Below are 144,179 nucleotides of genomic sequence, written 5' to 3'. Positions count from 1 at the left end.
CACGACCAAACATGTGCGGAGCGAATGTTTAAGAGTTTATGATAAATGCATGTACACACAACTCACGAAAATTATTCATCAACAACTTGGCAAACCCTTGTACCGAAATCTCATCAACAAATTTAACCATCTTTCAATGGAGTCGTTTAAGTATAATAACGATACAAAACACATATAAACTTATTTAAATATGTTACCAAGTCTTTATTATTTGTAGAAAATTTCCTAAACCTTACTCATCTGATCGGATTATACATAAATAGACAGATTAATTCGGCTTATAATCTTTATTAGAACTTGACAAGCCTTATTTTTATCAAAATTAAGACCGGCCAACGAAAAGCCGAGCGACAGAGAATAGAACCATTAATTCATGCACATTTCACAAAAAAATAACGTGCACAATTCACCAGTATATAGCATTGTCGAATTGCCGAAGGTTTCTGTAATTAACGTAGAAGTACTGAAATATAATCGTTTCTTTTTGCCGATTTCAAAGTAACTGACATTTTGGACACTTTTGAGTACTTTGGTATTTTGACTGATGTCCAAAGCAATGAAAGTAAAGGAAATGGCGATGATATGTTTTTCTAACGATTCTTATGAGATTATTACAATATTTAATTATAAGTTTGGATGACTATTGAAGTGTTATAGTCACACTAACAACATTGATGATAGGCAATATGTTACTGCTATTATTTTTTCTAAATAGTTTTGTTAAATAGATTTTCTAAAAATCTATATAAATATCACAACTTCTTGATATTGTTAGCTATGACGTTTTGAAATGTAAACAAAATTGTGCATTGGTTTTCTATTATTACTGTATTACTATATTAATAATATTGGTTATTCTAATAATATCAGTGCATTTTACTTCTAATATTGCATTTCTCCTATTGCAGGGGAGAGATATTAACATATAATCTTTTCCTTTCATTATTGCTGTTTGTTGTACATAATAACACCCACACCCAGTACATTACAGCTACCATTGCAGTTATCCTATTGCACTGCAGTGCCATTTGACTGCTAATATTGCATTTCTCAACCAGCAGTACCCTTTCTTTTTTCCAATATCACTTTGGTCATGGGCTGTATGACAGGGGAATTTCTAGTAAATTAAAATAAAAGCAAGAAAAAGTTTTCATTTTTTTCAAAACTAAAATTACCATATACAATCTTATTATATACAAGAACTAATATATTGTAACAGTATCCATTATTTGTTTGATTAAAAATATTCATCGAAGAGCACTGCCCAGCTCGATTAAACTCTAAAACTGTTTTTCAGTAATAACAAAGGAAAGACAACTTATTAAAGTTACTGCTCACCTTAGTTTCTCAATGTATAATATAGCTGAATCTAAACTGCAACCTGAACTGAACTTGTTGACAAATTATTCACATAAACTGATTGGTTTAAATCGATTAATTCATATAAACAGATTGTCAATTCTCACTGAAAGCAATTGCAGAACAAGATGCATTTACAAATAGATGTTCCAGTGTTGGCGTACAAGCAATTGATCTGCTAGTAACACTTGTAGCTATATTCATCAATTTGGCTAATTGAGTGGAGACAGCTCTACTTAACCAGCTGGCTAGTTGAGAAGAGATGACTTCACCTAAATACTTGGCTAGCTGAGTGGAGACAACTCTACTTAACTATTTGGCTAGCTGAGTGGAGATAACTCTATCTAACCATTTGGCTTTTTGAGTGAAGATTTTATTTAACTAGTTGAATGGTTGTGTAGAGATAACTCTTTTTAACTAGTTGCCTAGTTGAAAAGGAGATAACCATATTGCCCATACAAACCAGTTGGCTGGTTAAGTAGAAATAACTTTATTTATGACCATTAGGTTAGTAACTCCAAGATAACTCCCCGCAACTGATTGGCTGATTGAGTAGAGATGCCTAATGTTACCAGATAGCTTGTAAAGGGAAGATAACTCTACAAGTCAGAATGTTGAAAAACTTAAAATTTAATCTGAATAAGTTAACAAAGAGCAACAATGAAAAAGTTATGTACGACAACTACCCAATAGTTCCTATAAACATAATACATAGTTATGTATGACAACATGCCCAATAGTTCTTATAAACATAATACATAGTTATGTATGACAACATGCCCAATAGTTCCTATAAACATAATACATAGTTATGTACGACAACATACCCAATAGTTCATATAAACATAATACATAGTTATGTATGACAACATGCCCAATAGTTCCTATAAACATAATACATAGTTATGTATGACAACATACCAAATAGTTCCTATAAACATAATACATAGTTATGTATGACAACATACCCAATAGTTCTTATAAACATAATACATAGTTATGTATGACAACATGCCCAATAGTTCCTATAAACATAATACATAGTTATGTATGACAACATACCCAATAGTTCCTATAAACATAATACATAGTTATGTACGACAACATACCCAATAGTTCATATAAACATAATACATAGTTATGTATGACAACATGCCCAATAGTTCCTATAAACATAATACATAGTTATGTATGACAACATACCAAATAGTTCCTATAAACATAATACATAGTTATGTATGACAAGATACCAAATAGTTCTTATAAACATAATACATAGTTATGTATGACAACATACCCAATAGTTCCTATAAACATAATACATAGTTATGTATGACAACATACCCAATAGTTCTTATAAACATAATACATAGTTATGTATGACAACATACCCAATAGTTCCTATAAACATAATACATAGTTTTGTATGACAACATACCCAATAGTTCTTATAAACATAATACATAGTTATGTATGACAACATACCCAATAGTTCTTATAAACATAATACATAGTTATGTATGACAACATACCAAATAGTTCCTATAAACATAATACATAGTTATGTATGACAAGATACCAAATAGTTTCTATAAACATAATACATAGTTATGTATGACAACATGCCCAATAGTTCCTATAAACATAATACATAGTTATGTATGACAACATGCCCAATAGTTCCTATAAACATAATACATAGTTATGTATGACAACATACCAAATAGTTCCTATAAACATAATACATAGTTATGTATGACAAGATACCAAATAGTTTCTATAAACATAATAAAATTGTTTGGTTAAAAACAGCAAATAACATGATAAAGAGTTTGTGATAAGATCATGAACACTGTAGGTTGATGTAAGTGAGGTCTTCGTACAATGAAGCGCAGAAGAACTTTCAGCTGAGAAAATATGCATGTTATGAACTAATCTCAAGTTACAGCATCTTCTACAAAGACTTTTAAAACTGTTTCATCATTGAAATAGATGTTCTTTTCAAAGCAGGAAACGACGTGCTGAATATGTTTTACTCCTGGTACACAGTTTGTCACAGCGTTATTAAATTGGCCTTAATCCTTTCCAGTTCACTATCAGTCCAGAGAGAGGATGACTCCAATCTTTCCAATTCTTCCAATCTTTCCACTTCCTGTCTGACGTGTTGAAAGGTCCTAAAGGAAATTATGAGAACTTCTATCAATTGATGAACACTCACATTATACTAAACAGGAGTCTCAGTACCAAAATAAAAACAAGAACAGCAAGTTTTATCAAGCGTAAAAGAATTTGCAAGGAGTGAGCAACTCCTCATTTCTTGGACATGTCAAATTAGTACGTGATACATACAAACAATGTAATCCATCATTAGCTGTCTCTCTCAGCCTCTCATAGCAAGAGACAGTGAACTGTAATTATAAGTTGTATTATGACTACCAATATGTGTTTTATATTAAACAATGTGCTTACAACTAGTGGCAAGCCCAATGATGCCCCGGATTTCTTTTATTGTCAAACAGGTAGTCAGCAGTTGGGTGTTTATGTGGCTGGTTTTCAGGAACCAGACTGGGTTTTAATAGAGTTTAATAGAGTTTTAATAGAGTTTTAAAACTCCATCTAGTTCTCAGGAACTAGACGAAGTTTTGAAACCAAATATTTTGGCCACCTGACGAAAAACACTGAGCATACGAAGTTTGAATGAAATCTCCATTCACACGGACTAACAGACAGATATGCACACACACAATGTGTGATTTATTAATGTAAATCATTAAAATAGCCAAGTAAATAAATAGGGTGTCAGCTAGATATGAGTCAACACAAAAGTCACAGATCAAAAACCGCTTCTTAATTGGCTGACAAGTAAGCTACCTATCAATTCTTTGAATATTTCCTTGCAAACAAATTGAAGCCTAACCTTACACAGGCAATACACAGGCAATACACAGGCAATACACAGGCAATACACAGGCAATACACAGGCAATACACAGGCAATACACAGGCAATACACAGGCAATTCCCCTGATCCTAGACCGTATTAACAACTTTCAAACGACTGTGAAAGCACATAAGAGAGGACAATTCCTTTTCAAATAGGTAAATATCATTTTAAAGTTCCAAGTTTGTGGAACTTGATGAAAAAAATAAAATATAGCAAATATTTTTTTCACTTTCTTTTAAAAATTAACATTTTATAGGTAGCTGAAGAGACATAATGGTTGATGTACACCTGGTAGAGTGTTTATCTTTTTTGAATAAAAAAATTTTCTAGTTTAAATCTCTTGTTTTTGAGAAGCTTTCTGATTTTATTTGATCTCTATTACTAAAAATTTTAATAAGTGTGTCATTATCAACTAAGGTTCTATCAGCAGCCAGTTTTCATTTCTAGGTCAGTTAGAACTAAAAAATGGCCTCTCTTTGGTCTCGAGAACTGATAGTCCAATCAACTTGAAACTACTATAATATAATATATATGAATATAATATAATAACTTGAAAGCAATAATATTGAATACCTCACGCAAAGCGACCAAAATCTCGTGATCCTATGCAAACTAAAAGTATAGAAAAAAAACAAAGCAAAACTACGCAGCTGAGTTTGCTCGGCCGAAGGATCTGATGGGCAAACAACTCCCTGAACTATCTCAGGCCGGGGCTTCAAAGTGTTAAAGGGGTGACAGCATAAAGAACTACAAAATTATTACGAGTCAGAGAAAGTTATTTTAATCAGAAATTTCTTGTGAAAAATTGTAATCATTCTACACGCTTGATCGTGAGCAGTAGCATTGTTAACATGAAATTCTAAGTAATATGATAACAGCCAACTATTTACTTGGCTAAGTAAAACATTTAATGGTATGGCTAATACATTATTATAGCCTCATTTTATTTCGTCCAAGGCCTTAATGGAACTGCCAGAGGTAGAACAATACATTAAATAAATAATGTTCAGTGGTTATATATGAATAAACAATTAATCTATGAATAATAAACACGAGTCATGTCACAAAAGACCAGAGTTAATTTTTTTAAGTACAGCGATTAGCTAATGATTGAGTGATTTAATTCTATTTAGTTTATAATATTCTTCATTCAGGCTTACTTATAGCCGCTTGAGTTTGTGATTTGTAGCCTTACCATCTGATAAACACAGAAGAAAAGTCTATTCAAAGGATATGAAACGGTATGCTTGCTATGACATCAGAGATTAATTCTTGTTTAAGGAGTTGTCTGTTCATTTCATAAAATGGTCACTTTTGATGGCATTTACTTTGTGAATACTGTAGGGATGATCACTGAATGCCATCAAAGGTTAACCATAAATTGAAATGAACAGGCAACTCCCTAAACAAAGTTTCAATTTCCAATGTCATAGCAGACATACTGTTCCATAGCCTTTGAACAGATTTATTTTCTGTGTATATCTGATTGTACGGCTACAGGAAAAGTTGAGGTTTTCTGAGATGTCACTTCAAGAGCTAACATACAGAAATGAGTGGGAAAGGAACGGTCAGCCAAGTCCACCATAGTTTTTAGAGTGAGTCGTATAAAGTAATAAGGTTAATTTAGTATTATATATTCAAAATAATGCCACTTCAGATTTTGCGCACTCTGTCCAATCAGAGAACTAGAAATGACATCAGATGCAAAATACTAAAATGAATTAAACCATTATTATTGGTTTTCTCTCACAGGATATACTAAGCTTTACAATGCTTTACAACGGGGCTTTACAATGCCCCGTTGAAAATAAACTTGTTATACCATCACAGCCTAAGCTTCAATTGTAAATCAACCAACGTTTGAGCCCAAAAACTTGTTGCTTTGACAAGCTGAATTTTGCCATACCGTCATTCAAACAGATGGAACAAAAACCAGCGTCAGATACAACACAGTAGGTGAGCTAGACTCGCTGTAAAAAATCACTGTCAAATCTGTGACTATCCTTTTTCCCTATGATTCCCTATAATGTGACATAGTATTCCCTATGATGTCTACATCGGGAAGAAGTCTTCCCGATGTAGACATCATGATAAACCTACATAAATTTGGTAACATCTTCTCTTCTACTCACTTATATACTGCCTTACACTACGTAATTCCTTGGCTGAATCCACTTATCTTAACTGCTATGACTACCAGCAACTGCTGTGACCTTAGATATCCATGTAGCTTGAGACCCACAAATCCCATCATACAACAGTCTTCACAACAGTGATGAACCTTAAAGGTTGACTTGCAACCAAATTCACATTACAGTTATTTGGTATCAAAAGATTCACCATGTCTTACTCTGCTGTGTTGTAGGTACAAAATATGTGGGAATGTGAATACAAGATCTTAAAAGCTAAACAACGAACATTTAATCGCCGCCATTCCAAAACCGCCGTAGATTAGAATCTCTTTCCAAAATGGCTCAAATGGGACGTAGTTGTACAAGATGGCTTTTGTTTACACTTTCACACAACCTCATTCGTCAAAATATTTTCACAAATATACTTCACGCATTCAATAAAACCATGTCTATTGTTCTTCGGTCTATTTTATAGTCATTGTGATGCTGTCACTTTTAGCACTGATATCTTTTAACTTACCATAAAAATTTGTTTAATTTTTTAACCTTAGCTCGAAGGAGTACATACGGTATCATTGTCTGATAATCATGACGAGCCAGTTGATGATGATGATGATCATGATGAACCTGAGATAATCGAAAATCGCTGCAAAAATTATTTGCGAAGTATTGGTCACATGATCAGATTACGACTAGAGGATTAGACCAAGTCGAAACAAAACTGTAAAGTAGCGAGCATCTATATTTGATACGGGGTCTTCGGTAAAATCTGAAGTGTTTGTAATAAACTAGTGCTACGAGAAGTTTTATATTGAGCCTTTTATGGGCCTTTCAATTCACGTGAGAACATCACGTGACAAAACAATAACCAAATGTAATGACAACATCAGAGAAATAAACTGATTCCAATCTACGGCGGCTTTTCGTTTGTGAGCTTTTAAGAGCTTGTAATCACATTTCCACATATTTGGCACCTACAACACAGCAGAGTAAGACATGGTGAATCTTTTGATACCAAATAACTGTAATGTAAATGTTTTTGCAAGTCAACCTTTAAGCATTTACAATAGTCAAGCTGATATTCCTGTCCAGAGAAAATGAGCAGTTATACCCACCATTCTTGTCTGCCTCTCCAATTTCTATTATCTTTAATCTCTTCAGTTTGAGGTAGCAATCCAAGAGGAGTCGAACACCACTCCATATCTGCAGACAATGAGTATACAAGCTAAACTCTTGGGCATAGAGTAAGCAAACAGACACCCAAACCGCAGACTTGGAGAACAAATACTTAAAGCGTGGAGGCATGAACATAATAACATGTCACTCAAGTACATAGATCATACACTGTACTACAGTAGAAGTGAGCCAGGAGATGTCCTGGATTTCTAGCATTCACAATCAGATAGCCTGCAGGTTGGTGTTTATGAGGCTGGTTCCCAGGAACCAGAGAAAACTTGAAACCAGATATTTTAGCAACCTGAGGAAAGACACTGAGCATACGATTGTGAAGCTGAGATGCAATCAGCCAATAAATGGTAAAACGTAGAGGGCTTACCCAGACTAACAGACACACGCACACACACATACACACATGCACGCACACATGCACACAACACACACACAGGCATGCACGCACACATGCACACAACACATGCACACACACGAGGGCATGCACACACACGAGGGCATGCACACACACGCACGCTCACACACACGCACAGGCATGCACGCACACATGCACACAACACATGCACACACACGAGGGCATGCACACGCACGCACGTACACACACACGCACGTGCACACACACACAAACGCACACGCATGCACGCAGATAATGACAAAGTGGGATTTATTAACATAGATGATCGTACCTACAGTATCATACCAAAACATTATAGTTTTGGAGCATCTATACATCAGTCATATAGCACACAGAGCGTATATAATTAATGTGTGTAAACGTAAACAGGGTGCATAAAAAGGTGAACGATTATAAGGGCTAAGTAGCCAGGTGAATTATAACTCCATTCTATAACTGACACATTGTACGTTAACACGAACCAACATGAAAAAATGTTTAATTGCAATATTATCTGCTTGTCAAATTCTAAACCATTTTATTTGCTTTTCAAATCAAATCCTATATTTGTTCAAATCGAATCAAATAAATATTAACTTGAGGCACAATAAACAGTGAATATGCATGCATTAGCTATACAAACTCCCCAAGCATTAAGGATGAATACCAAGTGGTAAGCATAGGAAGACCCAGACACCAAACTTGTAGCAAATGTACCACATAATCCCGACATTATGCTTGTGTAAATGGCAGAAAAGCGCTTGAAGCCGTCAATCTCAAGCAATGCGAAGCAGCATTTCGCCAACATTCATTATTCACATCCTCGATGTTACAATCGGCTTGTTGTTCAGTAGACACCAACGCATTGCATTTAAAAACTAAAGTAACAAGACATGACGGTATTTGAGAAGTGAAAAACCATAATTGAAGAACTCAAATAAATGTGTTGACAAGCCCTACAGGTGGAGTAAGGTGCCTGCTTTATTGCTGCAGGCAGAAGCTGTACATTTTTAAGAGCTATTGTTGCACTAATAATGGCTCTGTGATCTTGGCTGGACTTGTCTGAGTTCAGTGGCAAGGGAAACTCAAGGGAGAGCAATTCAAGGTTGGATATCATTACTGCTACGACAATGTCTGGGCGTTGAACCGAACAGGCACTCTAGACTAGGACTGCTCCCATTGTAGGGAGTATCTGAAGTTTCAGGGACACTGAAAGATCGACTAATACCAATCCAATCACCTTCTGTACCGACACCTGGATCAGGACTTCTCTAGCAAAGATATATTTAACCCCTTACTATAATGAGAGCCATGTTTGTATGAAGCCACAGTTAGGAGATTTGAAAGAAGATTGCGTCATACAAGATCTGAACTCACGACTTTCACCATGGTAGGCCAATGCTCTAACAACTACGCCAAATAACTGTCTCCTAACCTTCCAAAATAACTGTATGTATACTTATTACACCTGAAAATCTCTCATGGGGCACCGGACTGCAGGGTACTAGTCTGTACTGCAATGCAAGCCATTTGTGTGAAGCCATGGTTAGCGGGCAGGATAAAAGATTGCTACAACGTGATGCGAACTCGTGACATTCAAATGACCATCGCGACACTCTAGTACCCGCGCTAATCGACCGGCTTGCTCAAATAATTGTGCACATCCTTGTTCTCTGTACTTTATTGACACTCCTGACAATCTCTCACCTCACACTAGACTGTCAGAGTACTAATTATGATTATACATGTACAGTGCACCCTCAGGATACGATTACCTTGATATACAATTTGTTCACCTTACGAAGTGGAACATGATGATTTTTTCACCTCACCATACGAATCTTATTTTACCATATGAATTCAACAAAATCTTTGCCCGAGTTCAAATCTGGCAGCTGATGTGCTTATTACGTACGCGAAAATAACAAAGACACCGAAATGCTGTTCGCCGAAAATATTTTCACAACGCCTGAGGCACAACGACCGATTTCTCAGTGCAGCAATTCTCATGTGTAAAACAGTAATATTTTCCCGTCAAATACAGAAGGTAGAGTTGTCAGACAACTTCCCTTAGCCTGCTAACAAAAATCCAATTCATTACGAAAACAGCATTGCTCAGGTTTTCTTGCCAAATTAGGTAGCAAAATGTTTTAAACAAATCCATTAAAGGTTATACAAAGGTTATAGTGAAAGCGAAGACAGAAACTGATAAGTGATAAATTTTAGTGATAAAATTTTAATAACAAAAATTTGAAATTCAGTAAAATAATGAAAAATACATACTAAAACTACTTAGCTTTAAGTGTGTGTGTTTAGTAAGCTAAACTTATTTCAAGTGAACTCAAAGTTTTTGTTATACAGTGGAACCTCGGTTTTCGACAAACTCGGTTTTCGACCAAAAAAATTGAGATTTGTTCATCTCGACCATAAAGTCGGTTCTCGACCAAACCGGAAGATGCGCATTTTAATTAAACGTTCGGAACAGCTCTGGAAACAGCATGTTTATATGTTTAACGACGTTGTTATGAGCCACTTGCGGAAGGTTCTCAAAAAGGGGTAAGTTTCACGCCATTAATTCTTTACAAAAAGGAGCCATCTGGGAGGACATCCCCCCTACCGAAAAGATTTTCTAGGGACACAACTCCTCCAGTCGAGTTACCCTAAATTGTTTTGGAGGATTATTTTTCAAAGATGTGAAGTAAACGTGCCATTGCTATTTATATTTTCTTTTTCACACGATTTTTGATGTAACTGATCTGTTGCATTTTTTGCTGTTTCATTATCAATTTCTGCAATTTTTGGTATTGTATCCTAACCTTAAATGTTTTCGATGTTTTAAGAGCAAAGCATACGAAACATTTACTTTTTGTTTTCTCTTTTCATCATCACAGATAGAAAATCTTTTATTAAAGTTAAGCACGATCTATATCTACCCGTTTTTATTTATAGTATGCAGTATACAGTACAGTTTATGGTGTAAAATGTTAAAAAATACTTTACCGAAGTTGTTAAATCGACTTGGAACGGATTAAAACTTAGATACAGTCAAACATGGATAACTCATCCACGGATAGCTCGAACACATGGTTAATTCGAACATTTCCTTTGGTCCGTTCCCACGTAATGATAAATTGCTATAGATAACTCGAACTCAACACTGTTAATTCGAACTGTTTTTTTGCCCAACAGCTACCGAAGCGGTTGTTTTCGCTTTAGAAAATCACTTTATTCAAAGCCATAGAGGTAAACTTCATCTTTTCGTAATTCATAAGCGTCGTTATTACCACCATCGGCAAAATATTTTTGTCAACGACTTTTCTAAAAGTTTGGTGAAATTTGATTTATACTGCGATACGATGAATAGCACGGGCTAGCCGGGTCACGCGCACAAGAATTTCCGCCACGCACATACAAAACAAAAATCGCATGTTGTTTTGTATGTGCGTGGCGAAAATCCTTGAGTGCGTGACTCGGCTAGCCCGTGATGAATAGTTTTCCGACGTTGATTCCGTGTTGAATCAACGTCGGAATGTTGAATGTTTAAAACGTCTTAAAAATGTTGTAATTAAACGTAGCTACAAAAAACTATTCATCGTTTGACCTAAACACAGAATACGTGTGTACATTCAATAAGTATCTATTAAAAAAGCGTGAGTGATATAGAATGTACCGTAAAACCTCGTAAAACTTCTAATTGAACTGCCTCGGAGTGTTGCTCTTAACGAATCCCAGGTAAAGTAAGGTAATCTTTGCATAAACTTCAAGAAAAAACGGCAAAATTAATCGTGGGTAAAACCCCAAAAGAAAAAAATGTCTTTTCTTTTGAGCATTTCAACAACGATCAAGTTTTGCCAATGTCAATCTGAAAAACGTCCTGGCAATAACATCACCTCAAACAACAAACCAATCTCAAGTGATAGAAAAATCTCTATACTTTTTCATGAAAACGTTTTAAACTTTACATTAGAAGCTTTTAATTTGAAACAAGCCATTTGTGCTTTTGATTTATATTATAGTTTGTATATGTACATGTATCTACTAATAAATAAGTAAATATATGGATTTGTGACAGTGCTCTGATAACTTGAATGCTCTGATAATTCGAACACTTTTGCTCGGTCCCTTGAAGTTCGAGTTATCCATGTTTGACTGTATATTAATTCTAATGAGAAAACCGGTTTCGGATCTCGAACAACTCGGTTTACGACCAACCTTCTAGAATGGATTGTGGTCGAGAACCGAGGTTCCACTGTACCTACGTCTATCTTGAAGGTAGAACTTTCTATGGTACGTAGTACTGCTCATAGCGCATTGTAACGTTACATTTTAATGCAGATCATAACCAAAAAGTTCACTAAATATAATAAAGTTACTGTAGGTAATTCTAGTTGCTAAGGTTAACATATCATTTTGTCACTAACTTTTAATATATACAGCACTTAAATAAAATGTTGACGATTTTTACCAACAGATTTTTGCATTGTATAATTACTATGGTTTCTATACTCCTACCTACAGAGGAGTATAGAAGCCTATAACCTATAACCTAAGATTTGTTCACCATACGATGCCAACCCTGGAATGGATCCAAATCGTATCCTGAGGGTGCACTGTAATCTAATAGCACACTACATCCAAGATTCACCAGTTCTAGCAATTAAAATATAGGAAAAAAACATGCTTCGCACTGGAATTGAACACCCGTTCTGCGGACAGGTGTGCTATACAATACACCAGTGTTTTTCAACCTTTTTTGAGTCAAGGCACATTTTTACATTGGAAAATTTTTGTGGCACACCACTAACCAAAAATTTTATAAAATGACACTGAACAGTATATTTAATCACAATAAAATTCATCAATTTATTGATACTCAGTCAGTGTAAAACCTGGGCCTGTTTAGATAAACATAATGCCAATATCCTGGCAGGAATAAAAGAAAGACACGAAGCTCTTCTTCAACAGCTCTCAGTCTCACTCTGCTTTTAGTTTTTATAGAAGTTAGGCTTGAAAAGCTCAGCTCAGACAGATATGTGGTAGAAAATGGGAGCAATGTGAGAATAGCTTTGTTGGTCAGAATGGGGAACTCCTTGGCAGCAGTCAACCAAAAACTGCCCAAAGGAGGATCAGCAAATCTTAGTTTTAAACCCGATCCTGTTTCAGTTCAGTTAGGGGCTGTATATCATTGATTTGAGCGACACTTTGACATTCATCACACTAGTTAGTAATCAGAGGTGCCAAACTAGGCATATTGTACTAAACGACCGCTTTCGATGGACTTTGAGTTTTGTGGGTCGATATTAAATGCATTGACTATGCATCAAACACTAAAGTAGATGCACCTAGATCATGGTGCCTGGATATTTAGCCTACGACATCAAAGCCTTGGCATTCAAATACAACACTCCTACCGCATAAGTTCCCTCAGAGCCTGAGGAACCTGTATTTAAAAAGGGACCTTGGATAATTTCTCACGCACACCTGAGGATCTCTCACGGCACACTAGTGTGCCGCGGCACAGTGGTTGAAAATCACTGCAATACACAACGCTGTCCTTGCCATACCATTGTATAATTGTTCCCAAACATAGCTTCAGCTAAGCACGCTTGAAGATCATGATTGCGTGACAGATCATGTTGCAACAATTATTTCTGACTTGAGTTATAATAACAGTTCTTATTATAGTAAAGATTTAGATTAGCTCAAGTTACTCAAATTTATTGGGTAAAGAAACTTAACCAATGGCAGCTACATTACCTGTCACTGTTTATAAGTTGTTTTAAATCTTATACGAATGTGTAGCATAAGAAGTAAGGAATGTTTCAACAACCTGTTTCAGCTATGCTTTGAGCTTCTGCCTCGAGCTTTCAAATATTTTTCATTATGCATTGGTCGGACAGAAATAAATGACCCCCTTCATTTAAATGTTAGAATGGTAATAAATATATTCAAAACAAGTTTTCAGTGCAAAAACTTTTTTATTACCCGTGCAGCGCCCGACCATTAGCTACAACGTTCCAATCAAGTAAACTATGATATAACCATGTAATCATAATATATCCATAGTATCTAAATCCATAGTATCTAAATACATAGAAATGAACTACATACATCCAATAAATACCTTACCAGTTGTTTTTGTCCATTTACTTTCACACGGCTCATCGACATGTGTGACACTGTCGGTCTGTTTGTCCTGCTGTATAAAAGGCAAATCCTCTACACCGAGGGGCTTAAACTCCTCTCCTATACGCCGAGGAGGAACATTCCCAAGGTAGATATTGGTCAGTTCAGTGAGCTTGCAGTGGTCTCGTTTCCATAGAGAAAGGAATCTGTAGAAAGCAAATTACCTGCAGTCAAATGTTGTTATAGTACCACTCCAGGCAAGCAACACTGTCTAATCCTACACACACACAACCCTTTATAGTCTGCTTTGATGCTTAGGCATTTGAGCTAGTGGGACCTACAACTCCCTCTCAGATGTGACGTTTCAAACTTGCTGTCTCAGAATTCATATATCATTACTCAAAACTCGTGTTCAATACTGTGTTGGCTATCCTCATGTCAGTCTGTTACGGTCATACCTCCACATAAGAATTTTTTTTAGATTTCTGTTAATAAATCCCACATTGCCATTTTAGGTCCGTGTGCGTGTCTGCGTAAACTCTACGAGTGTTTGCATTATTATCATTAATAATAAACTAAAAAATTAATATAAAAAATAAAATAAATAAAATAAAAATTAATAAACATTAAATAAAATTAATAAAAAAATTGTGTCTGTCTGTTGGTCCAAATAGACATTGGTGTTTCCACATTTTTCATTCAATTTCTCCCAAACTTCACTCTCACGCTCCGTGTCTTCTGCCAGGCTAAAATATGTAGTTTCAAAACTTCATCTGGTTCGTGAGAACCAGACTCTTAAACATCCATAGAATTAGAAGCTCAAGAACACACCTCCTGCATTTAAAAACAATTGCTCTCAGCGAGGACATTCATGAATTGTTGTCATAAAAGCAGTGAGGCAACTTTTGTTGAAAACCTACACTCACCTACAGGCTATCTGATCTGACATGATAGAAATTCGGGGCAGTGCCAAGCTTACTGCTAGGATGGCATGAAATGGGAGCAAATATCTGTCAGAATGTTCAAAGTTTCTTAAAGCAGTTTTGTAAATAAAAATAAAATATGAAAAGGTATAAAAAATATTAAGAGTACGTAAGTAGTTTGAACTTAAAATAGTCTGAATGAGAGTAAGTTAATTATATATTTCTAAAAACACTTCTTCCTTTGTCTACATTTCTCCAAGTCTGCACTTTCCTTCATCATGTGCTTCTAAAATTAAAAATAAAAACTAAACAAAAGCAATAAAAATCACATTGATTGTTACTGAACTAATTTATTTTTCCACATTTAGTTTTTTGTAGTTTTATATAATTTATTTTTACACTATGTGTAATAACCAAAGGTATTTGAGTATTTATAATAGGTCTATAATAGGTAGTGGAATGAATTAATTATTCTTATTAGGATATTTGCTTTAGCATAAGATGATTTTAACAAAGCAGGACCAGGACCAGGACCAGGCTTCACTTCGCAAGAAGTTTTTCTTCAAAAACCTTTCGAAAATAAAAAAATAGAAAAAATTAATGTTACGGTATTATATGAGGGTATCTATCGACAAACTGGATTGAAAGCCTACAACAATAACCGAACTGTTACCAAATGTTCCAGACTACAGTAGGTACGCCCTCACTTTCTACGATTGATCGGGATCTGTACTCCTCACACAAAGTGATAATCTGCTAAATAGAAACTAATGAACTCATATCTATTGAATTTATTTTTTCCTTAACTGTAAGCATTGTCTTTTTTCTTAAGTTTACTAAACAATTTTGAGGGTCAAGGACGTTCAAGAGACATTATGAAAAGTGTCACAAGCACTTCCCACTTTTACATTTTGTAACAGAAAAACATTTAAACACGGCGACTGCTATCACAATGATGCTCACAGAGAGATTTGAGGGGTCAGATTAGGAGAGAGTTTTATATATTTAATGTACTCGAGTTCTTATATTTTTATTCATTTTCTTTAATTTTAAACTCTTTAATGAATATTGTTTACTCCGCAAAGTACACATGCCGCACAAGCCGCATCGCGAACTAGCAAGGGATTACTGTACCGCTATCTGAAAAAAGGAATAACCAAGGTTTATGGCAGTTTTGCAATTTCAAAAAAAACCAGCATGTTAGAGAACACAATTGCTACCTTTCCAGCGCTGTTGAGAGGTCAGGATTGGTCAGAAACTTGCTGAAGATGTCACTCGCGACCCTGTCTATGTCCTCTCCATTCTTGTAGACTGTAAACAGAATGGCAATCAGGCACCAGGCATGAGACAACACAGAGACAGGCAGTAAATATGCACTGATACTAGCTCTACTATGGTGACTAATTAGTTTGGATGCTTGTGCACTTACAAAGTAGCGATATCTGGTAATTGAATCGAGTTTGTTTGCAGCATGACTGTTTTCTCTTAAGTCCTGCAAGGTAGAAAGCTTACTTAGCTTTTAAACACTTGTGAGAAGTCCAATTAAGCATGGATGATGAGTTTTTTCTTTGCCTCAGCGTCAAGAAACTTAAACCATAACTTCCACGTACAACTTTTATCGTATTTTCTAGGTAAATCAGACACGCTGATTCCAATTTTGTACTCAAAATAAAGTTTGGTCCACTAACTTTCAAAGTCATTAGGGCATTTTTAAAGCGTTTCAATATCTGTCTCAAAAACAACACGATCGGCACAACAAGCTCCGCCCATAAATATGTGATGTACGCTAGCTTGTCCGATTTTGAATGATAGAGATGGGTGTCTTAAAACCCATAATTATCTAAATTCAGCCTTCAAAATAATATCAGTCTTTTCTGAAAGGCGGATAAACTATTTAATATTGCATATTCAAAAATGAGCTCAAAAAAGCGCGATAACAACGCTAGATTGTGATAAAATCGCGGTTTTTGCATTCATTTTTCTCGGCGTTCAGCCTATTTAAACATCCTGTAACAAGCTACGAGCAATTTTATAGTTTATCTACCTTTTATAAGAGACTGAGAATAATTCTAAGGCTGATTTTAAATAATAAGGGGTTTTAAGACACTCATCTCATCATTCTAGATCGGACTAAACATCCCTAACTTCCAATCCTAAAAAGCTAGCGTACGTCATATATGCATGGGCGGAGCTTGTTGCGCCAATTGTGTTGTTTTCGAGACCGATATTAAAACAGTGTTAAAAAGCCTTTATTACTTTGAAAGTTAGTGGATCAATCTTGAGTACAACATGTTCTTATATTGAAGGCCTTTCATGACCGATTTCATACTATGGTAAATTTTACAATTTTTTTCAGTTTCAATATGCTATTTTTTTGGAAATCACCAACCATCCGGTTATTATCACAAATAAAATGTGTCAATTCCTTTCAAATATTATAGCTTTACAATCATAACATGAGGTAAATATACAAAAAATCTTTAAAACTGTGTAATGTAAATATTGTCTATGGAAGGAATGTAGTGGTATAATTTTATTAAAATTCTTTATGAATTCAGATTGACAACAAAACATCTGTGTTAGATTCTACATGTTTGCTGGAATCTAACACAGATTATCTTACATTCCAACAAACATGGAAGGCCAGGGTGATCAGGCCAAGAACTTGGGTGATAGTTTTTACACCGTATTCATGTATATTGTAATACCTTCTAAAGACCAGTCTAAGATGACTTGAATACAGTAGCACGACATCAACAGCAAAACCTATGTGAGTTGTGATACCGGCTACAGAACGGATAACTATTTCAATCTGGAGTAATTTCCTCATGGAATAATTTATATTTCTTTGACATGCTTCCACACACTAGGAGAGGTCAAGAACAAACACGAATTGTGATACTTTCTGCCATGTAACTAAATGAGCTCATTATATGCAGGGGCTTATGCTTTATTACCTTGGTGCGAGTTATAGCCAGTGTTTCTATAGAACCTAGTCTAAAATAACTACTGATAGAATTGTGGGTGCTAAGGCCTACGACAACAAACTATCCTGTTTACTATAACAAACCATATTATTACTACTACCCCAGCAGTTCTTTGTGCCGTAAGAGAATACACATCTGCGCAATTATTTGGAAAGCCTAGACGGCGATTGGATGATTAATAGTTCTAAGACTGGCAGGCTACTAAGCTGAAGGCCATGAGTTCAAACCCTGTATGATGCAATCTTTTACTCCAATCCTCTAACTTTGGCTTCATAAAGACACCAATCATATTACAGTAAATACAAGTATCATTAATGTATTTAGTGAGCTGTGAGATATGGTCAGGTGTAATAACTATATGTACAAATACTCTGGATTTCCAGTGATGGTCGATTGGCATAGTTGTCAGAATATTAGTTTGCCAATCGAAAAGTCGCGAGTTCAAATCCTACACGGTGCAATCGTTTTCTTACCCTTGAACCATGGCTTCGGACAGACAGAGCTTTTATTCTAGTAAAAATTGTAAGTCGAAAGCCTGCAAATTCTTCTAATATTCAATTTTAATCAAGATTTACTAAAAACTAACAAAAGGAAAAATCCTGCAATACGCCTTTTAAAGCTGATCTGAAGTATGATGTCGACCAGTCTAAATAAGTTAATGACAGAGACCTGCATGAACAGGTGTCCGGGTAGCTATAAGTGTAGTTACAGAGACCTGCATGAGCAGGTGTCCGGGTAGCTATAAGAGTAGTTACAGAGACCTGCATGAACAGGTGTCCGGGTAGCTATAAGAGTAGTTACAGAGACCTGCATGAACAGGTGTCCGGGTAGCTATAAGTGTAGTTACAGAGACCTGCATGAACAGGTGTCCGGGTAGCTATAAGAGTAGTTACAGAGACCTGCATGAACAGGTGTCCGGGTAGCTATAAGAGTCATTGAAAATATTAAAACATGTCATAAGTTACAGAAGAAAAAACTAAACAGAGTTTGGCATTCATCAGGACTTGAAAACGTTTCTACTTTGGGTTTTTACAATTCCCGTATCACACATTTATTGACGGTGTCACACATACTTTTACAGTGTCAAATCTATTTTAACTCTTTTACTATGGAATTTTTTGCTTGTTCTGACAGAATTAATTCATGCTGAAAATGTTTGTTGACACACTCATTATTTTTGCTGTACAAGCTGGAATTTCGGTCAAAGAGCTTCAATCTAAAGTATTTTGGAATCAGCAGAAAGTTCTACCAATGAATCAATGCATTTGACAAACAAGAGCAACGTTTAATATGTGCCTTTAGTATAATGAAACTGAATGCAAAAGAAAAACGCAATGTTTTTCGCAGTTTGACCAAAATGCAGACCCCCGTTCCCTAATACTAAAATATAGCCCTTGGAAATATCAGAGACCCGATGTTGAAAAATTTCACTAAAATAAGTCAGTTTAGGTTGTTTACAGTTTTTTTTCAACAACCTTGAACTAAAAATTAAAAAATTGGAATCCGCAATATTATGCTGTAAATTCTCAGTGACAAGAAAACTAACTGGCTTGTTTTTGTCTACAAAATCATAACTCAATATCCTAAATTTATTGTGGCAAAATTGTGGGTTGATCTAATAACTTTGAGATCCATGATCAATGATATGCATAGGCACTAAGGCAAATTGCTATGAATACTTTTCGTAGTAAAGAAGTTAAGATTGCCACAATAAGGAGTGTAAAATAGACCATAGGAATAGGACTGACAGTGGGAGACGATATAGAGTATCCAGCCAGAGCTTTCTCTCGCCAAATCTTCTTTACTCAGCAATCTTTCCAGCAGCTGGTCCATGGTACCTGACTTTTTCAGTGCATCCATAACAGGCATCACAATCTCTGCCATTTCTGCAGATAGCCTCTCCTCTTCTGCAAACAAATAATTATCTCAAGTGTAAAGTACTTTGGAACAAACCAGTGATCAAAGCTGATTGGTTGGCTAGAACAATCCCCGTTACACTAACTCTTAATGAGTTTAATATCAGGAGCTCAGAGTCGTTCTACCACAAAATAAGGACCAGGACTAGCGTATGGTAAAAATGCAACCAGTAACATTGAAACATTCGCGAGTAACATAGATCAGACTTTTCAGAGTTTAACATAAATTAGAAAAAAACTTTTATTTAGAAATGTAAACCTTCAATTGTTTAACTATAGTTATATTAAAAATGCAATAGCCTGTTGTAATAGCCAGAATATTTATATAAAATCGGTAATACAAACTATGTTTTTAGCTACAACACTTTATTACTAATACTTTCATGTGTAGTGTTGCTGATAATAAAATAAAATGCTGAGTGTAATGTTCAGATAAAATGTTTGTACCATTTTTGGTTATTTTATAGACAGCTATTAGATAGATAAAACTATTAAAACTACCAAAACTTGTAGTTGGATGATTATGGTCATACAGTATATATACTGTATATATACTGTATGTATATACAGTATATATACTGTATATATATTATATACAGTATATATACTGTATATATACAGTATATATACTGCATATATATACAGTATATATATACTGTATATATATACTGCAGCCAATCACGAACAAAAGACCAATCATGAGAAACATGAATGCGGTGTAATGTTTCCATTTACTAGCCTTACGAAAGTAACTTGAGCAGCCGATGCATAAACCCATAAAGTTATCTATCTGTCTCTTGATCCTGACTATATGATGTGTCGTTTGTATCGCATAAATTAACCTCAGTGGCTGATCGGTATTTAGCCTGTCCTCCGTCATCTGTGGCAAGTGAGCCTTCAGTACTACTGGTTACATCGATAGTGATAAAAGATAAAGACATTTCACAGAGATAATTGAATCACTAACGGTAATTAAACGAAACATCCATTTGCTCTAAACAGTACAGGCGCAGCAGTTCGTTCAGCGGTAGAAGAAAGACTTGATTATCACAGATAAAGCTGTGCCACTAACAGTAATTACCATTATTAATAACAGATTTCAAGAACCATGGACTGTTTTGTTACTAGATGCACGGTATGGCAGTACATGAATGTATATACATGTATGTCTTTTTTCCATAAATACAAACAAATAATACATGAATATTTATATTTTCTTTGCATTATATTTATATTTGCATAATGAAATTAACAATTATTTATGCAACCCAAATGATCTGAATCGGTATCTGAATCGGATTATTTTTCAATAAGAATCGGTATATCGAATCGGTATCTGAATCGGCTGGTGAAATTAGAATCGGAGCATCTCTAACTGTGAACATTACTTTCCATGTCGTTCTCTGAGATTTGAGCTTCTTCTTTACAGGAGAGGTTGTCTTCTCGCCGATTCTTGAATTCATCAACCCACCAATAGCAGCTTGTTTGTGACATACAGCTTTCCCCATATTGTTGTTGCATTTTTCTGTGTATGACTCTTGTTTTCAGACCTTCAGCTCTCAACAATCTTGTAACAGCTCTTTGCTCTATGAGTGAGCATGTTTTCAGCTTGGCAGCCATTTTGAATATAAATAATATCAAATAGTTGAATCACTAAAATGATGAATTTTTGGGTAAGTGATGAGAAGTCTCATTTATAAAAGTCTAGAAAATATTAAATTGCTAAATAAAATAGAACAAAAGTTATGACCAAATTCCCACTACTTATTGACTGACCCTTATATATATACCCTTATTATATGTATATATATATATATATATATATATATATATAACATATATATATATATATATACATATATATATATATATATATATATATATATATATATATATATATATATATATATATATATATATATATATATATGTTTCCTCACCCCGAGTTAATCGGGGTGAGGAAACAATTTATATATACAGTGAAACATGGATAACTCCAACTTCACGGGACCGAGCAAACAAAAGTGTTTGAGTTATCAGAGCGTTCAAGTTATCAGAGCACAGTCACAAGTGAATGTATTTATCAGTAGATACATATACAAACTACATGTATATATAAAACTAAAGTAAAGGTTGTTTGTCATAAGTTAAAGGGCATCTGATGTAGAGTTTTAATTTATCAGAAAGTATAGATATTTTTATACACTTGAGATTTGTGAGTTGTTTTAGGTGATGTGACTGCCAGAACTTTTTCAGATTAAAATTGGCAAAACCTAATCGCGGTTAAAACGCTCAGAAGACATTTTTTCTTTTGAGTGTTTTACTCGAAATCAATCTTGCCAATTTTAATCTTAAAACGTCTTGTCAGTCACATCACCTAAAACTGCAAACAAATCTTAGCCCAATAGAAAAATATCTATTCTTTCTGATAATTTTTAAAATTGGACATGAGTAAACATTTATGACCAATGCAAAAAAGCATGCTTTACATCTGATCAGTTGTTTCATTTAAAAAACTCATCGAGTGTAGTCTGTGACAAGGTATTTTTTAGACAAAGATCAACAGTGTGACTTATTGTAGAAATAGATTTTAAACAGTTATTATAGTCCTTAAAAACTTGTCAGCCTTTTCTAACAAAATTGGCCCATCGATAGGTACGCCTTCACTACGCACTTGTCTAAACCAAGTCAATAATACACCATCCAAATCATCGTGCGATGTTGAACGATCTCTTAGCCTTGATGAATTTTGGTCACATAACGATCTTATTCTTTCTTTTTGTTTAATCCATGTTGACACTGTACTTTTTGGAAGATTTTCTCTTTTTGATAATGCTGATAGCATTTGTCCTGCTTCGATTTCCTCGAGTACTCTAAGTTTGTCAGAAGGTTTCCACGCTTTTCTTTGCTTGCGTGATGCCATCGTAAAGCGGATGTCTGTTGTAGCGGACGCCAAGCCACGAGCCTATTTGTGACCTTTTATCTTTATGTATCCGCGTATAATCACTGTTACAATATGTATTCTGCATGCTGTGTCTATCTTTATTAAATTTTTATCGCTAATATCTTCTAACGTTTATAGCTTGGCCGTAACTAAGCGAACGTCTTAGCGACCCTATTAATCATTTTTATACGATTTCTTTTTCGGTTCCATTATACGGTACGGGGGAAATGATATGTACACTAAACGCGTATAAAAAGTGCTTTCGTTAAGAAAGCAGAGTAGTCTCAGCTCCACGACTAGTGGAAACTTCTTCGAAATAAATTGAACGGAAACCACGTTTGTGAATTCGGCAACAAACTGTTCGAGTTAACGGTGCCGAGGTCGAGTTATATAAAGCCATTTATCATTGAGTGGGAACGGACCAAGCAAATCCATTCAAGTTAACCATGTGTTCGATATATCCGAGGGCGAGTTATCCATGTTTCACTGTATATATATATACAAAAAGACTCCGACATGGAAGTAATCAGTTTAGAAAGCTTTTACCTTGGAGACACCGTAGAGTTAACGTATGGGCTTGGAGACACCTTAGAATTAACGTATGGGCTTGGAGACACCTTAGAGTTAACGTATGGGCTTGGAGACACCTTAGAGTTAATGTATGGGCTTGGAGACACCTTAGAGTTAACGTATGGGCTTGGAGACACCTTAGAGTTAATGTACGGGCTTGGAGACACCTTAGAATTAACGTATGGGCTTGGAGACACCTTAAAGTTAACGTATGGGCTTGGAGACACCTTAGAGTTAACGCGTGGGCTTGGAGACACCTTAGAGTTAACGTATGGGCTTGGAGACACCTCAGAGTTATTGTATGGGCTTGGAGACACCTTAGAGTTAACGCCCGGGCTTGGAGACACCTTAGAGTTAACGCGTGGGCTTGGAGACACCTTAGAGTTTACGTATGGGCTTGGAGACACCTTAGAGTTAAAGTGTGGGCTGGCCATGCAGAAGGATGGTTCATAAGAAAAGGTGGTAATAGAGCAACACTTATTTTAACTTGGACTAGGTAAAGTTCATAACCAACTTGATTATAAACCTTCTATGTTTTATTTTGTTTCATTTTATCGTGCACTTTCACCAATCATCTCACTTTCAATTATGAAACTATTTTGCCTCAAGTCTATGGACGCCATATCTTGAAAATTACCTCAAATGGAGTGACAAATATTTGCTTAAAATTTACATCATATGTAAGTCAAGGGAATTACATTGTAAATGGAGATATGACTGCACATTCTTAGTAGTCATCTACTCTTGTTGTTCAAGTGTAGACAACTTCTAAAATTGGTATGATAAATAAAAATCATAGAAAGGCTTACCAGGCATTGAGTGTGTTTGGGCAAGCTCCAACAGATAGTGTACAATCTCCTCTATTACAGTGTATGTGCTTGGGTAGCTGAAAAGAACACAAAAAACTAATTAAAATGAATTTGAACTGATTTAAAAAGGCCAATTAATGTAACTTATCAGGGGATGCAGCTAATCATTGCATAATTTGGAACAAGATGACTCCAAAAATAATTAAATAGGTAAAATGCTATTATACATGCTAGCACTTAGACTGATCTCTCAACAGTTTACAAAACTCATCATTTAAACTGCGAGCATATAAATCATGGCTTTGGTGGGGTTACTTATCAAAATGTTTTAGAACCATCCACAACTTTCACACTATCCCTGCAGTAAGAATAGGCCATCTGCATTATACTGCACAATGAAGCTGGTCAAACAAGCAATTCAGTCTAGAAGGTTAAAAGTTTGGTTTAGTCTAGTGTTTAAAAGATGACCATGTTAAACGCTTTAAGCCAATAAAGATGCTCATAACACTCTACTCAGCCAATCACAACCCCTACCGCTTTTGTGAAAGAAATTGTAAGAGAATCTCTCTCCTGTCAGCAGCCTACAACAGAAGCAATTATTGTCTTACCCTCACACAGTTAGTACAACTCGCGTTGACAAAAAATAATTGCAATTACACCTAGAGCGAGTTCTGTAAGAATCTCAACTAGATCATTGAAAGTATGTCATGGTTGTAGCACATATTAGACTGAAGGCTAAAAGGCAACTAGTAAATATGAGGGATACATGTAATAAAAACTGTGAGGTTAGGATACAAGACTACGCGGTTTTATTTCTTTTTGTAATATTGTTATGACAAATTTTATTCATTTTTGCCTCCTTTGAAAGAATGCATCAAACACGAATAGTGAAAGCCACTACACAGGAGTAAAATCAGTAAGGGGTTAAATATATAGTAAAGTCTGTAATCTGCATAAACAAGGGCATGACAAAGAAAACAAAGAACTTCAAATTTTAAAACTAGGACTACTAGCACAAATGCAAAGGCATTGACACACCCATGTTAATACTTTAATAAGTTTTTAATAAGAGACAGTACTAACAACAAGAGACAGTACTAACAATAAGAGACAGTACTAACAATAAGAGACAGTACTAACTATAAGAGACAGTACTAACAATAAGAGACAGTACTAACAACAAGAGACAGTACTAACTATAAGAGACAGTACTAACTATAAGAGACAGTACTAACAATAGGAGATAGTACTAACAATAAGAGACAGTACTAACTATAAAACGCAGTATTAACTATAAGAGACAGCACTAACAAAATGAGACAGTACCAACAGTAAGAGACAGTACTCACAGATACACTGGCATCTCTGAGTGCATCTCGTATCCTTCCTTTAAGAACTGCGGCTGATGTATCACCGGGCCTGTTGGTTGACAAAGACCAGAACTTCTCCTACAAGTTGAATAAAAGCTGATAGTCTCACTATGGTACAACAAAGATTATCGCAAATAAAACTCAAATGTGCATGTATCCGCTGTCTACAACGACAGTGTTAGCCTCCTATATGTTAGCTATTGCTCAAAGTTTAATTTCATCAATCTATTACAAAGCTATATAGAACGAAACATTTTGGAATAAGCAATACAACAATAGGAAACGCAAAAGAATTGAATGGCTTCATTGTGTATTTTGTAAGTTATCTTCTCAGTGGCAGACACAAAACATATTTAACTCGACTTCATCCATTCCACATACAATAGAACTATTCAAAAACGCACAACGCACTATGTCTGCCAGAGATGAGATGCGACCTAGCATAAAAACTGTTTTGAGTTGAAAGGTGAAGAGGATGACTCATCAAAGAATAACTTACGTGTACATAACCTCTGGCAAAAAGGAGAGCACTTGTAGCGAAAGCTGTAGAAGGAAGGCGGCGGTGAACAATCTCGTGTCTTACACTCACTAGCCATTCGGGTATCCCAATCTAAAGACACACATGTATCTAAATATCATCCCAATATAGAGCCATCCATGTCTCTAGATATCATCCCTATCTAGAGACATGTATCTACATATTATCCATAACTAAAGATGTACATGTATCTATATAGTGTCTCTATCTACATAAATATACATCTATTCACATAGTATTTCCCTTTTACATGCATATAAGTCTGTCTACATGTATCCAGTTATCCCAATCTAACGCATATGCATGAATGTAGATATGTATATGTATATAGGCACGCATCAACATATAATTTTAATCGAATACTATTTCTCATGGCATTTGGTATTTATCAAATGGTATTTCTATCAAATATGCACCTTTGTACTGATGATGTAGGCAGTATTCTTGCCTGCACAACTAAATGTTGATATGCGAGTTCAACCATAGAATGTGACATCAATTCAGATTGCTATTGAACCACTAGTCTTACCTTGGCTGCAAGCTCCGCCACTGAGGTTTTGTCAAGCTTATCTGCCAAAGAGCCTTCAGTCATCAAATTCACAAACCTTGAAAATTATTTCATTCATTTTTATCAAGGTAGACGGTACACATGCATGCTTATAGTCAATAGAAATTACTTGATACTACATTATCTCTCAGATTAATAGCATTGCAAAAATAGTTCACCATAAGATATTTCCAATTAACCTTTGACCCCATCGACATTACACAGCAGAAGCCGATAACGTGCACGCAGTCTGTCATTCAACTTTGGAATAATGAACAGCATAAACACAGACTAACAGACTTTTTATGGCTGACCTCAGTCAGGCTTGGTTTGTCTTTGTCTATGTGTAAACTGTTATGTAAAATAACAGTGAAAATGGGTGTATGTACTCCAGTTCTGTAAGGAACTACACTTTTTAAAGGTGTGTAGAGAACAAGCTGAAGATATGAACCGCCTGCTTTTGACAAAATTGAGCTGCATATATAGTGAAGCATGGAGAGACGCCTACCTAAGTCGTATGCTTGTTTCTATAAGAAAGCGGCCATAAAGTGACAGAGTAGCGACACCTACATGTAGATGTACCAGTGCCACAGCACTACGCTGGGCTGACAAACAGATCATGCCTCTATGATCATAGATAGGGTATGAGTGATGGTTGTGTGACGCATATAAAGCAACAGGAAAGCAAGACCTGCATGCACAAGTGCGACCCCATTGGTCAATAAGGCCATTTCCATGGCACACATTTAGCATATCGTGCCGGTGTTTCACTTCCAAAAAGCAAGAGAATGGGAGCGACGCGGCTGTTTCCATGATGACATTTCATAAAAGGTTCACTGTGTTATGCAATCGCTATTACATATGGAAACTTAATTAATATAGCGAGCTCATCATCATTTCATGTACAAGCTTTCATCATTTCATGTAAGTGCATTATGTAATGGATGCGCGTGTAGATGTAATGTGGTAACATGCCAAGGCCTATATCAGCTAGTTCAATGCATTCATCCCTATGTTTCTATGACGCAGATGACATGAATTTGGAGTTGTGCGCGCCTTGAGTTACTGTGCGACAAGGGTTTCAGTAGGCATTCATCCACATGTTGCGATTACAGCGAGCGCTTTGATAAAATAGATAAGGATTACTAGGCAGAGGTCATAGCGGTGTATTCGAAACTGCTCAAATCGAAATATGAACAATTCAAGTGTGGAAAATGTTTCAAATGGAATCGCTTGCGCAGGATTTTTTCCACATAAGCCACAAGTCCTGTTTCCATTGTTCTCCGTCGTTCGCAAGCATAAAGCATTTGGAACAAATTGCGAGTAACAAAACTCTTTGATTTGCGGATTTTTTCAACTTTGCAGAAGATTCAAACTTGCGAGTTAACCGTATGACGGAAACACTTCCATGCTTCAGGTTGAAAGAATATGATTTGGCAGAGTTATACCTAGCTATAGTTAGTGATGCAGAATTTGTCACCGCTTGCTGATCAACAGAGGATACTGCATCTCCATTCCTCAACTGTAATAAGTCTGTCAGAATACACAAGGTGATGTCAAGTACATCCTGAAATCGTCTCCCTTGCCTACCAAACATGTGCAATAAATAACGAAAGCGAAATAAATGTTGTAATATTAACATTCAATAAGAGCTAAAAACATTTGCAAAAAAACTACAGAATATGAGTAACCAAAATAAAGATTTAAAAAATTAAAACCTAACAATATAAAGAAACTGCAGATGCATCGGAAAACTTAACGATTTTTTAAAATATAGTTTAGTACCCCCATACAAACTTTTTGATTGAAGACAAGGATGAAAAAATGACTAAAATAGATATACTAGAGTCTACAACAAGTTCTTCAGTTTAGTTTGAGAATGCTGCATTACCACCCGAACACAATTAACTGTGTGGTCTGTAAACATCTGAAGGGGTTTTTAACTGCTTGCGCTCTCAACAAAGGTGTTTGTGTTGCATAACTTTAAGAGGACTTTATTAAAATAGCAGTCAAGTAGCCCTTATTCAATTAATTTTATAATTGACTTATAAACTTACATTAGACATCTATGTTATTTACAGTGCACCTTTCTGATAAATTTTTTTTAAATAGCCAACACACAATTTTAAATATTTTGTTTATGAAGAGTGCAGATTAACTCCATGCAATTTTTAAGTGATAAATTTACTTTTTGATGGCAAAATGACTTCAGTTTGCAGCATTTATTGAGCAGTCTCTGCAGCGATACCCAACTACTTTCTACATAAAATAGATAAAGACGATTTGAACTAAAAATACTTACATTTAATACATTTTCGATAAATTGGTTGACATGCAAAAATTAAGATTTAACGACAAATTGAACCAGTGATCAACATAATTTGGTGGTGTGGTTTCAACAAAATCTTATGCAGTGAATATGATAAGACACTAAATGGGAAATTTTTCAAAATCTCTAAAAATCTCAAAATCAAAAAATTTTTTTTAAAAAAGCTGATAAGTTTCTAAAAAATTTTTTATCATTTTTATTAAGACTAAAACTTTATGAAAGCCTAAAAATCTGCTGAGCAACTGCGGTTGAAACTTGTTCAATTTGCAGATGACTGTTCAGTTGTGACAACCAATCATATCTGATTGAGCACAGAGGTACTATTCACCACATGAAGAAAGCGCATTGCCCTTTTCAAGCGTAAATATAAATTTGCTCATTTTTAGTAAAGTAGTAGTAGCCAATAGGAATAACAAATACATTTGTGTACGCAATCACTGTCAGTAATGCAGATTTGCTTGCAACGCCAACTGGTTATCAGAAAAACTGTCTGAAGGCTAAAAGATGTTTTATCAAAAAAATGTAGAGCCGTTCTTATTTCTCATAAGTAATACAATCATTCGGTATTTAGGAAAATGTCTATAATATTTTCTTTACTCACCGAACTCTCCAGACGAGAAGCCTCTCCTGGGCCTCGCGCAAATCTGATGTTTCATCACTTATGATTAGATCTGCGACTCGTTCAAACTCACTCCTACAGCAATATCATAGATGTAAGAATAGTATGACTAAGAATAGCAAAGGTAGAGTAACAATAAAACTTTCTTATTACAGAATATCACTATAGTACTTCAGATGTTGCAGGTCCCTAAAACTTTATACCTAAGAATAATCTCGTAAGAATTTCCAATGCTATAAATAATTCTTTTTCCCACAACCAAACGAGCAGGAGCAAAGTTTGAGAGTTTTTATGATATATGCATGTGCACACAACTCACGAAAATTATTCATCAACAACGTCGCAAACTCTTGCATCAAAATCTCATCAACAAATTTAACCATTTTTTGTAGAGTCGTTAAAGTATAATAACGATACAAAACACATATAAGCCTATTTAAATATGTTACCAAGTCTTTGTAAACCGTCGGCATTATCTTAAAACTTACCCATCTGATCGGATTATACATAATTAGACAGATTAATTCGGCCAAAAATCTTTATTAAAACTGGCCAAGCCTCGTTTTTATTAAAATTAAGACCGGCAAACGAAACGCCGAGCGACAGAGAATAGAACCATTAAGTCGTGCGCATTTCACAAAAAAATAACGCGCACATTTCACCATTCTATAGCATTGTCGAATTGCCGAAGGTTTCTGTAATTAACGTAGAAGTACCGAAATATAATCGTTTCTTTTTTGCCGATTTCAAAGTAACTGACATTTTGGAAACTTTTGAGTACTTTGGTATTCTAACTGATTTCCAAAGCAGGGAAAGTAAAGGAAATGATGATGATATTTTTTTTAATGATTCTTATGATATTATTACAATATTTAATTATAAGTTTGGATGACTATTGAAGTCTTATAGTCACACTAAAAACATCGATGATGGGCAGTATGTTACTGTTATTATTTTTTCTAAATAGTTTTGTTAAATAGATTTTCTAAAAATCTATATAAATATCACAACTTCTTGATATTGTTAGCTATGACATTTTGAAACGTAAACGAAATTGTGCATTGGTTTTCTATTATTACTGTATTACTATATTAATAATATTGGTTATTCTAATAATATCAGTGCATTTTACTTCTAATATTGGCCAATATTGCATTTCTCCTATTGCAGGGGGAGAGATATAAACATATAATCTTTTCCTTTTATTATTGCTGTTTGTTGTATATAATAACACCACACCCAGTACATTACAGCTACCATTGCAGTTATACTATTGCACTGCAGTGCCATTTGACTGCTAATATTGCATTTCTCAACCATCAGTACCCTTTCTTTTTTCCAATATCACTTTGGTCGTGGGCTGTATGACAGGGGAATTTCTAGTGAGTAAATATTGTTTATTTAACTTTGAAACAACTAAAAACATAATGTTCAAATATGCTAAAAGTGTGTACAGTATTTATCATTGTTTCTGGGCTCCTGAAGAAATAAAATCAAATATGATTTATTTTTATATGAATATTCGGATCAGCATAATTAAGACGGTTTCAACATACGGTAGGAAGTAAATTTTGACCAAATTAATTTATTATGTCAAAATTTGACTATCTATAATTGTCACTAAGCCCTTTATAAAATTTACTCGATACCTGAGCAAAATGTGTCAAGTGAGCTATCAGTGACAAGAGCAAAGCTAAAAGAGGGTATCTCCTATCCTCCAATTCCAATAAAGAAAAAATAATTTCTGTCTTTGAGTTGTCTATCTGTATGTAAGCAATCCCTTGAAGATCAAATATGATGTCTGTTTCACTTACTGCCAGTAGACACTGTGAGTGTTTTTAATAGTACTATTATACAAACAATGACTCTATGATTTTGGATGGACATGTCTAAGTCCAGTGGCAAGGGAACCTTGAGGACTAGAAACATGCCCAGTTGCAGAGAGCATTTAAAGGTTGCACGTTATTCTTGTCATCGTCCGTAGTTTTTTTTGAGAATTGAACCCTAACCTATTGTTTGCAGGTTGGGCATTCTAGGCCACGGCTGCTCTCCCAGGCTGCGTCTAAAATTACATCAGATGAAGAATAAGGTTGGCAACTATCTGATATTACCTATCATAAGCTACATATAATATCTAGCTATCGGCTCTCACACTCTCAGTCAGTAAATTCTGGGTCTCTCTCCCTCTCCTTTTCCCCTCTTCCCCTCTCCCTTCTCTCCTTTTATCTCTCGCAAGTACCATGTCCTGTGAGAACACAGGCAATCATGGTTCTCCTCCCCTCCCCCCTCCATCTTAGAACCATGACTGCTATTGGAAGGTTTCAACAGCGGTTTTTCTTTGCTTTTTATTGAGTGCTTTTATTGAGTCACCATTTCTAGTTAGCTGGCCATTAGCTCGCAGAGGAGCTTTTCCGCATTCGGTCATGTTTTGATTTCAGTCCTGCAGAGTTATTAGCCACCCTCCTCATCTCCACTAGAGCGCAGATGAGGGAGCCGATCCAGTCGCCGACAACCCAACTTGACACAAGAGCAATTGCGGTCAGATGCCCTACCTAACACCATCAATGGTCTTTAGGTGACGCAAACTACTGACCATTTGACCATAGGCCAGCGCCTTAACTACTGAACCATTGCAGGGCTCCATTATCATCATGTAGACATCTGTCTTGCATATGACTTTTTGACCAAGCTGCTAAGAAACAAAACTGGGTGGGTCTGGCCTTTGAATCAATATGCATATAGAACCAAACTTGTGTGCAACTTCTGAAAGAGAGGAATGCGTGGAGCAAAGGTTGTTATGCATAAAAATTGGATAAAAAGGAAACAGCAAAAGCCTGCAAGCACAACAAAGATCAAAACAAGTAGTTATCTGGTATTTAACTAGCCACTACTTGTAAGGCTTATTAGCGCATTAACAATAACACCTACAATTACTTTGTCGTTATATGATCTCTAATTCCACAATTAGGACTTTGATGGTTCACGGTTGATATGATCTCCTAGAAGAGTACACCTGACAACATACCGAAAAAGTATCTATTGTGGAACAGGGTACATGATAAGCCTATGTGTAATATTATGTGTAACGATAAACTTTGAATTATACTCTATATGTTGCTGTCAGCAACATGTTCCTGATGCAATAATTCCTGTACCAATGACCCATGAACAAATCAAAAAAACTTTTCACATATGTTCAACACGCTTATTTTAAAGCAAATGTATAACCCCTGTATTTAAACACCACCTTGATTTGAGCGCCACTATGGGAGAAGGATTGAAATATAGAGCGCCACCCTTTAATTGAACGCCACTTCTATTTGACTACCACTAATTGACATTCTTGATCTTTGGATCAAGCATAATAGCAAGTAATCAGTAGAAAGAAAAATTTCCACAAAACCCTACTAATAATGACTCGATTGCATCAATAACAAATAAGTTGTTCATGGTTTTTTGTCGTACCGAACTCTGTGGTCCAATTCCAATTCTTTACGGTTTTCTAATTTCAATTCTTTCTTTTACTCTGCTAAATAACTGTATAGATGCTAATATCGACTAGCTCAGTTGTGCAGAAGAGAAGTAGAGGTCAGAAGACATTGTGGAAGGTATTGAACAGCCAGAAGAATATTCCAAGCTTCCAAGGTTCCAAACAAAAGCAACAATCACAACGCAACTAGCTGAGCAAATGATGTTAATATTTTTTTTTTAAATGTCAATTTTTGTTGCTAAATGTATTATAAATACGGTTTGTTTATGTCGCTTGTTCTTGAATATATATTTGTAGCATTTGATGGAATATTATAATATAACTTATAAATTTGCAGATTTATAACATATTATTTGATAGCATCATTGCGGTAATCTGAACTTGGCTTACAATAGATTGGTGCTCATAACTCTTCTTCTACTATACATAAAAAGCAAGTTTTGGCTGCCAACTGCAGCAATCATATTAATTAGTGCAATGAGCTTTTATTCAACAATGTTAAATACAGTTATAAAATGAAAATATGTCATCAAATTTAAAATGAAATAAAAAACTTGAAAACTCCAACAAATTGCAATGCAGGCTACAAGACCATCGTAGGCTAATTACAAGCAATAGATATCAAATGGGAGACATATTTCTCAGTTTCCCAATGCATATTTATTTACAGATCTACAACAGATTGGAGTTGGGTTAGCAAATTTCTTGTATTCAAAAAAGTTTGAATGCAAGGAATTTGCTTTTTTGACTCAAATTCTCAGTAGTCTCCCGTGAAAGCTGTTTATCTGCAGAAGCGATAAACAGCTTCCTCGGAGAAACTACTGAGAAGAACGATTAATGTAATATATTTAGCAAAAATCATTAACACCAACCTATAGACGACAATCTCACCAAGGAAAGACCCCCAATTGAGGTTATCAGGAAGTGGAGACTGAGACTCATAGGGTATATATTAAAGTCGCTTCAACCAAAGGATAGGGCAAAATATAGGCGACGCTTGATTCACCCGTGAAAGGGTTAAACTAATTTTCTCAATATTCTGATGAGGTGTTTTGAATGCCACCTATAATAAAGCGCATCTCTAAGGGAAGGGTTGAAAAATAGAGTGCGATGGCATTCAATTAAAGGTTTTACAGAATGGTATATTAATTAATTAGCAATAATTTCATTTCAAACAGAAATGTTTTCCAAGTTATGCCACGCAAAAATCAGAAAACAAAAATAGCAAGTCAATAAAATCAAATAAATGGCTCAATATGTAGCGTTTAAAATACCCTTCGCTGTTGAGAGATGGATATTAAACCATAACTGTCACGAACAACTTTTATCGTATTTTCTAGGTAAATCAGACACGCTGATTCCGATTTTGTACTCAAAATAAAGATTAGTCCACTAACCTTCAAAGTCATTTAAGCTTTTTTAAAGCGTTTCAATATCCGTTTCAAAAACAACACAATCGGCATTACAAGCTCCGCCCATAAATATGTGACGAAACCTAGCTTTTTCAGAAACGGAAGTTGGGAATGTTTAGTCCGATTTAGAATAATAGAGATGGGTGTCTTAAAACCCATTATTATCTAAATCCAGCCTGTAAAATAGTTTTAGTTTTTTATGAAACGGATATAAACTATTTAAAATTGCTCGCAGCTTGTTACATGACGTTTAAATGGGCTGGACGCCGAGAAAAATGAGCTCAAAAAGCGCGGTTTTATCACGAGCTAGCGTTGTTATCGCGCTTTTTAAATATGCAATGCTAAATAGCTTATCTACCTTTCAGAAAAGACTGATATTATTTTTAAGGTTGAATTTAGATATTAATGGATTTTAAAACACCCATCTCTATTATTCTAAATCGGTCTAAACATCCCTACGTAACTTCTGTTCCTAAAAAGCTAGGTTACGTCAAGTATTTATGGGCGGAGCTTGTTATGCCGATCGTGTTGTTTTCGAGACCGATATTAAAACGCTATAAAAAGTTCTTCATTACTCTGAAAGTTAGTGGCCTAATCTTTATTTTGATTACAAAATCGGAATCAGCATGTCTGATTTACCTAGTAAATATGATAAAAGTTGTTCGTGGCAGTTATGGTTTAAGTAGAACATTGCCAAAAAGCTGACAGTGATAGTTTCAAAAACGTTTTACGAGGTTGTATCCAATTTGTTAATATCAATTGACGCAAAATAAATATTTAGCATAGGCCGAAAAAGAAGATCCAAATATTTGGAAAAATCATAGCTTAAAGAACTAAAGACATTTATAAAAATCTCGACCAAGTTTGTTCATGATGTACCACCATGTGCTTACTCCCTGTCAGCGAATCCTGGCGGATTTCATGATTGATAATTGGTGATCGAGTACCCTCATGTACCTAGCCTGTCTTGACAAACTGTTGTTTTTGCGGAGTTGTCCTCCCGTCCAGTAGATGAGCAACACAACAGCTTGTCACAAGACGTACTGCACCTGATGCATCAGCTGCACTTATAGGAAGTTGTTCTCTTCCGTCTATGCGGCTGGTTGCGATGTTATGTCGGTCGCTCCATTGGTAATCATAACGAATTTTACACAAAAATTTATGTAGAAAAAAATAAGATCACCACGTTTAACCAGCTACCAGTCTCTACGGTAAACTTTATAACTTAATGATATAGGCAACTGGCTGCCTATCAGCAATAATCTTTACTTTGTACCTAGCCAAGACTATAAAAAATAAGAGTAGAGAGGAAAGGAACAGGGAAATTAAATCAAGGAATCTGAGTGAAGGTCTAGGGAGAAATGAATTAATGAGAGGATTGGTGAGGAATTATTGAAAGGATTAGCGAGAATGAGAGAAAGAGAAAAGATGAATTCAAAAAAGAGAAACATAGCAAAAGCAATATCTAAGAAGTTCACCAAAACTCAAGGACCACTGCTATTCCAAAATGAAAAGACCACAGATACCTTCAAACAACTACAAGATGCCGATGATATCTGCTGACCTAAAATGAATTGCATTCATCGAATCCAACAGACCCAAACATAGATACCAACCACACTTCTAAAGAAAAACCTTATCATCAATGAAGCAAAACCAGAGGAGTATAAAATCGGAAAGGGAGGAGACCAAAAATGGACCAAGTGTGAGTACCTAGGTACACGTCTAGATACACCGAAAGATATAAAATCGAGAAAGAGAAATGCAAACACCAAGAGTGATCTGAAATCTCGAGGAAGGCAATTTGCACAGGAAGATAGAAAGGAGTGGCATAATAGAATAAGGAGCTACTTGAGCTAAAGAGACAGCACAAGTGATGCAGATGATTATTCAGTCAGAATCCAAGTGCCTCATCTATAACCCAATCCACCAAAGATCTCTACATGCAAAGATGAGTATAAAATCCTGAGCACTTCAACGAACACCAGATAGATCAGTAGTTCAACATTTTATTTCACTTTGATTCTTATGCAGACTGTCTTAACTTTCCATACATTCACAACCGTGACAAAGAGGCCTCCAAAGTATGTATTGTTTTGAGTTGTAAGGAATGTTTTGAATAGTCTTTTCTTCTTCTTACCTCCTCTTCATTAGTACGCACTAGAGTAAAAACAAGTGGTGCGCCTCAAAAAATATTAGTCTATAACCAGCATTTGTATATCAAAATTGTTGCCTTATTATGCAACTAGGAGAAAAAAACAATAGAATGTCATAATTTATAATGTATTATACTGTTCTATGTTGTTGTTGGTTAATTGTAAGTTAGCAGTGTTATGTACATGTGTTAGCTGTGATTTTTTAGCTTGGTTTTTAGTTCACGAACTGCTCTCGTTAAGAAGCTGTTGTGATATACCGATTTTTTCGCGTACATTGTTGGTGGATCTCCTCTTGTAGCTGCTCTAGTGTTTGGCATGCTGTCCGGTTTGACATTCATCAACTCATCGTATGCATTAAACAGGGATGTATGATTTTCTTCTCTTATTGCAAGCTTCAGTGATACTTCCCCTACCTTTCAACTGACTTATGAATCTTATTGCGTTGTGCTGCAGCATTTCAATGTCATGTTTTTAAATATTCAAGTGAAGTATCCCAAACTGCTACACAGCATAATCTAGATGCAGTCTGCAGAGACTAGTATAACCAGAAGATGCGCTTTTTCAAGAGCAGCATAAAACTTGAGCATGCCCAACTGGTGCTTAGCTTCCAAGACCTTGGACTGTATATGGTTGTTGAATTTCAGATTGGATTGTAATACTACCACTCCTAGATATTTTTGCTCTTGAACTACTTCAAAAGTGGTGTCATTAAGTAGGTAATCAACTTGTAGAGAAGAACGAGTAAAGTTTAAAAGCTAACACAGAACACTTATTAATGTTAAATGACATATACCATGTCTGAGCCCAGTGTTGTCAAGAGTTTATATTATTTTGAAACAATTGTTTTTCTTGATCAGTGTTGACCGGTTGGTAAAGTAGTGTATCATCAGCAAACAGACTGGTGCTACAGCTGATTGTCTTTGAAAAGTCATTGATGTATATTAGAAACAATATTGGTCCGAGAACAGACCCTTGTCCCCTTGTGGTACACCTGGGGTAATTGGTACTTCCAAAAAGTCCTATACCAAAAGGAATTTAAAATTTATTTACCATCTCACAGCTTATATAAACTTACTCAGACATCCATGGTGAAATTTTGAAACAATCTCTCAAGTTTTGAAAATGCACCTGTTTCATACTATCCTTGATTAATATCAATTACTCAGAACAATTACAGTTGGTCTCAGCATGCGTTTCGTAGTTTGCTATTTTAGTTTTTTTTCCTGTGGTTGGCTCGGCGATAATTGCGATATACTGTATATACTTAGACACTCATTGCAAATTAAAGAAGTAGGGCTACACAGCCGTGCCCATTATAGTGCCTTCTTTATTTGTCTTGCTACCTACCTATAAATGCTACATTCTTCTTTTGGCTCTTAGAACGTCTTAATTAAAGCGTCTCTTAGAGCAATTAAAAATTGAACGCGTTAATAAAGAAGTCCACAACGACAATAATTATGTTTAACGCTTATTATTAAATTAGAAAAATAAAATGGCTAGTTTTAACCAGTTAACGTAATGTTACCAAATAGTAAAACTATCGTCAACTTGCTGTAACAATTAATCTCTCGTTTTCCGAGCTCAGCATGCACTTCTCATATTTTTGTGTGAATCGTGATCAGCTTTGATCGTGATCCTCTAGCTGATGATGATCTTCTCTTTTTTGTAACTTTTTAAATCATTTTCTTCGTGTTCTCTGTTAGCACATAGTTTGTTCATAATCCTATTCAATTCCAGCCCCAAAAAACTAAGCTTTAGTTAATCAAAGCATTTGGATGCTTGTACAATAGGAGTAGTTTGGTTTTCTTAGTTTTAGGTGGAAAGTGCAACAACATGTATTAAACAGATGGTATGTGTGTGGTTCAGAATTTAACTTGTCAAGTAAGAGAACCTTCAAATTTTTTGTCTAAGTAACTAGCTAAATGTAACACAGTTGCGCAATTCGTCTCTTACCTATCACTTTTGCTGCTGCAGTGGTGAAATAAGCTTTGCATTATAATCTAGGCTTACTGAAAGCAACAACAAAACTAAAATATATAATTTGTTTTGTCAATAGCTTTGTCAATACAATACTTCCTTAACGCAACTGAACGCATCTAGTGAAAAGCTGCGAAATTCAATTCATTTTTAATGTGCTCAGCAAATTGTAATTGTTTCCATTTTACATGCAAAACAAAAACTGAACACAATTCTGTTTTTTTTATTCAGCACAGGTTGTTTATTTATTGAGCTTCTTTTTATGTTTGGCTGTAGTCAGTACAAAAAGGGTAAATTTGGTTCAATTTACAATCAAACTTGTACAAAAGGTTGAAATTTATGGCGCTTTACAGTGCCTCGCGTTGCGCATTCGCAACTCGAGTTGCTGTTCAAAGAACTCGGCCTGGGTTTTTGATGAACTCGAGTTGTATTACGCAAAGCTAACCCGGGTTTGTGAAAAAGCAAAGTGAATAATTGGGATGTCTCGTTTACAGAACTGCATTTGCGCATATTATATAAAATTTAATAATTAATCAATAATAATAATTTAAATATATATATACATATTTAAATTATATATATTGGTGATATTTGCGCACATTTATTTATATAAAGAGACAAAAGCAATTGTAGAATGTAAAAAGCAAACTAAAAAACAATATACGTGGGGGCCAGGCCTCTTCTTTTTCAAATGAAAGAAAAGAGTTCACTTTCTAGAACCTGACAAGAAACTGAATGAACACCGAAAATGAACAAACATAGAAATTCTGTCAACGGCGTTTAATGATGCATAAAAAAATTCCATATAAAAAGTATAGCTAGAGAAAATGAAATGATGAGTTGTTTAGTATGGCACCTTACAGTGCTTCGCATTCCATGTTCTCAAGCCGCGTTGTTGAACTCGAGTTGCTGTTGAAAGAACTCGGCTTGGGTTTTGATGAGCTCGAGTTGCGTAACTCGAGTTATATTTACAAACTCGAGTTTGTAAATATAACTCGAGCTGTACAACTCGAGTTGAAAACTCGGTACACTATAATTCGCCTTTAGCTCTAGTTTTACAGTACATACATAGTTTAATTTCTATTAGCTAACGGATTCCTATCGATGTGGATGTTAATATAACCAGATCTAGGGTTATGTTACCGTAATACCAATACATTGCACCTTACTTTTACAAACTCGCGTTCCGTGTTCACAACTCGAGTTGTGCAACTCGAGTTGCGAACACGGAACGGGAGGCACTGTAAGGCGCCATAAAAAATTTCTAAGCATAAGATACTGCAGAAGCTCTTATTTATTGTGCAAAAAAAAGTTACGTACAATCTCAAGTGATAGGTGACACAAACATCCTTTAGATTACCTTATATCAGTTGTTTGAAGAAACACTATGTACCGTAGAGTGAAAGATTACTACGGGACCCTCTTTTGTGTAGGTCTAAATAGGAGTATTGTGATATCAAACCGTGTTAAATATTATAAGGATTTAGGAGCCTGTGTTCTGATTTTTTGAGACAGGTCATACTTTATACCATTACCATTTCCAACCTGAACCTAGAGAATTTAATTTAAAAACTGCATTGTTATTAACAGTGTTTTCATAGAAACATTTTTTGTGCGAAATGAGACATGAATATATAACGCTAACTATATGAATGTAGTTATCGTTGAAGAGAATTATGATGTTACCGCCATAAACTCACCGGCAGTGCTAGTAGGCAAGCACCTCATGCTCAAGTTTTATAAATGTAGTATTTACGACATATATGATTACATTTGTTGGTGATCAACAGGCATGGGTACACAGATAAAGGATGTAGAGATAAAAGATGATGCTCCTCAAAGTCTGCTGCTGAGCAAGCATGCTGACTTCATTCACGCCTACTCAGAAAAGAAAGAGGACTATGAGTATATAATGACAGAGTACCTGAGGATGAGTGGCATTTACTGGGGACTGACAGCTATGGACTTGATGGGGCAACTTAACCGTATGGATAAAAAGGTTTTTGCATCAGTAACTGGATTATCTTCTATATATAATGTTATACTGTACAGGTTCTTATATAGTCAACAAACTAGGTCCACAGAACCTCTGACTGTACATTCATAAACTGTTTTCAGGTAGGAAACCTATCGGCACTACACTATCAAAGTTTTATATATGAAGTTACCTTAATATATTCTGCATGCTAAAATCGTAATACTGGGACAAATCTATATATATATAAATCCTAAGCTCCATCATTTGTTCTGTTCTGTTTAGCTATTAAAATCTTGGGATGAAAAGCTCGCTTCGTTGTGGATTTGAACTCACGGGAACTGCAAGTTTATAGCCACGTATTTAACCATTAAGTTACAGTCTTTAAAATTATATCACTCTCACCATATACCGTATATCCTTTTCTCGATTGCACACGCTAAAGGATGTATTAATTGATAGATTGGGCCCACGGGTTATGATGCCCCTGTTGTAAAATATTTTTTGCTTGGCTCTATGAAACCTGATGCTTTTTCGTCCTTGCCATACTAGGGTAAATTTGTTTCCCGTCGTACGATATCAACAATAATTTCTCTCAAAATTACAATTTGGCGATTGTTGTACTGATTGCGACGAAATAACAAAATTGTTGATATGCTACTTTGCCATTATCTCAGTCAGTGTTATTTGTTATGGTAAAAATGGATTTACAAACAGATAAGGGATAAAATTTTAGTTTGAGGTTCGCTAAAATACATACGAAAACTCCCTTCAAGTATGTGTCTAGTAAACTAAATTTATTCAAGCTAGATTCAGCGTTTATGTTACACGTCTGTCTCAAAGGTGAGAACTCTCCATATAATACATTGTAACGTTATATTATCTTGCAGATAATAACCACAAAATGCACCAAGTTATTGTAGGTAACTATAGTTACTAAGGTTACCATATTGTTTTGTTACTATTTTTTAATGATGATGATTTTTATGACTTTTACCAAGTGGTGATTGCATTAGATAATTACTATGGGTTTCCATACCATACTATACGTCAATGCGATATTTCGCTTTATGATACTAACACTGAAACAAACTAAAATCATATAATCGTATAGCAAATAAATTTTCATTGTAATCATAGCAAAACCGATTATATTTAGCCATTACTTGCTGTAGCTAACTTGAAATCTGTTTAACTTGTATTTTTCCTAATACTATAACCACTGCTATAATACTCTATATTACTATATTTAGCCATTACTTGCTAATGACTTCACATTTACTTTAAACACCTTTACAGCTTTATTTCCCTCCTAAGTTATTTCAACGAAACACTTCTTCCATGTTATGAAATTTAAAAGTTACACTTGTTTAAAAAGGTTCGAAAACCTATACAGCTGTTTTAATTTTTTTTCAATTCATTTGAACTGCGCAAAAACACTTTTCTCATGCTATGAAATTTAAAAGTTAAAATGGTTAATGGTGTACATATTAAATCATATTATATATATGTCACATGAAGTATCATGGTTGCCATGTTACTTATAAATGTCACTAGTGTTCTAGTGACATTAGTCACTAGAACACTAGTAGTGTTCTAGTGACATTAGTCACTAGTCACTAGTAGTGTTCAATCACTTACTGTAGATGATTGTATAGAGCATTAAAACAATTTTGTTGCATAAGGCTGTGTAAAAGTCAAAGTAGAATAAAACACTAAGTTGTAGTTAAAAAACTGAATTTGTAAACTAGTAAACAAGAAAAAGAGGTTTTTATTGTTACATAGTCTTTGAGACATTTGAACAAAAGTGCAGACTAGGTATTGCGGAGAGTCAGAGGTGGCGGAAACAACAGAAATATGCAGCATAAATTAGACTAGATGAAGTTTAAAATAACTAACATAGCTTGCATACTTTTCCATTTTACAAACCTGCTAGGCTTCAAGAATTTTTGAATATCGTATGTTGCAAATTACCTTGGGTGTTGTGTCAAATATCTGCTGACCGGCTGAGCCGCCCCAACTTTTTAAGGATTTTCGGCTAAGTGCTAAGAATTGCAGTTTAAGCTCATTCACTTAGAATTTCCAACAACTAATTTACTAGCAACTAGCATTCTATATTGTCTCCGTGGTGATCTCTCCAAATGAGTGGTTTTGTGAGACTTTGTTAAGACTAGAAAACTGAACTTTATTGTTTATAGGGAGGGTGTGAAGAAAACCCCCAAACTTGCATTTTCCTTGTCATATAAAACTTAATCAACGTAGAATTTAAACATCGATGAGGAGTGCTGTTGGGTAGGCTCGTCTAAATAACCTTCTAGTGTTACACTTATATAAAGATGTTGAAATAGATACAGAATCAGTTGTAAAAGATTTCTGCCATGGACACATGAACAGAACAAGAACTATTGCAATAAAAAAAGTAATAGCTCTTGCTTGTCCTGTGAATGTTCGTTACAGAAATCTGTAGTGTCATGAGTTTTATATCATAATTTTATTCTCGTCCGTTAAATCAAAAAAGTTTTGTTTTCTATGAACCATAAACAATATATTTATGTAGATTTTGATGTTTACAATTGATTGCATTTATGCATACTTTGAGGGTTGTTGATGCTTAAAAGGTCCAGAGCTTCGGGCCGCTGCCCTTAAACCCCGTTGGGGGCTTACACCGCCCTCCAAACCCCCAGGTGTTCATAACTAGTCGCCTAACATTTGCCGCCCCAACTTGTAACCAGGTAATACAGGCCTGAAGAATTTGCCATGTGTTAAAAAATTTATATGTTTAGGCAATCAGAAGTCGATTTGAATTAAAATTCAATATTCTTCCTAGATTGCTTGAGAAAGGTGAGACAACTCCTAGAATCTTTTTGTTGGAGATGAAACAATAGTATTGCTTTTTTATGTTTTTGGTGCTTTCTTTGTTTTTCTCGTGTTCTTAAATTGTATTAGCATCAACTTGTCCTTGCTTTTTGAGATCTAAATTCAAGTTTAATAAAATACCTAAATTCATGGTTGAAGGTTTGCAAAGAATATATAAGCAATATGTCACAACCATAGATATATATACCATAGGTATATATATCTATGGTCACAACTCTCGTATTTCTCTATCTTTTTTATTAGTTTGTAATTGTATTACGCCTACCGTTGTATAGAATGAATTGATTCATCGATTGATCTTATCAGGATGCCATAGAGTTTGTCAAGTCCTGTCAGCACAGCTGCGGAGGGTTTGTCGCCGCTCCTAAACATGATCCACATCTACTCTATTCTCTTAGCGCCGTTCAGATACTTTGTCTATTCGACTGTCGAGATGCCATAGATATCGACAAGCTTGTGGAGTTCATAAAGTCATTGCAGGTATTGCGGATGTGTGTCTATGCATGTTGGTTTGATGCTTACATATTGTGGTCAAATTTAGATTCTTTTAAACTTTTTCAAGTTATTCCATTTATGCTGAACTTGTGAAATAATTGTTGGGTTAATATTAGTTGATTGGCTTGTTAGTTATGGTTTATGTATAGTAAAGGAAGTCTGGAAGACTCTTTCGCGTCACATCAATCTCAAATCAACATGTACAGTAGTAATCAAATATATATGTATGTATTAGTATATAAGCACAATACAATATGAAGGCGCAAAGGTGTTCTTATTAACGTTAAATATAACATATTTAATTGTGCATGATATGTTTAGATATTAGTAATTGCATTTAATATATTTGTATGTAATATGTTTATCTACTACTGAATGCCCAGCATTGCACGGATAATAAAATTAAGTTTTTGCACAAAACATATATTTTCAATCAACCTATATAACATTTATCATTCTAACTTTTAAATGAATGTGTTTTGTTTTTATTCTTGTGTACCATGTTTATTTCTGTGTAATTTATACTGTACCGGCTACAGTGCTTACCACAGCCTTATACTGATTGCAATAGTCTTGTTGGCCATGTTATTTTGAGCATTTTCTTCACCTATGGTCACGAATTTCTTTTCTGGGATGACTTCATGCGTAATGCTAGCTGCAACGTTGAAGGTGTAGCCATGAAAGATTGACATGTGTAGTTAGTATTTATTATTATTTAGTATTGTTTAGCTCAACTTATTCCATAGTGTAGCCAGTTGGGTAATGGAGTGTATTGGATAAATGCTTGTCTGCTAAACTGGAATTTGTGAGTTCAAATTCAGTGCACATCAGATTTTTATTCCAAAAACTTTATTGCTATAACTGGACAGATGGACGGACAGACAAATATTCTGATTTTCAATATATAGATCTATATATATATATATATATATAGATCTATATATATATATATACATGTATGTATATATATATATATAGATTATAATGGGATATAATATATTTATGTATGGTTTTACATTATATAATATATTTATATAGTGTAGTTATGTATATTTATTTTTATATCTATATACAGTGAAACATGGATAACTCGCCCTCGGATATAACGAACACATGGTTAACTCGAATGGATTTGCTTGGTCCGTTCCCACGCAATGATAAATGGCTTTATATAATTCGACCTCGGCACCGTTAACTCGTACAGTTTTTTGCCGAATTCACAAACGGTTTCCGTTCAATTTATTTTGAAGGAGTTTCCACTAGTCGCGGGCCTGAGACTACTCTGTTTTCTTAATGGAAGCGCTTTTAGTACGCGTATAGTGTACATATAATTCCCCCATACCGTATAATGGAACCGAAAAAGAAATCGTATAAAAATGATTAATAGGGTCGCTAAGACGTTCACTTAGTTACGGCCAAGCTATAAACGTAAGAAGGTATTAGCGATAAAAATTTAATAAAGATAGACGCAGCATACAAAAAACATATTGTAACAGTGATTATACGCGGATACATAAAGATAAAATGTCACAAATAGGCTCGTGGCTTGGCGTCCGCTACAACAGACATCCGCTTTACAATGGCATCACGCAAGCAAAGAAAAGCGTGGAAACCTTCTAACAAACATAAAGTACTCGAGGAAATCGAAACAGGACAAAAGCTATCAGCATTATCAAAAAGAGAAAATCTTCCAAAAAGTACAGTGTCAACATGGATTAAACAAAAAGAAAGAATAAGATCGTTATGTGACCAAAATTCATCAAGACTAAGAGATCGTTCAACGTCGCACGATGATTTGGATGGTGTATTATTGACTTGGTTTAGACAAGTGCATAGTGAAGGCATACCTATCGATGGGCCAATTTTGTTAGAAAAGGCTAACAAGTTTTTAAGGACTATAATAACTGTTTAAAATCTTTTTCTACAATAAGTCACACTGTCGATCTTTGTCAAAAAATACCTTGTCACAGACTACACTCGATAAGTTTTTTAAATTAAACAACTGATCAGATGTAAAGCATGCTTTTTTGCAATGGTCATAAATGTTTACTTATGTCCAGTTTTAAAAATTATCAGAAAGAATAGATATTTTTCTATTGGGCTGAGATTTGTTTGCAGTTTTAGGTGATGTGACTGACAAGACGTTTTAAGATTAAAATTGGCAAAATTGATCTCGAGTAAAACACTCAGAAGAAAAAATGTCTTCTGAGCGTTTTAACCGCGATTAGGTTTTGCCAATTTTAATCTGAAAAAGTTCTGGCAGTCACATCACCTAAAACAACTCACAAATCTCAAATGTATAAAAATATCTATAGTTTCTAATAAATACTTTAAAACTCTACATCAGATGCCCTTTAACTTACAACAAACAACCTATACTTTAGTTTTATATATACATGTAGTTTGTATATGTATCTACTGATAAATACATTCACTTGTGACTGTGCTCTGATAACTTGAACGCTCTGATAACTCAAACACTTTTGCTCGGTCCCGTGAAGTTTGAGTTATCCATGTTTCACTGTATATATATTATTTAGATTTACATATTGTGGTACATGTACTAGTCCCTTGCTGTTCGCGGTTCAGTTGTAATGGCTTCGGGTGAAAAATATTCTTAAATTTCTTTTAAATAAAAAACTAAAATACATAAAGCATTCTCGTACTCTGACCGAATCTGACCGAGTGCAAGCATCATTGTGATGGCTGTCATCGTGGTTTGCTGTTTTCTTATTATGTTCTGTAAAGTGTGAAAGTGCAAAGTACTTTTAACACTCTTCATCATGCCTCTTAAACGTCCTTGACTTTCAAAATTGTTTAATTTACTTAAGACAAAGATGAAAATATCTATTCACTTCTATCTACTATATGTTTGCGAAATGATATCTTATTGTCTTCCCAATTTGGTATATGTTTTGTTGCAGCAGGAGGATGGCAGTTTCTTTGGGGACGAGTGGGGAGAAGTCGACTCTAGGTTCTCCTTTTGCGCAGTAGCGTGTCTTTCACTCCTCAACAGATTAGATGCTATCAATGTTACTAAGGCTACCGAATTTGTCGTCTCTTGCATGAACTTTGATGGCGGATTCGGTTGCCGTCCTGGAAGCGAGTCGCATTCCGGTCAGGTAAGGCACTCGACTATAGTGTAGGAGCAAAAGATTAACCTCTGGTTCTATCAAAAGTTAGAAAGGGATTACAGCTGTTCAGTCTAGAAGTTGCAAAACTTGCATTGATTTCTATCAAATTCTTCAATAAGTTGAATTTTGCTTTGATAGATAGCTGGTTAGAATGATCGTTTGGGTTCGATAGAGACAGTAAAAATATATTGTGTTATAATATTTATATCCATACTGTGTTGGTTTGTTCATAGTAAATGTGAAAGTTCTATGACTTCCAGTACAGTTATACACGTTCTCCAACATGCGAGAAACTCAAGATGCGGGCGCACTTTCTAGCAAGCTGTTTCTTTGAGATACGAGTATTCTTTGGGAGACGAGCATACTAGCCGGTTCTGGTTATGACCAAGTATGCGGAAAACTGTTTTCATGAAAACATCGTTTGGTCTTTCTCCTCGAATCAGTTTTTAAGAAGTTTTTAGGAATTTGGCTAATTTTTAGTGAACACGAGACAAAAGTGCATAATCGGAAATACTAAAAAAATATGGCGACAAAGTTTATGTAAGTTTAGTGAACTATTAAAACTTAGCTGCAAGGTGTGTTTAGTAAACTAAATTCATTCGGGTTAAATTCAAAGTTTCTCTTACGGAGAGTCACAAAAGTTTAGTGTATCCAATGTGTTGCTTTCAAGTCTCTCTCAGACCGCCGTTATCCACGTCTTTCTTGAAGCTAAAACTCCATACAGTAGTGTACATAGTGATGTTGCATTTCTGTGCAGATCATAATAACTAAATAAGTATTTGCTACTTTGTTAGTGTAGTGTACACGCTGGATTATAACAATTAAAAACATGTTTTCCGCGGATTGATTTGTACTTATTTTACATAGAAAATGCTGTCTTGATACGCGATTAAATTGGCATAAGAGCTCAGTCCCAGGGATTAAACTCGTATGTCGTGGTATGACTGTACAGTAATACTTCAACTTACGAGTGCTCCAACGTATGAGAAACTTGAGATGCGAGCCAGCTTTTAAGCAAGTTTTAGCACTAACATAAGAGCCATGTTTGAGATACGAGCACGTGAGTCAGTTGCCAAGTATGCCGGCGGTGTTTTATGAGAACAGCATCACTCTGTATTTTTCAACTGCTCAGGTTATACTTTTGTACCGTGATTTTTTGTGTAGGGTTTTCAGTGCAGAATCATGTAAATTAAAGGTACTCTGCGTTGACCAAAAGTTTGCCAGTAAAATGAAAGATAATGCAAAGAAAAAGCGAATGATAACAGTTGATATTAAATGGAAAATTATTGAAAATTATGCGAAATATGTATGCGTAATTGAGCTAGCTCAGCAATATGACAGAAATACATCCACAATTATCAAACAGGATTATCGAAGGATTATATTCAGGGCATTTAGTTCGCAAAAGGACAAACCATAGTTTCTAAACGGCGCAGCGATCTTCACGACCGCTGATGGAGAGACTGCTCAGGCATTGGATAAAAGATAAACAATTGGCCGGTGAAAGCGTAACTGGAACGATGCTATGTGAAAAGGCCGGTGCGATCTATCAAAACTATAAAAATAGACATTCGGACAAGTTGGCTAGTGGTCGTGCATTAACCTTTTGTGACGACACCTGTGTTCGTCCTAATCGCAACATGTTGAAAGGGCGACAAAGGCAAACATCCTTAGATAGGTTTATCTTAAAACGGCCGGCTAGTTGCGAAAGCGAAACAAAGGAAAAATTAGCTAACCAGTGAGAGAAACTTCAAACTACGAACGCCGAAGAAGATTTAATTACATTAAGTTAAAAATAAAAGTTTGCTCTTATGTTTGCCTCTATGTTTGTCTTTTAAGACATTGATAAAATCCAAATTTATCAAAGTCAACTGTTGTAACGAAGGATAACTTATATTTCTCTCCCTGGCAAATGCTAGCGGTAGCTGCGATTGTATGTATTTAATTTTACATTTTAATTAATCACATTTTCTTGCATTATTTTTTAATTGTTGCTTTTTGAAAGCATGTGGTAAATTAGGACAATAACCAACATGTTCTTTCTGTTACAATATCTTGTTTTGAGTGTTTTATTTGCATTTTTTAGAGTATGGAAACCAATCAATATATATTTAATGGTTCTATATATAAATAAATTGCACCAACATGCGATTAAATTAACATACAAGCTCAGTTTCGGAACGCATTAAGCTCATAAGTCGAAGTATGACTGTATATACTTTTGTGGAAAAACTTTACCTGGCAATCTATTATTTAAATCATCACATGAGTTGACCTTCAAGTACTTGTGTAGAAATTTTAAGTTCTTTGAAAAAAGATATCGTAATGCTGGATAAATTTGTCGGTGATGTGGAGGTAATGTCTGTCGTATAGAAATGATATTTTTCAGCCAATTCAACATGATAACAATTTTGAAACTACTGCTTATTTGAGAATACTTTGAATTTGATTGTCCACACTTTGGTTCATGCGTTAAGAGCCTCGCTTACATCTATTTATCATAAAGGGTACAGTAGACGTTCCAACAATGTAAATAATCTGTTCCAGGAAACGTATATGTTATAGGTATTTTATGTTATACAAACAGTAAAATACATGCAAATTGCCTAATCAGTTCTAAGACCCTTCCGAACCCCTTTGGCCATACAAAAAGGAAACAACTAGACTAGAATTTTTAATTTATTGGCTGTATCGCAACTGCAATATTATTAGTATCCATGTACATCGACAACTTGTTTCCTTTTTCTCGAAGGAGAGTGTAAAGTATAGGCGACATTAGCATCGCTTCACCCGTATAAGGGTTAAATTTATTTTACCCATATTCTGATGAGCTAGTCAAAAAGTACAGCACCACCCTCTATTTGAACGTCACCTCTAATAAAACGCCACTATAGGGGAGGCTTGAAAAATATAGCGCCATGGCATTCAAATAGAGGTTTTACAGTAGTTATTCTTTGTGCTTTATCGGCACTCCTGACAATCTCTCACAGCACATTGGACTTCCTGGGGGCTAGTTTATATAAAAGAGGGAAGACTACTCTTGCAGTTACCTTATTTCCTATAATGCTACTGCTTGACTACGAAGGGCTGTGACTAATAACGTTTCTAGGGCTTTATACCACTTAGTACCCTGATCAGCGCCTCATAAGGTTGTCTACATAAGATTGTGAAGCTTTAAAACTTCGACCAATGCTTATCTCTTGTAGATTTACTGTTGCGTCGGTTTCCTTTCTGTTATTGGTCGACTTGACCTCATCAAAGCTGACCTGCTAGGCTGGTGGTTGTGTGAAAGACAACTTCCTTCAGGGGGTCTCAATGGCCGACCTGAGAAGTTACCAGATGTTTGCTACTCTTGGTGGGTCCTCGCTTCTCTCAAGATGATTGGACGACTTCACTGGATCGACTCGGACAAACTTCGACAGTATATCCTTGCTTGTCAGGTAAAATTAGTATAATCATACATGTGGGCGCACCACGTGAGTCGCAGAATGGCAAGAATTATTCCTACAGCTAGTAATAAAGCTGTAGATATTGTAAACGCTGTGGATTGTGTGTCGGTAAGCCTCAGATTAACTTCTGTACTTAAATAAAAGGCTGGGTAGCATTACTATATTTAAAGTTGGTTGACACAATCACAACCATGGTTGTTTGAACTTACAAATTTAGTAAATCTGTTAGCATTTTTTTTCGAGCATTGTTTAAATGGGTCGCGGTCACAGAAACCATGGTTAAGTCGCAAATCACGAAGTTGAGTTATCCGACTTTGAAGTTGCACTAACTGAATTTATAATATTGGTAACGATTTTTGTAACACGTGCATCTGGACCAATCAAAGAGTGATCTTTCTGAATCTGAAGTCAGTTTAGCCAATAGAAGTCTTTAACCCTCGGAAAAAACCCCTTAAAACCGTTGCTATGCTAAACAGGAAGTACTGAAAAATGGCGTCCGATAAATATAATCGTTTCTTTTTTCCCGATTTTAAAGATAACTTTGACATTTTGGACACTTATAATGAGTACTTTGGTATTCCAACTGATGTCAAAAGCAGTGAAAGTAAAGGAACTTACGATGATATTTTCCTAACAATTCTTACAAGCTTATTACAATATTTAATTGTAAGAATAATTATTCGATTTTATAAGATTGTTTTCAGATTTAATTTTAAGAACAATCATTCGAGTTTACAAGATCAAAGTATATAGTTATCGATGGTGTGCAATATGTTACTGTTGTTATTTTCCTAAAGATTTTGTTGATGATTTTGCTGTGCCCAATATCGCGATACTGCCAAGCCGTTTTTAATATCTGCAAAATTAAGTAATACGTTATTTTTATAAATATAAAGCTATTTCTATGACAACCAGCTAAAATCTGTTTAGATTTTTAAATTCAGCATAATCTTTTGAATATAAATACCGAAATCTAGATAAATATCACAACTTCTTGATATTGGTTGCTATGACGTTTTGAAATGTAAACAAAATTGTGCATTGGTTTTCGTTTCTCAATCTTTAAAGCCAGTTTTCTCGGAACTATGTTTTCGCACTAATGGTAAACGTGCATTCAGTTTTTTGACCATAGAATCTGCTGTAATTAAGCTAGAAGCAAAAGTTTTTTTGCAAAATGGCTGTGAGAAATTTCTCCTTCTGCTAGTGCAGATAACTGTAAATCTTATAATCCCGACTTAACCATGGTTTCTGTGACCCAAATATGATCTCACACAAGTTTAGTAGATTTTGTCAGAAAGTATCAATATTTTTCTGTCAATGGCTATTTCTTTGATGTTTCAGGTGGTCTGTCTGCCAGGATGTTTCAGGATTAAAATTGGCAAAGCTTTATCGCCATTAAAACGCTCAGATTCAAGTGAAAGTGCGACTATGATGTCTATAGTTGCACTTCGGCAAAGAGACCGACAGAATAAAGCCGCATAACGCTGCAACTTGAACGCGATAACCGATATAATAACAAGAGAGACAGGCAGCCGCTGTACTAATGATGTCATTTCAGCACATATTTTTCGTCTGAGTGTTTTAACCGCGATCAAGTTTTGTCGATTTTAATCTTGAAACATCCTGGCAATCAGATCACCTCAAACACCAAAAACAATCGCAAACGTTTGAAAAATATTGGTACTATATGACAAAATCAATTAAAATTTTCTGTACGTTATCTTTGAGCATTGAAAAAATAAAATCAAATTCCTTGGTTATATGAGCCGGTCGACTCAGAGTTACATGTACTCAAATCTTTTCTTCCAATTTTCGAAGCCCTTTTATACTGCACACAACTTGATGTACTCATCTCTTAAAGTAGTTAAATTTTTAATATCCCTAGTTTGACAGTTTGGCTAAGTATTCTAAAGAGGGAATCATGAATTTACATTTGGCTGAGAAAGTCCTTATAAAGTTTTTTTTTTTTTTTATTTGCTCTCAAATTGATTACAAGCTTTATTTGTTCATCTTTGGCTAACTTGAAAAATGTATTCTTTTTTAGGATTTTTTAGTAATTTATTTTGTCAGCTCTGAAATCAATTCATTGCTGGTCAGCTAAAATGTGAATTGTACTTGTCAGACTTTCAACAGTGTTAAATGTTAGCCATAAACTTATGCATGGTAGTAAGTATGAGAGGTCTGGAGGTAGTGGCTGTCATATGCTTCACTTGTCAAGAACTCATCACTGCCAAGAAAACAAAAACAACATTTAGTCAGCAGTCGGTTGTCAGCGGTCGGTTGTCAGCGGTCGGTTGTCAGCGGTCGGTTGTCAGCGGTCGGTTGTCAGCGGTCGGTTGTCAGCGGTCGGTTGTCAGCGGTCGGTTGTCAGCGGTCGGTTGTCAGCGGTCGGTTGTCAGCGGTCGGTTGTCAGCGGTCGGTTGTCAGCGGTCGGTTGTCAGCGGTCGGTTGTCAGCGGTCGGTTGTCAGCGGTCGGTTGTCAGCGGTCGGTTGTCAGCGGTCGGTTGTCAGCGGTCGGTTGTCAGCGGTCGGTTGTCAGCGGTCGGTTGTCAGCGGTCGGTTGTCAGCGGTCGGTTGTCAGCGGTCGGTTGTCAGCGGTCGGTTGTCAGCGGTCGGTTGTCAGCGGTCGGTTGTCAGCGGTCGGTTGTCAGCGGTCGGTTGTCAGCGGTCGGTTGTCAGCGGTCGGTTGTCAGCGGTCGGTTGTCAGCGGTCGGTTGTCAGCGGTCGGTTGTCAGCGGTCGGTTGACAGCGGTCGGTTGACAGCGGTCATTTGTCAGCGGTCAGTTGTCAGCAATCGGTTGTCAGCAGTCGGTTGACAGCAGTCGGTTGGCAGCAGTCGGTTGTCAGCAGTCGGTTGACACCAGTCGGTTGACACCAGTCGGTTGTCAGCGGTCAGTTGACAGCGGTCAGTTGACAGCGGTCAGTTGTCAGCGGTCAGTTGTCAGCGGTCATTTGTCAGCGGTCATTTGTCAGCGGTCAGTTGTCAGCGATCAGTTGTCAGCAGTCAGTTGTCAGCAGTCGGTTGTCAGCAGTCGGTTGACAGCAGTCGGTTGACAGCAGTCGGTCGTCAGCAGTCAGTTGACAGCAGTCGATTGACACCAGTCGGTTGTCAGCAGTCATTTGTCAGCAGTCAGTTGTCAGCAGTCAGTTGTCAGCAGTCAGTTGACAGCAGTCAGTTGACAGCAGTCAGTTGACAGCAGTCAGTTGGCAGCAGTCAGTTGACAGCAGTCAGTTGTCAGCAGTCAGTTGACAGCTGTCAGTTGACAGCAGTCAGTTCTCAGCAGTCAGTAAGGCTGTCATTTGTGTGACACAGCCAAATTCAAACTCACATCTTGGATAGTTTGCTGATAGATTGATAGATTATATTTTCTTTCAGTTTCATTTGGCCGTGGGTATGTCCTCTCTACAGACTAACTTCTAGTTGAACACTTTGGCTGACATTTTGCGTGTGACTTTCTTTAATAATCCACAAATTTAAGGCCCAGAAATATTTCGTTATCACCAACTTGTGGCAATTATGGCCAAAAAGAACTTTTTGTGAATGAAAATATAGCTAAATGTGATTTTGTAATGACACGTCTAAAATGTTGGCAATTAAGGGACTTGAACCCATGACATCCTCCTTATTAGACTAACCCTCTAATCAACTGAGCTAATTAGCCACCAACATACAAAGCGTCAGAATAAGCTAATCAGAGTTACAAACTGCTTATCTACATCCTTTTTTGTTTATTTCTTTGTTGAATTTGTATTTGCTTATAAGCTTAGGTCACTCATTTTATATTTTTAGGTTCACAGATTTTTTCAACACATTTTAGAGTATGTCGGTCGAAATGAAAATAAAAATAAAAGTGTCAATGTCTGTTTTTTCTTTTTTTTTAATGGCAAATTTTCAATGTCGAAATTAGAAAATAAAATAGACATACGCACGCACACACACACACATATATATATATATATATATACAAAAAACTATACAAATAAATATTTCCATGCAAATATAGATAATAACATAGCTCACTAAACAAACAAATTATAGACATATACTACGTGACTAGAGCTTGTCAAGCAGATATTAAAAAAGAAACACACAAAATTACAAAAAGTTTAAATCAGCTGTTACATGTATGCAGCCCCAGAAAATCCTGAGTTGATTTCCTTGCAATGAAGTAGATGTTTTCACGTAAAAATAGTGTGAAGAAATTAGCAATCATACTCGATATATAAGCAATAAGAAGAAAGCTGCGAACAAATTTCTTTTTTTCTTGAAAGTTTCAAGATAGTTCTAAACACGGCTGCTTCGCGCAGCGTCGATATAACAATAATAGTAATGATAAAGAAAACATTTCAAATACAATTTGCAAATTGTAATCAGTCAAGTGACTATCGTCAGAATAATTCGTCAAACTGCAATAAGGCTAGTGAAGCCAACCAAGAATTATTCTACATTATCCCGTAATTGGCTTCCCATAACTATCAAAATATTCATCTTAAGTGGAAGTAAATGTTTTAAAAGTCCAGAATTTATGGCAGTCGTCAAAATCAAAACTCTTCGTCAGTTCAACAGCGTCTAGCACATTTCAACTTAATCGTTATCATTAAATATGTGAATCCATAACAGTCAAAACCAAAAAGTCCGTTTTCCATTCCTTTCTTAGCAGTAAAAATGGTGTCGAAATGGATTCGCTAGGTTTGCAACCACTAGTAATATTCTGAAAACGGGCTCTGCACGGTACGTACGCACCTTTCGTCCGAGCATTGTCGACACTAAACTGCTGAAATTTTGCTGCCTCATAGAACGCACTCATAGAATTTTGCTGCCTCGTATTGTTCTATGAACAATTGTTCATAGAACAATACGGCCTTGGTTACAAGAAAGCTAACGTTACGTTTTCAAATAAAAAACATTAATCAACAAATTGCAAGTTTCGGCGGTTCAAATAAAAATAAAAGTACACATAGACTTTTTATTTTTTCAGCGGTAGTTTTTATCTCGCGTCGGCGGATCCGTGAACCTAATAATCAAAAATGAGTGGCCTTATGAAGAAGGATTTGGTGTAATTAAATGTGTTTCTAGTTATAAAACGTTTAGCTGAATTTGTCACCTTGTTCCGTGCATTTTGCTTGTCAAAATAAAGTGTGATTTTGTAGTCCTTTTTTCCTCTTCTATTGTAACAATAGCAATTGAATTATATCATTGCAAAGTTCATATACATGAAATCATTTTCTTTTGCGGAATAGTTTGTTTTAAAATTGGTTGATATCTTCGATTTAGTGTTGGCATTGAAAGAAATATATAGGCCTATAACTTTTGATCAGTATTATTTTTTCGGGAAAAAATAACGATTTTATTTATATTTGTCCATTTTTTCATAATTTTGCAAAACTCAGTGTTGAAATTGCTAGTAGCTCTACTCCGCTAACTTACATCTACTTGGCACATTATAATTTTATATAGCTGTTGAATGGGAGAAATGTTGTTGAGCGATTCACTAGAATGTTGTTGAGCGATTCACTAGCAAACGATGTAATGGGCACGCTCACAAACTGCCAATAATATTCCGTATCACTAGTTTCTTCGGAGTTGTTAATAACTTTAGGTAAGTCAATATGGCGCCGTCTAGGCAAAGACGTAAACAACTTCCGCTTTTTGTTATTAAACCTATCTCACTTTCACGGATAGAACACTACAAGAAGACATAAAAAAATGATTCTTGTATTTTTACCTGTAATATTTTACGATTTTTATATATATTTTATTTTGTAGCAGTTTTTTTATATTTAATATATTAAATATTTACCATTCTCAAAATGGTCAACCTGCGCAACGATTAACTCCAAATGTTGGTTTTTAACTCGGATCTTTTGTAATTTTTGTGTGTTATGGTGTACAGGACTGGGAGTGCTTTTATTAAATTTATGAACAATTCAGTGTTCATTCTTGGGATGTTTCAATCATAATAAAATAGCAAATTGTTGCTGCTGTACGTTGGTGAACATCAATAAAAAATAATTACTTGCCATAAAATTGCATTCTGGGGTAACACTAACCAATCGAAATGCATCTCGCTAGCTATAAAGTTGTGACGAGGATGTCTAGCATTATCGCTCCGTAGGAGCAAGTTCTAGCGTAGATTAGCGCCACACAAGGCGATATCGTACTAAATATCGCCTTGTGTGTTTTCGCCTTTATGGATAGCATGCCTGTCTGCAGAACTAGGAGGTTCTGAGTTCAATTCTAGTGGGATTCTTTGTTTTTGTAGCTTTGTCGCTATAACTGAACACGCAAACTACAGACATACAAACACTGAGATTAATATTTATACATTTAGCAAGATAATTTGCAACAATCCGAAGTAAACAGTCAGTAGTTGTGTCATTATTGCCATTAAGCCTTTGCAGCAAGATTAACAAACATTCAAAATACTACACAAAATACTCTGTCATCTTTTATTGTTTGAGTAAAGGTTTAACTTGAAGTCTATGTGTTGCAATCTATTGAATCATTAACGGTTCAGAGATGGAACACACTTTTGCACCTAAACAAGGTTGAGAATAATTCTACAGTCCATTTGTGCATTGCAGGATGATGAGACAGGGGGATTTGCAGATCGCCCAGGGGACATGGTGGATCCATTCCACACTTTATTTGGGATCGCTGGTCTATCGTTGCTAGGAGACACATCCATTGCTGAAGTAAATCCTGTTTATTGCATGCCAGAAAAAGTTATTCGTTCATTAGGGGTCAAATACCACATCGCTGACTGCTGACTTTCTCCTTGTTAGTCCTAGAGTAAAGTTACTAGTCATTTTTGTGAATGAGTCATAGAATATCAAGACACCACGTCCCGATAATCAGTTTGGAACAGGGCTATGAAGTTCAAGCCTTTTTGATTAAAGATAATGTGGTCAGTAGTAAGAAGTGCTAGATTTTTGTAATTCCTTATTGTATGTACTTTGTATGGTACTAGCCATTACAATCTAATTTATATAGAGCTAGATGGTAGATATCATATAAAGCCAGGTTTCACAGAGGCTTTGTGGATTCTATTCTGGTTATATATAGTAGTTTTTATATATAATATTTTTAAAGTTGTAAATATCTGTGGTGGAAAAGATACATAATATACCTTTTTCATCTACCTCTATCACTTTAACATAATAATTAGGATTTGTCTATTCTTGTCAAATTTGCTTTTGTAACTCTTAGAGTACGCTTAATGTATACCTCCAAATTTGTTATGCAGATTTGCATATTCTCCAAGTCTATCGAAATTATTTTTAAAATATGTCTAAGAATTGGGTTTTGTTTGATATTACTGAATACATCTATAGATAGAGGATGCCTAATACCTGTTTATGATTTGTGTTATTATTAGTATCTTATTAATATCGGTGATGCAAAATATTTATAATACATGAAATTAAATTCATTAACATAAATATTTGTCTTTTGGAAATGGAAACAATAAACATGTTATTAGGCCTCAATTATATGCTTATCAAATTTTGATTCAAAACAAGTTCACAGTTTAATTTCAGCAATATGGCGTAAGAAGAAGCAAGCGTGTATCTGGGAAAACATTCATGGTTAAGCTCACCTTGAACACTGACATGCCACACTCATATGTCACATTTTTGAGCTGCAGGTTCATGCATGTTTATTACCTCCCATCAAAATTGCACTCTGTTTAGATTGTACTGAGGACATAGTAGTTCTACTTACAGGTTGTGTGAAGTTGAGCCCCAACATACTAAGTTAACCCACTCCAGTATTTGCTTTGTATATTGAAGCGGCTGTAAGTTAGAACAAATTTTCTTAAAAGCATATTTTAAAGGAATTTGTCGGCCTTTACTTGGCACGATCTAGACTATTACATAAAGAAGAGAGAGAATGCATATGGTTATTCCGTTCAATTTTTATTAAGGGAACCCCATTAGCCAAGCAGCTTACAACTATATACTCTCCTCAACTGAGTGAGCATGCTCCTTTATATAAAATAAGCTCATCCGTTCTGGCTAATAGAATCGAGTGAGAAACTGGCTAATAATGGAATAAGTAGAACCGCTAATTCGTTGGCATAGTTACAATGCGTTACAACAGCGATACAACATAAAACTAAGGTATATCGATATAGTATAACGAACAAATAACAATGATGAAGTAAAAATAACAACACAACATACACATAAAATATTTGCAGGAATTACAAAGTCATGGCGCGGTATCCACCACAATATATTGCATTTTGTTTATTTCATTCTAGAAATCAAAAACAATGAAAAATACTTCTAGCGTCGATACATAGCATCAAAACAAATGCATTGTATAAAAATATGTAATAAAAGTATATATAAAAACATATAGAAACAAATATTCGCTAAATTTTTCTATCATGGCTGTTCATAGAAAGATTGTTACATACAGTTAATGGTAGGTAGAGATTTGACTGTAGTTAGGGCCACCAATAAAAGGAAGTGTCAAGGTTGATGGTCTCATTAGTGTCATACTCAAACTGAAAAGACTTTTTATTACACAGAGAGTTGATAGTGATGGTAGTGTAACCTGTGTATGTAGTATCGGGTATCTCCGCTAATATCCTTGTATTTGATTTCCGTGATGATAAAGTTTGGGTCAAGATAGTGAAATAGTCTTGGAAAACTCAAAAAACAATGCAAGCTCAAAAGATTTCTTTTTAGGAAGGCTTTTTTATACTTTTAACGGCCTCGTTTATATTGTTGCCAAGCAACAAGAATTCCATAACAAGACTATTCTGTAAGTTTATTTAGCTTCATTTCTTCACTCTATTTTACAGTCTGAGTCTATTTTTGACTCCCAGTCTAATATATGGATGTGAACGACAACAAGAAGTATACAGACTTAATAAAAAACGTAACATTTTTAATAGCGTCTTTGCTAACGGTACAAACGTTACGAAGTTACACATCTTTATTTATGAAAAATTAAGCATCCAGTTTTTATTTTGATAAATGTCTAGAGTTCACATATACCTACATATATCAGTGTGAATAGATCAGGTAAATCACAAAAACTTATATTGCAGCACTTGCAGTAGGCCCGGCATACCTAGGATTTATTTTATGTTCAATCAGATATCCTGCAGCATGGTTGTATATTTTCAACGCAAATTTCTACATTTAGTTGTATTGTGAGCAATTGTTTTTATGAAGGCGAGTTCAGCGTGTGAGGCTGGTTTGCAGAAACCAGATGAAGTTTTGAAACCAAATATCTTTGGTGGTTTGAATGAAATCAGCCAGAAAATGGGAGAAACGCTGTGTTCACATAGACTAACAGACAGACATACAGTGACTTAGAGGGATTTATAGTATAGATGTGGTAGCTGGCTATTAAATGTTTGGAGGTAGTTTTAAACTGTTTTATAGGATGTTGTTTAGCAGCATATGATAGCTCCATTGAACCATACTATTATGATATAATCGTATATCTCATAAAAAAATATATTAAAATTCGTTTTTCATGGTAACACTTTGCTTCAAGTTTTTCCCATTTGAATGATAAAATATAACCAATCAAAGCTAAAATACTCGCCAAATCAACCTTCTTTTACACCTGCAATATTTTTGATCACCATCATTCCAGGTGTATTGCAAAAAAATTGTATGTTTAAAAAATAATGAAGGGAGCGTTTAACATTTCTAGTAAAATGCTCCCATATTCGAAACTTCTAAACACGTGTGTGTTCTTGTCTAAATTATGAGCTCTGTTGAGGTTATTCAGTACAGCAGTATGTTAGCGACATAAGATTATGTAGTGATTTTGTCAATGAAACACAATAGCCGTAATCTCCTAATTTAGTATGAGGTGGTGTAGGTAAAATTTAGCAATTTGGTTTATAAACATTGACTGTATTATCAAGAAGGCAGATTTTAAAATCATTTGTTAGAATTCATTTCTTGTGTAGTGGTAGTTTTGTTGTCACATTGCTAGTCATCTGTTGGTAGTCTACTTACCTTCATGGAGAGAAAAGCAGTATAAGAGGGGCAGTTGGTGACCAAATGGGAATCAGAAAGCTGTATGTTAAAAAGTGATCAATCAGCCCCGTCTAGTTTCTGACTTTTGATTGGCTAATCTTGTGTCGAGCTCTGTGATTAATTAAGATCTACAAATGCTTCGATCTTTTTATGTGAGTATCAACAGGAAGCCTTTTATGTATAATGACAAGTTATTGGTATCAGCCACTATTTTAACCTTTTCAAGCGCTTGTTCAATTTTTTTGTGCATGCCCATCAAGTTGGAGTTATGCCCTACTTACCGCTTTCAAAAAACGCAATTGAAACACTAATTACACTGTTGATTAGAGACAGACCTGCAGACAAACTCAGTAACAATATCGGTTGTTGTAGCCTATAAACTTTAAACATTGTTAAAGATTGTAGGCTACCTTGTTATAGGAAGAGCCATAGAAACATGCTTGTAGCTGTCTAGGAACTGTTTCAATTCATTTCTCACATAGCATAACCATAGACCTATTAACTATATTGGATTGCCCAGTCTAGTATAGTTAATAGGTCTATGAGCATAACATACTCCAACCTTTGCAAAAACTACTATAAGTTGGGGCGGCGGTCATGTTGCTCAAGGTTAACCAAACTGCCAAAGAACCTGTGCTAGTTTATCAAAGCCCAATATAGCTTCTTTAAACCATAATTGTTGCGTACAACTTTTATCATATTTTAGATAAATCAGACACGCTGATTCCGACTTTGTACTCAAAATAAAGATTGGTCTACTAACTTTCAAAGTCAAGAAGGCTTTTTTAAAGCGTTTCAATATCAGTCTCGAAAACAGCACAATCGGCACAACAAGCTCCGCCCATAAATATGTGACTTAGCTTAGCTTTTTAGGAATGGAAATTGGGAATGTTTAGTTCAATTTAGAATGATAGAAATGGGTGTCTTAAAACCCATTATTATCTAAATTCAGCTTTCAAAATAATCTCAGTCTTTTATGAAAGGTAGATAAGCTATTTAAAATTGCTCATAGCTTGTTACAGGACGCTTATTAGGCTGAACACCTAGAAAAATGAGCTCAAAAAAGCGCGATTTTATCACAAGCTAGCATTGTTATTTTGTATTTCATGATCAAATTGTTACATGGAACTAGGCAACGTTAGTTGAGCTTGTTCTCAGTCGTTGGGCAGCAGCCAGAGATTGCTTCATGGCTTTTATGAGGTTCTCTGTGCGCTTGGTATCAATATTGTTGGTGAGACTTTTTGCGGATGATGCCAGTTGACCTCGTGACATCATCTTCAATCTGCAAATTTTGTTAATAATGTAATAAAATAATAATGCAATGTCTATGTAATAATAATACACTATATACAATTAAAAGTATATATAAATATGTGTACTTCTACTTATACGTATACGTATACTTATATGTATATTTATTTATAAATATATATACTGTGTAAATATTAATATATTTATATAGCATATATAAATATCATAATATTATTTTATAATTATTAAATAATTAATCATATAATACATAATATAACAAATAAAGTTAATGTAATAAATGCTTAATATGAAATTTAATAAAATTTATTTCACAAACTTGAAAGACATTTGTAGTTATATGAATATTTACACCAAATGTGTATGTGCGCTTGATATTGTTGGAGAATAAAGATGAAAGTGTAAAATGAGGATTTGCAAAAACTGTTTCCAAGTTCGGTATGTTTAATGTCAATATATCTTAAATTAATTTCAGATTTGTCTTTTGTTGGTCTGACCTTCATGCAATGATGCTGTAAAACGTTGCTGGCACACCACAAGTTTTTATATTTTTAGAGCAGCTAGAAATGGTAGATTTACATATGATAAACATAAAACAAAAATTTAAACAATTCTAAATGCGGTGGACTGTCCGACTCTCATGGTATAATATTAATTGCTTTCATAATCACTAGCATGTAACAGACGTAAATTTCATTGCAATACTGTCTAGATAAATCATGTTCATAAATATTATAACTGTAACTACATTTGTGGTCAGACTCATTTTGTCTGACAAATATTAGGCTATCTTAGATTAAATTTTATCAACTCATTGGAAAAAAATGATGTTTTAATAATGCATTGTCCAGAGACATACCAATTTTTGTTAGCCAATTCAATCATTCGCTACATAAATATAACAACAGTAATTTGTTTTTGTCCTTTACCTGCACCTTTATCTGTACCATTATTTAATCACAAGTGTGCCAAATTATTATACACTAGAAGGAGGTGAGAAGGTGAGAGCCGTGAGAAGGTCATCGGGTGTAATAACTACACAATTATTCAGAAACATTAGAAGGTGGGCAAGTGGTGCAGTGGGTAGAGTGTTGATCTCATAAGCTGAGTGTTGGGAGTTTGAAATATATATGAAGCAATTGTTTTTCTCAACATCCAGCCATTTTTCATGGTTGAATGTTGTTGATCATCGCTATGGCAAAAGACGGCGTGTGAGAATTACCTCTGAGTAAATCAGAGTAGGTGATAGAGATTCTTATTCTAGCTTAGATTAGGTTGAGTTGAAATGGGCTTTGCTTATATTTCTGCTGTTTTGTAAACACTCCTTTTTTAATGAAAAATGTTTACAAAAAGGGCAAACTTAGTTATCACCTGAATTTTTTGAAGTTCGCTTTTTTATCTTTTATCTTTTTATCTGTCCAGCTTTGAAAAGCTTTAGTATTATATATTTGAAAATTTATGTAGAGTTGAAAACTTTTAGAGCCAAAAGCCAAATACGTGCTAGAATTTTACACCACATGATGAAAAATTTGCAATTGAAGGTGATGGTGAGTAGAGCTTTGACTCTATTAGAAGATTTAATAGATTAAAAAACTTAAATAGATTTTACTACTAATCTGTAAGCTTAGGAAGACATCTAAGCTTGAAATCTGATCTTTAGTATTGTTAATACTAACCAACTAGCTTCAGTGTAGTTTTATAAATGTTTTTATTGCATTTCATAATTTTGCAGTTTCACAGTTGTTCCATATATTGACGATCATCTAAAAGCTTGATACCAAGATGTTGAAGTTTTTTATAGCAAAACAGCAAGGAGTATCACCCTTTTTCACATTCATCTACTCAGCTAGACACGAGGAACCAACCAACAATAGTATAGTTATAACCCAACGTTCAAACATCTTAGATCTCGACTAAATCCGATTTCGAATGGAAGAACTGAGATTTTCATGCTTCAGCTCATGAAACAAAATTTGGTTTTTGACCATATCCTAATGTACTTAAATTTATTCATTTTGTAATTATTAAAAATGAAAGACAAGAAATGTTATCCTCTGTTCCTTTCATGTCATGAGTTAAGTTACGAGGTAGCATGAGGTCATGAGGTAGCAACGTATTTGCTTTATCTAGACGGTAAGCCTTACTAAACCCTTTTGTTTGTAAACATGGTTTAACTCTCTTTACAACAAAGCAATGTCAATTAACATAGGACGAGAGTTCAAAGGTCTAATAGAAAAACTCTCCACCAAAGATTTCACGGTACACAAAATATTCAACCGAGTTTCTTGAAATGCCAAATATATCGGCACTAATAAAATTTTACTTTAAAATAGTGGCACGGCAAACAAGGATAAGACAAATACGAAATAATGCAGTTTTATGCAGAAATAATTCAGTTTTATGCAGAAATAATGCAGTTTTATGGCAGTAGACTAGCCACTTAATCGCAAAATACCTTTTTATTAAAATATTTGGTATCATAAGCCATAGAGCAAGCCTTCACTACTTTAATGTTCTACTTTTATGTTAAATTTGGTCAAAATATTACATGCGATATGTTTGCTTTTTCGTTATCTGAGATAAGATATATTTTATTAAATTACAACATTCACTCTATTTTCACACTTTTTATTTATTATATACAGTATACAAATCAGGGGTAAACAAGGCTGGATACAGTAGGCCTACACTCCCAACCTGGTCTAGTTCATTAATAGATTTTTTTATGAGAAAATCACTGTATTTTACTTTTTATCTGCTCTCTTATTACAATCATACAGTTTATAGTGTAAAACAGTAAAATAATGCTTAAAAATTTGTTTTTCTAGACTTGGAATGTGTTAGTCATATTAATCATAATAGGCAAAATAGTTTCCAATTTCAAACAAATTTCTTTATGAGCAGCCTTTTGGAGTGGATTATAGTCGAAAACCGAGGTTTTACTGTACTTGTGAACGCAGTAACTATGAAAGCATACGTGAGATATGTGTTACACACCTTATAATCTTTTACAATTTTAATCAAAATTAATTATATATTTCTCAAAGTCCGTCTGTCATTCCAGCTATATAGCTACTATTAGAACAGCGGAGCTGGACAATGCTGACATAACGTCATGGAGTACGGCATTAGAAGCCTAGCCTTATTAACTAGCTCAGTGGTATTTTCCATTGGCAATATGCCAGGCTAATAGCTTGAAAGTTACAGTTGTTTGACAAAGTTTTAAAACCTCCACAGTTGATTTTATTTTTCTTTTAATTTATTCAACTACACAAAACACTTTTCCCATGATATGTAGTTTGAAAGCTAGAATAGCAAATGTTGTTATATGTTAAATACAAATCAATTTTCTGTCCAAAGACTTTTTTATTACCCGGGCAACGCAGGGTAGCACAGCTAGTATACAATATAAGACGAAGCTTGATGGGTAAACTTAGCTGTAGGCAAAATACTTAGCTTCTGAGGTGATGTTCATGTATGCCCCACATGCGTAGGCCTAAGGTACATGTAAATTGAAATCATTTGCGTTTATCTGTGTCTATCCTAGTAACAAGTGACAAAATGTTACAATATATTTATTGTGAAATGAGATGCCCGATGAGCAACCATTTTTATGCGTGTTCACGAAGTAGATGTTATCTTCTACCATTTAGCTTCTGCCATTTATACTTTGAGTCATTTTCTAGATGCTGCTTTCAGTAATGCCTAACTAACATGGTAACTACATTATCAAAGGCTAACATCAAGAAGAGAATTGGCCGGCATTTCTTTCAATTTCAATTAGATAGCCAGCAGGATACGTGCAGATTTTTAATGCAAGTGGGTACACTGCTTTCACGGCATCATTCCATGAATGTGTTTATTAATAGCAACTGTTCTGAATGCATCCTGTAAGCTTCTAAGCACAAATTACGCAGTACCAGACTGCCAGAGGTGACACTCCAAACCTACCCCTTATGTCACTCCTACTCCACCTGCACGTTTTCTCAGAAAACACCGTAGTGCCAGACTACTCCAAGATAGTTTACTCACGAGCCACCAAGACTCAGACAGACGTGAAAGATCCTCGAGCTGTGACACCACACGAAGAGCACAAGAGCCACGAGCTACGCGAATGGAGCTCTGATCCACAATGACAACATGGCCGATGCCGCTTGTCCGGTAGCGCATGCCAACGAACCCTTCCAAGCTACCGTCGAGCACCACGGGACTACTAACTCACACATCTGAAGGTACATTATTGAGTTTCTAATAAAATGGGTGATTAAGAGGCTGGTTCACACTATATCGACGTTTGGCAGTGTTTTCCTTTCAGCGTTCATCGTCGATTATGTGAACCGTGAAATGATAGCATTGACGAAACATCGCGGTCACATTGAGAAAGTTTGCAGCTGGCAAACTTTCTCGATATTTCGCTGAGCATCGACTACCGCCTTTCAAATGTAAAACATTACGATGATGGTAAGTCACGGTCGCAGATATCATAATTTATTCATTATGATAGTCGCTGCGGGACTAGTATTTAATTCCAGCACGCGAAAACAAAAATATTTCTCTGTGAGAATTTAAAAGAGAAATGAGAACACCACGTCATGGAATATTTCCTGATGCAAACGCAGATGGGTTTATGATAGTGTGAACATTGTTATTATTGATGATCGACGAAGTATTGTGGCATCACACCGAGATATGGTGATATAGTGTGAACCAGCCTTTAGGAACCAGACAGGGTTTAAAAACTAAATATTTTTATTAACCTGGCGGAAGGCATGAAACATGTGAGTGTGAAGTTTGGAAAAAATTTGCCCAAACATGTAAAAACGTATAGCATTTACCCAGACTACCAAACACTATGCATTTACCCAGACTACCAAACACTATGCATTTACCCAGACTACCAAACACTATGCATTTACCCAGACTACCAAACACTATGCATTTACCCAGACTACCAAACACTATGCAATTACCCAGACTACCAAACACTATGCATTTACCCAGACTACCAAACACACACACAATGAAAAAGTGGGATTATTTATAAGGATTTACATATGAATCCAATAAAACAATTGTAGTTTAAATTTTAAAATAATATAACAGTAAAACAATTTTAAAACACTACTCCCATTTGTTATAAAGCAATTATTCAGTTATTGTGGCTTCAAAATATTAAAATGTTTATGGAGGTCTCAGGACACGCCTCTCGCTCAAGCATGCACCTGTCAACTATCAGTGCCTAACCCAGTTGTGGAGCACCAAATGTGCCGCCATATTGCGACAAAATCTTCCATATTTCTTTCAACTCATGCCTGGTGTGGGATTAGAATCTGACCTTGCATGTGTACCCGATTTCTCACCCCTTACTAGTAGGAATCCATAAGCACCCTGAACTACTGCCTTGCGCACAAGCCACGTACGCGGTCATCACCTCAGAGACTACGCATTTGTACGTTTGACTGGCTACTTACACTGGCTATCTACACTTACACCTGGTCTATCTACCCTTACACCTGGCTCCTGTTTGCCTGGCTACTTACACAGGTGGAATATCTAACTTGCTGATCTTGGCAACTCCTACATGTACATCAAGAACATTTGGCTGACTCAAGCCTGTCACCTTCTCTTTCGACAACACAGAACTGATGAGCTGATTCACTGACCGAGATTCTTTTTTAATCCTCAAGTCTTTTTGAAAGATTTTATCTTCTGATTCTAGAAATATATATCAAATGCCTCAAATATTAAAAAATAATTTGGTATGTGTCTTGTCGTGAGATCAAAATGCCGTTTTCTGCATACTTTAGTATTTCAATATAATAAAAATAGCAATTGTATGACAAGTGAGTACAGGTGGTTATTGTTTGTAAGACAGGTGAGCACAGGTGGTTATTGTTTGTCCAACATGTGAGTACAGGTACTTGTTGTTTATCTGGCATGTGAGTACAGATACTTAATATTTGTCTGACATGTGGTACAAGTGCTAATTGTTTGTCTGACATGAAATTACAGATATTTTCAAGTACTTTATTGAGTTAAGTTTTTAACATAAAAAAACTTAGGTAGAAAATTACTTGGTAATGTCTAAAATAGTGTGTAAAATTTTTAAATAAAATTTTGAAATTAATTTTTAAAATTAATTTTAATCAGTGTTTAGAATTAATTTTTCAAAAATTCAATTTAAGCACTAATAGCACTGAGCACTGCAGCTCTGCACTCTCATATAAGGTTCTGTGAAACCTGCCTGAATTAGATGTGCTCAGATTTTTAAATATGTGAGGGCAAAAACTCAAGCTGGAATACCACACTACTGTGAAGCGAAATTTATACAAAGCTTTGCAATAAGCCTGATGATGTACAGGATTTATTTCATCTTCAATCAGATACCCTGCAGGTGGGTGTTTAAGAGGCTGGTTCTCATGAACCAGGCGGAGTTTTAAAACCAACTACTTTTAGTGATCTGGTAGAAGGCACAGAGCATATGCATGTGAGGTTTCGGTAGAATCAGCAAAAAAAAAAGTGGAAGCATGCAGCATTTATGCAGACTAACAGACAGACACATTGACAAAGTAAAATTATTCATATAGATTGTTGTCCAATTGCTCTAAAAAAAATTAGCAACTCTCATGTATTGAGCATTGGCGTCTTACACCGGTTTAAACCACTTTGACGAAAACGAAACTGATTGCAAACTGATTGCAACCAAACTTGCTAAAAAGGCTCATTTCGGCATAAATTGATGATTTTGATCGTTTTAGAACACTTTGACATAAACTAAAACGATTGCAACCATAACAAACATTTAAAACAGAACGTCTACAGAGTTTGTGGATGCATGGCTCTCAGTACGATACTTTGTATATTGACAGTCATAGAAAGCAGTTGCAGCTTTATTCCTATATCCAGACACAGTGACAGAAGTCATCTCTTTGAGCAGGAGATCAATGTACATGTATCAGGAGATGGTTAAATAGTTAAAATAAACATGCTATTTGTTATTAATTTATAGTTTGTGAAGTATTTATTAAGTAAATTATGGCAATATGTGCATCAATTACTAAATTTTTGAAAATACTTATTTAAAAATATGAGGTATTCAAATGGTATTACTAAATTTACTTTTAAAGTTATGTACACTATCTTTAAATTTAAAATTTACAAAAAAATACAAACACTCTTTCTAAAAATTATAATTAGATAATTGCGATATTTAAAATATGGGAACAAAAATAGTTAAACAGCACGTGGTATTTTTCCAAATAAATCATCCATTATAAATAAAGCATTATAATATAATAATAATCTACGTAGCTAGCTGCAGTTGATTTCTTTATTTATGAATTTGTCTTAAAATGCTTCTGTATTGTTTTATATTTTTTTCTATTGTATTTTAATCACTATGATCTCAAATAAACTCACAAATATAAATATTGCTGCAAAGTTAAAACTTCCTTTTTATTTCATTTAGCAAATTTTAATTTTCAAGTATAAGTTTACTAATTAAAATTTCAAGAATTTTGTTTGTTCGTTTGCTTGAGTTTCAATTCAAGCATATCAAATTCAGCGCAATACTGTACAGTGCCTTTCTGTTAAATGTGCCACAGCGACACATTTTTTGAAGAGAGCTACACCACAAAAATCAAAATACAACAAGTACAAAATAGGCACAACATCAAGCTTAAAGATGATATCCTTTTCCAAACATTCTATAATTCTACAATAAAATTGTTTTTATTTTAAACATGAAGAACAAAGAGGTGGGAAAAATAACAGTGATAGAAAACCTAAACCTTCGGCACTACGTAAACATATATAAACACTAAAACCAATAACTTCAAGTGGTAGAAATATTTGCTACTTAGAACTACATGTATTTATTTAAGTCTGGTTCCTTAGCACAATGGAACAGTTTTATATTAAATATGCAGAGCAAATACTCGTAGGCTGTTTGAAATGGCAAAAATAATACAAATCCAAAGATAAAATACAAACAGAAATTCATCAACTCCAGCTATTTCCTTGACTCTGACATCTGAAAAGCATTTATACTTACGAAGAGACTTAGCCATTAAATGCTGACCAAGATTGCTTGTCATTTTGGGCATGCCTTGCTGCTGTACAGCATTGTGTGTCACATGCAATTTCCTTGCTGCAATATATAAATACTCCAACAACCACCAGTGAGATGAGTCACAAATGATTGAGACATTTTCTCTCTTTCTTTTATTTGTTTTAGCAAGAGTATAAAGGAACTGTTTTGCTGTTACTACTACTATTACTACTATCACTACTACTATCACTGCTACTACTATTACTGCTACTATTACTACTACTATTAATGCTAGTACTACTACTACTACTACTACTATTACTACTATCACTACTATCACTACTACTATCACTACTATTACTATTACTACTACTATTACTGCTAGTACTACTACTATTACTATTACTACTACTATTACTGCTAGCACTACTACTATTACTACTATTACTACTACTATTATTACTATTACTACTACTATTACTACTATTACTATTATTTCTACTACTATTACTACTAATATTACCACTATTACTACTACTATTACTATTATTACTACTACTATTACTTCTAATGTTACTACTACAACTACTGCTACTGTTACTACTGCAGTGTCATAGAAAGCTAATTACAAGGAGTGTGTATTCAATAGTAGTAGTGGTATGTGTCTGTCATGTAATGACAATGCTTAGTAGTGCTTTCTCATGTTCTCTGTTTCTTTATCTCAGGAGTTCCCTAAAGACCTTTTGTGTGTCAGCCGTGCTGCCTGAGTAAAGTTTAGTTCTCAATTGCACTCTGTTCTTAGATACAAACGTCCAGGTGTTAGGGTCAATGTTAAAATCTTTGAGATCTCATCTTTAAGGAAAAATGTGTTTCAAGTTCCTCATATCCCAAATGTATTTTGCATGTTTTACAGGCTTTCGTCTCATCGCTTTTCAGCTCTAATGTTAGCAGTAGCAAACTAATCAACAAACATGTAAGATAACGACATCTACATAATGGTACACTCAAATTTCTAATTTTTTATGATTTGAATTTTTTAAGATAAGGTGTAAAATTCCCACAAATATTTTATTTCATTCCACTCCCAGAATAGTTTTTAATATATGACATTCAAAGTTTCTTGTCTCTACAAAATTTATCAAAAAAAAATTGGAGGTCACTGAAAACTTGGAAACAAATTAATTTAAAATAAAATAAATTGTAAGCTGCCTTTAAGTTAGTTTTAACTTCACATTGTTTAAGTTAAGGTAAGTTATGTTGCATTTACCTCTGAGGCTATGATATGGTAAACCTACACCTATTGCATTTACCTTTGAGGCTATGATATGGTAAACCTACACCTATATTTGTGTATTTATAAAGCAAAGTAAGGATAGAAATTTTATTATTAAGATGGTAATTTAATTTTTATGTAAACTTTTAATTTATACTTTATTTTAGATAATAGGCCAACTGTTGTTTCAATTTTGTGTGTAATTAATTATCTTTAGAAGGAGTTATTACAAGTCATTGGGTTGTATATTGAATTAAGCCAGAAGTATTCTTATAGGAATATTTTATCAAGATTCAGATGGTTTCAACTTAGAAAGCTGATTTTAATTTAATGTACATGTTTGACTTGATCTATATTTAACTCATATTTGTGAAATATCCTGTCTTACATCAAAGTGCCAGAAGATTTATTTTCCATATAGTGAATTCCATCATTAATTTGGTGAAGGTTGCAAGATTTATCTGGTCTTTTTTCCGTTTTATCTAAAGGTTGTAACTGCTTTAGCTATGTTTGATGATGAAACATCAGTAAGGATTTTTATGCAGAAAGAAACAATTGTACTAAAATTTGAAAAAAAAACTTGAACAATGTTCTGAAGGTAAGCCGCTGAAACAAATGACATGCCTTTCAATACTACTACTAGTACCTTTCAATACTACTACTAGTACCTTTCAATACTACTACTAGTACCTTTTAATAATACTACTAGTACTTTTCAATACTACTTCTAGTACCTTTCAAGACTACTTCTAGTACCTTTCAATATTACTACTAGTACCTTTGGATACTACTACTAATACCTTTCAATACTACTTCTAGTACCTTTCAATACTACTACTAGTACCTTTCAATAATACTTCTAGTACCTTTCAATAATACTTCTAGTATCTTTCAATACTACCAGTAGTACCTTTCAAGTCTTCAATAAGTGCTTGCTGACGGTTAACTTTAGCTTGTATGTCATTTACTGTGTAGGTATAATTTCCGCCTTGAAATGTTGATACTTTCTTCTCCTTCTGATGGTATGTGACTTTGGCAGCCTTTGATGTTTTGGTCGCTTTGCAGCAAACATTGTATATCAATGTAAAGACGCCTATAGAAAGAAAAATCTTTTTTGCGCTAGTCAAAAGTAGCCATTTCTTTGTGGGACATTGTTATAAGACTGAGTGAAAACGACAAGATGAGCTCGACCAATACTTTGTGCAAAAATATTACATTTATGATTATTTTTATTTCCATTGAGCTATCAGACTGAGTGAAGGATAAGTCATAAGTAAAAGCTCAATATGTTTTATATTTTCCAAGGTTTCATTACACTCCTTTTTAAATTTTTCAACTCATATATTATACAGAACTTGTATCTTGGCAGTCTAGTCTGCTGTGAGAGACAGTCAGGAGAACCAATACGAAAAATCTTTAAAAATCTGTGAAGGTGAAGAGTATTAAACTTGGTTTATCAAACTAATTAATAATTTAACTCATTCTTTAATATAAAGCAAAAAAAATAAACCGCTACAATTTTAAGGAATGTTTACATGTAGTTTCTTTTCTGCAGATAAAGTAGCATCTGCTCTTTAGCTAAGACCTATATCTCAAATCCTGTTCTGTGTAAAACTGTTGCTTTGGCAGGTACACAGCTAGACGATGGTGCAAGGTCATTTTAAGCCTGGTTCACATGGTCCTCATTCACACATAAAACATGATAGAGACAAGAATATGTGGTTTGGTCAATCATTTTGGACTGTAACGTGTACATGTAACAAGCAGATCTACTCTGTTTGGTCCACCAAGCAGAAAGTCGAAAGTTTGAACCCTGTACAATGCAATCCTTTTCCCAACTTTCAATCATGGTTTCATTCTAGTTGGAAGTAAAAACTTCTGATTTGTTCAAGAGTTGTCCTGAGGTGTTTTATTTTTTAATCATGCGATAAAATACTATACTTTTATGAAACCGGATATACTAACAAGAGATAAGTACATTGACAAGGTTTAGGTGTACTAACAAAGTATAAGGGTATTGACAAATAGTAAGTGTACTGGCAAGGAGTAAGTGTATTAAAAATAGTACGTGTACTGACAAGGAGTAAGTCTACTGTACAAATAGTAAGTGTACTGAACAAAGTATAAGGGTATTGACAAATAGTAAGTGTACTGACAAGGAGTAAGTCTACTGTACTGACAAGTAGTAAGTTTACTGACAAGGAGTTAGTGTATAAAAAAGAAATGGTGCACTAACATGGTGTAAGTTTACTGATAAACGATAAACATTTTGACAGTTGATTGTATTATGTTTATACATTGTTATGTTATTATCTATTGTATTGCTTTTTTATTTCATCTTACTGTATTTTATGATAATATGTGATACTAGGTTACATTATACTATAATATACCATATTTAATTGTTTGTAATATACAGTAGTACCTTATAATATGTTGTATCATATCTTAGTGTATTAAATTTCATCATATGCATTAAATTACATATTATTGCATTTTAATATTTTTAATTTTAACATAGTATATTACCTTTTATAACATTACATTTTAACATAACACATTACTCTAATTCATTACATAACCATTTTGTTATGATATACTGTGGTATGTTATACTCTATTATGTTAGGCTTTATTAGTATAAATTATATTCAACTTTGTGTTGCAGTAATCGTATACTTGTATACATGGTCATAATCTTTACTATAATAAGAGCCGAGTCCATCTAGCCATCCATTCATTGGGAGCCACACTTTGTGACTGATCTTGATTTACCCAAGTTTAGCTTCTGTGAGGCTTGAAGTTTTTTTGAGAAGTAACAAGTTTTTTTGCTATTAAGTTGTTCTCTTAAATTTAGAAGAACTTCATAACTTCATGCTTAGAAGTTGAAAAAAGATCACATCATACAGGATTCGAACTCATGGCTTTTGGCATGGTAGATCAACACTCTAACCACTGCACCAATCAACCATTTCTTGCTACTTCAAAATTATTGTATACATGTATATAATCGCAACATCTGATGATCTCTAATGATACACTGGACTAACACGTATCTCAAATATGCTTATGCTATCTGAATAAAGTTGACAAAAATGCAAGCTTGACATTGATATGGTTTTCATTCAGCACTGATAAGCTATTATAAGCTAGTACTTACCTGCGACGTAACAGATGATCGCTGCTACTATTATCAAGTAGTACTGCTCGAAAGTTGGTTTCTGCAAAGACCAAAGCAGGACAGATTAGATATGCATAGGCCCTAGTCTTATCAACATCATCTAGTTACGCAGCTCTTTTAAAAAAACTATTAAGCTTGTATATTTACTATGCCTTAGAGATACACAAATAAAAGTCCAGATTTAGCAAATTTTAGGCTCAAAGTTAAGATATGCAACGCAACGTACGATGCAACAACTTACTGAACACTTGGTTCACATGATCACCATTCATACATAAAACATGATAGAAAAAAGAATATGTAGTTTGGTGATATCGCTGATACCGTTTCGGTTATTGAAGCCTCATCAGTGCAGCTCAGAGCTCAGGCAAGGGACACAAATCCCATTACCATATATACGGTATATATATATATATATATTAATACGGTATAATTATACCGTATATATATACGATATAATTATATATATAATTATACCATTTATATATGTATATATAGATATATATATAGATATATATATATATATATATATATATATATATATATATATATCGAAATGTATTATCATACTTAGAACTAAAGTTGATGTCTACAGCCTAAAGAATGCACTAGCAGGAAACTGTCAGTAGCTGAAAGATAAGTGAACTATTTAATTTTCTAATTTTTTACATATATATATATGTATATATAGATATATATATATATGTATATATACATATATATATATATATATATAATTATACCGTATATATATGGATAGATACTGTATACGGTATAAACGCATATGAAGTTTATTATCATCGGATCACTGTCGTTCAAAGCAAGGTAGATCATGAGATAAAGTATAATAAAAATAAAATATATTAATTAAAACTAGAAAAAAGATTTTTTTAGAGCTTTAATAGATAGAGTTGTTTGGTACCTAGTGTACATGTCAAATGCTAGCGCACGCTCATGCTTGAACGATCTACTAAAATATCAGCATTGTTATTTAGTTTCAGCCTGATTGAAAACTTTCAAAAGCCTAGCTTGAAGTGTAAAAGACCTACATCGGTAGATTATGCGTCCAACATAAGAGTGCCACCGCAAAAACTCACTTCTGTTGTAGACGATGTCACCTTTATCGTTGTTGAACTTATTCTTGAAGTCATCGTTATTGTGTACTAAATGATTTCCTGTTTGCAATCATTAACTTGCAACTATAACTAATAGGTTGTGAGAGCTGAAGGTCACATGTTCATTGTTGCTCGGACTGATATCATTTTTTGATATGGCCATTACTGTAACAGGAGTACAGTATGGCCATTACAGGAGTGTGATGAAATTACATGAACATTTATGATTTGATCTTATATATATATATATATATATATATATATATATATATATATATATATATATATAAATTGTCGCCTCACCCGGGTTAACCCATATGGTTGGTCATTTCTGCTCTAGCTCGGGTCTCACATAACGGTTTCCAATAGCGCACTTTTTTGCAACTCACCTGAGTTGATTGCTGTCGATATATATAGATATAGATAAATCAGATATATATATATCTGATATATATATATATATATATATATATATATATATATCAGATATATATACTCATGCTACAGACAGTACTGTTTCGGCTATTGAAGCCTCATCAGTGCGGCTCAGAGCTTAGGCAAGAGACACAAATCCCATTACCAATGAGAGTTGACTTCCTGCCACTAAACAACTGAGTTGCCTCGCAGACTTTAAAAAAGTCAATGTGCTGACACCAGAGTGCTCAAATCACAAAAGTGATGAGCTGTGCACAAAGGCTAATAGTGCCGCACCTCTCACAGACCGCTCAACCAAACCGAAGTGAAAGAGCATATATTCATCCTACAGACAGTACTGTTTCGACAAATTTACAGGCAACTATAACCTTTAAACTTTTGACCTATAACTTGGTGCAGCGCTTGAGCAATCAAACCAAACATATTTGCATTAATATATGATTAAACATCAACAAGTGTGTAAATTTAAAAAAGATTTCAGTTTTAAAAGCCAATATTTTCAAGAAATGCAGACAAGAAGGAGACTATTACAATTGTTTTACTTGGTTGGCTATTGTGAGGCAGCAAAGAAAGATAGTTCAAGTGCTAATAGAAGAAATTATCTCATTTCCTCGATCTCTGTTTCTGGCACGTTTGTATCCCAGCATTGGTCAGACAATTTACTTCTACTAACAGGTTGTTTAATGGTAATTTGCTGGTTGAGTAGAGAGAGTTGACAACTTCCCTATTATTTCCTAAAAAGTTATGAGAAAACAACTCTTATTGCTACCAATTATTAACAATACATGTAATTATTGTTAATAATTGGTAGTGATAAGAGTTGTTATAATTATTATAATATAGCACAATCGGTTTGATCAATTTAAATTACATGTATATTTCAATGATGGCACCTATATGCTAATATATTAACTAATACTTTGATAGTCTAGAGCGCCCGGAGAGATCAGTCAAGTGTGCTGATAAAACACAGGGAATAAGTATGTGCACAACTATTCTTTAAAACTGAAACGTGTCAATTGGAACAGTTGTTGGAGTGTTCGGCTCCTGACGTGAATGTCATGAGTTTAAATTTTGTACAAAATAATTTGTCATCTCAACCTTCCACTGCAGGTTTGAACAGATGGACGGAGTAGCACTCTGACAGTCTAGTGTAGTAGGGTAAGTATATGTGTAAAGAAAACTGCCGTGTTCCCTTTATTGTTTCACAAGAATCAAAACCACTAAGTGCAAGGCAACAAGAGACATAAATTTAATAATTTATATATATATAATCTATATTTTGTTACGTATTACATTTTCTGGTTATGAAAACTTGTCTGCAATCATTCTTCAAAGGGATAACAACTCCTTCAAACGATGTGTGAAGCCTGGAAAAGCTGTGAATGTCTTTGTCAAATAATTCATTCAGCACACAAGGGTGGGGCCTGTTTGCTGCTACCTACAGATCATTGTAACTTTCATATAACTAGCTGACCTCTTTACCCTCTTGCACTTGATAAGGTCAGCCCTCTAGGATCTAAATGCTTTTTTATGTATGGTTATATTCATTCTTGTGCACATTACAAGACATACTTCGCTGGACCTTTCTACAAGCATCAATTTGCTAGAAATTGTTTGCATTGCACCAGCATTCACAGTACACCAGCAGGACAGTTATGTCTCCCTGGGTATTTCCACTTGTCAGTACCCAAAAAAAGTGGTATAGTATGTTTTCTTTAAAAGCATTAGCAAATTTAGAGTTGTGATACCTGCGAGCAGAAGGTCGATGATCAGACAACCTCTCTTAGCCTGCTACCTAAATCGACCTCACAACCTTGCATTTTTAAAAACAAATCTAACACCACAGTTTTATTTAATCTGAAAATATTAACATAATTATGCAGGGTAATTAGTCAAGTTTGCAAAATATGCATAGGTTAGCTAATGTAAAACAGTATCTTAATCAGGTTTTATGGGACTCAAGTAATTTTAGCAAAGTGAGAAGCTCTCTAAGGAGTTGCCAGCTCATTGCAAAAGTACGACAACTTCGTAACGATCGATCAGTAAATTTCTTGAGCGGACTGCTTTTAATGAACTACCGTTTGTATTTCCTACTGCGCGGTATAACGGCAAAGCCTAGGAACCACCTGTATGTACAGAGGGTCCACATTTACGCAATGTTCCACGCAAGCATCATCTTTAACGAGCCAAATGTCTTTTATTTTATCCTGTTTCCGCTCAGATTGAGTAAGCTCGCCTACCAGCATTGCCAGTCTATACTTTTACAAATGTGGACTATGAAACTAAGGAAAAAAGATTAGATATTGTTGAAAAATTCTAAAGGTAATTAAACTAAGTGGTTAATTTAGTAGACTATTTAAAATGGGGGAGTAGGACTATCTAATTAAAGCGTGCTTTCACAATTCAGATATTTTAACATTTTATTTTTTTCGTACGCTTTCTAGTTGTTGTGTCATTTTGTTCTAACTTTGTAATAGTGCTGCGTAATCCTGTTTTTGTTTTTGTAAGATAGTTAGTTACAGGAAATTTATTTCAAATTCCAGTAGATATAGATTGTTTCCGTTCTATTAAGCACCTTAATCTTCAAATTGCTTTTTGTATCAGGTAGGGGAGGGTGGGGCGCGTTGCAACAAAAGCATTTTAAGTGTGTTTTCCTAAAATATTGGAATATAATGTAGATAATCACAAAGGATGCAGAAATGTTTTTTTTACGTATGTATGCCAAATGCCAATTCTGCTGGTTGTATACTTTGGAAAATATCACAAAAGTAGCCTGCTAATTGCATAATTGATGTGTTAACGGGCCCTGGTAGGGGGTACGTTAAAACACTCTATGGGACACGTTGAAACGTTTTTGATTTTCATAGTAAATTTTAGTTTTAGAATTGTGTTTTCTTGAGTTTATTTAGGCACAGCCAAACAATTCAAATTTCCACTAATTATCTGAGCTAGGCAAACTTGAAAAGAGTTGGCTAGGAACTCCAAAACGCTGTGTTCAACAATCACGACAAACAAACTTCCGCAGTAAAACGAAGCATATATGCATGTTGTTCTAAAGATCAAACTTTTCTTTTTATATAATAGTATTTGCAGTCATGATATCAATAGCCTATTGTCCAGAATTTTAGGGGTGTATCGTGAGGATTAACTTTTAACTACGTCATCGAGGTTTGTATCAAACAGTAGTATGAATGCTACTCGAGCTGTTAGGCAAGTTGCGACATGTTGCAACTTGCCCCTCTATTCTTATCATTAAAACATGTTTCAACTTGCCCAATACCCTTTGTGTTTCGACGTGCCTCAAATGACTCTGAGTAATCAAAATGTTCATTCGAACTTAGGATGATGTAACATCATGAAGTTCGTAAGTGCATTATGAAGAGAACAAGTATTTAGCTGCCTCCACTGACTTTTGTTAACATGGAATGATGTACAAAAAAGATATACAACTCTCTAAATTTGAATATAAAATAAAAGGACAAAAAATTACCGATGAATTTTACAAAATAATGGCTCAACTAAATTGCTGTTCTTTTCATTTCATGCAATCAAGCTATCTCATAAGATAACCTAGAAATCTCTTTAGTTAGTGAGGTAATAATTTAAAATGATGTAAACTAGCAAGAAATTTGAGGAGTGTTTCAACGTGCCCCGCATTGCAATGTGCCCCACTCCCCCTCATGTAGTGCTGATGCTTTTTGATGAAATCAAATTACTACGTATTAGGCCTTTTTTATTATGAACACTACAAAACAGGATTAATAAAACAAATTTATGGCACCCTATGACTCTGGGTAACCACCACAAAGATGTAAATGTCAATCATGACTGGTAAGTCCAGCAGCTTGAGGTAATCACTGTTGATCTCTATCAGCTAGTCCATAATTTACAGAATTACTCTGCATTTGGATTTATGCTATAGAGTAGGAAGAGAATTACATGCTCACATCAGACCTCACTTTATTTTGGAAAGAGACGTTTGGTGGTGAAAAAAATAAAAATGGCGATGAGCCAGCGTTTATTCTTTCAGCTGAACTCTATCTCAAGAAATTTCATGCTTATCTTGTATCTGCGCTGATACCTTAAGTTGAATTTATAAATTCCTTTCTGAAGAGGTAGTTTATATATCAGCGCACTCTCAAGTCTGTGGACCAGGTCTACCTTTGAGTCCGTGTATTTGTTTGGCAGATGGAGGTTTAGTCACAAAAATATTGGTCGAAACTGCTGTTGCCGACAGACTTAGTTGAATTCATAGTCATTAGTCGAAGTTAAAGACCATTGAAAAGAATTGTCTTATCACGCTATCATTTTGCTGTAACATTTGAAAAGTACTCATCTAGCCATAACATCACAATTATGCCATCTTAAAAGATTTAACTAGGTATAGCCTATAAAACAAATAAACATGCATGTTGGTACAGTTGTGGTACCTTTTAACAAACCAAATTTTGCATAGCAACTTGGACCTTGAATCAACAGAACACACAATATGCTATACATGTATATATTAGTAAACTTATATATTTAAACCTATTCTATGACATATATGTCATAGAATTTTATAAAAAAATAAGTTGCATGTATATCAAAATTGTGTGTAAAGTATTTTTATGGTGTACAGCAATTATAATAAAGCATATGGTTAGCTGTGCTACCCACCCGGCGTTGCCCGGGTAATAGAAAAGTCTTTGGGCAGAAAGTTGATTTGTATTTAACATATAACAACATTTGCCATTCTAACTATCACACTAAATATCATGAGAAAAGTGTTTTGTCTTATAAACAACTAGTTGCATTACCTGTCTACAGGAACAGATTCACGTGCAGCATAAGGTTTATTGAGAGTTGTCTTTCATACTGTAAAACAACTCCAAATATGCAGTCTTCTGAAATTGTTGTCCTGATCAGAGAATGCATGCACATATACATGTCAATGTTGGGGAGAACAATGGAAATCTGCAATGTGTCTTACAGCTAGATGCGTGTAAAATCTAGTAAATATTCTAGAGTCATGTGTCTAGATTCATGCATCCGTTCACCCTCGTCTATATTTGCAGTTGACGATCGCGCACTTTTGCCGCTGAGCCCCCGCCTCGGCTGATCAGTCTTTACCCGCCGAGCAGTTGACAATCGCGTTCTTGCACTCGCCTCGCAATCAATCGCTTCGCCCTCGCAATCAATCGGCCCGCACTCGCCTCGCAATCATCGCCTTGCACTCTCCTTGCAATCAATCGCCTCGCACTCGTCTTGCAATCAATCGCCTCGCACTCGCAATCAGTCGTCTCGCACTCGCCTTGCAATCAATCACCTCGCACTTGCCTTGCAATCAATCACCTCGCACTCGCAACCAATCGCCTAGCACTCAATCGCTTTGCAATCAATCGCCTCGCACTCGCCAACTCTTTCATCCGGAAAGCCGCACCTGGAGACTCTCGCTGTACTCGGGGCAAAAACGGTCTCCCATGCATCCCCGAGTGACGCCACGCCCCCAAGCCTAGCTGTGCTACCCGGCGTTGCCAGGGTAGTCTTTGCACAAATAAATTGTCTTTGCACAAAAAAAGTCTTTGCACAATAAATTGATTTGTATTTAACATATAACAACATTTGCCATTCTAACTTTCAAACTACATTTCATGAAAGAAGTGTTTTGTGTATTTGAAATAAATTAGGAGAAAAAATAAAACAACTGTAAAGGTTTTCAAACCAATGTAAATTTAAAATTTCATAACTTTCAGTGGCCTATATCTTTTGATAACGTATAGTGGAACCTCAGTTCTCAAACATAATCAGTTCCAGAAGGTAGTTCGAAAACCGAGTTGTTCGAGATCCGGAACAATTTTTCCCATTAAAATAAAATGTAAATTTTAATCCGCTCCAAGACGAGAAAACAACTTCGGTTAAGTATTTTTTCAACATTTTACACCATAAGCTGTTCTTGTACCTGGGTAATAAAAAAGTCTTTGCACAAAAAATCTATTTTTATTTAACATATATAACAACCTTTGCCATTCTAACATTCAAACTACATAGGTAACATGAGAAAACATGATAGGTAACGTATGAGAAAAGTGTTTTATGTAGTTAAAATAAAGAGAAAATAAAACAACTGTAAAGTTTATCAAACAACTAACTTTCAAACTTCATATCATGAGAAAAATGTTTTGTGCAGGTCAAATAAATTTTAAAAATAAAACGACTATAAAAAGGTTTAGATGTAACAGTGAAATAATTAGTAAGTAATAGCTAAATTGAGTCTGTTTTGCTACAATTACAGTAGAAGGTGATTACAATATGAGATGATTCGGTAATGATACAATTAATACGAACTGAGAAAACAAAATAAAATTCGTGAATATGTTGAATTAATAATAACAATTCTTGCATAGAAGTGTGTGTATAAAAAAAGTTACTGTTCCACCAACAACTATCCATCAAAACTCTGAATACGACGATACTGGTACGGCGATATGTTATGTAAAAATAAAATATTGTAGTGTCTTTGTCTTATCGAAGGTGAGAGAATCTAGATGTTATATCTACTCGTGATAATACAATCGTCCGCGTGAAAAGTAGTGACCTTAACAGCGATTTAGAAATTGAACCTTAAAAAAGCCAGAAATAGAGGTTCACAAAAACGGCGTCGTGTTTCAATGAGTTAATAAAATTTGATCGCAAAATTCTAATATCGAGAAAGTCTATTGTCGATATCGTTTTGCCGAAAACAAATTAGCCCTAATACGTCGAGGACAAAAAAGCATCGCGTCATGAAGCTAAAAGAAAGTCATCGAGTTGAAATTATTATGTCATTTTTGTGTGAAAACGGCAAACGATGAGAAGTAGTGAGAGTTGCTCGCTATTAGCCCGTTTAATAATGTGAGCAAACAGCTTCTCGTGACGTTATGCTATGACCCGCGTCATACGCAAAGCAGTTAGGTATTTGCTCTCATATAATGACTTATATTGGCAAGCTAGTATTTCGATTTCTGTAGTCTAGTGGGTAAGGCGTCAGGCTGGTGAACGGCAGGGTCTGAGACCGAAGGTTCTTTGATACGGAATATTAATTCCAAGGTTTTAAGATCTATAGTCGGACAATCAATCCTACAAACGACAAACTTTGAGAAATATATATACATGTATATAGATTAGCTGTCGGAGCTAGTACAAAATTGAAAAGCTAACATAAATTAAGTTAACTGGTAAAAACTTAGTATTACAATTAATAATATTTTTGTCAATTATTATTTTCGACTTAATGACTTAAGTTTTTGACTAATAGCCTAAACTTTTGACCAAAACTCCACTTTTCGACCAATGGCCTTTCGTCATATGAGATGTGTATTTCGGCCAATAGAGTTTAGGCAAAATCACCATAAATCTATTTGCTTACTTTGAGAATTACTTATCATTCTATCATGGTTTACCTAATACGGTTAAGTTCATTGAAAACAGAAGTTTATAAACGGTTTTTTGCTAAAATGCTATTTTTGGTCAAACCTATTTCGCTAGATTCTACTTCATATGAAAGTCCTTCCAAAGAGTATGCATTACATAGATTACACCACAGCATACAAAGTTTATAATTCTATGATGGGTTTTGTATATTGGAGGACATCTTCCATCTTCCAAATTCAGAGTTCAATTTAATTTATTTAATTCATTCTCCAGCTCAGAAAACCAATGATAAATTTTTCATAACTGCTGTAGGTAACTACACAAATTATTAAAAATGTATTATACAAAACTATAAAAAAGAGACTATAAATAAAAATTGTGCTTCAAATAATTTGAATAATAAAGAGATAATCGTTATAAAACGTTTTTATCGTTACTGTACCTAAAAGACAAGTGAGAAACAGTGTAGGCAGGCTTGGGGCCACTAGTGAGTATTGAGCGCACTGCACTATTTGCTGGCTAGACGACAGTAAGGTGCACTAGGCACTGCACTAGTGCATGGCATAGTAATAATATAAAATGCACTAGGCACTGCACTAGCAGAAATTCTTGTGCACTAGGCACTGCACTAGCACTAGTGCATCGAAAAGTGAAGTCAAAAATGCACTAGGCACTGCAATAGCAAAAATTCTTGTGCACTAGACATTGCACTAGCACTAGTGCAGTGTAAAATCATAAATGCACTAGGCACTTCACTATTAAACTTCACTAGGCACTAGACCAATGAGCTTTTTTGCTATAGCAGCTGCAAGAATTGCTTGCTAATAAACAGATATCTACTGCTATCCACTGCAATAGTACAATTATAGCCGTGCAAAGGATGTCAGCCATGTATTTGTCAAATAAACTAGCCTCACCTAAAATTTCAAACAAACGATAGACCTACAATAATGCTCAATATTAAATAGGGCAGATGACAACAGATATCAAATAGTGCAATGTATTACAATTACAATAACTAAATATACTAAGCAAGCATGGAATGGAAGAATTCACTTCTTATTACATAAATGTACTATGTAAAACAAGAAAATCTACCCTTGGATAAACCAGTATCATGTAAACAGTAAGTCATATTGATGACAAAATTGATAAGCAATGTTGTTCAGAGAAGGCATTGCACTAGAGCATTTTATGTTGCACTGTGCACTGCACTTGCACTAGTGCGTTTATGGGAATTTTCTAATCCGCACTAGGCACTGCACTAGTACATACCATGTCACACTAAGCACTGCACTTGCACTAGTGCACCCAGGGACTCATGTCAAATTTGCACTAGCAATGCACTAGACATTTCTATTTTTAAATTGCACTGCACTATGCACTGCACTAGTGCAGTGCGCACTGCACTAGTGCAGTGCGCACTGCACTGCTAGTGGCCCTAAGCCTGAGTGTAGGTTTAGCAATAGGTTTGGAGGTAGAGATGAGCTGTATCGGTTATTTTAACCTAGACGAAGCCAAGTTTAAATTGACTTCCTTTATTTTATTGGTCAATATGTATAAGGTAATATTCATAAGGTGAGTTTCACAAATGCCAGGGTATATTCTTTTCATATTTTCGGCATCAAGCAAGAAAATCTCACAACTTGACCACCGAACACTTGATTCCTATAACCAATAGCATACATGATTAAAAACGAGTACTTTTGTATGCTCAGAAACTTAACAAGTATTATATAACAAATTGACTGTTTTTTATTGGTTGAAATAAAATAGCAGATAATTTTAATTAACCGAACACCTGAACTTAAAGGTTGACTTGCAACAAAATTCACATTACAGTTATTTGGTATCAAAAGATTCACCATGTCTTACTCTGCTGTGTTGTAGGTGCAAAATATGTGGAAATGTGATTACAAGCTCTTAAAAGCTAAAAATAGCACAATTAATTCCAGCCATCACGAAAACGCCGTAGTTTGGAATCCCTGAATGTTTGCTAAACACAATTTTCACGATTATTTTACCTAGAGACACGGAAACGAAAGTGTAGGTTTGGAAAGGCATGGATTCAGCAGTAGAGTGAGTGATAGAAACATGTGAAGTAGCTTACTTGCTTCAAATGCACTTAATATACTTCGAAATAATTTCATTTACTTATATTTATGTTATTTTATTCCTAAATTATACCAAATTTTTTGTTTTGCTAATAAAATGGCACTTTGCAAGATTATTCATACCTCATATGTCAGAAATTACTTCATATAAAGACAAATATTTGCACAAATTAATGTCCCGTATCGAAGACTTTGTATGTTGAGGCAGTCGTAAGTCGAGGTTTGACTATAAAAGTGTGACTACAGTTAATTGGCTAGTTTAAGTGTAACATTGCGTATCTTTTCAGCGCATGACATGGCTATTTCAAGTGAGGTGCTGAAGGTGGCAAAAGTGGCCAACGTTGTGCTAACATACTGGACCGTTTCTATTCTGATGGTGTTCTTTAACAAGCACTTAGTTGGTGGAAAGGGGACGAGTGCTGACCAACCTGATGTTTCTATCTTCATAGCCTGGGTGCAGTGTCTATTTTCCGTCTTATTCATCTTTTTCTATAGCAATGTTGGTGCCTTCTTATCAGACTCTGTCAAGGTGAGCTATATTGAAATCTGGCTTTTGATCTTTTATTATATCGATCAGTAATTGCTGTTATTTACTGTTAAAGATGAATTCCCACAAATTTTTAGTTGTTTTTACCAGAAATTATCGGTATTTCTCTATCGTTTGCAACTTTTTGTTGTTTGAGGCGATCTGATTGCCAGGATGTTCCAAGATTAAAATCAACAAAACTTGATCAGGGTTAAAACAATTCATATCAAGCAAAAGTGCGAATATGACGTCTATAGTTACACTAGCATGTGTGCACGGCCATGACATTTTTTATTATTTTCGATTGTTTCTAATGTTTGAGGTGATCGGACTGCCAGGATTTTTCAAGATTAGAATAGATAAAACTTGATCCTGTTTAAAGTGCTCTGATCAAGTGAAAGGGCGATTATGGCGTTCAAACAACTTTGTGAAGACACCGACTAGAAACACGTAACCCTTCAACTTGAACGCCAGAGCCGATATCAACTGTCGCAATGATAATGAATAGTGACCACATTTTGCATGTATTTTCTTCTGAGCATTTTTATCCTGATCAAGTTTTGTTGATTTTTATCTTCAAACATCCTGGCAGTCAGATCAGCTCAGCTCAAGCATCGAAAACAATCTCAAATGATGAAAAGATGTCGATATTTTCAGATAAAATTTTCTGAAGTTTTCTGTAAGTTCAATCATCAAGGAAAAGACATTTGCATTTAAGACGTCACGATAGCCGATGCCCACAATTATTTGATTAAACGACTTGAATGAAGTTTATATATTCACTCCTTCAACATACAGTTCCACCACTGGATTTGGTTATCATTTCTGCATAAATTGTTGTCATCGGCCCCACTTCTGCCTGAAAAAATTCTTATATAAATCGTAAACTTTGGTAGTAAGAATCATTCTACTGATATAAGATATTTTCTGTTTGTGTAAAAAGTGTAACAGCGGAACACCGTTTGCAAAAATGGTGAAGGGGCAGATAATTCTAGTTTAAGATATTTGTTCGCGAAGCATTTCACAATCGTCCAGCATGAGCAACAGAACGGTATAACAGCAAATGTGGCGAGACGTCATCGTATTTATGTAGCCAAACATCTACTTGTTGTTATCTACTCTGTTGGTATTGCATCGTTTTCTGTTGCACAAGGTTTTCAAAGAACCTTGGTTACGATAGCCTAGTATGCTTCTTGAAAACTGATCTTGTAGCTCATATATTTGAGAGTCCGCTGTTGGTCTGCTTTATTCTTCACAGATGCATCGCTTAAAAATTTATGTCGATCGTTTGTGATTGTGTATCATACGAGCTATAGCATATTGCTATTGTAATGGTGCGAAAGTAGTAAATGTTAATATTATTTGAATTTCTGTTTCTTCCATCAAACTTATTTAGACATTAAAAAGAGAATCCTCACTAAATTTTTCAATTCAGCTGAATTGAAAACCAAAAAACTGCCATATTTTTCTTATACACGCAAATATGAAGTGTTGTTCAGGTACATGAAAATTTAATTATGTGCTTGTCAGCATTTTAATATTTCATGGCACAAAATGCGGCTACCAGGAAAAGAATTTGTAATTTGATTTGAAGTAAATTCTGGCTTGACAAAGTTGTTACTGTACGTATAAAGTTTTTAAAATTCTTGTATCACACATTTAATATCCTAATCAGGTTATCCGACAGTTGAATTGTTGAAATGCTCTTCTATAGACTTTATAGACACATATACATGTAACATTCTACCATTCATGTCACTTTTTTAATCTATGTAGTCTTGTTGAGTAACTTTATGAATGCTACTAAATTGCAGCGGACACTTTCCTCAGGTATAAGGCATGATTAACTCTATGCTTAGCCCGCTCCTCCACCTGCTATATACATTAGCGCTACTCTATTGCATGTATCAAGCGTACCTAGTCTTCGCATTGCCATTTGTCATCTTTGGTCTTACATAGACATGGATGTTAAGATGCTACATTCTCTGCCTGAAGATATTGAATAAGTATTTACATGTATATATGTTTCTATATATATATATATATTATATATATACACATGTATTTCTATATAACTAACTAGAGTGTTGGAATAGGTTAATGTTACTTATCTTTCTTCCAGATTGATGTTTTACTCAGGGGTCACGACAGGTCTGTTTCATGCTAGTGCACTCTTCAGGTGACTTACATTGAATCAACATTGATTCAATTTGTGTATTCAATATATATATATATATATATATATATATATATATATATATATATATATATATATATATATATATATATATATATATATATATACTGTATATATACATATATACTGTATATATACTGTATATATATACAGTATATATATATGCAGTATGTATATACTGTATATTTCTACAGTATATACATATATACTGTATATTCTGTATATATATACTGTATATATACTGTATATATACTGTATATATATATACAGTATATATATAACCTTCTTCTTCATCATTATACTGATGCAGAAGAAGGTTGCAGTTCACTAGAAGCAGAGTACTATATATAGTAGTATATATGTATTACATGGTTATATATGGTTAGTAATATATATATATATACAAGTATATATATATATATAGTACCAATGACCATATGCGTTCTATCAAGGCAGTTTTTTCATAATTATGCTGCAAAATAATACGAAACTAAATTGTAACTTTTCTGTAAAAATGGTTGCATTGGAACTAATAGAAAATTTAGTATGGTATGCTAATCGTTGGTATATTTTACAGGTCTGCCGAGTGCAATACTCCCTCCTTCTAGCCAAACCAGTCGTCATTGTCTCCTTCCTCTTCTCGTTCATGCTTAGCTCCAACAACTATTGTCTCAAACTCGTTGGAGTTGCCTTTTTTCAAATCGCTCGTTCCTTCACCCTTATTTTCACTGTGATCTTCTCAGTGACTCTCCTGAACATGCGTGCCTCGTACATGGTCATACTCAGCTGCATCATAGTAGTGCTCGGTTTCCTTATCGGCGTCGACCAGGAGCAGGTGAGTCACTCAACATGTCGGTTAGTTGCTGATTCGTCGGGCTATTGCTACTTTGTTTCTCATTGGCTAGGTTATTGATGCTATGGTTCTCATTGGCTAGGTTATTGATGTTTTGCTTCTCATTGGCTAAGTTATTGCTACTCTGCTTCTTATTGGTTAGGTTATGGCTGCTATGCTTTCCATTGGCTAAATTATTGCTACTTTGTTTTTCATCGCTTAAGGTTTGGTCAGGTAATTGTTGCTCAGCTTCCTATTGCTCAGGCACTTCTTCACTTTTGATTGGCTCCTTTGCTTCTTTATAATTTTTCATTCAATGCATTATTGCTGCTTTTTAAGAATAAATTTATACCTTTCTCTGTCAAACAATCCTACTATCAAACTCATAATAAAGTACTATTTTGTCTGATGCCCTAAATATGCTTTTAGGCTGCTGGAACACTCTCTGTACTGGGAGTTATATCAGGCCTTGTGTCTAGCCTTTTCGTTTCTCTCAACGGTATATACACAAAGAAGGCCATGAAAATTGATGAAATGGACTCGGTGAAACTCATGTTGCACGTGAACATCAACTCTGTTGTCATACTATTCATTCCGGTCGTCTTCTCTGGCCAGGTACAGACATGTTGACCATGCTCTTCGCAGTATATGTATGCATGGAAACGCAGACACTCGACTGTTTCAAAGCTCATTTTTATGATAATAAGGAAATGCGATAAGCCAGTCTTGGCATGGGACGGTTTTGATGATTTATTTGTATGATTGTCCGATCAAACGAGAGAGTTCATAAAGTATAGCTCAAGACACCATCAATTTTGTGATGTATAGTGGCTCCATTATCTGACCGATGCCCTCAACATTCTTATGTTAATTAGAAGGAACTGCTACAGGAAAGGGCATAATTTCTTCTATTCACAGAGTGTGCAATTCAAATACAATGGAATATAATTTTAATATAATCTTTACTATAATAAGAGCCGTGTCTGTCCATCTGAAGCTTGTTGGAGGTTGGGAAAAAATTGTGTCGTGCAGGGTTCGAACTCACATCCTTTGGTTTGGTATCTCGACACTCGTACAAATCTGAGCTAATCGACCACCATCCAGCTTTTCAGAATAATTGTGGAAATAGTTATTCTCTGCGCTTTATTGAAACACATGACGATCTCTCACAGCACACAAGACTGTCAAAATACTAGTAATATATAGTAATGTATATATTGCGGTACTATATAGAGATGATATACTTACGACGTATATGATGTAAAAACAACATGATGTGATAGACAACACCATTAAACACTCATTGCTGTCTATTGAATGATATTATTATGAAGTAATTCCTGGCTTCTAAACACAATTTCCGAGTTCTCATCCTGGATGATGCAATCTTTTTTCCAACAGCCAACTGTGGTTTTGGACAAACGGATGGGCTCTCTTATTATCGTAAATATTATTATTAGATAATATACTGTTTATGTATTATGTAAAAATTGTTGTTAATGTATACTGTAATTTCCTTCAAGGTTTGGTTTCATTCTTTGACACGTTTTACGACCCATTTTTATTGACCAATTTTTCACGTCTGCTTTCACTGGTGTCTCGGTTGTAGATGGCTGGAGTGGTGGAAGTGGGAAAACTTACTGAATCAAAGTTTTGGTTCGCTACTTGCGCTTCTGGTGTGCTCGGTTTTCTTATCGGCTGGGCGAGCACCCGACAGATTGACTACACTTCCCCGATCACTCATCACGTCAGCAACAACACAAAGTCTATTCTACAGGTTGGAGAACTATTGCTGTTTGCTTAGAGCAGTTGAATGATTTGATGGGTTGATAACTTCCACATACAAATTTAATTCTTGATCTGCTTTGTGTGTTGGAGCAAATGTTACCATGATAATGCACTGTAATTTGGTTAATTAGTTCCACACCTCAAAAGCCATCAATACGTCAGTGATATACTTCAGCTGGTATCAGAGAGTATTTAGCCAAATGCATTATATAAAACTGCAAAAACTAAATTACCATAAGTCCTCATGCTCAAGCCGTGCGGCTTGTGCTCAAAACCAGATGACTCACGAAAGAAAAGATAATCCTCCAACAAGCCGCGTATGCCCACAGACCGCGGCTAATGACTGAGGTTTTGTCGTTCTTGACCCCTTCAAGAGCGAGAGTGTTGAGAAGGGTTTTGCTATACCCCCGTTCTCTTGAATAAGAAAACAGGCTACATCAGTACATGTGAAAAGAATTTTCTTTTACTTCCAAGTTCAAATTAAAATTCCTAAACCCTTGCATCAAGAACTTACTTGCCATGTCTCAGCTAGATTTTTATTGCGCCGTTAGAGGGCGTCACGTTTATGGAAAGATGCCGGGCAAGAATGAAACGGTTTTAATAACCTATGACTGTGGTGAGTTAAACATTAGTAATACATTCTTGTTTAGTCTAAAGTATTCCATAAACATGATCTTGAAAATAAACGAGTAGTTCGCCAAAATCCCGTACATAAAAGTGTATCATGGCTGCGATTCTATGGTTATAGCGCGGAACTGAGCAGAGACCGCATTTATCGAGAAGCTGCCCTAAGCCTCACGTAGGTTTTAAAAACTTGGCTTTAGCCGCGGCCTATGACCTTGAACAGGAAGCTGCGCCCAGCGATAAGCGGCGCGGCTTGAGCATAAGGACTTACAGTAATTGTATGTAAACTAAATATATCATAATTATCGATAAAAAATGTTTTATTATTACAGCGCATTAGATCTTAGCATTAGATCTTAGCATTAGATCCATATGAATGGAAGTGAAGATTGACAATGAAAATTTGTAGAAATGTCTTCTCTGCATTTTGTACTTTAAAAATATAAAAATATCGTAATACACTACCGTAGTACATAAGATACAAAATTTTTTCTATATTTTGCAAACCACAACGAATCAAAGTGTAGACTCGGCAATGTATAAGTTTGGGGGTAGAAGTTTGTGACTCTAACTCAGTTAAGTTTAAACCAGCTCAATATTTGCTCTCTATTTTTATTAGTCTCGCCACTTTTACTTACGAAACTGCAATAGTTTGAAAAATAATTTTATTTATTACAAATTATATCAGATGTAGAGTTTAAATGTTTTCTCAAGTTTATCTGCGTTGTTGAAAAGCCGAAAGCTAAGGCAATCATAAGTTCGATTGTAGTCTATACCAAAACTGTTGGAACTACCAGTTTGTTTTCTGTTAGCAAGCATCTATTAGCTTTTAACTTCATTTGGAGTTGTCACCCATGGAGTTATCTAGCCATGGAAAGCTTGGTTATATGCAATGATGCTAAATTGGGTGATGCTATTCTGTTTCCAGTTTGTCCAAGTAACTGTTAGCTATGGTCTCATAAGATTATCTTTGTATTCTGTCTATTGTGTCGAAAGAATTCATCGCCGATCATGTAAAAAGGGCTCATAAATGCATATTGTTAGTGAGTGAGGAGGTAATTCTATTGTACCAGTTGTACAGATCACCCTTGATAAACACCCGCTATAATGACAGTACCTAATGCTCCTGCCACTTTTGATTAATGCATACTATTGCAATAGCTCAAAATGTAACGGTCAGGTGTAACTATTGTGGGACCATATGCTTTACACAAATTTGAAGGTAGGGCTGATGACATCAGACTGATGTTGTGAGCTTGGCTTATAGTGAGCCTTAGTTTTGTTACCAAATTGGATAGTCCGTTATTACATTGTATTGCTCATTCAATTTTTGAGAGTTGTTTTCTTACTGCTGCAGAGTGGATAACTTCTCAAATTCAACAACCACCAACTGTCAGTTTGCATGTGGTTTAGAAAGTATATGTATTTAATGGTTTTGTGCTTTGATTATAAACTAAAGGCCGCTTATTTCATAGATGATCGCAATGTAACTTAACCAATTTATTGACATATAATACCAGTTTGTTTTTCTCATCTCTTCATCAGCACTTTGCATCAGTGTCAAGTTTTTTTTTCAAAATCTACACAACAATGCCATATAAAGTTGCAAAGGACTTTTGTGGCATATGTTTTAGTCATGGCATGGAATTTTTTTTTGTATTTTAATCAGTTTTTGTGATGTTAACAGTCACTGCTAGCTGTCTGGGTGTATGAAGACTATAAGAGCGCCCTCTGGTGGCTTGGCTGTTTCACGGTGCTACTAGGAGCGTTTATGTACACATATGTGAGGATAAAAGAAGATGGTCGTAAAGAAAAAGTGATAGAGGTGACAAACATGCCAGCTCGATCGATTCATGTGTAACTCCACCTTATAGGAGCAACAGTGCCATTTTGCCCAGCGCACAATCAATAGTAGCATGGGCTCATTTTTCTGTTTACGACGTAAAAGCAAAAAACTAAGGCTAGCCTTAGTACGCAATAAAAGTAAATATTGTATAAAAAGTGTGCTATGGTCTTTGGTCCCTAAAGAAAATATATTAGAAATCCTGAAGATTTTGGGCTAATTCAAATCTAAACTCGTGTACAAAATAAAGTATAACACACATGCGAAGCTTTTTCGATCTTCATATATTTGGCTGCAAGTGATATGCAAGCTACACTTGATCAAGAACATTCGCCAAACATACCTCTATTGGATTTAATGTTTGTCTACGTGTTGCAAAGCTATTACATTCTTTTGCAAATTCTATTCTAACCCTGAATTTCGTAATTTTGTCTTTTTTCGCGCCCCTAATTAGCTGCTAGTATAACTTCTTTCACGGTGCTAATAGTTGGTGCAGAATTTCAAAACAAACTTTTTCATCTACGAAACGCATTCCATAGCTAATGTCACTCTACAAAAAGGCTAGCCTTCATCTACAAATAGTTTGTAATAGAGAGTTAACACCTTTATGGATAATTTGAATTCTTAAATATCCAAAGCTTGTCCTTGAGTTTGTGAAAATTGATCTTTAACCAGTTTTACATGTTTATTCTTATTTGTAATACAGAAGAAAGAAAGCATGCATTATTTTATTTTTTCTGATCCACAGGCTATGCCCATTATGTCTTCCGTTATATATTTATTGAAGCCTGTTCCACCAGCGCCATTGTTTTTCTAGCGCATTATTGCATTGTTATTTATTTTATAAACATGTATTTGCATTGCAGACGTTTGTATTCAGCTATTTTGTAGTTGTCTTACCATTTTTTCTATAGAGAATTATGACACATTTATTATGCACAATATAGCTCAACAAGAATGACAACTCTCTATGGTCTAACATCGAATATTTAATTTGCCATCTACTCTTGGGCCATAATTTGATGGACCCAAAACTTTAGCTGTACATAAATTCATCCTCCAGTCCGGAAACTTCCTTGAGTCTGTTAGTACATTCCCAGTTTCCGTTATAAATAGGTTTTGTAACCTATTCACCCACGGTCTGGAGTCAATAGTAAGATAAACTGGCTAAGTTGTTCAGGTTTAGTAAAACGCGTGACGCGTGAAGAATTGCGTGATGGCTAAAATGATGCCAGATCGTCATAAAATCGCTCCCAATGGCTCACCAGATGCATTATAAGTAATATCTCAACAAACCACTGATTTTCTTTCCAAGTTTAAATTATGTTCTAGCTAATACAGGTCGAAGTTATTTTAAGGATGTGTGAATATGACTCCTGTCAATTTTAGCTAGTTTTAATATGTTTTGGACCAATATTGACTCGCACGCATTTTCCTAATTTGAGAAAAATCTCAAACTAGAAAAATGCATGAGGGTCAAAATTGGTCCAAAATGTATTAAAACTAGCTAAAAACACTTAAAAATACAGTGAAACATGGATAACTCGCCCTCGGATATAGCGAACACATGGTTAACTCGAATGGATTTGCTTGGTCCGTTTCCACGCAATGATAAATGGCTCTATATAACTCGAACTCAACACTGTTAATTCGAACTGTTTTTTGCCCAACGGCTACCGAAACGGTTGCTATCGCTTTAGAAAATCACTTTATTCCAAGCCATAGAGGTAAACCTCAACTTTTCGTAATTCATAAGCGTCGTTATTACCTCTATCGGCAAAATATTTTTGTCAACGACTTCTAAAGGTTTGGTGAAATTTGATTTATACTGCTATACGATGAATAGCACGAGCTAGCCGGGTCACGCGCGCAAGGATTTTCGCCACGCACATACAAAACAAAAACAGCATGTTGTTCTTGTTTTGTATTTGCGTGGCGAAAATCCTTGAGTGCGTGACCCGGCTAGCCCGTGATGAATAGTCTTCCGACGTTGATTCCGTGTTGAATCAACGTCGGAATGTTGAATGTTTAAAACGTCTTAAAAATTGTTGTAATTAAACGTATACGTTGTCTTAGCTAAAAAAGCTATTCATCGTTTGACCTAAACAGAATACGTGTGTACATTCAATAACTATCCATTCAAAAAGCGTGAGTGATATACAATGTACCGTGAAACCTCGTAAAACTTTTAATTGAACTGCCTCGGAGTGTTGCTCTTAACGAATCCCAGGTAAAGTAAGGTAATCTTTGCATAAACTTCAAGAAAAATGGGCAAAATTGATCGTGGGTAAAATGCTCAAAAGAAAAAGATGTCTTTTCTTTGGAGCATTTCAGCAACGATCAAGTTTTGCCAATGTCAATCTAAAAAATGTCCTGGCAATAACATCACCTCAAACAACAAACCAATCTCAAGTGATAGAAAAATCTCTATAATTTTTGATAAAAACGTTTTAAACTTTACATAAGAAGCATTTAATTTGAAACAAGCAATTGTGCTTTTGATTTATATTATAGTTTGTATATGTACATGTATCTACTAATAAATAAGTAAATACATGGACTTGTGACAGTGCTCTGATAACTTGAACGCTCTGATAATTCGAACACTTTTGCTCGGTCCCTTGAAGTTTGAGTTATCCGAGTTTCACTGTATATTAGAAATTGTCAGCAGTCATATTCACACATGCTTAAAAAAGCTTCGACCTGTATTAGCTTGAAAATAATTTAAACTTAGAAAGAAAATCACGGTTTGTTGAGATATTATTTAAAATGCATCTGGTAAGCCATTGGGAGCGATTTTATGACGATCTGGCATGATTTTAGCAATCACGTAGCGTCACGCAATTCGTCACGTGTTTTACTAAACCTGCTAAATGTCCATGTGAAATAAGTTACAGAACTCTTCTTGTCAAACCACATACGTACAAGCAAAACTAAACGACTTATAAAATGAATGAATAACCAGAGAACAAGATGAATTTCGCTAAAATGACTATAACAATATTATGACTTGACTTTTGTGAGAATATCATGTAAAACAATAATAATATTAGTTCAGATGACAGTATATAATTAATGACCACTGAAGTGGCATCAGGATTTCTTAAAAAAGCAATTGTGACAGCGTCTCACATGACATCAAGGTAGCAGCGAGGAGCCCTTCAAATTGATCGTGTAAAACATTTTAACAATCAACTCATTAATTGATCTATACAGAATAATTCAAGAACTGTGTAGCTTTCTACGATAATTGCCTAGCTGTGTAGGGTTAAACTCAGGTAAAATCGATAGACAAAGCTGTCTGCCTATATGGAAACGCTAAACTAATATCATGACATGCTGACTACCAAAGAGATAAGTTCCAATAAAACTAGGATAGCTAATTGAAGTGTGTATATACCCGTTAGCTCTAACTCTGTACTAGTTGAAATTATATCATTTCTATTCTGGAATGGAGATATTTGATACAACTGTTGACCCTCAAATCTTTAGCTTTATGCAGGCTACCATCCGTTTAAAAGTATACACAACTGTTTTTGTTAAAGGTCTTTAATCTAATACGCAGATAAAACTCAGATTGATCATAGTCTGATACCCGTGTTTGATACCCGTGTTTGATACCGGTGTAAAGCAACCTTTTAAGCATTTTTTGAGCAGGTTTTACAGAATTTTTAACTGGTGTAGTGCAGGAGCGATTGTGGTCAGTCTAGACCGACGTCCAAGAAATCCCATTCATATTGTGGACATGTGGTTAGGCGCCCTTCCTGACACCACTAATGGTACATGCATAACTCCAGCCATGGACCTACTGAGCCTAAGTCATTACCCGAACTACTGAACTGTGGTTGCTCCATCCATCTCGCCCCCAGATATATGTAGAGCCTAAATTCAGTCAGAGGTCAAACCTTTTAGAAATAAAATTTCATAAGAATGTCTTTATCGTGTAACTTTTATATCTTCAGCCAGCGCAACCAATAGAGTTCATGACAATGCTATTATTATGGCCTTGTGTGCAACCGCTGCGGTGTTGTGGTTACCACTTTGGACTACCAAACTGCAGGTCAGAGATTTGAGCCTCGCTACAAGATGTCAAGATAACATAACTTCAGCATAACATGGAGTTGGAGGGGCATTAGGACTTTGTACTCCTGCACGGCAGGTTTATTCATCAGCACTGCACCTTGTACTGGGTCCCCACCTTGTATTGGCTCCCCACCTTGTAAAGGGTCTCCACCTTGTATTGGCTATGCCTTCCTGAGTTTCCTCTGACTCGGGAGATGTTGAGGTGAAAAAAGTCTTTGGTCAGTGCTAAGACCACTCAAGGCAGCTTAATTGATCCGGTCGGTTCATTTCAAGGATTTGAAACGATCCAAGCATTTTCAATCATGATAGAAGCATCCAATACTACTACTATAGCAAATCTATGTTGAATAACCTGCAGACATCGGTACCTGTTGGCACTTATTCAAGGTGAAGATGCATTCAATAACCATGTTAACAATTTGTCCAAAAGCTTTTACCATGTGGCTCCTGTAGCCTCCCAGTTGATCAACAATTCAGACCTGTCAGTCTGAAGAAATGTTGGTGTGAAAACCAATCGCTCAGATATAGACGCGATAATTGGTTATACAACGCAATGACCGAAGACAGAATCCAATTATTGTCCAACTGGAAGTTAACAAGCGTGTGGTTTGTTGTTGAACAAACCAATTTGCATACAAATTTTAGCTTTTTAAACAAGTTTTTGGCAGTCAGAATGAGCCTTTTTTAGGTGGCCTTTTCTCAAAAATATTGGAATGAGATGATTTTTTAATAATATTCTGGATCGTTGAGGATGTGAAATAAATTACTATGGATTAACAATTTATTCTAACAGAATTGCACAACGAAAAGAGCAGAATATACAGAACATCCGCCATTGATAACAATTTCTTCTCCTGAAAATAAAATGCATAAAATAAATAAACTCGAGCTAACAGATTCTAATCAGCTATCAATGAGAAAGTTCGTCACACTATGGGTGCAGAAGTAAATAAATAGATTTCCCTAGACATAGAGAGTAACAATGTTAATATACTATACCGAGACTCATGTACACAGACATTGAATAGATGTACTCCTGATTATCATCTAATTGTAAAAGGTTACAATAACCTTAGCACCACAGAAATGCATAATGTTGACAGCTAGGGGTCGGGAGGCCGTCTTGTATGAGGTATGGAGGCATTTGAGAGTGTATTTGGATTAATCGAGCCATCATCAGGAGTTAGATGAATGACTATTTTAGGTATGTTGAGAGTCTCGCAGCCGGCATGCAGCTCATGTGCTCCGCCACCTAAAAGTATTTTTATTACATTCAGAAACATCTTACTAATAAATCGTACAACTAGCAACATTTGGTTAGACTGATTGAGAATTGAAAGAAAAGTATGAGAAGTCCTACCTGGCCCGAGTGCCATCATGGCATTGACTAGATCATAGTCTATAACAGGTTCGTGCTCGGTTATTGGTTCCCAGCCTACTGGCGGACTGGCCGGAGGAGAGATGAGAAATTGTTTCTCCAGCTTGGGTGGATTGAGAGTAGACCTGGTAGTGCTGTCATACAGTGGGGGCACCTGTCAAAAGTTGTCCGTTTAACTAAAGGTTTTACTTCAATGACTAATGTGAAAGGACAATTAAAATTATCTGTAAATATTTTGGCATTGATACAATCAGTTCATGGCGAATTTTAGCTTAGACTGTGGCCCATGTCTTGAGAGCGGACCATGGTAAGGTCTTTTCAGGATGACTTGGTACTACGAATATAGATGCGTGTATGTAAGATTTTTTTGAGAATCACCAGATTCCGGAACCTCCTATTAAAGATTGAATAAAAATTTTACAAAAAATTTCTTCATTTTCGTAATCTCCACATTTTACTCTATCATAAATTGTGCTATATGATGAATATTAACTTGAGAAAAATTCAAATAAATGTTTTATTGGTCATTGACGTCGCGTTGACAATGCGTCCGGAAGTATTATTCAGTTTTTATAGTACATCTATCTAATAACTATGGTTACTTACTCAACAGCGCTTGTTTAATAATCATTCATGCAAATGAACATTTTTGAACAAAGAGCATAAATATCTTATAGAGAGAAAAGCTCACCAATGTCGCTAGCAAATTATCCACATAATATAAAAATACAGACCAATAAAAATAACAAACAACTATCAAACTTATCAGAGGTTGTTAAGCGTAATATCAATGCATCCTTTCCTGAATATTGTAAAAGTAAACTGTCCTAAGGAGCAAATCTATTATGCAAAAATAACTGAATTTTGCATCAGCCAATGGCCAGTAAGGGAAGACAAATACCAGTTTAATACGATTAGAGCTGGAAGATAGCAAGGTCGTTACCACTAACTATAAAACACTATACATTTCTTTCTGATTTGCGTCATGATAGATGGATAATAGCAAGATCTGCTTAAAACAGAAAAGCTGAAAACTAAACAAGTACGCAAATGATTGTCACAAGAAGTAAGATCAAATAGCATTCACTACTGTTTTAAAAACTCCATTTAAATAGTCGAGGTTACGTAGGTCAGGTTAGGTGGAGCCGAGACAAATTACAGAGGAGAAGATATTGATGATAACATAGAAGCCTGAATGAACTGGTGAAGCCCATTAAACAGGCTATTGTAAGGTAAACCAGCCTATATTCATCAGATCAATAAAATTATATCGTGATAAGAGTGCAGCAGATTCTCGTCTACATACCTTCACAAAAAAGGCCTTGATTTCTTTACCGTGTAAGTCAGATTTGTGAAGCTCGTACTTGACAAGCGCTGCGATAGAGCTCGAGCTAAACTCTACCCTAGCCCGGTGAAAATTGGGAAGATAGGCAATACTTATGTCCCTATCGTACCTTTGTAGCATCTCTTCAAAGCCATTCTAAATATGAACAGCAAGTATATTGAGAATGTCTTTGTATGTGAGACTGATACAGTACAGCTTACCAGTTGATATGAGAAATGTGCAAAACAGCTAGAGTACAATATAGCAAGCAGCATCCACATAAATCTTCCAACATAAATATATACATTAATAATTTTATACATGCAGTTATGCATTAAATATGGTAATATTCATTAAACAAAATACAATTTATGTAATATCTAGCTGTACTACGGGTTGCCGGGTAATAAAAAAGTCTTTGAGCAGAAAATTGATTTGTATTTAACATATAACAACATTTGCCATTCTAACTTTCAACCTATATATCACGAGAAAAGTTTTTTGAGTATTTGAAGTAAATTGAAAGATAAAATAAAAACAGCTGTAAAGGTTTTCAAACTTAATTAAAAACTAACTTTCAAACTTCATATCATGAGGAAATAGTTTTGTGCAGGACAACTAAATTAAAAATAAATAAAACAACTGCAAAGGTTTTCAAACAACTGTAAGTTTAGAATTTCAATATTTTCGTTAAAATAAATTAGAAGGCAAAATATAAATGTAAAGGTGTTTAAATGTAAATGTGAAATCATTAGAGAGTAATGGCTAAATATAGTCTATTTTGCTACGACTACAATTAAAAATTATTTGGTATACAATTATGATTTCAGTTCATTTCAGTGTTGGCATGTGAAAATATCGTAGCCTATAGAGTGGTATAGAAACTCAGTCATTATCTAATGCAATTACCTCCTGGTAAAATCATCATTCAAAATAGTACCAAAATACTATGTTAACCTTAGTAACTATAGGTACCCACAATGACTTTAATGCTAGCTGTGCTACCCAGCGTTGCCCGGGTAATAAAAAAGTCTTTGGTCAGAAAATTGATTTGTATTTAACATATAACAACATTGGCTATTCTAACTTTCAAACTACATATCATGACAAAAGTGTTTTGCATGATTGAAATAATTTAAGAAAGAAAATAAAACAACTGTAAGGTTTCAAACTTCGTCAAACAACTGTAACTTTTAAACTTCATATCGTGAGGAAAGTGTTTTGTGCTTAGAAGTGTGTGTATAAAAAGGTTACTGTTCCACCAGAAGCTATCCATCAAAACTTTGAATATGGAGACACACCTACTCTACGGAGACTCTTCCAACAGAGACGATGTAATTGTCTGCACGAGAAGAATTGGCCTTAACCTCAGATATAGTAATTAAACCTTACGAAAAATATCTCTTAACAAAGGCTATCACCATGCGCTATAGCTATATCTATAGCCGGAATGCAGACAGACATACAACATACTTTGAAAAAATATATATAGATTATTGTATTATTATTGTAATATTAATATGATATCGGTAATTGCATATTATTTATTTGAATATAAGAAATATTAACGACATATTACATGTAACTAATAGTAAAAATTAAGCACTAATATATAATAAATATACGTTATGTATTTATTTATATACTAACTTATTCGTAATTATTTATTGTAACATAATTTGGTAGAATTCATTGAATTACGATACAATTTATAGAATAGATTTTCGGTGTCGCTATTACGTCGTCGCTTTCAGCGAAAACTTTTTCTAAAAGCATCAACAAAGACGCAGCATGCTACAGAATTAATTGATATTGTCAAAATAACCAAAGAATCAAAAACTTTTTTAATAGTACATATTACTCCATGGATGCAAACAGGTGAAATTGCAAATATTTGCATACATGTAAAAAGATTTCAAAAATTTCTTGTCTTAGTAAAGGAAACACTGATGTGGGAATGTTTGGTGTGGTTTGTGATAGACCTTACCCGAACAGGATTAGTTTCATGCTTGTCAAAAACAGCGGCAGGAAGATTTGTAAAGATAATAGCCTTTGGAATGTCTTGCAAGTATTCCAATTCATCTTTTATCTCTCCCATATCATAGGCCCCATTGTGAAGTTCTGAAGATCCTTCCTCTTCAGTATCCATCGTGCCCCAATTCTTGAACTTAAAATAAGATAACCCATTGAACTTAAAATAGAGTTATGAAAAACTGCAAAAAAATTGAAAAAGGATGTAGTCCATCGAACGCACACTCACGTGTTTACGTAGGTATACAATGCTCAACATATGATATAAGACTACAAACCAATGACAAAAAAAACAAATGCAATAAAAATAGTGGGATGCCACCAAATTGTTTATCCTGGCGGACAATCTCGTTTACATAACTAGCTAAACAGCAAATTGCCGAGAAGTCTAAGTTAAGATTTAAGTAACTTCAAGTCAGCAAAAGTTTGTGTAATTAATGAAATATTAAAAAAAATAGAAACTATAATCATTACAGCCCTTGACAATTTAATGCTTGCATGCTTGCCTACTTTTTAGTCTAATAGTATGACAAGGCACTGTTAAAGTTTTACTTTTAGTTTGGTGGTTGAACACAAATTAACGTCTATAGTTAGCTAAAAGTCTACTCAAATAAGTTTCAAAAACACCAAATGTATAAATAGACTATGAGCTACATGAAGCATATTGCAGTGTACTAAAAGTGAATAAATAATCAGTCAAAATTCCAGTTAAATCATTAAAAACCAAGAACATTTTAAGCAGTCTTACCAACTAAAATAATATAGTAAGATGTTCAGCCTAAAATCTTTAAAATACAAATAAGGACTTCAGGTTATGTCTGTTTCTCGCTTTTTGCTAATAGGGTAGTTAATCCTAAGGAAACTTTGCTGAGCACTCGTTCAATGATATTTAAACTATTGAAAACGCAGCAAATATTGAGGGCATACAGATCTTAGTTAAGCAAGGCAACATCGCCAAAAATCAATGTTTGGTATTTTGTGACAAAAAAACAAACCGCAAAGAAACAAATAAACAAGAGGTGACCAAATTGAAGTCGCGAAAAATATTTATTCCAGCTTCTATAATGGGAACTGTTAAAAATGGGCTCCTCATCGTCTAGTCGTTAATAGCCGGACGTCAACGGTGCGGAACTTAGTTTCGGTTTAGTTTTATGTTATTGAAGATAAGGTAGATAAGGCCCTAACTAATCAACTTCGCTACACGTCAGAGCGGGCCGATCCGGACCCACTTAACTCTTTTGTTGGAAGTATGATGTCGTCATTTGAGACGACGATTTCATATATTTGTTCTCTGTTTGTTTTAGCTTTGTTTCTTAAGCCAATGAGCTTAAAAGGCTCCAATACATGTCGTAGATGCTGCAAAACGTGTTTACTGTTATTGCAAAATTTATTACTTTTATTTGTCTGCCATTCACTGTTTTTATAAGTGGTTTCAGTGGTATCGCTGCTATTTCACAACCACTTCACTATTATTATTACATAATTTTTATTATAGCAATTATTATTTACTACTATTAGCACTACTTTAATCCTAATTACTACACATTTACCCACTTCTAATTGCTACACATTCAACCACTGTTACTACTGCTGACTCCTATTGTTTCCTCCTCTCATCTACACACCTACTTCTATCTATTCACCATCTCTATTACCACACTGTAGTTCTAATAGCTGTTGTTTCTTAAATTATTATTTAATAATAATATTAAGAAATTAACCAAAAACCTTTCAGTCTCATTTGATAGCAGAAGTGGTGCAATTAGTGTCATCATGCTATATATTCAGTGCCTGGTCACAAATCTTGTTACTGGTAAAACATAATGTCATCACTTTATGTTGTGCATTCTGTCATCTAACGACGCTGGGTAGTTTGCTAATGGATTTATTCTGCTTACTTGTATTTGTCGTGATGAAAATTTCTATTAAACTTAAACTACAATATTCTAAGCAGAATAACTTAAGAGTCTAAAAAAATTGTTTTAATCTAAGAAATTGCTTGCAATGCCGTATGCCTCAAAATGCTGTAACAATTATTATTTAATAATAATAATTGTTTCTACTATAAAATAATTATCGTTTTATCCATTTATTTATTATTTACTGCCTGTTCTTTGACTCTCAAAGATCAGATAACCAATTATTATTATTGTTATTACAACTATATTTATAAAGTATACTAATTAATAGCAACAATAATTTGTGATCCCGCTCTGTTACAAACTAATGTTGTCTCATTTTTTTTACCTGCACAGGCTGCATACACCTTTCATTAGTTGGCAGACTTATTACTTGTCTTACTTTAAATGCTGTGATTGTCATCTTATTAAATATTCAAACATGCGGTAATATTTTTTACTTTACAAAAGTAAAAAGTTACAATTGGTAACTTTACAGGAGTACTTGGTATTGATTGTAGGCTGCCTTTTGAGCCAGTCACTTTAGTGGTTTAGACAAAGTCCTTGAGAATTCGCTTCGAATAATTTTTTTTCTCAAGTTGGCTCTGGTCATTTCCCGTCTGACAGCTTCACAGCAGTCCTAGACGCGAGGAATTTGAAGTCAGGATCTTATATGGTATATATTGTATTAGGAGGATTTTTTATTAGGCCAAACATGGGTTTCTTTTTGTTTGTACACTGCTGTTTTTTACATTAGCAAACATATACCCATACCCAATTGTAACCTATTACAAAGTGTAGTACACTTAGTGTACAATCATCACAACATATATCACAAATAATATCTACAATTGATGGAGTTCTCATCACCCAGCAACATGATTGGGTTGGAGGCTAGTGAACATTCTCATTGAATAAGAACTTCATTGTGTGCACCGACTCAAGAACTTGAATGAAAAGTCCGTATCGAAGCAACGCGATGCTAAAGCGGAAAGAAAATCGCAACGTGACAAAAATAGTGGCCAAAAATATTTCATACGCATAGCACCACTACTCAGTCTACAGTTACAAAACTACTTATCTCTTTTGCCAGAATGGGTCTTTCGCAGGTTCTCGTCAGCTACCATAGACCACAGTTCTCAGCTGAGTTCAAGAGTTTTATGAACAGTATTAGCATACAACACATTACTACGGCTCCTGCTACCCTAAAAGTATTGGTCAAGCAAAACACGTCGTTCCGTCACTGAAGCAGTCATACAAAGCAAGTCAGGGCCTGCCCCAGTTGCGAACTGACTAGTTTTTTTTTCAAGTACAATACAACAATTAATATGACCACTAGAATGACACCGACTAAAATGCTGATAGGTCGCAGCATAAGGACCCGGCTTGATTTGTTAAGGCTAAATAAGGATGTGAGGACAACAACTTCTAAGTAAACTACCAGGTACATCTCAGGGGCCCTGGTGTGGTATCATATCAGACTAACTCAACCAGGTGGTTGCCAGGTACCATAGAGCAAGCTATTGACTAATGTATGTATCGAGTACAAGATGCTGCGGAAGGCCAACTATGTGTCCGAAGACACAAACACCAACTATGCCAGAGTGACATGACACCTTATGCCACAGCAGACCTATTATCCTCATATTGAGAGTTTTTACCGTGCTAACAAAGCCCCAATGTAGAACCCTGCTAGTATTGAATCGACTGAAGATAACTCAGCCACTCCAAACACCCTATCTGAAACTCTTGCTCCAGCTGAACCAACACCTGACCTATTTCCAACCAACCGGATGGCTCTTTGTGTATCTTAAAGGTTGACTTGCAACAAAATTCACATTACAGTTATTTGGTATCAAAAGATTCACCATGTCTTACTCTGTTGTGTTGTAGGTGCCAAATATGTGGAAAGGTGATTACAAGCTCTTAAAAGCTCAAAAACGAAAAGCCCCCGTAGATTAGAATCTCTTTATTTCTCTGACGTATTCATTACAGTTTGGTTATCGCCTTGTCACATGATGTTCTCACGTGAATTGAAAGGCCAATAAAAAGCCCAATATAAACTTAATGTAGTACTAGTTTATGACAAACACTTAGGGTTTTACAGAAGACCCCGTATCAAATATAGTTGCTCGCTACTTTACAGTTTTGTTTCTGCATTATTCAATCGTCAAAGTCGTAATCTGATCATGTGACCCAATACTTCGCAAATAATTTTTGCAGCACTTTTCAATTATCACAGGTAACCAACAAGCTCGTCATGATTATCAGACAATGATATGTACTCCTTCGAGCTAAGGTTAAAAAGTTTAACGATTTTTTACGGTAAGTTATAAGATATCAGTGCTAAAAGTGACAGCATTACAATGACGATAAAACAGACGCGTAAAACAATAGACATAGTTTTATTGAATGCGTGAAGTATATTTGTAAAAATATTTCGACGGATAAGGTTGCATGAAAGTGTAAACAGAAACCATCCTGTAACAACTACGTCACATTTGAGCCGTTTTGGAAAGCGAATCCAAACTACGGCGGTCTCGTGTGGCTGCGATTAAATGTCCGTTTTTGAGCTTTTAAGAGCTTTTAATCACATTCCCATATGTTTTGCACCTACAATACAACAGAGTAAGACATGGTGAATCTTATGATACCAAATAACTGTAATGTGAATTTTGTTGCAAGTCAACCTTTAAGGATTATTAATCATAAACTGCTGGCTGCCAGAATCTTGTATGACACTTTCCTGAGAGAGAAATGTGATGTGAAATGAGAGGGAGAAATGCGCTTGTTATCTTATTTTGATTGCATTGTTTTACTAGCGTAGTTTCCCGTCATATGCACTCACGCGCAATTCAAAGCTTCCAGTCTGTGTAATAAAAGACAATCGCAAGGCACAATCAAGGCAATTAATTTGTCAAACCTAAATCAACTCAAACACAATAGTTAGGTTTACATATAATGGGAAATTTTTCATGTAGACATAGGTTGCATCTGTCTGTAGTCTTGTCATAGGATGTTGCTCTTCTCACTATGCTTCACTTGATGCTATAATCTATTGTAGTCTTTTTATGTCCATATGCAATATACTTATTTAGCTCAATGCTTGATCTTTTGCAGTCACATTTAAAAGTTGACATATGATTGTTTGAAGCTTGTATCTGTCAAACCTATGTAATGTTCAGCTGGTAATCTATCCTCTATATAACGGACTTGCTCTTGCACTGTCCTTGTAGGGGCAGCTATTACTATTTCGGCCATTATGTTTATGAAGTGGTTATTTCGGCAGTGTGGTTGTTGAAGCCTCACTATGGTGTTGCAGTACTCTAATGTTGTGAGCACTGATAATATTGCTCAGCGATCATATAACTGTAGCTAATTTTAACCAAGTTTCTATTAAAAATCTTATAGAGAGTTCCTGTTTTTGAAAACTTTATGTCAATAATATGGAAGAAAACTCATTCATAAACTTCGTATCATTGTACAACTATATATATATTTCTCAAAATATGTTCGTATGTGTGCATTCCGGCTATAGTTATTAAAGTCTTGGAGTAAAGAATCAGTATGGAAAAATAATTGATCTCAGATCATACCGTTCACTAGTCCGACGCCCTACCCAATAGGCCACAGAGAATGAGTAGATACCAGCGGATATAAGTCGCTATATGGGAGCACATACCCAATGGCTTTGCATACCACACACGGTGATTGCATAAGTAAGTAATTGTCATTAGCTGGCTCACTAAAATTATCCATTGGCAATCTGCCAGGCTAATAGCAAGTGGCAGGCAACTCTCATTACTTCTCATTGTTTATAAGCTGGTTTTTCATACTCTGGCAACGGGGTTAGCACAGCTAGTTGCTTATAATTGCATTGTTAGCTAATTTCAATCCTACTTACCAGTGATGCTATTAGATATATTAACAACTGTGCTTTTATTCCCACCTATATAAAAGATGATTCTACTGTTTACAATTTTATCTGATGATTATTGCTTTGTATTGACAAACGTAGGGATGGAAAGATGGACAAACATTGAAATTTATATATATATATTATATATATAATATATATATATAGACCATGATTATTGCTTTACGATATCGAACTGTTAGTAATAAACAGTTGTTGTTTTAGTTGTTTTAAACTTTACTTAAACTTCCATTTTATTCAATTTTACATTTCTCTATTTTAATATTGAGCACCTTCATTCAGAAGACTGTAAATACTGCATCTATTGCATCTATATATATATTTCGCAAAGTATGTTCGTATGTCTGTCTGCATTCTGGCTATAGTTATTATTAGAATAGCATAGCTGGGCAACAATGCTGACACAATGTCATTGCCTACCGGCATTTGAAGCTTGCTAACTAGGTTAGTGGAATTTTCTATTGGCAGTGTGCCAGGCCACTTGGCAATGAACTGCCACTTGCTGGAAAGCTGCCTGCCAGCAAGTGGTAAGCAAATCTCATCACTTCTCATTGTTTATAAGCTGATTTTTAATACCCGGGCAACATCGGGAGACACAGCTAGTATATATAAAATACACATGCTATAGACAGTACTTTTTTGGCTATTCAATCAAAACTCAACTATATTATATATAAAATAAGAAACTATATCATATATATACATGTATATATATATATACATTTTATATTAGTGGATAGATGTACATACATGTATTATTTTTGTTTAATTTCACTACATGTAGTAGTAACATTGTTTGTTTAGTTTTCATTTCACTTGTAGCAGAAGTTTTGCTAATACCATTCATTCATACATACATTACACCCCCTCGCATGTATATTGTGACAATTGTGGCGGTATACAGTATTTGCCATTCTTTATGTGTTGCTTGGCATGTTATATACACAACTGTAAAGAAACAACATCCATTTTATGGTCCATAGGCAAGGCAAAGTACATGCCAACCCCCATTTGTCATCACAAGTTGATTAAGTGATGCAACCAGAGCGGTACAAGTATAACAAGCATACCAGACCTATTGTAGTAGCAAAAATATCAGGCGTAGCTATAATAGGGATACTGAGAGAGGTGACAGTGAATGGCATATAAGGTTGTTATAGGAGCCCTAGCAAAAGGTTAGGTTTTCTGAATCTAGCAGTAAATGACTAGATGAAGAAATACTTAGAACCCTCAAGGTTAATGAAAAAGATATAATTTTTACTTCTTATTCAAGTTCAGACGTGTCCACACTTGGTGAAAACGTAGCTCTATACCCATTGAGAGAAACCTACAAGACACCTTAATAGGGCTGACGGTTCTAAGTTAGATGTCGCAGGTGTCAATACTGCCTGTATAGAAAGAATTTATCAGAGTATAGTTATATATATATATAGTATAGTTCACCATCAGCTTAAAGCATGGTGTTGGCCTCCAAGGCCCATTGCTGCAAGATTAAGGCTAAATCTGAATTAAATATAATGCTAACTGATAATGTAATGGAACCAGTAGAAGAACCTTTTGACCGGTGTTCAGGTCTTACCATTGCTGCCAAACTGGAGGACAAAATAAGAATGTCTATAGATTTAATTAATCTCAACAAAGATGTCTGGAGAGAAATCTATCCTTTACCTAATATTGTTGATATGCAATGTAATTTGTCAGAAGGAGCTATGTTTTAAAAATTTGATGCTAGATCTGGCTTTTGGCAGGTTAAATTGGACCCCAAGTGCAAATTGTTAACAACCTTTTTAACACCTTGGGGTAGGTCCTGTTTCAAATGCATGCCATTTGGTATTTTTTTAGCTCCCAAGTATTTTCAGCGGGCTGTAGAAAAAATATTGAAAGGTTTAAAGGAGTCATTTGTTTAATGAATGATATATTTGTGTACGGGTCAAACCATCAAGAACACTCAGACAGGCTCATTAGAGTGTTAAAAAGAATTGAGAAGTCAGGCAGGACACTCCGTGAGAAGAAATGTGACTTTGGATGCTCAGAGAACAAGTTTTAGGCCGTGTAGTTCGGAGCACAGGTATAAATCCGGGCCCCAGTAGAGGCTATTGTTAATATGTCACTTCCTACTAATAAAACGGAGGTGAAAAGTTTCCTTGGTACTACTTAATGAAATTTAGTAGTAAATCTGCAGGTTTATTCTTGAGATTATTGGTCAAAACTCCAAATGGTTTTGAGGACCAGGCCCAGAGGCAATTTGCAAAGTAAAACAGGAAATGTCTAAGCAGCCTGTGTTATGTACATTTGATTTAAATGGTGAGCACAGAGTGTCAGCAGATATAAGTAAAAAGCTTTTGATGCAGTATTGCTACAATTGACAATAAATGTTGATTAACAACCAGTTAGATTTGCTTCCCGGAAAATGTCTGAAACAGAGGCGAGATATGCCATGGTAGAAAAAGAATCATTTGCCTTTTGCCATAACATGAAATTGCGGAAAATTTGATTGTTACCTCATAGGCCGCCAGTTCGAAATCAAGAGTGACGAAAAGCTTTTGATAGCAATTTTAGATGAAAAAGATTTCTCTCAATTACTAGTCAGGGTATAATGGTTCAATTTACGATTAGTTAGGTATGACCGTATGACTACACTATTTTTCAAATTCCTCAAGTCGACCTCATAGATATGCTTGTGATGAGATTGCACACATTGAGTGCCACGCAGTAGAAAGCTGTGGTATGATGTAGTTTTCTGTGGTAGGCTACATATCCAGATGCTAGAGAGGAAGTAATTCTTCCGGCTATGCAGGAAAACAGCAGTGCTAGAGAATGTTTAGCATATACATACATGTAGATGTATACGTTAGGGACGGCTGACTAATGTACAGTAGAGGCATTTGGCGAAGAGTTACGCCGGCTAATGTAATATGTACATGTATTGCTGTTCGTTTGGGCAACGTTTCAGAGTTGCCTTTTTATGTTTCGATTCTTATAAGCAAAATGGATGGTTTAATGGCGAAGATGGTTTAAGTAGTCCAAAAGCCCAAAGCAAACGATGGCAATGCCTATCTAAATTTTCATCAGGTGGTTGTGGTATACACAGTAGTCACCATGGTGATCGCTAGATAAAACATTCAAAATGGCCCAAAATGAATAAGTCCGAGCCGTATAGTTTCAGAGTCCGCAACCAAAACCGGAAACAATAACGCTTGTTTCCAAAAAAACCCGATTGACATAATGTTCTATATTCGTACCTCGTTCTCGATATCTCACTTTTTTGCATTTACTTTACTTTTTTTACAAAAAAATTATTTGTAGTTTTGTTGTAGTGAATTTTTTTTTAAATGGTGCATATTGCAATAATCAATTTCAGAGCGACTGCCAATAGGAGTAATTTTTGATGGTTCGTGTTGCTGCCTCTCCGTTATAACTTGGGTATCCCGTATAAAAATTAGTAGGCGCGTCTTGTTCGTTTGGAACCGTACAAGTTCTGATGTACGCTTTCGTTAGCTGCTAAACTTTGTGAAACTATACGGCTCTGGGATGAGTGAGTCCACGCTCTTCATTCCCTCGCAACTCAATCAGCCCCTAGGGTTAAGACTCTACCTCTGTGGAAAGAGCATAACAAGTTTACTATCATTGCGCTGTTTAGAGATCATCGGTGTTTTCCAAAACTCTTCACTCTATGATGAACCCGTCTATGATCTGTCGATGAACCGCAATCAATGAAATTAGACTTTATCTCAAAATGCAATGAGGGATCCCAACCTTAGTCTCTTTACAAGAACGCCAATCGGGAGTTTGGACTAGCTTTTAATCACCGAATTAGCAAAAGGACGGCGCGTCCTGTGAGCTAAGAATGTGCTGAGTAAGTGTTTGTACTTGGTAGTGCTGGAGTTGGCCGTAGATCGCCATCATCTGCCCAGTAACCATTATTCGGCTAATTTTTCTAAGGTTTGCAAACTACTTCTTGGTTTTGACACAATTTTATTCGGTTTATACTGCAGAATCGCAGTAGTTTTTATGCTTAATTAATGTTACGTTTTAACGATTAAAAATTAAACGAAAGTTGAAAATTAGCTATATTTGTTTTGCACTGCTTTAGCTATAGGTATGATTAACGTTAGCTACATAATATAGGATATCTGACTTTTGCTCTCTCCATGATTTTGCATGAATGAGAAAAAATAAGCATGCATTGTTTCATAAATTTGTTGCTCTGGATTGATACTGGTCTGTCTCTGGTCGTACAAGTTGGGTAGAGTTGGCCATGATACTAAACCATTAAATGTAAAAAGGGCCTGGGGAAAATGTTTAAACTTCATCTGTGAGCATCAAATTGTACATACTAGAATGCTGCATTTGGCAACAAGAATGGGTTCAAAGCGAAGAAATGTTTGATTATAAGTAGAACCAATGATATCAAACCACCCACATCCATGGAGTCATTAGTAGAACACAACCCCTGCTTGAAAATTTTGATTTTTAAATTAGCTCAACACATGTATCTATTAGCCCTAAGAAACATTTTTGGAACAGTGCTGTAAAAAGAGGCCCGGTGAACTAGATTACGTAAAGGTTTAGCTGCTCTGAACTACATAGCATAGCTGTTTTAGGTTGACTATGGCACTGGACTAGATGTGGACCTGGCTGCTTCTTATCAAGTACTGGTTCAGCTTTTTAAGACTGAACCAGTTGTATTGAAAGAACTCTAGCCAATAAACATTTCTAGTAAACCTTTAGTTCACTGAACTCAGTGCCTTATTTGAAAACTGACTTCATACGCACCATAAGAACTACATTTTCTAATATTCTCGCATTATTGGAACTAACATGCCTATTTTACAGATTCCGAACAATATCAGCTGTATTTTGTGGGTGCAGCTATAACTTGGAGGCTACCCAGAGCTACATAATAGTTGTATCTGTTTTGGAACATCCAATCCTACAGTTATGCATCATGACCTCATATCTTTGTTTATTGAAGGAGCCTAAGTAGTCTGTTTTTTGTTATTTATCTAAAGAGTGTGAATAGTTTTTCATTGTTTTATGCTCTAAGCAGCTGAGCTACCATTTGCACAACTTATACAAAATAGTGATGAACAGTATGAATAGGAAATCAGCAAAAACAAGCTTGCAAATAGCACACGAAAAAAGCACCTGTAATTTGATCGCTTCAGCAGTCATGAATCACTGTCCACTACCAACAATATCAAATTACAAAAAAGATAGCAAATTTTACTATAATAAGAGCTGTCTCTGTCTGAAGCCTTGCTTAGGGCATTAGGAAAAAGTGCGTCACATGAGAATTAAACTCGAATGTTCGACTTGGTGGACAGATGCACAAACCACTGCATCTCTTGGCCACCTTTACAGAATAGTTGTGAACCTAATGATTACACATGATGATCTCTCACAGCACACGATACTGCCAGCATACTAGTATGTAATAATATACATGTATAACAACATTTTTTAACAATAAAAAATTGTAGATGAACACAAGCTTGACCAATAAAACACAGTGTGTGGCAAAATCGAAAAAGCTAAAATGTTGAATAACCAGTCTTCATATACGAAATATTGTCAGAAAACCAAATCAGTTAGCTACAAGCATGGACGTACGTCCAGTTTAACAAATGACGAATACAGGCATCCTGCAGGAAACATACTAGATTGTACAAAGTTCATTATAAGTAACCACAATGCTATATTCTTATCAGCTTCAAGTAGCTTCAACAATAATATTCTCTGTCGACCAGCAACGATTGGCAGGTTGAATCACTAATGTGCACACTTTTGGTAGGTAAACAGTGTTAAGGCTTTACTCGCATTATAGTTGCGAAGAAGATGATTCGCAAAGAAATTAGCGGAGTGAAAAGGTGTAGAGAAAAACTTTTTCATCATTGACTGGTCAAGGGATCACCTAAGGATCGAACAGTTTTATATTTTATAATCACTCATACCCAGACAGTCTAGTCGGCCACAAGAGATTGACAGATGTGCCGATAGCATGCAGAGAATAACTATGTGCACAATTATTCAAAAATATCTTAAGGTGATGGGCGCAGGTGTTAATCTGTCCAACTGCTAAGCCAAATGTCATGAGTTCGAATCTCATACCAAAGAATCATTTCTTCTAACCTCCAGCCGTGGCTTCATTTAACCGGATAGACAGACATGATTCTTATTATAGTAAAAATTGTAAAATAGAATGAGGTTTTCAAGCCAAGAAAATAGGCGCAAAGAGTCTGATTGTTGTTTAATTGCTATAATCTAATGCAGCTAAAAAAAAGCTAGGTTTCCATACAGTTAGAAAAAAGGGTGACAAAATAGCTAGAAAAAATAAAGCTCATCATCATCTTACACAAAAAAGCCAAAAAATACGAATGACAAGACAGTCAGGAAAAATAAGGATGACAAGACAGTCAGGAAAAATAAGGATGACAAGACAGTCAGGACAAGCAATGATGACAAGACAGTCAGGACAAACAATGATGACAAGACAGTCAGGACAAACAATGATGGCAAGACAGTCAGGACAAACAATGATGACAAGACAGTCAGGAAAAATAAGAATGACAAGACAGTCAGGAAAAATAAGGATGACAAGACAGTCAGGAAAAATAAAGATGACAAGACAGTCAGGACAAACAATGATGACAAGACAGTCAGGACAAACAATGATGACAAGACAGTCAGGAAAAATAAGAATGACAAGACAGTCTGGAAAAATAAGGATGACAAGACAGTCAGGAAAAATAAGGATGACAAGACAGTCAGGACAAACAATGATGACAAGACAGTCAGGACAAACAATGATGACAAGACAGTCAGGACAAACAATGATGGCAAGACAGTCAGGACAAACAATGATGACAAGACAGTCAGGAAAAATAAGAATGACAAGACAGTCTGGAAAAATAAGGATGACAAGACAGTCAGGAAAAATAAGGATGACAAGACAGTCAGGACAAACAATGATGACAAGACAGTCAGGACAAACAATGATGACAAGACAGTCAGGAAAAATAAGAATGACAAGACAGTCAGGAAAAATAAGGATGACAAGACAGTCAGGAAAAATAAGGATGACAAGACAGTCAGGACAAACAATGATGACAAGACAGCCATATGTTGCAGCTTTAAAGAACTTTGTAATGTTTTCACAATGCAAGCTTCAAAAGGACAATCTAAGGAAAAAGCTCATGGCGTTTGCATATCTATCAAGCCAGATTACTAACATATCATACAAGACCTTGCATATTTAAGTATATACTGACTTAATCATAATTATTCATTGTTGCATAATCGACAATAATTTATTGAATTATGATATTATTTATTGAATAGATTTACGGTCTCGCTAATACAGTGTCACTTTTAGCCAAAACTATTTCTAAAAGCATGTCAAATTGTGTCCAAAAAGGGTAAGCATGCTGCAGAATTAATTGATATTGCTAAAATAACCAAAGTTTCTAAAACTTTTAATAGTCCATCTTACTCTGTTCAAACTAGGATAATTCAAATGATTTAAGTGTATGTAAACAAAGTTTCTTGTCTTAAAAAAGCAAACACTGATGTGGGAATGTTTTGTGCCACTTGTGATAGACCTTACCCTAACAGGAATAGTTTAACATTTGTCTAAATTTACACAAAGTAACATATACCAGTTTTTGCTAGTCAGTTGTCATTTTTTATGCGTAGTGGTCCAACTCTAATATTTTGTGGCCATAACATTCATAAACTTTAATATTAGTATGCTGACGTTAGGTTGAGGAAAACTGTACACGTATGCGCTTCCAGCCAGACAAATGTCTTTAGATTACCAGTAAATGATTGCAAACATTGATCTCAGTTATCTGTTGGTAAACCTTTAGGGATGTCTTATATTTTTATGACTAGTTGATCGACTGCAGTTACATGATATGGGGCTCCTCACGGTAGGCACACCATTGTCCTGGGAAGAAACGCAGCGGTATGCTGACCATGTGAGATACCATGGCATCAAGCAGCTTATTAATCTTTACCATCGCCTCAAAGGTCAGTAAATCTCTTGCTATGTGTCTTCAGAACTTATTGCTGGGTGTGCCTACCTTTAGACCTGCTGATTAGCAATACCTGATGGCTATGCCTTTTTATATTACTTTTATTTGGAGAAACTTGAAATGACATTGCAGTTGCGCAAGAAATTTTAACCGTAAAAATCATATAGTTTTAATATACATACTAAACTCGTAGAGTGTAGAGTTCTCTTTTATTAACTTGATTATTTTGAAATCACATACATATGATTACATACCATATATACACTCAAATATATATATATATATATATATATATATACCGTATATACACTCAAATATATATATATAAATATATATACATATACTGTATATACACTCAAATATATATATAAATATATATACATATACTGTATATACACTCAAATATATATATAAATATATATACATATACTGTATATACACTCAAATATATATATACCATATATACACTCAAATATATATATAAATATATATACATATACTGTATATACACTCAAATATATATATAAATATATATACATATACTGTATATACACTCAAATATATATATATATATATATATACCGTATATACACTCAAATATATATATAAATATATATACATATACCGTATATACACTCAAATATATATACCATATATACACTCAAATATATATATAAATATATATACATATACCGTATATACACTCAAATATATATACCATATATACACTCAAATATATATATAAATATATATACATATACCGTATATACACTCAAATATATATATATATATATATACCATATATACACTCAAATATATATATAAATATATATACATATACTGTATATACACTCAAATATATATATATACCGTATATACACTCAAATATATATATAAATATATATACATATACTGTATATACACTCAAATATATATATATATACCGTATATACACTCAAATATATATAAATATATATATATACTGTATATACACTCAAATACTCAAATATATATATATATATATTTATGTGTGTGCATACGTTCGGTATATATATTTACTCAATAATGCTTGTCTGTTGTTATATTTTTGCTCATCGTTACCCTGCAACATGGGCATGTACAACATTAATTTTATTACCAGACCGGACTAATGATTGTCTGTACTTTGGGGACGAGGTGGAGTACACCCTTGTCACCTTTGATCCAGAGAAAACTAAGGCTACGGTTACTTTGAAAGCTCAGCACTATTTGGAAGAGATGGGCAAGCTCCAGGCCGAAGGCAAAGTATGATCCTATCTATTATTTGCTCGTTATAATCTTTGTAGTTATCACTAAACAATTTAACAAAATACATTAATAATTTTCTACATACATTTATTCATTAAATATGGTATTATTTATTGAATAGAACATAATTCAAGTGATTATTTGAAAATGTGCTGATATATTATATGATAGCAGTAATTACATTTTATTCATTCAAGTATAAGAAATATTATCTTCATATTACATATAATTAATATTAATAATTAAATACCAATATCTCATACAATTTTATTGTATGTTTAATTGAATACTATTCATAATTAGTTATTTTAACGTTATTGAGTATAATGTATTGAATTACAATATTGTTTATTACTATGTGTTGTCTATTTCTAACATTAGGGATTGGTCTAGGAGATCGATGCCCAGATGTAATGTTCTGCGTACATTAAGGTAGAGTTATTACCCCATTGTTCTGTACGTTGAATATTGTTAGAGTTGTGGGCCCGATGTATTATAGGTGGCGCCTTGTTAACGGTTTGTTGACAAAGCTTGTTAACGGGAAGCATGGTTTTGTTGTGTGTTTCCTGTTTTAAAAAATTACTAATGAGTTGCTTGGAATGAACACGAATTCGAGAATTGCAATAGAATGCAGTGGCTTGATATACTTAACACTAGACATTAACACTAGACATTAACACTAGACATTTAACTTATCGTAAGGTACAACACCAGAGTAAATAGTTAGTTATACATGTATATACTCACATTTTATTTGTTGTTAGTTTGACGTACTTTTGCATGACTTGCCTCTCATTGGTTGATTCTTATTGCAATGAGCCCACTTTTCACATTTGTAAAAGTAAGAAAAATCCTAAAATCTTAATACATGTATGGTAGAATAGTCATATTGGTTTATCCAATTGCTATCGAATTGGCCACTGATAAAAAAAGACTAACCAATGACACAAGTTTTATTGCTTTAGCAGCGCATTTGGATATCAGATGTAATGACGGAAAATATTGTAATGTTCCAAATAATAATTTTTTGAAGTTGTTTAGTTTTGCTTGTTGAAAATGGAGAATGTTCAATAACATAAATTTACGTAAAATTAGTATCGGTGGCTAAAGCTTATATAGTGTTAAGAAGCCAAGCAGAAAGAAAATTTTTATTCTATATACATATATGTCTCGAGCTAATTATTGAACGTATTTGATACCATCGCATGATTGAACAACTATGCATATGACCATAGGCTCACCAAGGTTTCCAATTCCAACATTTTTGAGCTGAGAATAGTGTTAGTTCTGCTGTTATAAAGCTGTACTTACCAGGAAAGATATCAAGACAATAATGACTTAGCAATTTTTTTTACTTTCTGTAAAAGAAACCTTCTTATGCTATTTCTTCATCCTGTCATCTCTTCACTTCGATGCATTTCTGTAGATCAATCCTGATGTTACCTTTGCTCACGAATACGCGAGCTATGTGATTGAGGGAATCCCTGGAAAACCTTATGGTGAATATTCATTATCCTTATTTTTTCTTTTTACATCTAATTTTCTCTTGCATTTTCTTTTTTAATAACTTTTTTCAGGGATCAATTAAAGAATAGTTCATTTTGGAATTATTGTTTAATTCAAAAATTTTGATTTTGGAATTAAACAAAATTGATTAAAATTAAATTTTAAAATTAAATTGAAATTCCAGAACTATTCATTTATTTATTAGTTTATTATTGGAAACAAAATTAGCTTTTCTTCAAGCATCAGCATTCTGGAACTAACTCTCTTCTCTTGGTGACTTTGTTATGTTTTTTATTCCACTATATTTTATCTATTAGAGTTTTATTGCTGTTTATTTGCGTAAAATATGTCATCAGGGGCGCTGAGTGCACATTTCAACACGGTTGAGGAGAAGATGGCGGAAAGACGACGTCTTGTGCACTCTCTGCTGGATAGCTCAAATGAGACTATATTATCCATCACAGTGTTTCCTCGGATCGGCTGCCCTTCTTTCACCACACCAGATTATCCGCCTCAACCTCAGACCAGTGTCTCTCGGTAATCCTGGCTGCTTTGCTCTTCCATACTATTGTTTCCATCCTCTCCATCCTCTTATCTCTTCCATTATTCTTTCATCTGTTTGGTTTTTTTTATTCACCTGTTTCTCCATTTTCTCATTTATTTTTTTCATTTTCTGTACAGTTCATTTCTTTGACAGTAGTGACAATTGAACTAAAAGATGGTTTAGCTTTATAAGCAAGTATTTTCTATATTGTATAGATAGTCGTTCTCTGTATATTATAAACAGGTATCTTCAATATTATATAGACCGTCTTCCTCTGTATATTATAGACAGGTATCTTCAATATTATATAAACAGTCTTTCTCTGTATATTATAAACAGGTTTATTCTATATTATATAGACAGTCTTTCTCTGTATATTATAAACATGTATCTTCTATATTATATTGACAGTCTTTCTCTGTATATTATAAACAGTCATCTTCTATAATATATAGACAGTCTTTCTCTGTATATTATAAACATGTATCTTCTATATTATATTGACAGTCTTTCTCTGTATATTATAAACAGGTTTATTCTATATTATATAGACAGTCTTTCTCTGTATATTATAGACAGGTATCTTTTATATTATATAGACAGTCTTCCTCTGTATATTATAAACAGGTTTATTCTATATTATATAGACAGTCTTCCTCTGTATATTATAAACAGGTTTATTCTATATTATATAGACAGTCTTTCTCTGTATATTATAAACAGGTATCTTTTATATTATATAGACAGTCTTTCTCTGTATATTATAAACAGGTATGTTCAATATTATATAGACAGTCTCTCTCTGTATATTTTAAACAGGTATATTCTATATTATATAGACAGTCTTTCTCTGTATATTATCAAGAGACTTACTTTCTATTTCCTGTTTGTTATATAAACAGACTTCTTTTTTTACTACAAGCATAGACTTATCTATCATGTAAGCAGACGTTGGATACATCATGTCAGCAAACAAATTCATATTCTGGGTAAGCGATCTGGTTCACTATAACCTATAGACCGTCTCCCTGTTTACTAAATGAACAAACTTCCTGTCGGTTGGTTAAAGCATTTTGGTCTGTCATATAAACAGACAATCTATTGGTTATCTACATACACTAGCTAAATGGGTAATAAAATAATTACCATAATTATAATAAAATAATTATTATAATACATGTAATAACAAGTTATACATACCAACAGTTATCTTATCTCTTTTATGACTAAGCCTACCATTTACCACATAAGCAGAACTATATATAGCAAACACGTCGTTGCTTGGTGAACTTATGCATAACTTTTGTAGATTCCATATTTATATATCTATTACTTTATTAGCTTTACTTTATCTTATTACTTTAATTTTATTCCAAATGGAAATGTTTTTCAAATTAGGCCATACAGCAATAGCGAAACAAAAAGGGCAACAGATAGCCATTATAATTGAATAAATAGTTTGACAAATAGTATTTAAAATGCCTTTCTCTGCTAAGAGAACGGATATTAGGTGAAACATTGTTAAAGCAGCTGGCAATGACATTTTCAAAAACTTGTTAGTGGTTGTATGCAATTTGTTCATATCACGTGACATGAGTTTGAAATTCATGAGTTTATCAGAAAGTATCAGTATTCTTTATCATTTGTGATTGTTTTTGATGTTTGAGGTGATCTGACTGTCTGGATGCTTCAAGACTGAAGTCGATAAAACTTGATCCTAATTGAAACGCTCAGATCAGTTGAAAGTGCAATTATGACATATATAATAGCGAAAAGACTGACAGAATGGAGCCACGTAAGGCTTCAACATGAATGCAATAGCTGTTGTCAACTATCGCAAGGGTGACAACTAGTGACATCATTTCATATGTATTTTTCTTTTGAGCGTTTTAATAGCGACCAAGTTTTATCGATTTTAATCTTGACACATTCTGGCAGTCAGATCACCTCAAACATTAAAAACAATCGCAAATGATAGAAAAATACTCATACTTTCTGATAAAATCTACTATAATTTTGTGTAAGTTCATCTTTAAGCATTTTCTTGTTTATTATTTAAATTTATTTTCTAATTTAATTATTTGTTAAACAACTTCATGTTTATTACACTAGCAGCACTGGCAGGTTTGCCTCTGATGTGGCAAAACTTCTAAAGTGATATCTACATGTATTATAGGCTTTAAACACTTTTCTATCGCATTTCATAGGTCCTTATTTTTCCCTGATGAGGCAATCAACAACTCCCATCCAAGATTTAAAAGTCTTACTACAAACATTCGTCAGAGAAGGGGTGAAAAGGTGGCGATACACGTGCCCATATATGTAGACACCAACACTCCACAGCCATTCGTTGAGGATTTACCAGCTGAAGGCAGCAGCGCCATGAAGTACGTTGAAACTCCTGAATTTATAAAATCTTAAAATGACACAGTGGTAGTCTATCCACTAGCCCTTATTACATATGTTCAGGGGCACAATATGACAATTGGTTGATGATATACGCTTGCTAACTTTGGTCTAGTTATTTTCTCTTGTTGAAATGATTGGAGTTTAATGGCTTTAAGCATGGATGATATTGTTACTTACGCCAACTTTCCTGGACACCAGTCTCGAGGTTGCCAATGGCATCCATGTTCGCATAGAGAAGTAGTTCTGTCATTTCTACTTGCTATTTCTTCTTTGTCGTGTCTTTGCCTGAACGAAAATTAGACATGACGAATATTTATCCATCAATTGCACCATGTTATGGTTTATATAGATAAAAATTGGCTAGTGTTGTGGTTAAATTGTTAAGTAACTTGCCTATCTGCTTACTCGAGTTGGTTACATTTCCATTCTTCATAGGCCTGACCACATCTACATGGACTGCATGGGCTTTGGCATGGGTCTCAGCTGCCTTCAGATGACATTTCAGGCATGTAACATCACGGAGGCAAGACATCTGTATGACCAGCTTACTCCTATCACACCCATAGTTATGGCCCTCAGCGCTGCCTCCCCTATCTACAGGGGTTACCTCGCTGACGTTGATCACAGGTTGGCACGATACTAAGTAAATACGGTGTTTGATGTTTATGTAGTCAATCTGAACATCTTGATCACAATAAATTGAGTTGATTCATAGCTGCTTGTTTAGTAGCTAGTCATCTACAGTAGTTGTCCAATGAGTTGGCTAGCTGGTATAGAGTTTGTTAGTATTTGGGTTAGCTCATGATCTGATTGGTCTGCTTGTGAGTTTGTCTGTAGGCGAGTCGGTCGGTAGGCGAATCGGTCGGTAGGCGAATCGGTCGGTAGGCGAGTTGGTTGGTAAGCGAGTTTGTTGTGGTCTAGAGTCTGCTGTTGCCATCGTCTGTGCTCTGTTAAGATTTTTTGATGTTCCCTTCTATCATTTGAAGCCCCTCCCTTACCTGTATCATGATCAGTCTAAATCTCTTTATTGTAAACACAAGTCTTTATTGCCGTGAGAGCTTCAATACAATATATTCTGAGGTCTAAGTTTTTATTAATTTTCAGCAAATTGATTTGGCACACGGATCTCCTACACCAGGTGCCCGAGTTAAATTTTCAGCTAGGGTAGTAGAATAGGTCTATTGATGCAAATGCCGCTGTTGTAACTTTGTAATGTGGAGGTGAATCCATCACTCCATGTTATGTGTGAGCTGCCCATCATTTACATGGTTGGTGAGCACATTCCCGTTGGTTTAACGGTGAAACATATGCTGAAAACGACGCATCCTTATTTATCTTACATAGATATGAGGAGTTATCTTCTATCCGAAATTATAATTTGATATAGCCTTAGGCGAGATCTTCAGCTCATGCACCGACAAGTACCTGAGTAAAATTATCTTCAGCCCTCTTTGAATGTAAACAATTTATTACTGTAACTTTTTCTTTGTGTTATCAAGAGTTTGTTCTCTGACTTCTCGTGGCAGCTGTTATTTATTTCTTTATCCTCAGGCCACCAACTTTAATTGCACATTTGATCGAGTTGTTTAACACCAGGCAGTTTTATCAAGCCTGATAATTGAGCTGGAAGGTATGTAAAAATGGAAGCCGGACATTCAATGGAATTTTTATTGCTGATGTCATCAATCGCTAGTCATATGATATCACTGCTGGGCGAGGTCCCATTCAGTAGTCTATTTTACAGAGATGTTTATATCTGATTGGCTTTTGTTTATACCATTTATAAACATTCACTTATAAATATCTGGTGTCATCCGTGGTTATACAAGCAAAATATTCAACAGCCGTCGATGTTTTATGTGCGGGCGATCTCTCAAAGACCTTCAACAAGCAGTAGCATTTCTAATGTATACCTAATATACCAACCAATCAACATGTTTTGGGTTGCAGAGTTGAATGCTTATTTTATTAGAAACTAGCTGTGCTACTCGGCGTTGCCTGGGCAATAAAAAAGTCTTTGGTCAGAAAATTTATTTGTATTTAACATATAACAGCATTTGCCATTCTAACTTTCAAACTGCATATCTTGAGAAAAGTTTTGATGGATAGCTTCTGATGGAAAAGTATCTTTTTTATACACACGCACTTCTATGCAAACATTGTTAATATTAATTCAACATATTCAGGATTTTATTTTGTTTTCTCAATTCGTATTAATTGTATCATTATCAAATTATATTTTATTGTAATCTTAGCAAAACCGACTTAATTTAGCTATTACTTGCTAATTATTTCACATTTACATCTAATCTCTTTTTAGTTGTTTTATTTTTTTAATTTATTTGACTTGCACAACACATTTTCCTTATGATATGAAGTTTGAAAGTTGCAGTTGTTTGACAAAGTTTGAAAACCTTCACAGTTGTTTTTATTTTCTTTTAAATTATTTCAACTAGACAAAACACTACAAAAACAACTACACAATCGATACTGGTGCAAGTGTAAAAATGAGATATCGTACTTTCTTTGTCTAACCGAACAGAGAGAGAATGTCGAAGCTCTTCTCATAAATGTCTGCCTGAGAAGAATTAGCCTTGACCCCATATATAGTAATTGGACCTTGCGAAAAAAATTTCTTAACGGAGCATCGTAACTTGTGGGCTCATTGCTAAAATAATTAGCGTGTGGTTACGGGATATCGAATATGATAACGCCTTAGATCAAAATTTCCCAGCAGGGGCATCGTAATGTGTGGGCGCAATGCTAAAATAATAGCTACAGCCGGACAATCAAAACGACGAATACACATTTGACCAATTTTGAGAATTATTGCAGAGTTAAATGTTTATCTTATTAGAGATTGTATAAATAGAATATGAATACATTCACATCGGAATCATCTAAATAGTATACTATATACACTATCTACCACAGCTGCTTGAGGTGCAGCTCTGAAGCACTTATAATTGGAGTGTGTATATTTAGACATGTTTATAAAGGTGAATAATACAGAGGAATAAGCAGCTCGGTTAAGTACATTATGAAATAAAAATATATATGTTATAAGAGATATAAGATAAAATAGAATACATCTAATTAAGAGGTTTGATAAAGGATCTTGATTTAGTTTTATAATCTAAGTAAATAAAAGTAACTACACAGCCTGTGATTGGTTGGAATTATTTTCATTAAGGTAAATATGGCATATATTATTGACATCCTGACTGAAACAAGGAAGTTATTTATTATCAACAGCGTATTAGGTATGAATTAAAATAATTATATGTGATAATAAAATAAAAATAATTATATAAAAAATTAAATAATTAATTATTAAAAAATAATTGTGTGAGCAGTCCTTCTAATATTCAGTTCTATGCCTTCTTAGCTTACTGCAAGCAGAGACTGCATTTCTTTAAGTGCTTTATTACACAAACAATGTCTCTGTGTTCTTGGCTGGACATGTCTGAGTCTAGCCTGTCTTGATAAACTGTTGTTTTTGCGGAGTTGTTCCTCCGTCGAGCAGCCGAGCAACACAACAGCTTGTCACAAGGCGTACTGCACCTGATACATCAGTTGTACTTATAGGGAGTTGTTCTCTTTCGTCTATGCTGCTTAGTTGCGATGTGATGTCGGTCGCTCCATTAGTAATCATAACGAATTTTGCGCAAAAATTTATGTAGAAAAAAATAAGATTACAACGTTTAACTAGCGACCAGTCTCTGCGGTAAACTTTAGTAGAACTTGAGAACTTAGGCAACAACAGCGACTAAACATGTCGTTAATTGTGCGCTCAGTCAGTTTTATTTTTATTTTTGTATCAGTCAGTTTTATTTGTTCTTATAGATTTTATTTTCTATTTATTTTATTCTTAAATTTTACTAACGTTTACAACAAAGACTGGTCTTTGGTTAAACGTTGTAATCTTATTTTTTTGTCACATGTCTTGCACATAGGATGCTATCGCGGAAAATACAGAATAACTAAACAAGCACGCATTGAAATTCACAATCGCTGTGGTAACGACTTACAATGGAATGGATACAATTAAACTTATGTATGTTAAGTCAGAAGAGAAAGGTGAAATGATGATTAGAGAGCCCGAGCTGGCCAGCAACCTAAAATTCTGTGTGAGCCACCAAGACTCAAGCATACCTATCAACTCTCACGCATTGGGCGTGAGACTCACGCAATCACCCCAAAGACAAAATGAAAATGCGTGAGAAATGCATGAGATTTTTGCCCCAATTTCCACAATTTTATATATACTATCATTGATACATCAATTGCCCCAAAACCAAATCTCACGCATTGCCCAACTCTTGGGTTGGTAGGTCTGCTCTCAATTTAAAAGCCTTCCGAAATCTTTAAGCAAAAACGGTTGGTGCTGAGGGGTGCTGAGTCAGAGTGTAATGTCAAATGTGTATATTATAATGTAGGTTTCAATTTGCATGTGATGTGTTTAGTCTTTGTTTAGTGTTACACACACGCACTGATACCCTTAGTGAGTGTAGAAGTCACGTGACCAGGTTCTGAGCCACTCCAGTTATACTCGTCCGACCGCCATAACATCGCAGCCAAGCCGCATAGACGGAAGAGAACAACTCCCTTTCAGTGCCGCTGATGCATCAGGTGCAGTACGTCTTGTGACAAGCTGTTGTGTTGCTCGCCCGTTCGACGGGGGAACAACTCTGCAAAAACAACAGTTTGTCAAGACAGGCTAGTCTGAGTCCAGTGACAAAGGAACTATGACAACCGGAGACATGCCCAGTTACAGAGAGCAATTTGAGTTTGGCCTTTTTTTGAGAACAAAACTCCAACCAGCTGTTTACGGGTCAGGCTCTCTGTGCCAGCATACAGGAGTTGTGTTCTTTCTATGCAGGTGGAGTGTGATCGCTGCATCAGTAGATGACAGAACTGCGGAGGAACGAGGCCTCAAGCCTCTCAAGAATAATAAGTTTGTACTAAATAAGTCCAGGTATGACTCCATAGACTCGTACCTCTCTCCGGAGGGCAGGAAGTACAACGATATTCGCCTCACTTGTGATGAGGATATCGTGAAAGAACTCATGGAGAGTAGGTGTAACTTTCACTAACTTCCACATTTTGCTCAACTAAGTGAGTAAGTGATGTTTAATGTTTTGCGTTGGATACGTGATTTTACCTAAAAATCCATTTATTTTGTTGCTCACAAAATTAGCTGGTTGCTGTATTCAAATCTGTTAAAAGATGTTTATATTATTTAGTGACGTTTTGTCACCTTATGCATCAGCTCCTGCAGGACTCGGCTGGAGTTTTAGTTTAAATGACAGATTCTTTCTTACATGTGTTTTGCTTCTCAAACTTCCACTAGGATTTTTTTGCTCTCTCAAATTAGTGCATTTTTTATTACTGCATGCAAGTCAAGATATTGCTATTCAGGTTTTGTGGTATTACTGCCGATAGGAGAGATATTACAGCAGACGCTCATATAATGTATATAACCCATTCAGGAATGTTTACATTATAGGGAATTTACGTTATACGAACAGTAAAACACATGTGAATTACCTAATCCGTTCCAGTACATTTCCAAACTCACTTTACTGGCCATACAAACAACAAAATCTAGATTTGGTTTGAATTTGTTGACTGTACCATAAATGCAGTATTATTGGTTTGCATCGACAACTTTTCTCTTTTTTCTGATTAACTTCACTGGTTTCATCCTTCATGGTTGCGGTAATTTTGCAATAAGTTAGGCGCGCTTTCTATGTCATTTACAATGATTTTTTCGAGACGGCAAAATCTATTCTGCAACTAAAAACTAATAACAAATATTTTACTTGGCACTATCACGTGGAACAAAAAATATATTTTCACAATAAGAGCGGTGTGTACCTGTCTGCTGTTTATCCGAATATCGGTAATCAATCTACATGTATATATATATATATATATATATATATATATATGTATATATATATATATATATATATAAATCTCAAAGTTTGTGTGTCTGTTCTTCTGTACTTAGGTATGTCCTGCTATAGCTATTAAAATCTTCAAATAAAAAGCTCGTTTCCTTCTGGATTTGAACTCTTGAATATTGCATCACGCATTTAACCACTAAGCCACGCTGTTCTTACTAATTTGTTGCTCTTACCATACACTGTATACCCTTTTCACAATTGCACACCCTAAATGATGTATTAATTGAAACTCTATGAATTCTATTAACTCTATGAAACACGATGCTTTTTTATCCTCGCTATATTAGGGCGAATTGGTTTTCCGCCGTACGATATCAACAATAATTTCTCTTGAAATTAAAATTTAGTGGTTGTGGTACTGGTTACGACCAAATAACAAAAATTTCGATAAATTATTTTGCCGATATTTCACTCAGTTCAGTTTTATTCGTTACTAGCTGTGCTACCCGGCGTTGCCCGGGTATTAAAGATCAGCTTATAAATAATGAAAGTTGCCTGCCGCTTGTTATTAGCCTGGCACATTGCCAATGAATTTTTTGAGTGAGCTTACTATTGAGAGCTACTGATTCTCATGAGGTTAGGCCATCACTTTGCGTCGTAACCAAAAACATAGCTTATTTGCTCCCATATAGTGACATATAATGCCTAGTGATACTGTCAAGCTCATGTGGTTTAGTTAGTAAGGTGTCCGACTGGTGAACGGGAGGTTCCAAGATCAAATCTTCTGGGTTATGGATTTTTTATTCTAAGATTTTAATAGCTATAGATGGACCTATACAACGGCGGATGACCTAAATTGAGAAATATATATACATGTAGATGATAAAAACGAATTCGTAAACAGATAAACTAAGATGAAATTTTAGTTAAAAGTTTGAAGTTTACTAAAATACATAATAAAACTTCCTTCAAGTATGTTTTAGTAAGCTGAATTCATGTAAGTTAGACTCGGCGTTTATGTTACACGTTTGTCTTGAAGGTAAGAACTCTCCACGTAGTATTGGTGGTGATTTTGATGATTGTTGCCAGGAGGCGATTCCATTAGATAATTACTATGGGGTTCTATACCACTCTATACGTCTATGCGATATTTTCGCCTTTTGATGCCAACACTGAAACGAATTAAAATCATATAATTGTATACCAATTAAATTTTCATTGTAATCATAGCAAAATAGACTATATTTAGCCATCACTTACTAACATGCACCGATTTGACACTTCATGTTATATGGGATTTTTTACGCAGTACGAAACAAAAGCTTTACATAACTTTTTACATATGTGGAATTTGCGTTGTAGGAGTGTCTTCTGTGGAGGTGAATGTGTGATTGCTCATCCTTTAAAATACTAGCTGGGGTTTCATTTAGTTGATTATTTTGGTTTTGAATGCGCTTGCCCTAATATATATATATATATATATATATATATATATATATATATATATATATATATACATATATATATGTATATAATATTCAATATAATAATATATATACATATATATGTATATATATTAACTTATTATGTATATAGTATGTGTTTTAATTTATTATGTATATGTATCAACTTATTATGTATATATAGTAATTTATTATGTATATATTACTTTATTATGTGTGTATACTAATTTATATTGCCACAAGGTTTATAGATAGTGCCAAGTTTCTACTTGCTTGCAATTTGCGAATCTGAGATTAAAATATTCTGCATAATCATAGAATTATAACTTCTGGAACGTTGACTTACCAGATTAAAAAGAGAATTATCAAAATATTCTAATAACATTTTACATTTGTATAATTATTTTGTAATTAAATATCATTGCTGCAATCGTAATATTCCAATAAACCTGTGGTAAACTCCTTCAATTTTTAACCAATTTTTTCCTTTTTAAAGTGTTGTAGAAATACATGTCAAATAATGTTGTAGAATTCATTTAAAAAACCTTTAAATTCTTTTTTATATAGCTATCTGGTTTCCACATTTGTAATTAATAAATTTAGAAGTTGTTTCTCCTTTATGTGGGAATTGTCATCTCCTTCATAGTCAAATTTTTTGTATGTTTTTTAGATGGATTTGATGAGCAGCTGGCTCGTCATTTCGCACATCTGTTTGTTCGAGACACGATATCTCTGTTCAAAGAGAAGGTTGGCAGCTATGATGATACGGATACAGACCACTTTGAGAACATACAGTCTACCAACTGGCAAACCATGAGGTAACACACATTTGTGATTTCAGTCAATCTAACCTGAGGTTATTTTAAATTCATTTTATTTATTTTAAAAGTACTTTATTACCTCTGTCAATCTGTTAGCTTTCTACTCAGCTTACTTGAATGTTTCATATTCTGAGCTTACTAAATTATTGTAAAACCTCTATTTGAAAGCCATGGCGCTCTATTTTTCAACCCTTCCTTTATAGTGACCCTTTATTAGAGATGACATTCAAATAAAGGGTGACGTTGTATTTTGCAATTGCTTCGGCAGAATATTTGGAGGATAAGTTAAACCGTTTTACCGGTGAAATGAATGTCGTCTCTATTTTACTTTCTCTTTTGGGCAGTTTGGCAAGTTTGCTAGCTTACCTCCAACTTTTCGTAGATCACTATAAAAATATGCATGGGAGGCTGATACATGTCTCTACCAGTTGATATCTATTGCTTGCAATTAACCTACTATTATCGCATAGTCCACTTTACAATCTGTTAGCACTTTCAAGTTTTTATTTCATTCTATAAAATGTGAAGGCATATTTTCATTTTATAACTACATTTACCAATGTTGCATAAAAGCTCATTGCACTCATTGATATGTTTGCTATAGTTTGCAGCCAAAACTGGCTTTTTATGTGCAATCGAAAAAGAGTTACGAGCGTAGAGCTATTGTAAGCCGAGTTCAGATAACTGTTATGATGCTATCAAATGCTATAAATCTGCAAGTTTATAAGTTATATAATAATAATCTATTGAATGCTGCAAATATATATATTCAAGAATAAGTAACATAAACAAACCATATTCATAATAGGATACACTCAAAAACAAAAATTGACATTTTTAAAACAAAAAATATTAGCATCGTCTCGCATCTGCCAGTTGCGTTCTGATTGTTGCCTTAGTTTGAAACCATTTCATCTTCTTCTGGCTGTTCCACAGGGTTTTCTGACATCAACTCTTCTTCTGCACAGCTGAGCTAGTCGATATTAGTGCCTAAACAATCTTTTAGCAGGGCTAAACTTCTATGCGATGCAATTTACACTTCTAGCACAAATAAAGAGAAACCACATGTAATCAGAATAGGCTCAACGTTTTTGCCTCAAAATATGTAGTAGCACAAATTCAATCGTAAATGCGCAATTTCTTTTTGCATACATCGAAGTATCAAGACTGTGTTAAACGAGGAACTACTATTAGCCTGATACAGTTACTAACTATTTCTATGGTGTTGCATTTAAAGTTTTAACGAAAAAATTTAAAGACTTGGAGTTAGAAACCAGACTTTGATACGGACAGAAACAACGAATGAAATAATTGTTATTGATGTGATCAAGTCATTATTAGTATGGTTTTGCGAACACTTTTCTACTGATCACACTACACTTGCTATTATGGGTTCATAAAGATAAAGAATGTCAAATGGTCACGCTCAAGTAGAAGTAGTGTTCAATTAAAGGGTGGTGCTCTATCTTTCAACCCTTTTATAGCCGCGCTCACATAGAGGTTGGGTTAAAATACTGGTTTTACAGTAGATGTAGATTTTATAATGCAGACCAGTGAATTTGGAGTCATTTTTGCGTCATGCTTTGTAGTGTAGTTATCCCATTGGATGTTAGAAAGTTTCCTTGTGCTGGGAATCCCCTTCCTGTCAAGAGTTGATCTCTAGTCGCTTGCGCTATCATGCTTAGGCTCAAGTTATCTTCTCATGGATTCAATTACTTTATTGGGCAGCCTGGTCAAAGTTTTTTTCAGATGGATAAACTATTCAAGAGCCTCAGCTAGTATAATCACTGGCTGTTTTTAGACACTGCAAGACATTTCACTTGAGTTCATTCCGTTATAGGTTTAAGCCTCCCCCTGCTAACAGCAGCATCGGATGGAGGGTCGAGTTCAGGCCCACCGAATGTCAGCTGACAGACTTTGAAAATGCTGCCTTCACAGTCTTTGTTGTTATGCTAACTAGAGTCATCCTCTCCTACAATCTTAATCTTCTCATTCCCATCTCTAAGGTTGATGAAAATGTCAAGCGTGCTCAGAAGCGGGATGCTGTACTCACTGAAAAGTAGGTCAGATGTGTAGTTGCCCGAGTGGCTGCTTTTTATTGCAAGGTTATATATTCCAAGAGTTTGTACAATTATTTAGAATTTGTGTATGTCAGTGCGTAGTGATGTCACTGTCCAGAATTGCTAAGGACATTTTATGCTAATGAAAGCTTTGCATACATATAGATAGATATGATCTCTATTCACTGATCCCCAGTCAATGCTGTTCAAAACAAATTGAACCATAAGAGACAAATTATAAAGAATAGTAAATTAATATTATGCATATTAGAAGGAAAAACTTTTTTACATCACTCTGTTCTATAATGTGGGTTGGTAAGGTGTTGGTGCCTTGTATGAGGTGTAGTGGATTTCTTGGGGAAGTGGAAATGCAATGGATGATCAGGCAGATTGGAGCTACGACTTGAGTATTTCGAACAGCAACTATCTAAAAACACAGTTTGCTGCTTAGTATTAAGGGCATTTAGACACCGATCTGTCCATACCAGGGTAGCATAACTCTAAAACATAATTTTTGAAAGCACTCGAATTTTCTTTATCAGTCGTTGATGTAAAAGCAATGCTCGAACTTACTGCATCATTGTTGATTCTTGTGACTGCCTAAGCAAGTTGTTAATAGTTGTGATGGAAACTGTCAGAAGCTTATGCGAAGTGAGATTTAGTTGTATTTCACCCGTTATATGAACGATTGATATATCATCAAGTCTCGTCTTTCAGGTTCTACTTCAGGACGAATGTGACGACGAGCTGCTCCCCTCCAGACGCTAGTGAGTGCGTCAAAAAGGGCCAATGTCCTGGCATTGTTGTCGGTAATACTGATAGGAAGCTATCATCATCTGAGTCCTGTCCTTATGCATTTCAGGTTCGACTATTTTCATTTTTTATTAAAAAAGAAATTGATTTGAGAGCCTATGACTTTTGCACGGAATGTTGCATGATAGTCTATTAATTATTAAGCTGCAAAAATTTTCACATCTTGACGAACAATCAGTCGGGGTGCGAACTCATGAGGAGTGTGAGCTGTTGTCTGCTGGGTGCAAGAATCGATTGTGAATACGAAGAAAGTGTATTTGTTGTCCCAACAACTTGCCTATTGTAATCTGGATTTTCAAATATCATTTCAAATCCGGAAATGGTAAAAGTTCACAAGTCAACCGAGTTTGTTGCACACAAGTTCTTACCGAATGTTGAATGCATATGAAAGATGGAAACGTCATTCGCGGATGATGCGCAAAATGCCTGGCAAACGACTTCATTTTAAGCATTGTTTACGCTCAAGCCGTTGTTCTTATTTCGATTTGAGCGCAAAAGGTTCCAATTCACTGCTATGACCTTTATGACCTTTGGCATTGCAATCTTTATATTTTTTAACAAAGCTTCCGCCTTAATCCGCATCATGCAAATGTCCATCAAAACATCTCACAATAACTTAACGTGCGCACAACTCCAAATCTGTGTTATCCGTGTCATGGAAACATGGTTATAATCATATGCATGCATAGACACAAACATGCATATGCACATTTAGTCTACTGCGGTGTATCGCTGCCTCTTTACTGCAGGAGTTGACCATCAATGAGATTATGAATGGCAAGGAGGATAAGTTCACAGGCCTCATACCATTTATAAGGGACTACATGGACAACATTGAAGTGGACGTGGACACTCGATGCTCTGTTAGCAGATATCTTGATTTCCTCAGCAAGCGAGCTTCTGGGGAGCTCATGACTACTGCCAAGTAAGTGTGTTAGTCAGACTGGTAGACCGACACTCTTATACCTGCACCAATTGTAAAAACTAATAATAATAAATTATAAAAAAGCTTGTAAGTTTTGGTTAATATATTTTTGTATATTTCAACATGAAAATAAACTGTTTTGTGTTTGTGATAATTAGAAACATTTATTTTATGAAGGACTGTGTGCGTGGAGGGCTGTGGAATGAGGTTCTTATATAACTAGAAGTCTGTTTTAGTCCCAGTATCACTCATTCTGAAAATCGTCAGATGTGAAATAAATCACCATTACACGATTATATCATTTATGCGATTGGCCCTATCTCTTTAAATGGGTACGGTTTTTAAATGTTTACCTTGAAAATAGCCACCATTTAAAGTTTCATATTGTTAATTTGTTAATAGCATACATTAACAAAATATAAATTTTGTATACTATAAATTTAATACAATTTTAATTAATAATTGTATATATATTACAAATTATACAATTATATAATAATTGCATAATTTGTAATTATGCAATTATATAATAATTATATAATTTATAATATTATATAAATATAAATTTGTCCCACGACCAAACGAGCAGAGCGAATGTTTGAGAGTTTTATGATAAATGCATGTGCATACAACTCACGAAAATTATTCATCAACAACGTCGCAAACCCTTGTACCGAAATCTCATCAACAAATTTAACCATTTATGTGTAGAGTCATTTAAGTATAATAACGATACAAAACACATAAAAACATATTTAAATATGTTACCAAGTTTTGAAAATTGTCGACATATTCCTAAACCTTACCCATCTGATTGGATTATACACAATAGACAGATTAATTTGGCCAAAAATCGTTATTAAAACTTGCCAAGCCTTGCTTTTATCAAAATTAAGACCGGCAAATGAACCGCCGAGCGACAGAGAATAGAACCATTAAGTCATGCGCATTTCACGAAAGAATAACATGCACATTTGATCAGACTATGGCATTGTCGAAGGTTTCTGTAATTAACGTAGAAGTACAGAAATCGTTTCTTTTTTGCTGATTTCAAAGTAACTGACATTTTGGAAACTTTTGAGTACTTTAGTATTCTAACTGATGTCCAAAGCAGTGAAAGTAAAGGAAATGACGATGATGTTTTTTTCTAACGATTCTTATGAGATTATTACAATATTTAATTATAAGTTTGGATGACTATTGAAGTGTTATAGTCACACTAACAACATCGATGATGGGCAATATATTACTGTTATTATTTTTTCTAAATAGTTTTGTTAAACGGGATAAATATTCCTACAAGAATAAATACGTGTCTGGACCATGACTATTGAAGTGTTATAGTCACACTAACAACATCGATGATGGGCAATATGTTACTGTTATTATTTTTTCTAAATAGTTTTGTTAAATGTGATAAATATTCCTACAAGAATAAATACGTGTCTGGACCGTATAACCATTAATTTTCATAACCACATTATTGTGTCAGGCACGTCGTACACACCATTAAGTGATCATCTACCAACTTTCATTAACATTGATAGCCCTTCACGTTTTTTGAATATTTTTGACAGCGGAAGCTTTTCATTTCGGGATTACAAAAAATTTAAGGAGAACTCGTTTTTGAGAGATTTGGCAGACCTTGACTGGAACCATTTGTTAAACAACCAATTAACACTAGATGAAAAATATGATACCTTCTTACAAAATTTGTTAGATGTTTGTAATACTCATGCACCCACTAAATCTTTTAACTCGCAGTCACAGGCGAAACACCAGAAGAGAAAAGCTTGGATTACAACAGAGGTTTTAGACTTGATAAGAAGAAAAAATTATCTATAGTATATCGCAGGACATTAAATTTTCCGTTAAACATGAACTTAATAAACAAATACAAAAAAAATTAGGAACAAACTAACAACAGCTCTACGGCTTTCTAAATCCAAATATTTTGAAGAGAAGCTTAGGGCTGCCTCTAATGCTAAACACATTATGGAATGTTGTTAATCAGGAATTAGGAAAAAGCACTGTAACATCACCGGTGCCTAAATTAATTATTGACAATCAAAACCAGGTTTTAGAAGATGAAAAAGGTATTGTCGACCATTTCAACAGTTATTTTGTAAATGTTGGACCCAACTTAGCTAAAGCGTTTGGTAATATTTTTTAAGAAGAAAAAATACTATTACAAAGTAATCTGTCAAATCCAGAGTTTCAATTTAAAAAAGTTGATATCACCGAGGTGAAAGCATATTTGTAAGATTTAAATATAAAAAAAGCAACTGGCTTAGATAATATTCCAGCAAAGCTCTTAAAGCTTGCTTGTTCCTCCATTTGCAATCCTTTGACAAAATTAATTAATGAATCTTTAGAAATTGGCCAAATCCCAAAATCTCTTAAAATAGCCAAAAAGTAAAACCTTTATTTAAAAAAGGTTCAGTAAAGCTTTGTTCAAATTATCGGCCTATTTCGATACTGCCTGTCATAAGCAAAATACTGGAAAAGATCGTGAACACACAAATAATGCAGTATTTAGAAAGTAATAATTTGATTCATGAGAACCAGTTTGGATTTCGGAAAAATAAAAACACTGCACTAGCTCTTACTCAATTCACAAATCAAATTTTAAAAGCATTTAATGATGGGAAAACCGTACTTGGAGTCTATCTTGATTTTAGTAAAGCCTTTGATACCCTTGATCACCAAATTCTTTTATATAAGCTGAAACGGCTAAAGTTTAGTTCAAATTCTATTAAATGGATGGAAAACTTTCTTTCTCAACGAAAGCAAGTCACCATTATTGGACAATCTTTTTCTGATGAACTAAGCATTACATGTGGTGTTTCTCAGGGATCCATACTTGGCCCTACACTTTTTTTAATTTATATTAACGATTTACCAAACATTTTAACAGTTTTTACTCCCATCTTGTATGCCTATGATACAAGCTTGTTTTTAGAATCCGAAGACTTAGATGAGCAAAATTCTGCAGTAAATAATGAACTGAATAAAATCCAAAAATGGTGGACTATGAATAAACTAACATTAAATGTAGACAAAACTAACTTTATGATATTAAAAAACCATTAAAATAAATTCCCTAGGACCGCTTTAACTTTGCATGGTAAAATTTTAAACCAAGTCGAAATTGTAACATTTCTTGGTGTTCACATTGATACAAATTTATCATGGAAGGATCACATAGACAAACTTTTTAATAGCGTTAGACCTTTGTTAGGACTCTTATATAAATGCTCAAGTTATTTACCCCAACAAAATTTTGGTTTTAATTTACAACGCATTTATTCATTCTAAATTCAGTTACTGTATTGAGGCTTGGGGGAACGCCCCAGGTAAATACTTAAACAAACTCCAATTTCTACAAAAACGAGTTCTCAGGATTTTACATAAAAAACCTAAATTAGAACACACCCTCCCACTTTTTCAAAATTTTCAATTTTGACTGTGAATAAACTCTATAAATTTCGAACTCACATCGCGTCTCATCAATTATTCTACAGCCTTGAATCACATCGCATTCATCAATATCCCACTCGCTGCTCTTTCTTAAATCTAAAGCTACCTCTCTCTAAATCTGCTTCGGGTCATCGCAGAATGTCATACCAGCAGTCAGCACAATAGAACGCTCTGCCTGATGAACTGCGTAGGGTTGTGAGTGGGCTCACTTTTAGACGTGCCCTCAAGCTGTACCTGTTGAGCGGTGACTAAATAGTTTCTGGCTGCTGGCTGTTAACTTGTGGCCCAGCGCATTGACTAGCAATGCTACTGCACAGTTTGGGCCTCATCATTATTTCATTTTTGTTCTTTTTTCTGTTCTCATACCTTTTGATGAAATAAAACAAACAAACAGATTTTCTAAAAATTTATATATCACAACTTCTTGATATTGTTAGCTATGACGTTTTGAAATGTAAACAAAATTGTGCATTGGTTTTCTATTATTACTGTATTACTATATTAATAATATTGGTTATTCTAATAATATCAGTACATTTTACTTCTAATATTGTATTTCTCCTATTGCAGGGGGAGAGATATAAACATACAATCTTTTCCTTTCATTATTGCTGTTTGTCATGACTAAACACTTTTTTAAATAGATTTTCTAAAAATCTATATAAATATCACCATTTCTTGATATTGTTAGCTATGACATTTTGAAATGTACACAAAATTGTGCATTGGTTTTCAATTATTACTAGAAATTCCACTGTCATACAGCCCATGGCCAAAGTGATATTGGAAAAAAGAAAGGGTACTGATGGTTGAGAAATGCAATATTAGCAGTCAAATGACACTGCAGTGCAATAGGATAACTGCAATGGTAGCTGTAATGTACTGAGTGTGGGTGTTATTATATACAACAAACAGCAATAATGAAAGGAAACGATTATATGTTTATATCTCTTCCCCTGCAATAGGAGAAATGCAATATTGGACAATATTAGAAGTAAAATACACTGATATTATTAGAATAACCAATATTATTAATATAGTAATAATATAAAACCAATGCACAATTTTGTTTACATTTCAAAACGTCATAGCTAGCAATATCAAGAAGTATCAAGGAGAATATCCAAACTTATAATTAACTATTGTAATAATCTGATAAGAATCGTTAAAAAAAATTATCATCGTCATTTCCTTTACTTTCACTGCTTTGTACATCAGTTAGAATACCAAAGTACTCAAAAGTTTCCAAAATGTCAGTTACTTTGAAATTGGCAAAAAAGAAACGATTTCTGTACTTCTACGTTAATTACAGAGACCTTCAGCAATTCAACAATGCTATAGACTGGTGAAATGTGCATGTTATTTTTTCGTGAAATGCACACGACTTAATTGTTCTCTTTTCTGTCGCTCGGCATTTCGTTTGCCGGTCTTAATGTTGATAAAAGTAAGGCTTGGCCAGTTTTAATAATGATTTTCGGCCAAATTAATCTGTCTATTTGTGTATAATCCGATCAGATGGGTAAGGTTTAGGAATATGTCAACAATTTTCAAAGACTTAGTAACATATTCAAATAGACTTGTATGTGTTTTGTATCGCTATTATACTTTAACGACTTCACACAAAATGGGTTAAGTTTGTTGATGAGATTTCGATACAAGGGTTTGCGACGTTGTTGATGAATAATTTTCGTAAGTTGTGTGCACATGCATTTATCATAAAAACTCCCAAACATTCGCTCCGCTCGTTTGTTCATGGGATAATATTTTGCTAATACATGTTAATTTTTGTTTTAAAATGCTAATTTTTATTTCTGAATGTATTATGAACATGGTTGGTTTATGTCACTTGTTCTTGAATACATACTGTATTTGTAGCATTTGATAGGTTCTCATTATTATATAAATTTGCCGGTTTATCGTATATTATTTGATAGCATCACTGTGGTAATCTAAACCCTGCTTGCAATGGATCGACACTCATAACTCCTATTTTACATAAAAACCAGCTTTGGTTGCAAGCTGTAGCAAACGTATTGATAAGTGCAGTGAGCTTTTATGCAACCTTATTAAATATGCCTTCAAATTTAGAATGAAGCAACAAATTTAAAAGCTCCAACAAATTGCAATGCAGGCTATAAGATCATCGTAGGTTAATTACAAGCAATAGATAGTCACTGGTAAAGATAATTCTCGCTTTCCAATGCATATTTATTTAGAGATCTACGACAAGTTGGAGGTAAGTTAGCAAATTTCTGGCATTCAAAAGGGTTAATTTCGTACTGCCCGAAGGAGAGTGCAAAATGTAGGCGACATTCATTTTGCCCGTGAAAGGGTTAAATTTATCTTCCTAATATTCTTACAAGGTGTTTGAAAAACTCAACACCACCCTTTATTTGAACGCCACCTCTAATAAAGCCATCTCTAAAGAAGAATTGAAAATTGGAGCATCATGGTGTTCAAATAAATGTTTTATGGTAATAGAGATATACATCGTTTTCTAGTCCAAGTGTGGCAAGAGAGAAAACTATATTTTTAAGGCGACCTATGGAACTCATTATTCAAATCAAATTTGAGAACTTGCGCCGACTTAACGCTTTTTGGTATATGGAAGTTCTCACATAATACAAGGCAAAAACTTTACATAAATTCCCATAAATTAAAAAAAATTGTTAAGTAGAATATACGTTATCGGAGCCTCTACCATAAATAGATTTATTAATACTTGTTCAGTCATTTCTGAAAACAGTACACTACAGCAAACATGCTAGTTTGAAATGGCTCATTGCAGCTGGTGGTTTGTTCATACATTCGCACAAACTTATTGTTTTCAGACTCTGTCCTGTTTTGTGTGCTGTAATAGACTTGTGTTTAGTTCCATCATGAAATTTGTCGTACCTGTTGTCTCTATCATTTACAACTGCTTGGCGCTTTTTATAAAATTGTCAGACTGTTTGCATATATCTGTTATTGCAGAGTAAACAGGTGTTGGCTACTGCTTGCATATCTTTCAAATGCATTGTAGGTACTTGCGAGAGTTTGTTCGCAACCATCCTGATTATAAGCACGATTCTGTCATCTCTGAAGAGGTACGCTCTAACCATTGTAATGTTGTTTTGCTATACTGTAGGGCTACACAAAATCTTTCACTCTAAATAAGATACTCACTGCAGTTTAGCAGATGTGCAATGGCATATAATAATGTTGGTGCATAAAGAGTTGTCTTCTTTTCTAAATACTCTGCAGGGTAATATTATTCACCAAGTTATACTTTGCGAAAGCAGTCTTTTCATGCATTTTCACGGACTATTTCATTTGTGGAGGAACACATGAGCAAACAAATTAATCCGTGAATCCAGCTAGCAATAGAGTGCAAAACCTTCACAAGTGTTATAGCACATGTTTAACTTCATGTAAGACGTTTATATTCTACATGTAATCGTATTTACAAATAAAATCATATATGTACCATAATGTCTAAATCAAAATCATCATTGCCGATTTCACCAACTTTAGTATTTGAAGCTGTTAGAGGTGAATTCACGGTGGTAAAACTGCAAGAACGACTTTTGACGACATGCTGAATTTCAAAGAAATTGTGACAACCTTGAATAAGTTTGTAAGGAATTACGATGCATTAGCAATGGGTGCAATACTAATCCCTGGAGACGGTTACAAAAAGGCTAGGAACTCAGCTATGTTTACTGGCTTTGCCAAGCAACTAGTTTTTAATTTTCTGTAGTCTATAAGTTGAGTCTATGGTCTATTGTATTCTATGAGTTGAATATTTTATGAGTTGAGCATTCTATGATTGGAGTATTCTATGAGTTGAGTATTCTATGAGTCGAGTATTCTATGAGTCGAGTATTCTATGAGTCGAGTATTCTATGAGTCGAGTATTCTATGAGTCGAGTATTCTATGAGTTGAGAGTATTCTATGAGTTGAGAGTATTCTATGAGTTGAGAGTATTCTATGAGTTGAGAGTATTCTATGAGTTGAGAGTATTCTATGAGTTGAGTATTCTATGAGTTGAGTATTCCATGAGTTGAGTATTCTATGGGTTGAGTATTCTATGGGTTGAGTATTCTATGAGTTGAGTATTATATGGGTTGAGTATTTTATGAGTTGAGTATTTTATGAGTTGAGTATTATATGGGTTGAGTATTATATGAGTTGAGTATTCTATGAGTTGAGTATTTTGTGAGTTGAGTATTCTATGAGTTGAGTGTTCTATGAGTTGAGTATTCTATGAGTTGAGTATTCTATGAGTTGAGTATTCTATGAGTTGAGTATTTTATGAGTTGAGTATTCTTTGAGTTGAGTATTTTATGAGTTGAGTATTCTTTGAGTATTCTGTTTTCATACTCTAGATCAACTATGACCTGCTCAAGAGGTGTGACCATATCTCCAAGGGTCTGGTTCCATGCCCTGAACTTCTGCTAGCCAAGGAGTCCAAGTCTAGGTCGGATATACCTAAGGCTGTTCTTGTTGCTTCTACAGCTGATCGTAAGACACGGAAAGGCTCTCGGTCAAGATCAAGGTCGCGCACCCCAAGTCCGAGCAAATCTGTTGTTTAGGTAAGTGAAGCAAATGCTTTCAACACTTTTTAATGTGTTTCAGTTTGTTATGAGCACTGCAATTGATTTAATACTATTAAAATTATTTACTATAATAAGATCTGTCTCTGTCTGTCTGAAGCAAAAGTTAGAAGTTGGAAAAAAATTGCATTCAACTGGATTCGAACTCACAGCATTCAGTTGGGTAGACTGACACTCTAGCGCCTACGTTTCCATGAATCGCGCCTATGAATCCAGCTCCTACTGGAATAATTACGAGCATAGTTGTTCTTTGTGCTTTATCGGCACACTTGACAATCTCGCACAACACACGAGACTACCAGGGTGCTAGTGATATTAAAAGATTTCATCTTGTCAATGTGAAGAATAGAATATAAATTATTCAGACAACTACAACAGCGATCATCAAGACACCGCAAACGAAAACTTATTACAAAATTATTAAAATTGACGGATTTTGTTGCTTTTTTAAATTGGTCAGTGCTATATTGCGATCCAAATCACTCATTTCCTTGACATTTACCTATTAGTCATGCATTTAAACTGCTCTGGACCACAGCTTACCTTCATATTGTTTAAATAAAACTAATTATACGGTAAAAATGTAGATCTCATTTACTGACAGCCTTTTGCATCATTTGTGAAAATACGCTACTTACCTTAAAATATTTACAACAAAATCTTAGGCATTTTATTCTAGCCTTATAAATAGATGGTGAAATGTCCTGCACAGTTGTAGAGAAGTATGTTGTTGGTGAAGTCAAGGCTAGTCATTTCCATATTCTGTTTGTTGCAAAATTTTCCAAGAGGCTACAATTGGCTGGAGTCACTTTTAGTAATTTGCTGATGAATATGAAAAGTTTCAATTGAACATCTGTGTACAATAACTAGAAATGAATAAGTAAGTGTAAAGTGTATTACATTGCCATTTTGACTGAACTAACTGGAAGGGTTAATTAAATTTTAGCATAATCGAATCTATTTATATAAATCTCCAAGTTGGTCGTCTGTCTGTCCAGCTATAGTAATTTGCATTAGAAATGAAAAGTTCGCTTTTTGCTGGATTGGAACTCACGAAGATTGCAACCGCAAGTTTGTAAACACGCGCATCCAACCACAAGAAGGCTACGCAGTTCATACTATTTCATCGCTCTTACCATATACGGCATACGCTTTCCCGATTACGTATTTATGTATTACATAATAATTAATACAGTGCAGTGCGCCCACGGTCACGATGCCCCTGTTATATATTTTTTGCGCAACTCTATGAAACGTGATACTTTTTCATCATCGAGTACTAGGGCGAATTTCTTTTTCGCCATGTGATATCAACAAAATTTTCTCAAAATTAAAATTGGGCAGTCGTTGTTCTGATTGCGACAAAATTGCCGATGTGCTATTTTCCAAAATCCTTCCTACAACACATGAAAGATATTCAGGGTTAATCCTTGTCAGTTAACAAAACTAAAAACAGATAGTTGAGAAAATGTTAGCCGATTACAAATTTGAAGTTTAGCATAACAATAATACATACTAAAACTTAGCTTCGAGCATCTGTTTTATAAGCTAAATTCTTTTAAGAGAAATTCAACTTTTATGTTATACATTGTACATCCGATTCGAATGTAAGAACTCCCTCTGGTGCATACTTCACATAGTACATTGTAACGTTACATTTTCTTGCAGATCATAATCACTAAATACACTAAAGTTAATGTATGGTAACCTTTTTATACTCACACCTCTATGCACTAATTCTTATTAGTAATTCAACAAATTTATGATTTGTATTCAGGATTGTATTTGGTGTTTTCAGTTTGTATTAATTGTATCATTACCAAATCATGTTTAGCTACTATTACAATGAAAATGTTTTCATTGTAGCATTGTAGTTTACATACTTGCTATTTATTTTACATTTACATTTATTTGTTGTAATTTATTTCAACTAAAAAAACTTTTTTCCAACTTCACTACGTTTTCATTATTCTGATTATAACACATTAATTTATAGCGAGTTCTTGGCTCTTACCTTGCTCTAACAATCATTAAATACAGACAACATATATATGTTTCTTTTCTTTATTTACGGCTTTTACATTATTTATTTATATTAAAATTGAATCTTCAATTGGTTCTATTTAAAACATCTTTGTTTGTATAAATATTGCCTATGTTTATTTTACTATGGATATAGTATATTAACATGTGCAATTTCCTTTCCTCAACAGGCGAATATTGAGTTCATTAACCATGTGTTTCACAAAAGTTCATTGCGCCGCTCGCTTTGTGTATTAGCTTACACATCATTCCTTTCAAACCTAACTAATCAGTAATTCATGATTGATTTTCACATTTTGAAACAAACATAGTTACAGTA

General features: G+C 34.7%; 7 protein-coding genes across 8 annotated transcripts; 4 read left to right on the top strand and 3 right to left on the bottom strand.

Moving 5' to 3' along the window:
- Nucleotides 1-23,454: 23,454 nt before the first annotated feature.
- Nucleotides 23,455-23,916, bottom strand: LOC137407837 (uncharacterized). Its single transcript, XM_068094217.1, has one exon. The coding sequence runs from the start codon at nucleotides 23,914-23,916 to the stop codon at nucleotides 23,455-23,457; it is 462 nt and encodes a 153-aa protein (XP_067950318.1).
- A 905-nt stretch (nucleotides 23,917-24,821) lies between these two features.
- LOC137407835 (ribosomal biogenesis protein LAS1L-like) lies at nucleotides 24,822-32,338 on the bottom strand. Its single transcript, XM_068094216.1, has 7 exons — nucleotides 32,247-32,338; nucleotides 29,677-29,769; nucleotides 28,195-28,332; nucleotides 26,729-26,804; nucleotides 26,161-26,271; nucleotides 25,641-25,739; nucleotides 24,822-24,872 (listed from the first exon to the last, which is right to left on the bottom strand). The coding sequence occupies exons 1-7, from the start codon at nucleotides 32,336-32,338 to the stop codon at nucleotides 24,822-24,824; spliced, it is 660 nt and encodes a 219-aa protein (XP_067950317.1).
- An 8,183-nt stretch (nucleotides 32,339-40,521) lies between these two features.
- On the top strand, nucleotides 40,522-57,613 carry LOC137408282 (geranylgeranyl transferase type-2 subunit beta-like). Its single transcript, XM_068094739.1, has 5 exons — nucleotides 40,522-40,728; nucleotides 43,888-44,061; nucleotides 47,001-47,198; nucleotides 50,417-50,650; nucleotides 57,245-57,613. The coding sequence occupies exons 1-5, from the start codon at nucleotides 40,522-40,524 to the stop codon at nucleotides 57,428-57,430; spliced, it is 999 nt and encodes a 332-aa protein (XP_067950840.1). The 3' UTR covers nucleotides 57,431-57,613.
- A 20,600-nt stretch (nucleotides 57,614-78,213) lies between these two features.
- Nucleotides 78,214-94,278, top strand: LOC137408360 (GDP-fucose transporter-like). Of its 2 annotated transcripts, none has more exons than XM_068094858.1 (6): nucleotides 78,214-78,320; nucleotides 85,792-86,033; nucleotides 88,805-89,062; nucleotides 89,489-89,674; nucleotides 90,669-90,836; nucleotides 93,159-94,278. In XM_068094858.1, exons 2-6 carry the CDS (start codon nucleotides 85,800-85,802, stop codon nucleotides 93,330-93,332), a joined length of 1,020 nt encoding a protein of 339 aa, XP_067950959.1. In that variant the 5' UTR covers nucleotides 78,214-78,320; nucleotides 85,792-85,799; the 3' UTR covers nucleotides 93,333-94,278. The 2 variants fall into 2 exon arrangements, with proteins under 2 accessions (XP_067950959.1, XP_067950960.1); XM_068094859.1 differs by lacking the exon at nucleotides 78,214-78,320 and adding an exon at nucleotides 87,845-87,860 and having other exon boundaries at nucleotides 85,872-86,033.
- A 3,891-nt stretch (nucleotides 94,279-98,169) lies between these two features.
- Nucleotides 98,170-102,266, bottom strand: LOC137408449 (calcipressin-2-like). The gene is made up of 4 exons (XM_068094982.1): nucleotides 102,087-102,266; nucleotides 100,082-100,255; nucleotides 98,758-98,929; nucleotides 98,170-98,649 (listed from the first exon to the last, which is right to left on the bottom strand). The coding sequence occupies exons 1-4, from the start codon at nucleotides 102,246-102,248 to the stop codon at nucleotides 98,501-98,503; spliced, it is 657 nt and encodes a 218-aa protein (XP_067951083.1). The 5' UTR covers nucleotides 102,249-102,266; the 3' UTR covers nucleotides 98,170-98,500.
- Nucleotides 102,267-111,784: 9,518 nt separating this feature from the next.
- On the top strand, nucleotides 111,785-141,796 carry LOC137407833 (glutamate--cysteine ligase catalytic subunit-like). Its single transcript, XM_068094213.1, has 14 exons — nucleotides 111,785-111,907; nucleotides 115,859-115,996; nucleotides 117,143-117,285; nucleotides 118,715-118,787; nucleotides 119,151-119,331; nucleotides 121,546-121,725; nucleotides 122,183-122,374; nucleotides 126,630-126,823; nucleotides 129,793-129,940; nucleotides 131,784-132,002; nucleotides 132,721-132,865; nucleotides 133,566-133,741; nucleotides 140,244-140,307; nucleotides 141,590-141,796. Exons 2-14 carry the CDS (start codon nucleotides 115,882-115,884, stop codon nucleotides 141,794-141,796), a joined length of 2,037 nt encoding a protein of 678 aa, XP_067950314.1. The 5' UTR covers nucleotides 111,785-111,907; nucleotides 115,859-115,881.
- On the top strand, nucleotides 113,569-115,196 carry LOC137407834 (uncharacterized protein DDB_G0287625-like). Its single transcript, XM_068094214.1, has 2 exons — nucleotides 113,569-113,574; nucleotides 114,330-115,196. The coding sequence occupies exons 1-2, from the start codon at nucleotides 113,569-113,571 to the stop codon at nucleotides 115,194-115,196; spliced, it is 873 nt and encodes a 290-aa protein (XP_067950315.1).
- Nucleotides 141,797-144,179: the final 2,383 nt, after the last annotated feature.

This window comes from Watersipora subatra, chromosome 11 (assembly GCF_963576615.1).
Source record: "Watersipora subatra chromosome 11, tzWatSuba1.1, whole genome shotgun sequence".
Lineage (NCBI taxonomy): Eukaryota > Metazoa > Bryozoa > Gymnolaemata > Cheilostomatida > Watersiporidae > Watersipora > Watersipora subatra.
This window is presented reverse-complemented; position numbering and strand designations above follow the sequence as displayed.

What these genes read in the sequence shown, in the direction of transcription:
- LOC137408282 (XM_068094739.1), top strand. Translation starts at nt 40,522, where the DNA reads ATGGGTACACAGATAAAGGATGTAGAGATAAAAGATGATGCTCCTCAA. An exon ending in GCGAGTCGCATTCCGGTCAG is followed by an intron (nt 47,199 to 50,416) that starts GTAAGGCACTCG and finishes TATCTCTTGTAG; the next exon opens with ATTTACTGTTGCGTCGGTTT. An exon ending in AGTATATCCTTGCTTGTCAG is followed by an intron (nt 50,651 to 57,244) that starts GTAAAATTAGTA and finishes TGTGCATTGCAG; the next exon opens with GATGATGAGACAGGGGGATT.
- LOC137408360 (XM_068094858.1), top strand. Translation starts at nt 85,800, where the DNA reads ATGGCTATTTCAAGTGAGGTGCTGAAGGTGGCAAAAGTGGCCAACGTT. An exon ending in TCTTATCAGACTCTGTCAAG is followed by an intron (nt 86,034 to 88,804) that starts GTGAGCTATATT and finishes TATATTTTACAG; the next exon opens with GTCTGCCGAGTGCAATACTC. An exon ending in TCGGCGTCGACCAGGAGCAG is followed by an intron (nt 89,063 to 89,488) that starts GTGAGTCACTCA and finishes ATATGCTTTTAG; the next exon opens with GCTGCTGGAACACTCTCTGT.
- LOC137407835 (XM_068094216.1), bottom strand. Translation starts at nt 32,338, where the DNA reads ATGGAGCCCTGCAATGGTTCAGTAGTTAAGGCGCTGGCCTATGGTCAA. An exon ending in GCATCACTAACTATAGCTAG is followed by an intron (nt 26,805 to 28,194) that starts GTATAACTCTGC and finishes ATAATTTTCAAG; the next exon opens with GTTTGTGAATTTGATGACTG. An exon ending in TGGCGGAGCTTGCAGCCAAG is followed by an intron (nt 26,272 to 26,728) that starts GTAAGACTAGTG and finishes GTGTGTCTTTAG; the next exon opens with ATTGGGATACCCGAATGGCT.
- LOC137407833 (XM_068094213.1), top strand. Translation starts at nt 115,882, where the DNA reads ATGGGGCTCCTCACGGTAGGCACACCATTGTCCTGGGAAGAAACGCAG. An exon ending in CCTGTCCTTATGCATTTCAG is followed by an intron (nt 132,866 to 133,565) that starts GTTCGACTATTT and finishes TCTTTACTGCAG; the next exon opens with GAGTTGACCATCAATGAGAT. An exon ending in GAGCTCATGACTACTGCCAA is followed by an intron (nt 133,742 to 140,243) that starts GTAAGTGTGTTA and finishes AATGCATTGTAG; the next exon opens with GTACTTGCGAGAGTTTGTTC.
- LOC137407837 (XM_068094217.1), bottom strand. Translation starts at nt 23,916, where the DNA reads ATGGCCAGCCCACACTTTAACTCTAAGGTGTCTCCAAGCCCATACGTA.
- LOC137408449 (XM_068094982.1), bottom strand. Translation starts at nt 102,248, where the DNA reads ATGGATACTGAAGAGGAAGGATCTTCAGAACTTCACAATGGGGCCTAT. An exon ending in ATGAAACTAATCCTGTTCGG is followed by an intron (nt 100,256 to 102,086) that starts GTAAGGTCTATC and finishes GTTCATATTTAG; the next exon opens with AATGGCTTTGAAGAGATGCT. An exon ending in CATGATGGCACTCGGGCCAG is followed by an intron (nt 98,650 to 98,757) that starts GTAGGACTTCTC and finishes AAATACTTTTAG; the next exon opens with GTGGCGGAGCACATGAGCTG.